Source organism: Melitaea cinxia, chromosome 1 (assembly GCF_905220565.1).
Source record: "Melitaea cinxia chromosome 1, ilMelCinx1.1, whole genome shotgun sequence".
NCBI classification, from domain to species: domain Eukaryota; kingdom Metazoa; phylum Arthropoda; class Insecta; order Lepidoptera; family Nymphalidae; genus Melitaea; species Melitaea cinxia.
The window spans coordinates 8,779,479-8,923,657 of record NC_059394.1 but is presented as its reverse complement, the minus strand read 5'-3'; the positions used below and the strand labels follow the sequence as shown (position 1 = coordinate 8,923,657).

The following is a 144,179-nucleotide window of genomic DNA, read 5'->3' as shown; positions in this document are numbered from 1 at the left end:
TATACAATTTCCATTTTCTTGAACAATTCGCTCGGAAATGCTTAAGAGATACGAGTAGGTGATCATAAAATACTCGATCTACTTTATGTTGGAAGAATTTTGAAATTGCCTGTTTATATCTTAAAAAAAAATATTTGTTTTTATTTAAGAGAAAAAAAAATTAAAAATACATTTTAAAAATAACAAAATTTGTAGCATTTATAAAATTGTTGTTCAAGATTCTTGCACAACAGTACAGCTACAATTATGTTAAGTAATACCACACCGCGTAGTACGCGTAGTAGTACCTACGAGCGACGGCCGTCGCCTACTGCGCTCGCGCATTGTAAATGGTCTAGCTCCTAAACGACTTTCAGGCCCACTATAAAGCTTGGCATCACCTATTTTGAGTAAAAAAATAAAAAATATATATTAAAAGCGATCTAACTTTACAAAATTCTAATTTTAAAAAATATTTTTTTTTCTCAGAAAAATATTTAATTTTTAATTTTTTAAAAATTATATCTTATACTATTAAACGAGCAATTCTTGTATATATATATATAATCTGAATCTCGGAAACGGCTCCAACGATTTTCATGAAATTTAGTATACAGGGGATTACGGGGGAGATAAATAAATCTAGCTAGGATTCATTTTTAGAAAATGTCGTTTTATCCCTGTTTTTAGGCAATGAAAAAATGGCTACAATATCGTTAGAATAAGAAGGTAAATTTCGCATCTGTCAATAAAGTTGTAATAGCTCAGGGGAAATCGGCCGATCGCGCTCGGCCGAAAAGATCATGGTTCGAATCCTCACGTATTCTAGATCGATTATCGTTTTTTTTCTTTTTTTTTCTAAAAAAAATAAAATCGAAAAATATTATTCATATTTTATCAATATGTAATTCGTATTTAAATATGATTTTCAAAAAACACGATTTACTAAAAATACCGAGCTAAGCTCGGTCACCCAGGTCCTAATATTTAAAGGATCATTTCATCACGCCCACATTTCACTATCTTGTTTATTTTATAACTTTTTTTAAATAATAATAGGACTCACAGTAGCGCGTACCTGTCGGCTACTCAAAACATTAATGTCTTTTAAAACACCTTTATTAACCGACTTCAAAAAAAGAAGGAGGTTACTCAATTCGACCGTATATTTTTTTTTTTTATGTATGTTCGGAGATAACTTCTTCGTTTATGAACCGATTTTGATAATTCTTTTTTTGTTTGAAAGGAGATATTCATAGTTTGGTACCATAATAAGGAAACCAGGATCTGATGATGGGATCCCAGAGAAATCGAGGGAAACTTTCAAAAATTGTAAGGGTGACTAGTAAATTTAATCATGTTTTCATTAAGTACTATAAAGCACTTCTATTTCATAAAGGTCTGGAGTCGATCTGATGATGGAGAAGAAAGATAGTCGAGGGAACTCTTCAACAATTTATAGCAATTACCTGCTGTTTGAACTTAATTCGTTCCTATTGATGAGAAATTTGCATATGTATGAATTATAAGTGCCATTACAGTCTGATGATGGAGACAAAAGATAGCCGAGGGAACTCTTTAACGATTTATAGCAATTACATGCTGTTTGAACTTAATTCGTTTCTATTGATGAGAACTTTGCATATGTATGAGTTGTAAGTGCCATTTCAGTCTGATGATGGAGACGAAAGATAGTCGAGGGAACTCTTCAATGACTTATAGCAATTACCTGCTGTTTGAACTTAATTCGTTTCTATTGATGAGAACTTTGCACTTATATGAGTTACAAGTGCCATAAAAGTCTGATGATGGAGACGAATGATAGTCAAGGGAACTTTTCAACGATTTATAGCAATTACCTGCTGTGTGATCATCTGTGTCGCAGGACCAGGTTTGATGATGGAGCCCATAAACACTCGAGGGAATTTCTCAACAATTTACAACAGTTACCTTTTGCTGTTTGACGACCGCTTTGATATAATGGTGCATGTACCGTGTCGGCGGCGCCTAAACACCGACGGTCACGGGTTCTATTCCCGCTCGGAGTGGATATTTATGTTTATACAAATATTTATTTTCGGTCTAGTTGTTAGTCCTTGTGGTTCTCCCAACCTAGCCTCAGAGAACACGCTAGGCTGTCAGTCCCGGTTGTTATTACGTACACCTGATAGCGAACTTTACTCATAGTATGTCGACGCGTTAGCGCAGCGGTCACAGCACCGACTGTTGCGCTGGCGTTAGTGGGTTCAATCTCCGCGCACGACAGACATTTGTATTGGCCATATAGATGTTTGTCATTGTCTGGGTGTTTGTGCTTGTGTATTGTGTATGTTTCCGGACCCCCGACACAAGAGAAAAAGCATCCTTGTTAGGTCTACCCATCACTAAAAATTGTAAAATAAAATAATTTTTAACAAAAAAAAAAACCGACTTCAAACAGGAAACTAAAAAGTGAAAAATAAATTTACTTAGTACAAAGTAATTCGTATTTTGATTTAGTTAATCAGAAATGATTAAATAAATATTTTATAATTTTGAAGTTGGTGCCAAGTAAATACTACAACAACCTGGCTACAATAACAAATACAAACAACACACACACAACAAACAAGTACAAAAAATATTATTAGATATGTCAAAACAATAACAGAATAATAACAGTATTCAACCTAATAGTCAATGAAACAAATTATGAAAGAAAACTGAATACAACTTACGAGTAGATACTAGAGTAGTTATTGTTTTACTTGGCACCGACTTCAAAATTATAAAATATTTATTTAATCATTTCTGATTAACTAAATCAAAATACGAATTACTTTGTACTAAGTAAATTTATTTTTCACTTTTTAGTTTCCTGTTTGAAGTCGGTTTTTTTTTTTTGTTAAAAATTATATAATCTATATAATTATATAAAAATTTCGTGTCACGATGGCGATAAACTATGAAACCACTGAACCAATTTTTTTCAAATTTTGTAAGCATCTATAATTTGGTCCAACTTGGCAGATAGGGTAGTATTTATTTCAATTGGACCCGCTAGGTGGCGCTGGTATTGGTATGTAAGCTATCAAAATTGGTAGCTGTTTTCCTGGCAGGACAACGTCTGCCGGGTCCGCTAGTATAATAAAATAATATTATACATATGTATTGAGTGTAAAGTTTATGTGACTTCGGCTTGTTTTGATTTCGATACTTTTAGCTCGGGACTTTTGAGACATCGAGGCATGTATTTTGACATGAATGTCAATGTTTCTCTTCTGGAGGAACACAAGTACTTATTTATAACTTAATACAATTTGTATTTTATTTAATCTTCTTGCAATTCTAGTCAATAGGTTTAAATAGGAAAGCCTTAGGTAGCGCTGGTCTTAACTCTAAACCTATAATTTAATCCATAATTTATAAAACTGTATTTTAATTTTAGACAGTGGTTGTTAGTAAGAGACATTTTAGGGCTTTTCCGTCTCCATCTACGAGTATGTAGTTTTTTATTTATTTACTAGCGACCCGCTCCGGCTTCGCACGGGTATAAAATATAATTATAGCTTATGTCATTCACTGAAAAAATGATTAGAATCGATCCAGTAGTTTTGATTTATTCATTACTGCCCGTGGCCCGCACGCGTTAACTTAGAGTAAAAGCCGGCCGGAACCGCCGCAAACTTTTAAATCTGTAATATCTTCGAAAATATTCATTTAAATCATATGCTGTAAAGGGCCATATAGATCTATATTAAATAAAAAATATATTTAAGGTATTTAATTGGATAAGAATGAATGCTGTATTGGTTAAAATCGCTTCGAAAATTAGCCATTATTTGTCGTAAAAAGTAAATGACGAAAAAATGTTATTGTGGGATATCCATAAGAGATAGGTATATACCATCGCGGAGTTTTCTGTAGACCTTTTCAATGTGTACAATACTTAGTACATTATTTTGATAAATCTCGTAGGGTTCAGCCTGCGTTTGAAATTTAAGCGCAAAAAAATAATAATTATTTACGACATAACATTAGAAAACTCAAAAATAACAGTATTTCTCCACTATTTAATGGATGTTATTGTACATATAAACCTTCCTCTTGAATCAATCTATCTATTAAAAAGAACCGCATCAAAATCAGTTGCGTAGTTTTAAAGATTTAAGCGTACATACATGTGCAGGGACAGAGAAAGCGACTTTGTTTTATACTATGTAGTGATGATAAGAAGTCAATTTTAATCATCTTTTTTTATAATAGTCTGTTTTGTTGCAGTTCTAATTTTGATGTAAAATTTATTTATTATACATGTGGGGGAAAGTATATAGAAAAATATATAATTATTAATATACATGTTTATACCTGCCAACCAATATTTATGCCAGAAAAGTAATAGACAGCCCAACATTTGCATTATCTACAGGCTTCATACTTACTGTATGTATGTATTAATTTTTTTCTTTAAACTCGTTAGTGCATTTTTTATTAAAAATAACTTTTTTCAATTATGAATTAAATAAAACATGGCCAGGCTTTTTTCAGGCAACCCTTTCGCGATTATTTTTTAGTATACTAAAATAAATATGAAATATTTTCATCCATTTAATTCTTCCAAAATTGTGTTGAAAAATAAAGTTGACAAGGCTGTTTATATAGTCCTCAAATGAAAAAATATATTAAAGGGTCGTACGAATTTTTGAATACTGCCCATTCAGCCTTTAACATCCCACTGCTTGGCATAGGCCTCTATTTCCGCAGGAGAAGGATTGGAACTTACCGCTACGCTGGTCCGCTGCGGGTTGGTGGATATCTTCCCGACTATGAGTAACTATCGCTATCGCTATATTTATGATAGCAATCGGGATCGACAGCTTAAAGTGCTCTCCAAGGCACGGTGGAGAGACCCACAAGGGCAGACATCCAAACCAGAAAGAAATCTTAATACAAATCAAATATCCATCTCGAGCGGGAACCGTCGATGTTTTAGGCGACTACTAGCACCACTACACCAGAGCGGATGTTTGATGAATTTTCGAATAGTGTGAACTCTAATAACAAACTTTTAGTAGTTGTTGAATGTAACGTACAAGTACAGTTGCACTGAAAGCTACTTTTATTCCAAGTGTCACGATTCATTTTCAACTAGGCGTTGGTATTGTGTGAACATTGAATAGAAAATGGCGTTTCGGTCACAAATATAATTTACTTATCTCACGCGAGACCGGAAAGTTTCGTTCAAACAAATAATATAGATTTCCATCGTGCGGGGAGCACCTGGGCGGCACTACGATCGGTGTATCCCCTGGGAAATAAAAACTTTGTCGCACGTCGCTTGTTCTAAAGCCTTCTTGCAGTCTTCCGCTTCGCTACACGTTCGTCGATTTGGTACCGATCCACAGTTTATAGCTTTGATTCTCAACTACCAAGCAAACGTTTACGACATTGATTCTTATTACACGTTGCTTAAAAGAGAACATCACGGAGTTAGTCTCTCAAACTTATTCATAGAGCGGTCGATGCAGTTTCGATTTAAATATAGACAAAAATTAGATTTAATTAAAAATAAATTATCCATTAAATTAACACGCCCAGCTTCATAGTGTCAGAATTTCTTGAAATGTCTTCGCTAATATTACTACGGCACTAAAAGTTTTCGACGTTCCGAGTTCGATAACTGCCGGGATCTCAGCAGGAATTTTTAAATTAATTCAAAGGAAAAATAAAATTACTGAACTTTGTGAGGATTAAATTACTACGACGTAATTTGTGTCAAGAAAGTTGGAATATGGATCACGGTATTAAATTAAGTTTCACGAGTGGTAAGATATGTAAATGAAATATTCACAGTATTTTAAGCGGTTTCGAAAATTTACAATGATATGCGTATTATTTATTAAAGCCACGATTTTTTAATATCACACCTTTAAGATATTAATGTATTATTGAGTTATTAGTTTAAACAATATTTAAAAAACGTTTAAACAATATTAACAGTTTTTTTTCGTCGGATACGAAATGAAAAAACGAATACTTTGTTTGTATCGAAATACTAACAATTAGTCGTATCCGCCACTTAGTTTGTGATTACCACTAGTTTTTGAGCTACAATCATTCTTCGCTTTTTGCTATGCTTGGACATCCGATTGAAAACTCAGACTTAAAAGTTTCGGAACCAAAGTAGGAGCTGAAGGTGAAAAATAATGGGATCTTCAGACTTATCGGAGTCGGAAGATCCCATTATCGAAACGAAGCTCCGTAATGTCTACAATACAGTATAAACTCAAATCGTGGCCAATTTCATTTAAACGTACTGACCAGTTTTGGCTTAATGCACGGCTACAATTCAGAAAGTCTGACAAAAATTTAGGATAACGGAATACGGCCCTTTAATAAAAATAACTAAAAATAACTGGTTATAGTTTTATTATAAATAATCTTACTTACATAAAAAAATAAATAAAAAAATATATTTAAATCAAAGGGTTCTTATTTTCAATGTAGAGTCAATAGAAAAACTATAATGCTATCGAATAAACATTTGTTTCTTAGCCCTTTAAGCAATCGCAAAGGGGATCGGTAACTTTACCCTAAGCTTGTTTAAACTTTTATCCTAAAAATCCTTTTTGAAAGCAGTTCAATCACATAACACACAGTGTGTGTGTGTGTGATTTTAATGACAAATATTGAATAATGATAGTGGCTTTTTTTAAATTTGTTAATTGAAATCGAATTAAAAAAAGTTTTTTTGAATATTTATTTCGTAACCTAAATTCTACCTGTAAAAATATATAAAAAAGTTCTTTTTTAACCAAAGTCAACTTTGGAACACTCAAGGACTTTTTTTTAAGTATTACTTCTCCATTAAGATTTTCTTGGATAAATTCCAACAGAAATCGGATAAGAAATTGACAAATATTTAGATAACCATGGCGTTTAGTGTATTTAAAAAATAGTTTTTTACTTTATCTTTCAATTTAACAATAAACGTGCGATAAATTATTCTAAATTTGTTATAATTTTACCAATTATTTCTTTGTGACGAGATTCTCGGCACGTAACCTAGCGTGTTATAAATATGTCTACTATAGGTATATAGACATATTTATGTTTTACATGTTATAAAACCGAATAAGTATAGGAACGCTGATGACATACTGATGCAGCAGAATACTGAAATCAATAATTCAATTTAAATCCGCCTGTAATTTATTAATCGTGAGATGTTTATCTTACCATAATTATTAGGGGTTATGTAGAAAATTATGGAAGTATAATTCTTAATAAAATTAAAGTGTTTATGAAAAAGATCAATTAAAAAGTAGTAACACTAAATTTTAAAACAAAGATTATGGATTAAATTGAAATAGTCGAATATTCTATTATTTTACTATGGTTATAATTAATAATAACAATATTGAAAGCAGGTTTACTTTATAAAATAATTAAAAAATATCCGCTTTCAAGTAATACATAAGAATAAGTTTTATCTTTGTTAGGATTTCATCTATTCTTTGTGATACAACATAACAAATTTTCTAGTCAAACAGGCTGTGATGCGTAAAATATGCGCTCACATCTAATATTTGCTAAGTTCAATTACGATGGAGTAAATAATTATTAATGAACACAATAATAAACAAACGTTTGGAATATGTGTGACATTTAATTATTTAGAAATGAAGTACACGTATTGTTTACAGTGATATAATTAATGTATGTACACTGTAAGATGATTACAATTATTTTTTACATTGTATAATTATTATCACCTGACTTCGTTATATAAAATCGTCTGCAGTAGTTAAGCTAAGTAACAAATGATAAGGGTAAACATAAACAAAGACGGCGACCTACAACATCAGCTTTTCATATTTCAAAGGGCTAAAACTTAAAGTTGCCCTCAAGGTATTTTCTTAGAACGTCAATCTATATTCCAATTTTAACTTTTCTAGGCAACGGTGGCGATTTTAAAACCATTTTTGCTTTGAAGGTCTCATCAAATTTTGTTTATCTCTCAAAGGCCTTTTGAATTTCACTGAGACCGATCAGATGTTTCATTCAAAAAGTCAAGAACTGTTAATGGACATTAAATTTTATATTACCACTCATTTAATTTATCTTTTGAAAATAAGCGTTTAATAAACAATCTACATAGAATTTTGATGTAAAATCTGAAATCATAACATACATTACTTATATTGTTTCTGCTATTGGATCAACAATATGAATATAGGGGGGGACTAAGTAGCTATATTTACAGTTTCAAATGTAACGTTTTTTACAGAACTAATTTAATAAATCAGAAAATGAAATCATACAATAGTATTTACACGAAATGAAGAAATTGAACAAAACAGCACGATGGTCGTAAATGTCAACGCGGTAGAAATTTCGTGACTCGTCTAGTATATAAATTAATAAAGATGAAAGTTAAACAAAATCTTAATTAAAAGTATAACGAAACCAAGGAAATAAATAAACGTTACTTAAAATTTAAATAGAATTGCAATTTGCAATGTCAACCTACTGTGCCGGGAAATCTAAATTTGGTGCAAGGAACCCGTGTCTGTGTGTCATTGTTTAGAGATCTGGGAAACGTCGCTGGAGTCAATATGCGGAACATTTCCTATTACACGCCCACTTCTTCTCCTGACTGATAGATATACATAGAGAGGATGCTACTTGTATTTCAATATTTTAATTTACGCAAGGCGTGGTGTTAAAAAAATTCGTACATTTTAAGAGTTTTCTTGACAAATACTTTCTTCTGTAGTAAATAAAACTTTTGGAAATTAATCTATTTTTAATGATGCCATCATTAAAAAACACAAATAAAGAGTATTCGTATTATACAGGTCATTAAAAGGTTACTTTATATATGATATATTTATCACAACAAATAAAAACCCGTTCATATAGAAAGAAAAAACCTTAAAAACGACTTTTCATTTTCTCATAAGCTTAGACGTCCGTCAAAGCTACCCACCCAAAGGATTTAAAACTTTCGATAGCACTACAAAATAAGTTTGTTCTACATTTTCTTTTTTAAAAGTCTATTTAAAAATTTAAAAGTTACGCCAAGGAGCGCAACTATAATAAATCTGCATTAGCAACTCCATGGAGTTCAGAGCATATTTTTATTCCAACACAATTTGTAATGGAAGCGACACGCGGAGACAAGAGAGCAAGGCGAGGGAGGGAAGGTCGGAGGCGGCAAAATTACTTGCAAATTCCATTTACGAACTCGGCTAGCGACGTCAAAAGAAACCTGTGACTTCGCTGCTTGTTACTCTATGATTTTAGTTAATTTCGCCAATAACTTCTTTAACTAATTTCATTACTAAATAAATATTTTTAAAGAAACTTAGGACATAACGTAGTTAATAATCATGCCAATAGGTTTTAATAAAGAAATAAATCATTTCTTTGCAAGAAATGTAATTTTACAGATTATACATACGGTTACAGAGCATCTCAGATCACTCGAACATATTATAAGTTAAAGTCCCAATAAAGACCCCTCCCAGAGTTTTAGTTAACTTTCAAAGAATAAAAGCGTGCTATAAAATATTAAAATTAAAAAAAAAAAACAACGATTTATTTCATATATTTAAAATTAAAAAAGTAAATCATTTATAAATTAAAACTTTTTATCAATTAATCAATTTTAAAGTTTTTAATCTAAATATGTCGGTACTTCACGGTAAATATCTAACGGTTTTTGGTACATTATTAAAGATTTATACACATTATGTAATGGGATATTTTAGTCCCAGTCTATCTTAAACTTTTATATATATTTTTAATTTTCATTTTAGGTTGGCATTTGATTGGTAGTCTTTGTTTCGGTTATATTATTTTATTTATAACGAGTTGAAGAACGTATGAATATATCAGACATACACACAGTCTTTTCCGACTATATGTTTGTGCAACAAGATTAATCATAATTATGCTTGTCATCCGAACGTTTATGTTAGATACGATTTGTTGAAATTTTTGTCATCACGTAAGTCTATGATTTATATTTAAGAGCCATTTCACAAAAATCGGTAACAATCCGCGAAATTGTAATATTTTGACGTCGTTAATCTCAGTGTTGGATGCAATAATGTAATTTATATTCTTGAAATATAATAGAGCAACCTTTGTTGTAGTCCATAGTCAGATCAGAATTTTGATTTATATTATGTGTATAAAATTATTAACCTTTTCATCAGCCTCCTCCCTGGGTAAACGGTCGCAATGTATACTTTGAAGTCCTACTTTTCAATAACCTCTACGTTGAAACCATTTTAAAAAAATATCATAATATGTGGAATATAATTTTGTTGTCCACTATCATAGATTTTTATTCCATTTGTATCTCTATTAAACGATAAAAAAAATTTAAAGTTACGAATATTTTCCAAATAAGTACAATTTTAAAAGCGATATTTCTCTTAGAAAACTAAGAAATTTTAACGAACTATCTTCATCAAAGTAAACTTACATCATTATGGAATACAAAAAAAATAATTAAAAGATGTAATTATTTTTAATACATTTTATATTAAATAATAATAATTGTGTTTGCTCGCAAACGAAAAAAAAACCGACTTCAATTACATCGACAAGTAATACAACGTAGATCGACGAAAAAATAGTCAAGAAACTGCGCGTTATCAAAGATTACTCAAAAAGTAGTTATCAGATCTCGATAAAATTTATATGTGACCACATGATAAATATCAGCTTTCGATTAAATTAAAAATTATCAAAATCGGTACACTCAGTAAAAAGTTATTGCGGATTTTCGAGAGTTTCCCTCGATTTCTCTGGGATCCCATCATCAGATCCTGGTTTCCTTATCATGGTATCAAACTAGGGATATCCCCTTTCCAACAAAAAAAGAATTATCAAAATCGGTACATCCAGTTGAAAGTTATGCGGTATAATACAACGTAGGTCGACGAAAAAAGCGTCAAGTAAAAACGCATTATTAGATATAACTCGAAAAGTAGTTGTTAGATCTCAAATAAATTTAAATGGGACCAATTGGCACACACCACCTTTCGATTAAAACAAAATTTGTCGAAATCGGTCTACCCGGTCAAAAGTTCTGATGTAACATACATAAAAAAAAAAAAAAAAAAAAAAAAAAAAAAAAAAAAAAAAAAAAAAATACAGTCGAATTGAGAACCTCCTCCTTTTTTGGAAGTCGGTTAAAAAGATAGTATATATTGCCACGCATCAAGCCCGGTAAATCAGTCGAGCGCTAGCGCTCTTAGAGGTAAGGTCCACGCCAAACTCTGCGCAGCCGTCTCTTTCGCTCACACGCGCCAAGCGCCTGTTGTTATAGCGGATAAAACGCATTTGATACTTTCATAATAAAATATAAATAAAATAAACATATTACGAAAATGACTGTAAAATAATATAATGATAATTTCTGTAAACAAATGTATAATTTAATTTTCTTTTCTCACACTATCAATACAAATAGGCATTTCAATCTGTTTGTCTTGTTATTTGTTAATTAATATGTTTGTCGGTGTCGATGTCATTAAATGCTTTTTTATTCATATCGTAAATATTAGATTCATTCGTAAACTGAAAAAACTAAATCAATTTAAAAAAAATGTTTCATAAAATTGATTTTTTAAATTTTATTTTAAATTTATTGACTGTTGTTATATAACATACTTGAAATTTTTAACAAATTAATTATGTAAAAAACATTTTATACCATAGTTATAATTTTTATTATACATCAGAAAATGATCACGATGGTCTTTTGGTTGTCACACTATACGTACTAGCACAAAGATCGCGCGGCTCGTACGACTCGCGCTATGCGACCAAATTTACCTAAACTTGCAGAGCGTAAAATTGTGAAATGGCTCTTAAAACTAGCTGTACCCTGCGCGAGTTGCTACTCTTTGTTTTGGTCGTACTAACTCAGGAACCTTTGTGGGCTTATGCACAACACTTTGCTGAAAATCATGACATGATCAAATGCATAGTTTACGATTCTACAAAGAACATATAGAAAAACATTCATTTATATATACATATAGTTTTGGACGTAGCAGCAGCACGAGCTGCAGCACTGAAGCTGTTGAGCGTGAGCCTTAAACAATTTTTTTTATTCAACTTTGTAATTTGCAAGACGTCCCTCGTTTTGTCAACCGCAATGCGTTATGACAACGTCAGATTAGTCGAAATATATGGTTACCGATCCATTAGTCTTAGCGTGATGTTATGCCTGTCTGCATGTTACCTCGTATATTTAGCATTTGGTATTCTACTAGTGAAAGTATATATATATATATGTATATATTAAATTTCATGAAAATCGTGGGAGCCGTTTCGGAGATTCAGATTATATATAGTATGCAGAGGATTTCGGGGGAGATAAATCGATATAGCTAGGATTCATTTTTAGAAAATGTTGCTTAATCCCTGTTTTTAGACAATGAAAACAATCAATAAAGTTGTAATCAAACAAATATTTGTTTCCGGCTTTATGCAAGTCTTTGCGGGTGGTCCAAACCAGCTTTAGAAAGCATAACAAACGTGTCTCGTTTCTCAGGATAGAGAAATTATCCTCCAATTCACTGTGAAGTAGCGTGTTGGACTAAACTTCAATCTTTATGCTACATAAAGCCTCCAGCATCGTTAATAAGTAAAAAAGAGCCTACGCAAAACTTACGTTTAAAAAAATATATGAATTATAGCCAAAAAGTGATTGCTACGTTCTTCTCGAATTGAATAGGTCTGTGTCTTGGCATAAAAGTATACAAGTAATTATACTTTATGTGGACTAAGGTGGATTGCTAAGCATTTCTAACATTTAGCCCAAAAATAAATACAATAATTCTTATAAGGTCATTTTCAAATAATTAATTAATAAATAAATTTTGATACTAATTGCACAAACATTCCTTATAGTTAGATGAAGTTAAACTTCGTTTTTTTTTTAACCCTTAATTGGGCGCATTAAGAAAATCACACAATTAGTCGCATGGGGTCTCGAGTGACCCCAAAAACAATATTGAAAAAGGAGTGTATGAAATAAATAAAACAATGATTGGATTATATAAAATATTAGTGTTCTTTATTATCTTTAACTTTAATAAACACAAATATAGCTCTGACTTAAAATTTAAACAAGAAATGACAAACTTCTAACTACTCCTAAAACTACATAATTTTTGCCTTAGCCGATGCGCTTATTTAAAAAAATAATAATAAGTCTCATTAGCCCATTATTTTTATCTGTAATCGAGGCAGTATACTCTAAAGTGTTGTTGAGAAACAAATTTACAACACTTATGACATTTGGTTGGCACTTTTTTGTCGTTCTTCCTAGGATACAATGAGCAACGTCCGCGCTTAGATATTGACTGATGCACCGTCTTTTTCATATCATGTGCTTCACGCAGCCATTTTTTTGTTGACGCAGGGACAGAAAGCTGCTAATACGATGCTTTTGTGACTTTCTATAAGTGCTGCTGCCAATTTAAAAAAAAATCTGTCTTGTATGTGCAATATTCTTATTAGCATTCGATCCGAGTATGATAAATGCGTTGATGCCAGATAATTTTAGAAGATGACAAAATATAGCCAGATTTCTACTTCTCTTCCATAATTATAACTAGTGCAAAGTTGTTCATTGCAATCGACATCACTTTTGCCACCGATGATTCAGATGATATAACTTGACTATCTGCGAACTCTTCAATTTTACTACCAGAATCATATGGGAACTATTCACAGCGTTGCCGTTTACTAATTTATCTTCCGAAGCAGAACTAGCAACATCTTGCTCATCGGCGGCCACCTCCAGCCATTCCAATAACTGCCTATTATTAGTCACTTAAAAAATCAATAAACTGAAAATAAAAGAAAAAGTCTGTGCAAATAAACACAAAAATAGGTAAATTAAATAGCCGGTATATAAATACATATATACTAATATCAAAAATTACCAATTTACGAATATAAACGAAGTAAAAACATAAAAATAAAAACTTACCTCCGCAAAAAAAAATCACGTAAGTGGTCGCATGGGGTCAGCGCTCTAGAGAAAAGCGACCAGTGCATATGCGTAGATGTTCTGGAAGCGACTGATTTGCGTACCCTGAGAGAAGTTAGGAAGCTAGAGTGAGCGTGGGCGCGCTCAAATCTCTCAAAGATATATATTTTTCAATTTGAAATGGCCGTGACCCCATGCGCCTAATTAAGGGTTAATTCACACAAAAGATGGTAAAATGGTTGTATATAGAAATTTTAATTTTTTCAAATACATTTTTTTTAAATCAAACAAACTAAAATTGGAAAAAATAATACAACTAAAATGTTAAATGGACTTTTATATTAACGTGTGAAATGTAATAATAAAAACGTAAGCATACAGTAACGAGGAACTACTATTTCAAATGTAATATTTAGTTTAACTTTGTATGAAGTTTTTGGTTTCTGTAAAATACACAGTTACTTACTTTATACGTCTGTTCTGTCATTATGTAACATATAAGAATAATTAAAAAATTTGGTACTTTATCATTTAAAATTTATTATATTGTATCAAAGCAATAAATAGATAATCACAAAAACATAATAATATATTTCATATTTTCAAGAACTTTCAAAAAATTGAGTGTAAATATAGAATTTTCACACTACTATTATTGAGTACTAAAATCGTTCAAGAACAAAGAGCTTGCACCGTCTGCTATCAGAAAATTCAATACGAAAATAACAAACCGCTTTCAAGACTAGCTCTTACACGTCCGACACCAGCTAATAAGTGTAGACGCGAATGAAGTAAAAATTTCTTCCATTGTCATTCGGTGAACGTAGTGGTGGTAATGAGCTAAGTTTGCCGTAACGTCCCGTAACTTACATACCAATCGGACTTCGGTTCCACCGCTATTGGTAATCATGGCGCAAACATTGAAAACAGAAAACTTTTAATTATGCCAGTTCTTTTTGTTTATATTTGAGGCTTTTGAATGCTAATATTATGTTATATGACTGATAATTGTGAATATAGTGCATTGGATGGATATTATTTGTTTATTTTTGTTTGCTAAAGTTAAAAGAACCCTTCACGTCACAAAAAAAAAAAAACAAATTAAAATGCAGATAATTAAGTAATATGCGTGTTTTTTTTAAATATTTATGACCATATGGACAACAATTTATTTTGTATTCGAAAATAACTTTTAATCTTACTGCAGTTTAAATAAATAAAAATCAAATATATAAATATTGTTTGAATGAGTATAAATAAGAATATATTACAAAATTGTTCATGATAAGAACGGTGTAATAAATCTACACATAGTTTTGATAATTTTTAAAATTTAATTGTTTAATTGCAGCGGATCAAAAAGGATAACTTTGTAAGCGAAGAATTAAATGCTTAAGCTTAATAATTATATCGGAAGCGTTGGAAATACTATTTAAATCAGAAATATTTTATTGGATATTTCAGTTTCTACTAATAAATATAGCTGATTTTGTTTATCTACATGCGCTTTTCCGGGGATTATGTGTTGCAGTGTAAAAATTAAGAGCTTAGTACTACACAATAAACACACAAAATGAACACAGGTTATGAAGAACACAAATTATTAAAATAAATCAGAATATTCATTATCAAAATAGTCCTCTAAAGCACTGTTGAATGACCATTTTACAAATTATAATTATATAACTTTTAATTAATTTATTATACTTGCGTAACGTAAAGCAACCACCCGTTCGGAATGTAGATTTTGTAAAGAAGAACCAGCAAGAAACTCCACAGCATAGTACTCTTTAATAAACTGTCAATTATTATTAAGTTTGTTTAACGTGTTTTACACGAAACACATCCCTACTAAACTATGATCATAACTAAAAAATTTTTTGTTAATATAATTTTGAATTTCGAAGTAAACCGCTGGGAACGTCTAATACGTGTAAGAATTTACTTGATGTGATAACATAAATAAACATATTATTTTATTTAAAATTTACTTAAACGATAATTTTTATTTGAACATAATAAGTAAATAAATAAACGAAAATTATTTATTTCATATTTTTACATTCAATTGACAGTGTTTATTGATACTTACAGTCCGCTTCGCTTAATATCAAAACAATTGTTTCGTATAAAATAAAACACCTTGATTTTCCCCTCAATATCCCGAGGTATGTCTACTTAATCACGTACATTAAAACGTCGTAATTGATTCCTTTCTTCCTCCAAAATTGAATCATATAGTCATCATAATATACTCCATGTTGTGTGGATTCTCAAAGCTACTTCAGTTGTAAGCTTTGAACGTGACTTTGAGGACGTAAGGAGTTATACTCGTGACATAGTTTATAGGATTTTATGCCTTAAGCAATATTAGTATAAGGTCCGTAATTAATTGTGTCGATCACTTCGCTAGCTAGCAAGAGTCGGAATTGAGGGAAGGTGGTAGTAAATAACAAGCGAGATCGGATTATTTCGATAAGATCGTAAAATGAAACAAGGCGTGCCTCGGCGGGACGTTTTCTTGAATACTTTACTCCAGGCACGTTATGCAAGTATCAATATTTTACGACAGCATTTAGTTGCGGTAGGTATTTAGTTTACGTTTTACATTATCTTAGACGTTTTTAAGCTGGTTGTTTTAAAATAGATTCATCAAACTATTTTTATTTACCAGCAAAATTCAGTGAGCTGTGTGATCATATAAAAATAACACAGTTTTTTTTTATCGAATTCTGTTACTAAAGACAAAGAAAATTGTTTTTTTGTTTATCCGTAATAAAAAGTTCATAACAAGCATATAAATTTGCATTTATTTGCTTTTCTTTTCTTTTGAATAGCAGATGTAGTAATAAATCCATAAATAAACAGGCAGACAACATTAGTATATTACAAATAAAATAATTTGAAACGAGATGTTTATGACTTTACAGATATTACAGTACAATCAACCTATGTTTAAATGCCCCATTTAAATAAAATATGTAATTAATAATCCAAATACGGTAAGCTCCGAGCGGTCTAGTGGGTATGTGAGAGCACGCGCGGGTCCAAGTGCAATCTTATTTTTCAGGGCGGCTCGCTGGCTCGCTGCCGGCGGCTTATTGCCTACGTGCCGGCCCGGTCGCGCTCCCGTCATATTATTCTATCGAACGGCTATCGCCTGCGCCCACACGACTAATATTAGTATACCCGACGCTGCTTTCTTCAGATATTGGACCGGATCGTAAATAAAACTGCCACCGTGCGGTTGGCCGGGACGTTGGGGCTTATTCTGTTTATCACATTAAGAAATCGCAACGAAATATCACTACTGGCCACGTTGCAATATGTCTTGTTGGAAATTTAAAAAGTATTCTTTGAGTATTTGCATATAAAACTATGAATTTGTACATATTATTAGTTTTATGTATTATTTTCTATTCGACGAATTTGAAGAGCTTGTTTTTTATTTACTGTGGAGTTGACACTCAGGAGTGCCAAGTCTAGTAAAGAAGAACTTCTACTAATATCAGTTTATTGATAAAGGTATATACTCAGCAGCATCAGGCGTAACTAATTAATTAATTAATGGAAGCGTAGCAGTAACTTCAAATTTGGACAGAATCGAACGTAAACGCAGCTTAAGCAGTTAAGGATATAATCAATAAAAGATAATTTACAGTTTTCTCACCAATTCGTATCGGATTAGTGTGATAAAACTGTTAATAAATTTCAGTTAGTTTTAATTAGTTAGTTTTAATTTCATTTTATATATAAAAATATTCATAAGGTATAAACACGACTGTTCTACTTTGAGAATCACATTTATATACATATAACTATATCTTATAACTAGTCTTGTGACTTATTTACCAAGTAAGACTACTTAATTAAAAGTTACAAATGAAGCTTTTAAGTACACAATCACATAATAAGCGGCAACGGATAGCGTCATTGCCTGGCGAATAACGCTGCGGAGAGTTGGCAGAAAAAGCGAAAGTTTTTATCTACGTAGTCCTCGGCTCGTTCTCATTTCCGCGAAGTCGTTTTTGATCACAATCGCGGCAGGGTTGAACCGCTGGATAATTTCTGATCCCACGATACACTTCCCGCTATCCCGATTAATTCTGCGTAAGATTGTGAGCCACTTTTTGGTAACTAATTCTGTCAACGTTTTAAAGATGACATCAATAGACAAATATTAATAATAATTAACATGAAAGTAAAAAGTATTTTATTAAATTTTAATTTATATATATAAAAATGAATGTTTGTCTGTATGTCCTTTATAGAATCGTAAACTATGCAGTTAATCATGTCATGATCTTCAACAAAGTCTTATGCATGAGCTCACAAAGGTTTCTGAGTTGGTACGACAAAAAAAATGAAAATAAAAAATAAAAAGCGTAGCACGCAGAATACAGCTAGCACTTTATATAAAACATATAATGTTTGTGCTGGCCATAATATTATTACTAAAAAATTTTTTATTTTCAAATGAATGATAGATAATACGTCAAAATAATAAAATATAAATTTATAGCTGATCCAGCCACGCGTGCTGTGGCTTAGTAACTATAGTTTATTAAAATATATGTAAATTCTACACTCAAACGCGCCATCTATAATTTAGAAATAGAAATACGGCGCCATCTACCGGATATATGTGCAATTTTGATGCCAAACCGCCATCTATTAGGATTTTATAGAACTAACCGATTAATACACACTAAAGTCGTATAATAAACATTGGATTATCTATCTTATCTCCCAAGATGAACCAAATTACAGATGTTTACAAAATTTGATAAAAATTGATTCAGTAGTTTCGGAGTTTATCGCTAACATATATCGTGACACGAAATTTATATATATATAGATAGATAGATTAATAACATACAGAACGTATAAAGCGACAGATTATATTATGTTATAAATTCATATATTCATAAGTCACTAACAATCTAATATATAAAATTCTCGTGTCGCGGAGTTTGTAGTTAAACTCCTCCGAAACGGCTTGACCGATTATCATGAAATTTTGTGTGCATATCGGGTAGATCTGAGAATCGAATAACATCTATTTTTCATCCCCCTAAATGTTAAGGGTAGTCCAACCTAAATATTTTTTTTTTAATTTTTAAATAAATTATTTATTCTTTATTTTATTATGATTTGGCGTTGAAAATACATACAACCCTAAATTTTCACCCTTCTACCACCAACCCCTATTTTTAAATAGCGTTTCGCAGCAAGACAACGTTTGCCGTGTCAGCTAGTATAACTATAAAAAAAAGGTAAGTTTGCTATGTCTTTTATATTTATAGTTTTTCTGAAATTTGTGTCTAACACAGAATTATGTAATCAACAGAAGGAGTATTCTCGACGTCGGGGTCTGATTTCACTACCTCGTCATTTCCATATCAAACTAATTACGAACTAAGTTTTGTTCTGTCACGTTTTTTTGTGGTGTGGTGATCGACTGAGATGTATTCAGATTCGATCAAGATTCAGGCTATTACATCACTGCTGCATAGGCATCTTTATTCATGTAGGAGAACGTTCGGAACTTAATCCACCACGCTGCTCCACTGCGAGCTGGCGGATATATTCCCTACTATAACGATCGCTATCATTTGTATATGTTAAAAACCGGGACCGACAGCTTAACTTGCTCTCAGAGGCACGGTGGGGATGACAAGACAGATATGGACAGTCATAAGGATAGACATCTGAATCGGAAAGAAATATTTGTACAAATACAAATATTCATCCCGATCTGGAATCGAACCCATAAACCGCCGGTGTTTAGGCACATGGCACGCACTTCTACCACAGAACTACCGTATTCAGATTATTGGCATCGAAAATTCGAAAATATTACAAATACAATTTTGTTTTTAACCGACTTCAAAAAAGGAGGAGGTTACTCAATTCGAGCGTCTATATATTTTTTAAATGTATGTTCGGGGATAACTTCGTCGTTTATGAACCGATTTTGATAATTCTTTTTTTATTGGAAAGGAGATATTCCATGGTTGGTACTATAATAAGGAAATCAGTATCTGATGATGGAATGAATGAAATCGAGGGGAACCCTCGAAAGTAGTGACGATAAGAGCGTTTGTTATTTTATTCATCAACTTACGTTGTATTAGGTACTTGTCTATGAAATTGAAGTCAGTTTTTTTTCGTTTGCGGGCAATCGGCAAAGGCGTCTTATGTCAACCTTTATTTATTTTCACCAAATCGGCTAATAATTTTTTATATCAACATATATTCTATTATCTGTTTTATTGCGAAGACATAAAGATGGGATTCTTAATAGAGGTTGGCTAGTTTTGAAAATTGAAATTTTAATACGACTAGATACTTGCGACATAGATGATTCGAGGAAAGTATGCCATTTTGAAGTATAATATCATTAAGTTAATTTATGTATTACATAATAATTATTATATTGATAGTTTTAATTTATTCTAATTCAACTATCATACAGTTATGATATAGTTACCAGGACGCAGCAATACTCGTTGAGTCCGTAGAGAGAACCCTGATTCCATTTTATTAGCATATCGTGTTAGTGGTTAACGTGGACCCCTAATAAAACGCGTCGCGGTAACGCCGTGTTTGCCGTGACGCCCCGGAGATGACAGATAGGGCACGCTAGCCCCTTTCGTTCTTATAAACTAGCTACAGCGAAACTAGAAAACCAGAAATGTTGTAAATTTACTTAAATAATTATTTGTTTGTGACGATTTTCTTTGTATTAATATAATGTAGTTTTATCTATTATCTTTTATAATTATATTTTTATATAAATGATAATTTAAATTATAGTTTACATTATTTTGATTTGGACCTGGTTGCTAAGTTAGATGAATTGTTAGCTAACAAAATTGAAATAATGCTTCGACATCGTAACCGTCGCGTCCTTTGGCTCTTTTTACGTCTCAGCTTGATAAGATATTTATTTTACCTTAGATCACATTATTTTAAGAGATACGTTGGTTGTTTCAAAAAGTCCATAATATGAAATAAATTTAGCTAATAATACAAACACTACGTTAACTTCGCAGCTAACATTTTTTGTTTGGAAATACAAAATCACTCTTTGAGGAAAGCAAAATTTATTTTAGACCTTATAAATTGTTATTTGAAGTTGGATTTTTGTTACATATTAAATTAATTATATTTCAAATATAGTTTTCATTGAATACTAATACGAATGTTACTTCTCAGAAACTTTCTGTACATAAATCAACTGTTTAATATCATTAAGCGGCTGCGCCTAAAGTACGCTTTTAAACTTCCCGGTTTTAATTCGCTTGTGAGAGATTTTAATTTAGCGCGAAACTGTTTCCTCGAACTCATTATTATGCATTCATATATTAACAGAAAACTGACATTTAACTCTAGGCACGTTTTGTTGACTATAATTTATTACGAAAAAATTACAAAAACGTTGAATTTTGCCTCTTTATGAACATTTCAATTTTAAGAACGTGTAGGAATTTCTTTTTTTATTAAAAAGAATATAAAATGTGTATCGATGAATTGTTATTTGCTTTTACTTTAAATTGTACTGTTTTTGTTACATATTTTATGAACCATAAAGGTATATAATGACGCAAAAAAGTACCAAGTGTTGTGAAATTTAAATAAAAGTTGTAAAAATGTAGACAAAATATATTTATTAAATGTTTTGTGTTCGTGTGGAATACAAAAAAAAAAAATATATATATTTATTAGTATGTTTGTGTTAGCTATAATAATATTTGTTACCGTATAGTAGTCAATGCACTAACTTGTCACTATAAAGTTTTAATAACTTCTTTAAATAATAAAATCACAAGATTTGCATAGTGTCTACTAAGAAATAATGTTCGAGTAGAATCGAATTAAATGACCACAAAAGTGTATGTTTAAATCTGACAATAATCAAAATAAAATTACAAAAGTATTAGTTTAGTGAAAAATACATTTCTGAAAAAGCAAGTACCTAATGAAGTCAAACTGTTTTAACATTATATTAGTTCATAAAAACTTGCGGTACCGGCGACCTGTTTCCAGAACAAGAAGGCATTACTTTACATTGCAGTGACATTTTTCTTTATGAACTTTCTCGCCCTGTTTTTATTAATTCCTTTTACCCAGGATAAAAGCGTGGAGCAATGTTTACACGTTTCAAACGACTTTGAAGACGAATATGTACTTGTCCAAAGGATTTATATATAAGCGGATTTATTACTCTTTATTCTATTTCTATTATCTTTTATATATAAAATTCTCCTGTCACAATGTTAGTTACCATACTCCTCCGAAACGGCTGGACCGATTTTTATAAGATTTTATGTGCACCGGTTAGGTCTTAGAATCGGCCAAAATTTATTTTTCATACCCCTAAGTTCTAAGGGGGTTAATAACATATATAGCAAAACAACGTTTGCGGGGTCAGCTAGTATAATATAGGTGACTTATTATATACAGATGTATTAAGTACATGTGCATGTACATAATATGTACTTTGGTATTTTAATAAGAAATCTAAACACTTATAAACAAGAATTAAAATTTTTGGCTTATTAAAAACCTGCTTCATGTGTTTTATTAAAAAAATACTCATATTTATTTGACATATAGAGTATTCTACAATAAAGTAATTTTGTCGAATAAATACAAATAAATAAAATTGGAGTGTCTGTTTGTAATATTAAAATGCCCGCTTTTTTCTAAATGCATATGTATACACGGTACATATACCAAAATAAGATTTTTTACAATTTTTGTTTGTCTATTTGTTCCGGTTAATCTCTGAAACGATTGGACTGATTTTGACGGGACTTTTACTGGCAGATAGCTGATGTAATAAGGAGTAACTAAGGCTACTTTTATTTTAGAAATTTATTTATTTTATTACTCTGCGAACTGAAAATACCCTTTTTGTTAAATTCCACGAGGACGAAGTTGCGGGTACAGCTAGTGACATATATTTTAAGTACCTAATTTGTTGTTGAACAATGAGACTCAGATTCAAAAATTTAATAGAAATCATAAGTATTTTAAAATAATTATACAACTTTTTACATTTCAATATTTAAACAAATTATTTCTTTTTTTATATAAATATTACAAGTACTAAGGTAGAAATTTTTTTTTTTGTTTCAAAATTAAAATATTAAATATTATACAAATATAAATTCACAATATTCAATACAGTGGTTTACTTATACGCAATTAGTTCTCCTATCACAATTTCGTTGGTGTAATTAAGGGGCTCAAAGCGAATCGATTCGACAACTTAACGACTCATTCAAGAAGTCGTAAACTCCGAGTGTCTCGCTGTTTAATATACTCGCGTTGCAAGAAACAATTAGACACGGGAACACTCATACTGTTTCATTTGAAAGTCAGAATAAATATCACAATTGGATGTGGCAGTCACATATAGGTAACTCCAACATGCATGTGTGCAACGAAGTTGACTCCATGTTTGTCTGTTATTTTTTAAAATAGCAATATAAGTAATACAATACCAGTAGTACACCAATATAATATATTACAACATTTTCATATGCTCTTAATTTGCACGTGTTGTAAAATATTATCCGTAGGATTTCTTATCTCACGGGTGATTTTGTTTTATTGAACTTAAGATCGACAATCCTGTAAAGATAGGACGTGGTCCGACGCTGCCGCTTTTTACATTGAATGCATTCGGCTGAATGTTATTGCTATCGTTCGAAAGAAGAAAGTGTCCATTTGAAACTAAAATAACCGTTCTTATTTAGCTGGATTTAAATTCATTATTTTATTCTAAAAGGTATAGATTAGTTAGTTTTAATTGATTTTTTATTACCTTATCCGAACCACCTTATGCCTTTATTGTCATTCAAAAGATAAAACATGTGTTGCTTTTTGGTGTTGAAGGTAAATGCAATTTTACCACTTCAATATTCGCGTTATTCGCACATCCTTGTAAGAACACGGTAGCGTGTCGAATGACGTGTAATACTCGGATATAAATCCTGGAGACACGGTGACGGAAGGAGGCGTACATGAATGAGAGATATATACTCTCAATGTGTGCCCTCTGCTAAATTTCCTTTTAATTGTTCCTTCGAATATATGACCGTCCCATATTACCTAATACAGTTTCTATTTGTATAGTTATTCTCTCAATATCAATTAACGCTATTCACATGCTAATGCCGCTAAAGATACTACTTTTATGAGCACTTTGTATTTAAAGTGCTTCAGTTAGGGCGATAACGCGGGATAACAGTCGACTTGCACAATATTCAAATGAAATTGCATCTTTGCCAAAACTAGCGAGAGAATGGCGTCGCTAACATTACATTAATATATAATAGTATATTTGACCCCACTTGTATCGCGGAGGTCGGTTTGTTTTTATAGGCCGTTAGATACAAAAAAAAAAACAATATAACGAGCAAATTATTTGTGCTTAATTCGCGTAGTTATCTGATTGGAATTAAATTTAAAACTGGCAAACTTCTGCTAAATTAAGCTAAATTATTGTTATTGACATCTAATAGTCTTAATTTATAAATTTTAGTGTCATGTTATTCTATGTTTACTCACATTCGGCATGTAACACCCTATTGATGGGCATAGGCCTCTTTCTCCATGTAGGAGAAGTACCGGAGCTTAATCCTCCACGCTGCTCCACTGCAGATTGGAGGATATGTTCCTCACTGTAAGAAACGATCGCTATCGGGACCATCAGCTTAAAATGTTCTGCGAGGCACGGTGGGGAGACCCACAAGGACAGATATCCAAACCGAAAAGAAATATTTCTACAAATACTAATATCCATCCCGAGCGAGAATCGAACCCGCAAACCGTTGGTGTTTTAGGCGACTACTCGCATTACTACACCATTCACACACAGTTAAGCATATTTAAAGATATTTATGAAATGTCACGAATATACAGTTTATGTTCTTGTACTACAATGATAAGTACCTAAAATGAAATAGTTTTGATACTGAATATAATGAAATTTACCACTTCATCATCATTTCAGCCTATCACAGTCCACTGCTGGACATAGGCCTCCACAAGTTCACGCCAAAAATGGCGTGAACTCGTGTGTTTTGCCCAGTCACCACGCTGGGAAGGTGGGTTGGTGACCACAGGGCGTAAAACGGCATACTTTAAAATCAAAGTTTTGTATTTATTTTATCAACATTTATGTTATTAAAAAGTTTTGTCACCGCTAATTAACGGGAAAATATGCAATAAATAATAATAATAATAATACACTTTTAAAATTTAAATAAAAAAAATAAATGTAAGTAATAAATCGATTGTACAGGCAAAAAATCTATCGGCGCTGAAAGAGTAACAGTTCTATTAAAGTCAGCAAACAGGGTAATAGGCTAAAACTCTTAATACGCTAATAATTTACTAATGTAGGCATTCGCTGGATCCGGCTTTCATTGCAGTCGGCATCAATAGTAAACGCAATTAGTTGGAGTGCCGTTTTTGATATAGTACTGAGTGCTGACAGCAAAGGACCATGTGCAAATTGAAACCGAATCTATAATACTTATAAATGTGTGTTTATATCGTTCATTATTATTTTATATAATAAAGAAAATATATTGTTTTTGGATGATTTATTTGTTTTCAAGTTTACGAAAATTTTTTAATTTATAAGGATTAACGGAGACCTGCAAAGAAAATATCGTTTTTAATCATAATATAAATTTTAAGTAAAAAAGTAATAATGCAATTACTTAAAATGTTTAAAAAAACTTGTTTGAAGTACAAGAACATCATTTCTTTTGACATAACGAATAGAATTTAACTTTTTAAGTTAGAGTTAGTAAGCATTGTGTTAGTTAGTTACCTTAGTGAACCAACATAATAAAAGTAATGAATTGTTGGTAATGTTAGATAGAAATTTTGACTAGCTCGTTGGTGCATTTTGTAGTAGCCCTGCTTTCTGCTCTGCGGGTTCGATTCTCGCCTGAGTCTGGGTGTAATATTTGTATTTATATTACTCGTCGATGTAATTGAAGTCGGTTTTTTTCGTTTGCTAGCAAACACAATCATTTAAACTAAATTCGTGGTATTAATAAGTTTAGCGTGGTAAAGCCTATTGTGTTAAGACCTACCCTCATTTTTATTAAAAATATCTAGTTGATGTAGAATATGTAGTATCTATAAATTGATTTAATAGTAGGTACATATACATATAGCTATTGAGTCCGTTACTGATAAATTAACGGACACTAATATTTTACTTAATAATTTAATAACTTAACTATTCTCTATGAAACCGGAGTAGTGTTATCGTTAATTTTGAACTTTTAGTCATAGAGCAGTCATAGTCATATATATTGGGATCACCAAGAAATATTCCTTTACATATCAAAAGTAATTTTAATGGCTTGAACTGTCATAGCAGCTAAAAATTTCAGCTTAAAAACTATTAACAATAGGTATGTTTATTAAAAAGTCTCATCTGTGAGTATTTCACACTATAATATATTTTTTTGGCTTCTCTAGAATATCCCAAGATGTGCTCTGTGTACCTTGATATTCCAATTGCGATTATTTAACCTTGGAAAATCAACACTCACTCATAAAATAAGTGCATTTTTTTTTCTATACCTCAGACCAGGGGGTCGGAGTACGTTTTCTGCTCACGTTTCTGCACGTTCTCTTTCATTCCAGTTCTCGCTTTCAATCAAATGAGTGCATTTGTCATCTCATTTTTCTTGACCCAGCTAAAACCAGAACATAGCAGAAACTCTTTTGCTTAAAATCTGAATCGTTTTGACAGGGGTAACCCCAACCCAATACAGAAGATTAATAATAGCTCTCAAGTATTATTGTATTTTGTGGTGAATAAGGTAGCCAAAGCTCCCGATGATATGTTGTATTGACAGTGAGGGTAGGATCGCCAGCGCACTGGTTATGCTTCTGCAATCGCTTACCGTCAGGTGTACTATACGCCTGTTTGCCATCCTAGTGGAATAAAACAACTAAGAAATCACGAATAGTCGAGTACTTCGAGTTATATATAGAGTCAAGTGATTCATCTTCAATAGTTCAGGTTCACTAAATCAGTAAAAAGTTATAAGGTATCATCATCATTTCAGCCTATCCCAGTCCACTGCTGGAATTAGGCCTCCACAAGTCCTCCTCATTCAGACATTTGATCAGATAGTAAACGATATGCTATTTTATGAATACGAGAAATTCATTTTCTGCACATTTTAAAATTACACAAGCATACATTTTTATTAATAAATAGTTTCGATAAGCTGAGAGAAATGTTCAAAAGCGAAATATTTCCCAGTTGAAAATCTGTCGATATATGTTCTACGCTGTTGATTTACGATTTCATTAGTTGCGTGCAACTCGACGAGACAGAAACAATACGAACAAACCTCTATTGAATACACGTATGTTAGATGTATGTATGTATGTTAAAAGCTTACATTAGAAAAACTGTATCTATAGTTATTACTTAAAATTATATTTTATTGCTGTGTGGCTACGGCACTAAAGAATTTAGCCACCCCCTCTCTTCCCGTGGGTGTCGTAAGAGGCGACTAAGGGATAACAAGGTTCCACAACCACCTTGGAACTTAAGAAGCCGACCGATGGCGGGATAACCATCCAACTGCTGGCTTTGAAATACACAGGCCGAAGACGGGCAGCAGCGTCTTCGGTGCGACAAAGCCAGTACTGCGGTCACCAACCCGCCTGCCCAGCGTGGTGACTATGGGCAAAACACATGAGTTCACGTTATTTTTGGCGTAAACTTGTGGAGGCCTATGTCCAGCAGTGGACTGTATAGGCTGTAATGATGATGATGATGATGATATTTTATTGATTATGTATTATTATTGTAGCTAATTCATATTTAAGGTATTTTATTTTACCTAATAACTATATACGATGTTATTATGATCCACCGTATAGATTGAGTTGTGTTTTCTTGTTTGTTTGGATGATTTCCAAGAAAACAATTGTATTATAGTTTTGGCAACAAGTAAGAATGAGAATATTCACTTTTTTTTGCAGTTTTTATTTTTGTTTACGTAATTAAATACGTGTAAAGAAATGAAGTAAATTTAAAAGGTTTTAAGTTTATGATAAAATTATATTATCTCATGTTAAACTTCAAAAGTAGGTTTGTACGTAATAACGAAAGTACGAAGTACAAACATGTATGATCCGAGCTTATACCAATGAATGTCACGACTTCTAATGTTAAGACTCATACTTTTTATCGCTAGTTGGGGAGCCGTTATGTCCAAGGCAGAGTAAATAGGTGCTTACTTGAAATGGTGCGATTCATAAGGACCCACGTTGTTCCGACTTAAGAGGATGGGTATGGTGATAAATGGGTTAAGTGGATTGTAGTCTGAAACAGGAAAATACAAAACGGAGCTTTTACTATTCAAAACAATATTCCTTTTTTACCAACAAAAGGGTAGACGTAAATATTGTAGACTCTTTGGTTCAAGAAATAATAATTGTTACGTTAAATGACTTTATACTGAAGACTGTTATGAAGTACTGTTTCACAATAGCTTTTATATTGCTCCAGTTTGCTTCAGTTTTCAGTTTACGGAAGGCTGCTTATTGTGCGGTGTCCATTATCATTTAAAATTGAGCGGATGTGCAGCGGCATCAAAAGCCCTGAAGGCAACTACCTCAAAGGTGCTAATGATCTGTTCAAGACCCTGAGTATTGTAAGCTAATACTTTCTTCGTTGCTTTACAGATATAAAGATACAAAATGACTTTTTGAATGATGTTTGCTTTTTTTATTGTTTTTTTTTACTGTCAACTTTAATTTTGTTAACAAAATTATTTATATTTTCATACAATTGTATAGTAAAAGGTGCATTTTGAATAGAAGTTATCTTCGAAAATGTAAGCGTAGGTACTTGAAATGAAATTGCAGGCAAGCCAATAGGTGTAAGTATTCATCATCCGTCATATTATTTGTCAACAGGCCGTCATCGGCAGACGCCGCCGGCCGTCGAGTGCGAGAGACGCATAGCATATCCAATTACGCATTCGCAATATTTTCCATGCTATGACGTTTGTGGAAATGCAATCAATCTATTTTGATATAAAAATATTTTAGCGGTTCTTTAAGTTAAATGAATCGAAAAAAATATGATGCTGTATTTCTTATGAGATTTCGCATTACTTAAGTGTACGTGTAAATTATTTTTTTTATTCAAGTTTAGGAAATTCTGAATACTGAAATCTAATTTGTAGCTTACTGCCTTTATTTTAGGAATTACATATTATATAACTGCAACTAAACATTCAAGAAAGACACCAACTAATGAATGTAAGCTTTAATTTTATCAAATACTTAGGGTTAAAAAAAGTATATTTAAGGGTTATTTATTTTTAATAAATAAATAAAAGTTTCACATTGAACAGCCTGTGTAGTAACTCTGTGTAGTTACGAAAACGAAACAAAACACGACCATTGTCGCATGTATAGTCTATACCAATATTTATCATTAATACAAAAAAAAAGAAAACACAAAATTGAAACAATATAAAACATGAATTTATTACAAAACTAAATGTATCTTTGTACTTAATGTTTGCTTAATGTTTACTTTATTTTAAAAATTAAAAATATTCTTATTCCATTATAATTTATTTCTGCTTGATCAAAATTAAGGACAACATCTAGTTACTGCATATAAGAAATTGTTACAAGTAGTTATATAAATTACTATTGAATAATTCAGCCTGTGAAATACCACTGCTGGGTATAGGCCTCTTTCTTCATGTAGGAGAAGGGTTGGATCTTAATCGTAGGTTATATTCACTACTATAAGTACAGTTCCACTATCACCTTGGAACTTAAAAAGCCGACCGATGGCTTGATAACCATCCAACTGGAATTATGAAATACACAGGCCGAAGACGGACAGCAGCGTCTTATATATTATCCTAGTGGGTATACCCACCGCGACTCGGAGAGCACGTTAAGCTATTGGTCCTGGTTGTTACTATAGATATCTCTCATACTAAAACTCGTAGTAGAGCAGCGTGGTGGACTAAGCTCCGAAAAGGATCAGTTCGGATTCCGGATCCTGCATATGCTCAGCAGAGAACTGTTTCAGGCTGAATCAAACATTTATGTTATTTTTTATTTATTGTTATAATTTCTTTATATGGTTTAGTTCTGTTATTGTTGTTTTTTTATTTTATAAATTTTGTTAGCGCTACCGGCCAAACAGTGTGCCCCGAGTGTACGATAAGCTCTCTTACACTAGAACAGAGTGAGGTCGATTGAATCGAATATATCCCAGTTGTTGTTATAGGTTGGGAAAAAAGTTTTCGTATTTTCTATGAAAAAGTTGCATTAAAATCTTTTTGTTTCAGGGTTTGTATCTAGCTGGTTTATACATTATGAAAATATGAAATTTTAAAAATGAAATTAAAAAGTAAAAAACAGTTTCCTGCCACTTTTCAATTGTCCGCCAAGATGGCGGTAATTGGAGCTCAGTCCACCACGCTGCTTCTGAGATATGTTGCCTAATATGCAGTAACAATCTCCATCAGGTATTTATGATAACAACCGAGAGTGACGGCTTAACTTGCTCTACAAGGCACAGTGGGGAGACCCATAAGGACATATTATCAAACCGGAAAGAAACATTTATAAAAATACAAATATACATCCCGAACGGGATCGAATCCGCAAACCGTCGTTATATTAGGCGTCTAGGCGACTACTCGCACCACTCCACCAGAGCGGTTGTTGGACAAGACAATATATTTGGCTAAACATACGAGTTATTTTAAATAGAAGAATTTGACAATATTATTTTTGACTGACTTAGAAAAAAGATATGAATTTGACCGCATTTTTTATGTCTGTTACCTCATAACTATGGAAAAAACACATTAGTTAACGCTATTTTTGGCGTGAACTTGTGGAGGCCTATGTCCAGCAGTGGACTGTGATAGGCTGAAATGATGATGATACCTCATAACTTTTTACTGAGTGGACCAATTTCGATGATCTTTTTTTTAAATCAAAAGATAGTATTTGTCATGTAGTCTTGTTTAAATTAAGTTGAGATCTGACAAGTACTTTTTGAGTCATATGTAATAATGCGTATTTACTTGACTATATAATATACTTTCGTCGACCTAAGTTTTATTATACCTCATAACTTTTTACTGAAAGCAGCGATTTCGATGACTCGTTTTTTAATCAAAAGCCGGTGCGTGTCATGGGGTCACACTTAAATTTGTAATTTGATGACTGATTTTTGAGTTATCACGAATAATGCGCATTCGCTTAAATATTTTTTCATCTACCCACGTTGTATTATTGGTCCATATAATTGAAGTAGGTTTTATTGATTGCAAGCAAACGTAATTATTTTAAATGTATATTTGTTGTTTTAAATGTATATTTATATGTAAAACTTGTAAAAGTAATGAATAAAAATTTAAATATCTTGTAGTATGTGAGCCCGTGGCGGTGCTTCAGAAACAGAAAGTTCAAATATATACGTTCGAATCAAAAATTCTTTATGATCTTCACAAACACTTCATGGACAGGAATGAAACTGGCGACAACTAGCTCAACAGACAGTTCCTGCGTCTACTGCGTCTCAGCTGTGTCCTTGATTGTTGTTTGTCTGCGAGTTGATATGGATTGTTTTGAATTATTCTTTTATTTTAAAATCCCAGTAAAATGTTTTAAAGGACCGATTCTACTTTACGTCTCCCCCGCCCGCATGTCTCGTCGCCGACTCCTATTGTGGAAACAACTACAATCGCACATTATTGTTTCGACGACGTTATACGTATTCCTTTTTATCCCAGCTTCTATGGAAAACCGTATCTTTATACGCTCAAGTAATGGAAATGAAATTAAAACGGGCTTTTAGTCAGGTATATTGTTTCCTTCATCGCGATGACTTACGTAAGTAAGTACTAACATGCGAGAACACGTTTAATCTTTGAATTTACAGATATAATCTTAACATGAAAGGAAAATTAATAAATTGTGGTAGGTGTTGAGTTTTTTTTTTTAAATGTATTATGTACTATGTCATTAAAGCCAAAAGTATATTTGTAGTTGCGTTACAAAAGGATGTATTGTAAAATCATCTAGTACATTTCAGTCTTTGATTTACAAACACCATACCCCCTAATATTAGCTCATAATAACATGAAATCTGGAAGCTACTAAGATCTTATAATTTCCGGTTCGTTTTAAGCTGTTCTTGGATAGGAAACGCAAAAAAAAAAACGCGCTTTGCATCTAGTGTTACATAAATTAGCTTCCTTTAAATTGTATGTAGAAAATATAAACTAATTTTAAATTAGTATAAAATTGTAGCGCTTTGTTGAGGCCAGGCTTTGTACTTTATTTACATAATTAAATTATAACTGAAGCTTTAAGCGATAGATATTTAAGTCAATTTGAAATATTTTTATCATTTGCACGTTTTATTGTATGCGACATTAGTTTAGTTTAGGGTATTTCTATCCACAGGTTTGTATAGCTGCACTGCAAATCATTAGCTGGATAGAGACGGCTGCGGCCGACCACACTCGCTGTTTGCATTTGTAATTAATACACTGTTTGCACTCCTGATTTACGATACCGTCCATTCTACACTTCTAATGTGTTAATAGCCTTGATAATTAACTTTCAAACTCTAAAACAATGGATTCTGGGCAACGAAATTCAGTGGAGTAAGGAGGAATACTTTAGACTATTAATTTGTAGTTTAAGACTTACATATAGTACGTACCTATATGTATGTGTTGCTGTATTGTGGTTGCTTTTTAAATTTTGTGACAAATAAAAAAGGGGCTGAATTTTGTCACAAGTATTTTAATAGCTATTTTTTCTAGACACGATACTAATACAAAGAAATATAACAACCGCTCTGGTATAGTGGTGCGAGTAGTCGCCTAAAACACCGACGGTTTGCGGGTTCGATCCCCGCTCTGGATGGATATTTGTACATATATTTATATCCACTTTGGATGTCTGTCCTCGTAAGTCTCCCCACCGTGTCTCGGAGAACATGTAAAGCCGTCGGTCCCGGTTGTTATCATAAATACATGATAGCGATCGTTACTTATAGTAGGGAACATATTCGTCAACCTGCAGTAGAGCAGCGTGGTGGATTAAGCTCCAACCCTTCTCCTACACGGAGAAAGAGACCTATAAAGAGTAATATGTTACAGGCTGAATGCGTATGCATATACTTATACAGATATACATATAAACAAAAAAAATAATTTAAAAAAATATAATTGTTCGAAAGTCACATGATTTATGAAGGCGTGTTTACTTCATTTGCTTCAGTGAAAAATTGTCCTTTCTTTCCGTCTCCTATAAACTGTTGGCGCGGCTTCGTATCGTCGAGGGCGTGGTGGCAGTTCGAGAAATTTGCATTTTTAGCGTAAGTACCAAGACGCACGTCTCGAACAGACAGATTGTGCACGAGACGAATGACGCTGCGAACATTGACGTCGTTGCTTTACATTTTTTCAATTGAAAGCTTTCTTTTTCTTTTTCCTTTTTTTGTTTGTAATATTAATCGACAAAAATAAATAAATAACAGCGTTCTTTTAAAATATGGTTCTAATTGATTTGTAAGTAATGGCTGAAATTGATAAAAAATCCTTAAAATAAAACTTAAATAACGTTAATTCAAATCCAAAATAAAAGTTGGATATGGTATCTTCCTTATACTTTAGATCTTCGTAGTTAATATCCATGCACATACTCGTATTCAGAAAAATATTAATATTATTGCGTCTCACGTTCTTTAAAAGCAATAAAAATCTAAAACTTAGTTTTGCGTGGAAAGTTTTGCTTTGCTTTCAACGCGGGCCGAGTGGAGTGGAACAGAACCCGAAGACCTACAAGGAGTAGGCGTGTATGGAATGCATAATATGGCCATTAAAAACTACAAAAAAAAATGTCAATATCATCTTCATTTTTGTTGGCACTTCGAGGTTGATAGACGCTCTTTTTTTAAAGTTGACTGAGAAACTTTGTAGATAATACACAAATATAAAATTTATTTGTAAAATTGATACAATAGTAAAAGTTTGAAGGTAATTCGTGTTTTACTGGACAAAGTTAAAGTTAGGTTATTCATGCCTATTAAACTTTCGTTACTAATTTAATTTAATACGAATAGACGAACTCGCAGCTATCCTATAGATTTAGCTTTCAAATTCAGGCTTCGGTTAAATTAAAATTGATTTTGTTGAAAGAATGGAAAATAGAAGTTCTTCCGGACACTTGGTCACATAAATTTTTAATCGCTCAAAAATTGAAGCATAGTAACCGATCCAGTTTTGGAAAGCATTACTTTAAGTGCATGTTCCGTTTATCGATCGTGCTACCTTTGTCCTTTTTAGGTGTTAAAGTGAAACTATTTATATCCTCTTTCACATCCGTAGGAAGACCCAGAAATTTATCTGCTTTTCGTTCTATTCCAGGGAGGTCTATTTTAATTTTTAGAATGATTGAGCTTTCCTATACTATTATAAGTATAACAACGTATTTATATATAATTTCGATTGTAAATTGCTAGAGTCGTTACATTATGTTTGTATGGGAGTAAAACTGCGTTTCATTTACGAGAAAGCAATATAATAAGCATATTTCAAACTGAAGCGATGTCTCAGGTGTTGGCCCGCATTTGAATATTGAAACGAGTGTGATCAGAATCGAGATGCAGTTTATTGTCATTCTGCCTCAGTAAAGCTATGAAATTTTATAGCTTTTCTTAAATTTTCACTTATGTAAGTACTTCGTTCCAAATATTTTTTAACTTATTTCGCGACCCTACAGTTTCGATACTCTTGCGAGCTCTTGCTTATTTTAATTATTTCGTGCAACATTTTTTACATCCCTATCGCATCATGTGAGTTATTGTGTTGTGTAAATTATTGACTTTAGACTTGATTTTAGACTAATGAACTTTTTCTAAGCTGAAATCTGTAAATAATGTAAAAGATTTATTTTTATGCTATGAGTATTCATTTCAAGTACAGTTTATTCTTTTTATATCACTTTTTATTTCGCTTCTATTACGAAAGTGTTTTCACCTATTTCATATTCCTTTCGTCTATAGCTTTTCTCAAAAAATAATAATGTTTAAAGTAATTGCTAAAATTATAGTTCACTGAAATTAATGAATAAGAAAAACAAACAGAATTGTAAACTAGTTATGCCTCCCGATTTTACGCACATAATTATCAAGTAGTCGTAGTTTTGGGATAAAACTTAGTTGTATAACGTATTATTCTTAAAAAATACAGTTTTTTATATACTCATTTATATATTCATTCATGCTCATTTGTCGTGTAAATAGAGTTTTTATTGAAAAATAACAAAATAACAATAAAAATTAGTCTAGATATAAGAAATAGGGTCATGAAATAAGTCTTTCTTGTACCATTAATAGATTTCAATTAGTTTAAGGATATCAATATTTATGTATTTATTAATAAGATTATTGCAAAAACTTTATTAATTAAAAAATTGTAGGAAATATTTGACTTATAACTTTTAATTATGGTGTACTAAAATACACAATCATGACCCTTTTAAGCCTCATCATATGTCACGATCTCGTAGGGAATTATTGTTATGTTTAGTTTATGTACGCACTTTAAGCGGTAGTTAATTTCTTAATTACTTGTTTAGAATACCAGAATTTTATGATATCGTCTTAAAATATTCTAATACTTATACATATTTATAATAACAATAATAATAATAAATTATATTAATTATTAATAATAATATTAAATTAGTTTTTTTTTGCCGCAAACCACTCGTTTATAAAAATTGGAGCTACTTACACAATATTTTCCAGTTTTGGATCACTTCGAAAATTTTCATAAAATTGTATAAGAATAGAAGTATAGAAATTTTCGACAGCATATAAAGTTAAATCAATTCACAGCGCTAATATTGTATAAACAAACGACAAATATTAATTTTTATATTTTTTTATTAATTCGGCCTGTAATCCCACTGATGTTCATAGGACTCTTTAGCCATGTACAAGGAGTTACAAATTGGCGGATATACATATTCCATATTAACGATCTCTATCAGGTGTCTATGGTTACAACCGGGACCGATAGTTTTCGTGCTCTTTGCTTCTAAATTATTATAATAATTAATAATTCTCGGTTTCAATATAATAATAATTGGTTAAGTTTATTAGCCGCATATAATATGAAACTAGTCGCTGAACTCGGATTGAGGAAATGAGCCGCTGTATCTTCGGATTCACACGCGACTGAGTCACCTTGCAGATTGTTACGAAATGTGGCGTCACTAATGTAGTTAATGTCGTATGAAAGGGGCCGTTTTATCGACATCGCGACTTTTCATGTGACTCGATCTGTGAATTAGGTAAAACTATACCAGAATAGTATTACGTGCTACTAATATGTTTAACATTTTTATTACTTATAACATAATTACATTATACATAATATCATTGATATTAGTTACAATAGGTACCCAATGTTATTGTTTCGATTTTGTAAAAACCCATCATAATAATATGGTGGTGATTTGAGTAAATTTATGTATATAAATACCCGTATGATGTTATCAAGAACAGTTTAACATATAAAACTATTAATAGTTCAGTAAGGACTACAAAGTCAGCAGTTTGTTGCTTTAAAAATGAACTTTTTTACAAGGATTTTTGGATATTTTATTACCTTGAATGTTAGATGATTCCAATAAACATAAACACGGTCATCCATATTTAGGAGATAAAAAATGTTATAACAAAATATTCATGGTATATCCATTTCTGTACATTAATTGCTACCATCTTTGACAACGGGTATGCGCGACGGCAATACATCAATCAGCCTGTTGTCGTGACGGGCTCGCAATCAAATAAAATTTAACTCAAAACCGACCGTCGAGCGCTCGCAAAAGCTGTTTAATGCAGGTGGTTCCATTCGTTTTTAATATAGATATTAATATCAATATCGATGCATTTCAGTAAGTCGGATATTGAGAACTATTGAGCTATAAATTAATAGTAGTTTCAATGTTGTATACATATATGCACAAATTACATTTTATATTATTATATTTCATATATAATAATTTTAATAGTAAAAAAGTAATCCTATAATCTTTATAATACCTTTCATCGAAGGAATTAAATAGGGCAAAAAAAAATCATAATATACTTATGTAGAAATGTATATACCTATACGTATAATAATAATAATAATACGCTTTATTGTACACCAAAAACAGAAATGATACATAGCATAGAAAGAAAAATATTAACAATATATTCATTAGGTACAAAGGTACGTATGTAGAAGGCACTGTATATATAAAAAATATACGACACCTTGAAACAACATCTGATTTGTTAGAAACAATGTTCCAAATTTCATTACATCTATTATTATGATTGTGTGTATTTCCTGTTCCTATAGTCGCCGCAAGCGAGGATAGCGGACATGCTTCTAATCATGAACTGCCTCGTTTCAAACTAACTTAATTGTTCAAGTTCACATGAAAATTTTCGGCTTTCAGTATTTAAGTTAAGAATAATCGTGCGAGTGGGGTAATTGTTTTTGCTTTGATATTATAATTTTAGTAATGAATATCAATTGTAGAATGCGTAACGAGATAACAACACGCCGACGCGTGTTTTGAAAGTAAATGTGATTGAATGGCAAATTATACATTTGTGTTTTGTTGCTTGTTCGGTTATTCGGACAGTCAATTACTGAGATTTGACATTACATTACGTACATGTTTCAAGTTAGTATCAAAAACAGAAGCTATTTATGTTTTATGTACCACTTTTCAATTGATTTTCCGGAATATTTCTATTCTCTTATGTTATGACTGACTTATTTCTCCCTGTAGTATTAATCATTATTTTTGAATATAGAGGATAGCAGAAGAAAAGAAAAGAAAAACTATACAAGCTATCAGAGATATCGCATTAAAGTACAGTTTATATGAAAAGTAATTAAGCAAAAGGTGTTTACAAAAAGAAAATGAAAAACAGAATGTTTACTCGAACTGCGCCAAACGATCGAATTCTTTTTAATCGGTTGTTGTAATCGACAAGGTCAAAACTCGTCGAGTTGCTCGCATCACTGCTTTTAAATGTAGTACCTATATTATGTACTGCACGCACATTATCGTCAAATGTCATATGCCTGTCGGGTACACTGAATTCGATGAGAGGTCACGACAAGTGACATTAACTACCACAAATATATGCTCTTATATTACACACTCGGTGCTCACGGCGTTTTACCTTTTATTGCATAATTATATAAACATAAAAATGTTCCTTTTATCTTTATTTATTCTAAAATGAAATACACCATAGCGAAAAGTCCAGAACCATCTACACCGTTAAAAAAGATAGTCTAAGACACTTTTGCGGTTGAATTAATAATTTTTTCACAAAGGAACATTGCCGGTCGATCGCAAAACGTCATTTCAAGAAACCCAGTTCTAGAAATAGCACCGCACCGTTTAAGTTTCGTTTGTTTTAAGCCTTCTTTCATCGGGCTCCACGATGCATAGCCAGCTTCGTCAAGGGTTTGACCTAGAATATGTATTATCGTTACTGAGTTATATGCTATTTTTGAATAGTAATAAATTAAATTTATTAACTAATGCTGTTAACACCTTAATTTTAAATTGTGTATAAAACTTAATCTGAATAAGCGGAAAATGCGGAACAAGGAAATAACATTTTCTACCTTACTTGAAGAACTGATATTAAGGAAGTCTCGTAAATTATATGAATAATAATTGTGTTTGCTCGCAAATGAAAAAAACTTACTTGAATTACAGTGACAAGTTTACAACGTAAGTAGACGAAAAAATTACCAAACGCACTAGTCGTCACTACGATGGTCGAAGGTTTCCCTCAATTTCTCTGAGATTCCATCATCAGATCCTGGTTTCCTTATCACGCTACCACACTTAGGATATCTCATTTCCAATAAAAAAGAATTATCAAAATCGGTTCATAAACGACGAAGTTATCCCCGGACATACATTAAAAAAAAAATATATATATATATATATATATATATATATATATATATATATATATACGGTCTCATTGAGTAACCTCGTCCTTTTTTGAAGTCGGTTAAAAATACAACCACATCCTATTCGTGTTTCCATCTTATAAGACATTGTTTGATTTGCTAAAAAAATTTCGAATCTTTCCAGTTAGTTTTAAGATTAGCCCATTTAAACATAGGTACACATAAAGAAAAACTCTAACTGTTGTGTTAATATAAATTAAGTATATATTACCTCTAATAGTTCTATATTGGTAAGGAAACATCAGATCACTAAAACCAAGATACAAAATGTTAGGGTCTGGAATGTTACTGTTTAAATGTTCGCCGAGAAAACCGGCTACTATAGACGCTTCTTTTGCTGAATTGATTATAGCTAAATGTCCTTCTTCCAATTTACAAGCCAAGTAGGCGTCATGCCAAGACAGCGGTTCAGAGTGAAATTTATAACATTTACCACTTATTGTTTGATGGGTCGTATATCCTGTAAATAATAATTATTTAAGAAAAACAAAAATGTAAAAAATTTACTAACAATCACAGTAAAGATGATTTTCAGCAGGTTAGACTTCATTGATGTGAGTCATTGTAGCCCCATTTATTAGCCCCGAGGTATGAGTTAAACTTTGACTAACAAAATCGAGTCCTGTGTTACTTGATTTGAAAGTAATAAATAAAAAAAAAATACTATTTATATCTGATTAGAACAAAACATAAAAAGAAAAAATAAGAAAGAAAAGAATTCATTAAATAATACTTACCTACGTCAAAATTATCGCATTCATCATTGTACATTGTTTCATTTGCTAGTATTTTACATACAAATGGATAAATGTCGGTGCAAGGACGATCATCAAATAGACCTTCTCTGGTCATGACGATGCAATGTTCCGATCCATTGACGTTATCTGGGCGACCTTCAGCCCAAAGAAACTCTAAAATTGTACCAGTTATCGGCTCCCCTAGTATTAGAAATAATTTGTTATAAAGTGTAAAGTAGAATGCATTATTGGAAAATATATTGCTTGATTCACCTTTGACAGTAACATAATTGCCAGCTGAAAATTTGTCGTGTATTCCAACAAATATAGCGGTATAATGCGCCTTCATATTACTCATCAGAAGTTTCAAGTTCTCCATTTCGTCCAGTGTATTGGGGATGAGTAATGTTGTGCCTTCCGCTTCACACATTTGTCGGGCTTCGTGCCAATCGGTGGCCATATCGTGCAATCTATAGAAGGTCTTATAAGCGTGTGCCCACATGTAGTCCATTCGAAATCTCTGTGCTGATGAGATACATACAAAAATAATATTATAAATAAAGATGATTTATGTTTGTAAATTTTAGACTACTGATACGATTGTAATTGTTAAATTTACTTATTTAATAACAACAAAGTGACACTTATAGTTTTGGTATAGAAGCTATTAATGTCAAACAAGTAAAAATCTAGAATCCTTTTATTTATTATATTTCTGATTTCGCAATGTGTTATTGCGAGCATAATTAAAATGATACAAGCACATGTATGCTACCTATCGTGTAAAATATATAAAAAGTTGAAAACTGTGAGTGGTGGTTTTTAGTCCTAGTTTTTCTTTCTCCACCTATGCCATAAAGAAAAACTTTGTTTGTGGTGAAAATTATTTTGAAAATTCTTTGTGTAATTATTTTATTTATTGAATTGGGATGGTATAGTGAGGAGCAAAGATTAATATTTTTCTCTCACCAATAGAATTATGAAGTATATTCATTTGATAAAGTAATACACAAAATAATTTAAACATGATAAAATGTGTGTAAAATATTTTAATATTTTAGACGTATGATTTCAAGTTTATGTGAAAAACAAATCGTTAAGAAATCAATTTCAAAAATTAATTTGATTCTTGATTAATTTTATGGTTAAGATTGATTTCTAATGTGTTAACATACTTTGTTAAGATCGCATGTTGAAACTTGCATTGGTTACATTTGATTTGGTTACAAACGAAAAAAACGACTTCAATTACATCGTCAAGTAATATAACGTAAGTAGACGAAAAAAATTAGCAAACGCACTAGTCGTCATTGCGATTTTCGAAGGTTTTCCTCGATTTCTCCGGGATTTCATCATCAGATCCTGGTTTCCTTATCATGGTACCACGTTTGAGATATCTCGTTTCCAACAAAAGAATTATCAAAATCGGTTCATAAAATACGAAGTTATTCCCAATCATACATTAATATACATATATATATACAGTCGAATTGAGTAACCTCCTCCTTTTTTGAAGTCGGTTAAAAATAATATAAAAACAACATTTCTTTCTCTTTGTTATCGCTAAGAACTCTAAAAGTTATCGCGGTATCAGTAATTTTAGTGAAAGACCGCGCGGGCTACTCGCCTCACTTGGCCCTCCGACTACGCTTATTTGAATTTCTTTCTAAAAGGCTTCCTTTTCTGTGAGTGTCAGTTAATTATCTGTGTGGCATTTCAATTTTCCGATCGAACGGTTAATTCAGTTTAAATCTCTTCGTGTAATACGTAGTCGGCTGAAGGAATTGCCTAATCCTAGTCCCTCGGAGTCAGTTCAAGAGTTTGGAAGCTAAAGTTAGCATAATATGGAGACGGGTTTTTAACAAGCAATTAATTGAACACTTACTCATATATTTTAAACGAACAAAACTAGAATAAATGAAATTTATTTAAATTAACAAAAAATAGTTGTTAAGTTTTGTTTGTATCGCATCAATGATCTTATCATTCATTACCAACCAATAGGTTTCTTTTATATTATGTATAGAAGATAAGTTTATATGGCTTTATAACAAAGTGTGGAAACTCAAAACCTCTCGGTAAGAACTCCGATAAAATAAACTCAAGGGTTATTTAATTAAACTCTACAAGAATGGAACGCGAAACGGTGCTATTTTCTTTCGAATAAAATTTTAATTGATTGTTATAAGATTTGGTATGGTTGTTTTTAAAAACAATTAACAACGAATATACGAGTTCCATCTCCTTGAATTTGGATCATCGTTTAGGGTTGGTTTATAAAGTTCTATACAACTCATCAGCCGCAGTGGGTGGATCTGATAAAAGTTGTCTAAAACTTTCTTTTGCGATATCGCCACCTTCGTCATGTAAATTGGACAAGTTGTGGTCTTACTTGATGCTTGTTTCATTGGCAAATATAGATTAGTTCTTAATCTCGGCAATTTTCCCAACCAAATTGTTTTCAGATGAGTGAAAAAAGATTAATTCAGTAGAGGATCGGTACATTTAGGCAATTTAAATGAACTTAACTGAAGTTTAATTACTGTCCGTCAAAGTATATGAATAGAATATATTTTACATACTTTTATATTATTAAAATTATATGAATTATGATTTGTGATTAATCGGCTATGAATAAGATTCAAAGTCATTTTTGATCTTGTCACTAGATGAACTTTTATCTAAGACAAAGTTTTAAATAAAACGATCTTTTAATGCTCAAATGTCTACTGAAAAAGTTTATACATCTCGATCTCTAATGACGCGAGTGTCTTCAAAGGATTTAAAGTTTATATTGAAAGGATCCAAAAAGTAAATAACTGCTGATACTTTCAACCTTTTCAGCCGGGTTAACCCGTAAACCATCTCAGTTTAAGGAGGCATTAAATCGCAACTCAAACAAGAACCGTTACAGTGAAGTTAACTCACATATTGCTTTGTGTCACGAACGTTGAAGCGAACAAAGTAGAGCGGAGGAGATACGTTGCCAGAGAGAGACGGTGAACACTGATGGGAGAATGGGTGTGGAGGGCGTAAAAGGAGAAAAACTACATCGCTAAAAGTGAATGCGGTCGAAAGGCGCGCTTATTTCAGCACTAAGTGCATAGATTTTTTTTCAAGTGATGCTATGAGTGTAAAGCGCATTGACTCGCGGTCTTGGCATGCAGGTGTAGATATCTATGACAACATTTGTACCATAAAAGCATAGTGTCATTTAAATTATGGCAGGTTGAGATAGTAGTCATTCTTGATATTTGTCACTCTAGTTACATATTATAAAACCTGTTAAAATATTTATATATAAATCGTGTTACGATTACGTTAGAATTATACAATCACATCATTTGTATGATATAGACAGTGGTGCGTATTGACCGCGAATACACGAATTATAAATCTCTAATAAATTTGAAACAATTATAAATTAAAATATTTTAATATGTGCATTTTAAAAAAGTAATATAAAATAACCATTAATTAATATTGAAACCATTTCCAATTAAAAATATACTCCATTAATTCATACACAAGTCTTATTATTTCATAAGAGTTTCCCAACTCTATTCTCGTATGATCATTCACTAATACAGGTTTCATATCCATCAGACTACAAAATCTGTATAACATAATTATTTAAAAAAGAAAGTGTATTCTGCGTAAAAAGACACCTACTTGGTACTTGAACGTATAAATTTAATGAAGTAGTATATTTAAGTATTATTTCATCACAACGTGGTTATAAACTTGTTTATCCAATATCAAGTTAATTTTATCTAGTAATTACGTACAATGTAGGCTGCGGTCAATCGGCTGTGACGTCGGTAATTATGCTTTTAAAGTTGTATCAGATACCTAATTGATCAGTCATTAAAATGCGCGGCTACATGCGTGCACATGAGAGTGCTTCTCAATTACATCAGGCTGTCACATATAGCTTATATATTAAAGCTTTACAATGAAAAATTGAAGTAGAAATTTGTTTCAAAATGCGAAATAATACTTTAACACTGTTTTGTGTACTAGCAATTAACCTTGGCTTCGTCCCCATATAAACAAATCTTTCGTAAGTACACTTGAAATATGTTGTGAAAATATTCTTTATTTTATCTAATATTTGTGATAATGGACCGTGTACTTATGCGATTCTCTCTTAAGACGTTATGATAGTAAACTAGACAAGAAAGAACAAGAGAAGAAAATAATTTGAAGAGATTGATCACATTTATTTATTTATTTATTTACAGAAAAAATTATATATATATATATATATATATATATATACAATTTACATGTTTTACGAAAGAGATGATCACAAGATGTACAAAAGAGATCGTCGTCAAAGGTTGGTCAAGCTGCACAGACTATCGCGAAACTCGGGTTGACACGCAATAAAGTGATGCTAAATGTATGGTGAGATTAGAAGGGCACCATTCTTTTTCCAATATTTTCTTTCATCAATTGCTTTTACCGCTGGGCAAAACCATCAATTTGGATTTCTACTATCAACAGTTAATGAGACTTAAGCAAAATTGAGAAAAGCGGCCAGAATCGATCAACAGAAAAGGTGTGGTCTCTCATCACGCCTGACCATACGTCTTTAGCCACTCAACAAAGATTGAGAGCAAAATGGTATATACTCGTCTATATTATTTATTAATGTTAATAGATTTTGTAAAATCTGACCTTGAACTTTTACATAAAATACGAAGAAACTTTTCCCCGACCCAGATATTATTTCATAAAACACAAATTCTTAGTTGTTTTGTTCAATAATCTATCAAACATTTATATACATTCTTTCCACAAAGAAGTTTTACAGGAAAATAAATGTATTTTTGACATTCATAGGGTTATTTTAGGTGAATGGATAAGGGCCGCACCTGGGCCGGTGTAGCTCACAATGGCGCCATTCAATATTCTCGCAAAGTGAACTGAATAACTTTGTTTAAGAACATAATAAACCACTTTTCCAATGAAAAGTACATTTCCAGCTAAAAAATAATAGATAACAATGGAATAACTGTAAATGTAACATCATTTTTAACACATCAATTGTATTTTAAGGCAGGTAAATACAACTTCATAATAAAAGTGGTGTATGATTAAATTTTTACTTTTGCCGTTAATTTAATTTACACTGCAATTGTTATGTACATACAAACTTTTAATCATTTTTCTAAAGTACGGCTATTCCGGTCCATTCAGAAACATATTAAGTACTTATAATCTATAAAGTACCTTTTATTACAGTAAGTATTTTTCACTTTATATTTCTTGGTATTGCATTTATAATAAGTCGTATTTATAACAATACGGCTTTCGTCAGGGGCGGTCTACTGGAAATCTTCTGGTATAATTATGTCACACACTGCTGAGGCGAAGCCATTGAGAAACGTGGTAAGGCCCTAGCCGTATCACTCGATATCTCAAAGGGTGTGTCAGGGTTTGGCACGCAAGTCTCCTTAACAAGCTTCCTGCTTACGTCATCCCTGCTGGCTTTTGTAGCTGGATATCAGACTTCTTAAGTGAACGGTCGATCAGAGCGGTCGTCGACGGCTGCTCCTCTGACCTGATGGATGTAAATGCAGTTGTCCTTCAGAGTTCTGTTCTCTCTGCAACTCGTTTCCTGCTCTATATTAACGACATGCTACAACCAGGTATTGTTGGATACGCAGATGACAGTACGGTTGTTGAGAGATATCTGTCCAGCGCAAAAAACAACAGGGACGTAATACATTCTCAGAGAGAGGCCATGGTGGAGCGTACGAACTTAATACTAGGGCGCGTATCCTAATCGGGTGATTGCAACCTGGTCACGTTCAACGCCACCAAAACGTGGGTTGTTTGTTCTCCACCAAACGGAGTCCTTTTAACCTGACACCTACTTTCCTTGGTACACCTGTCCCTGTGTCCGATACCCTCGACCTCCTTGGCATGGAGTTGAGTTCTAACCTCAACTTTGGCAATTACATTGAGTCCAAAGCGCAAACTGCGGCCAGAAAGCTTGGCATCTTAAACAAGGTCAAACGGTATTTCACGCCTGAACAGCTTTTAACGCTATATAAAGCTCAAGTCCGATCTTGCATGGAATATCGCAGTCACTTGTGGGATAGCTCAGCTAAATATCATCTCGCCACACTGGACTCAGTGGAACGCAGAGCCAAGCGGCTAATCAGTAACGCCAGATTGGTGGAGTCTCTTCACACTCTGGCTCACCGAAGAAAAGTGGCCAGTCTAACGGTCTTTTACAGATTGTACTTTGGGGAGTGTGCCCTGCAGCTGCACGAGCTCGGACTCCCATCTCCTTTCTTCCATTAGACCTCCAGACGTACTGCAGGCTTACTTACAAGCTTACTTACTTAATATACTCTTCATACGTACAAAGCGCTTCGAATCATCTTTTTTAATGCGCACGGCCAAGGAGTGGAATTCCCAGCCGGCGTCTGTATTTTCGAGTTCATACAACCCGAACATATTTAAAGCGCGAGTGAACAGGCTTCTTCTGGACGAGTTGGCTCCATCTTCGAATTTGTCTCAGCTCTAGAGCTAGACTGGGGTCAAGGATAAGCCCATTAAATAATAAATAAAAAAAGTAACAATTACCTGTTAAAAAAAAAAAAAAACAAGAGAAAAACAAAAAAAAAAACAAAAACAAGCTTAAAAAAAAACAAGTTTAGGTATTTCTATCATTATCATCATCGTCATTTCAGCCTATCACAGTTCACTGCTGGACATAGGTCTCCCCACAAGTGCGCGCCAAAAATGGAGTGAACTCATGTGTTTTGCCCATAATCACCACGCTGGGCAGGCGGGTTGGTTACCGCAGGGCAGGTTTTGTCGCACCGAAGATGCTGCTGTCCGTCTTCGGCCTGTGTATCTCAAACCCAGCAGTTAGATGGTTATCCCGCCATCGGTCGGCTTTTTAAGTTTCAAGGTGGTAATGAAACTGTGTAATCCCTTAGTCGCCTGTTACGGACACCCACGGAAAGAGTGGAATGGCTATATTTTTTACTTTTCTATACATTATATATATTTTTGACGGTTATTAGTAATCTCGTTGCTGTCTGGTTATGGCAGTAAAGAATATAGCCAATAAGAAAATTTTTGTATTTGAACAATATTCCTTTCATTCTACATATGTATGTTCTTGCGAATCTTCCTATCGTGTCTTGAAGAGCACGTAAAGTGTTATGATTTATTTAATTTAATTTAATAATTTCTAGAGCTTGTTTTTCGTCAAAAATAATAATTATACTACTATTTATTAACTCTTAATTAAAATTGAAATTTATTTGAAAAAATGCTGACAAATTGTGAAAGAGTAGACATGAATAACACTTTTACTTGATATTATTATTTTTGAATATCATTTTTTGAATGATCGTTTTGAGTTAAAAGTATGCATACTAAAATATTAATATAATTTTAACAAGTAAAAAGAAGGAAATAGCATTTTTAATCATACGGAGAACTTTCTGTTTTCTTGTGTTGTACCTTGTACAATTGTAACATAATATATTAGAATGAAATGACTCCCGTCTACAAAACCTTTTTATTTCATTTTTCTTATTATTTGCAAGTCTATTATTATTATTAGTCCATTTTTGCACATAGAATAAGAAAAAAAAAAATTAAAAAAGCTATACTATGTGGTGCGTGTTTAAACGACGACAATCGCAGTCTCAGACACTTGATTGATTCACACTTACTCATGTTAGGGAAATCATCTCAAAGCCCGCAGTGATGAAGCATGGTGGATTAAGCTCCAACCCTGTTTCTGTATGACAAACATATTTTTGCCTAGTAGTGACATGCTTACAGGCTGAAGTAATCAGACGTTTTTAAAGTTCTTTAAAAAAATGTATGAATATAATTGTTTGCTCGTTAACAAAAAAACCGACTTCAATGACATCGAAAAGTACAATACAACGTAAATAGTATAGTTAAATGAAAAAATCCAGAAAGTACGCGGATTCAAAGATTATTCAAAATGTGGTCATCATATCAAATTTAAATAGGACTACAAGACAAGCATCACCTTTCGATTTAAATAAGAATAATCAAAATCGGTATATTATACACAGTAAAAAGTTATGCTATATATGCTATACAACGAAGGTCGACGAAAAAATAGTCAAGTAAATACGCGTTATAAGATATAACTCGAAAAGTACTTCTTACATCTCAATTAAATTTAAACGGGTCCACATAACACATATCACCTTCCGATTCAAAAATTATCAAAATCGGGGTCCACCCACTCAAAAGGTCTGAGGTAACGTACATAAAAAAAAAAAAAAATGTGGTGTCATGGGACACCAGGTAGGAACGAAGTTCCTTCGGATAGTATAGAAGCAACACAATTTGAAGAAAAAAAATGTTGAATTATATATATATATATATATATTTTCTAGCTCTTGATTTTTTTTAATTTTGTTGATTGGTTTTTAATTAAGTACATAAAAGTATTTAGGAAATTTAGTATTTTAGAAAATAACAAATACCGTAAAATAAAATAAATCAAACACAATAATAATAATAATAATTCAAACTATTAAGTGAAATAAAAAAAACATATGGTTTTATTTATTTTTGTCGACAGTACAAAATTACATAAATAATTAAAAAAAGTTTACTAGTAATATTTTAGTTTTACAAACGTCATATTATACAGTCTTGTGACTGATATTATGTCATTTCCGTTATATATTTTTCTTACGGTTTTAGTATCACATTTTTTTCAGTTCGCTCTCCCAACCAAATGTCAAGCCTGCCGTAAGGAACTTCGTTCCAAAAACGAATTGAGAACCTCCACCTTTTTTGTAATATTTTTATACTCAATATTTCAACAAAATATAAATGGAAAGGATCAAATGTGATACGACTCCTTGTCTTTTTTGTTCTGTTCCATTCCATAGTGGGTCTATTCAGTGCGATGACCTCTGATGCGCGAATTTCAAATTTCACCAAGCGTACTATGAGAGTCCCTTACGGGTCACGAGGTTACGGGGCGGGGGGTATTTTAAAACAAATTTAAGAAGATAGCGGTTTGAGGTATTAAAGACATGCTATTAATTTTGTACTAAATTATCTTATTTAGTACTATTTTATTGCTTAAGTTATAATTTGAAGTAAAGCTTGGGATGTTATAGAAAAGCCCAAGGGCTTTCTTACGAGATTAAATCATATACCTTGTATTTTACTCGCACCTAAGACTTAGCTAAGTTTTTGACTGGCATCATTATTCCAACAGTAGAAGAAACAAAAGTCGACGATGAGAAAATGCAACAAATAAATAGTGCCAACGTAAAGTGTAGTGTAATATCTGTAGTCAAAAAAAAAAACAAATCGAATGTAGGGTCAGTAGGGGGTAGTAATCATAACCTATTCACAATGTTTAAAAAAAAAGGTACTGGCAGTGAGAGAGAGTAAGTAAGAGTCCTCACTCTCTTTCACTACAAGAACCGAGGAGAAGAGATTATAAAATTAAATATAATCTAATAAAATTAAAAAAGTAGAAGCGGTAGTTTTTGAGGAAGATTTTAAAAGGAATAAGACACTGACTAATAATGGGTTTTGTCATTAATAGAGGTTTTTTACAATCATACAAAAAAACAGGAAAAATAAAAATAAATTGCGAAAAATTTAAATTTCCTGAAAGAAATAAAGTAAACCTTTTACATCTTAATAACCGAGCTCTCAGATTAATGTAACTTATTTTGAGTGGGAGAAATAATATTAAACGTTAATTTTATTACGAGTTTCGTTGTTTATTTCAGTAACAGTTATGTTTGTTGACGAAGAATTACCGCAGCGTTTATGGTAACTGTGTGTTGCACTAGCGGTCGTGAATACGATGCTCGCTATTACATATATTGTATAGGTTATACAGATATTTGTAGTAGTCTATGTATTTATCTTTGTATTGTATGTGGTTTAGGAATCCCAGTTACCGGATTTCCAGCTTACGTCTTTAGATGTGAGGTATTTTTTACTCATATAAATGTTGCATGTCAATATGTAATACAGTACACTACGTTATTTGAAATTCTTTGAACTATTTTCAACTATCATCGTTTATGTCAAGCGTTTCAAGATATACGAATACTTCCTCTGGTATAAAATACTTACCAATGAAGATATTAATCCTCCGCAACTCGGTTATTTGGCAGATTTCACTATTTAGCGATAAGGCTACCAATTGTATATACTAAGTAACAGTAAGTAAGCTAAGTCACATGAACAAGTCCAATACTTTGTATTTGGTACAATAAGGTACAATAAGGTATATTTAGGTATTTACTTATTTCTCAACAAATAAAACAACAAATTGAATTTATTTTCATGTAAATAAATTACTTTATGTAATCAATATCAACAAAAGCCCCAGTCATTTACATTTCGCTTTTCATTAGGATATGAATTACGAATACGACATTACCATCCATCTGGAGGGCGGGAAACTACAGGCGGCATTGTTATGCAGATTGAAGCCGGACGTCCCGGTGTGGGTATTCCCGGGACGATGCACTTGTAAACAAATATACGTCAATGGCGATCACCATGTCCTCTGAATATTGTTACGGGTAATGCAATTGTTGATGCATCGGGTACGACGCTTTGTCATCTCACAATCTTTAGATAAAGATAATCAGGTTATTACAATTTAGTATATTAATTTTTTGTCACTGAGAAATACTTAGTAATTTGAACATTAACTATTTAAACTAAAAATATTTTTTTGATTTTGAAATAATTGTAAACAATTCACAACATGATAACTAATTATTTATAGATTATTGTGGCATAATTCAAGTCTGCGTGGAAAATTAAAAATAAACATACATTGAGTATCTTTCATTTTATACATTTACTAAGAAAGTTAAACAATAATATACGTAAAATAGCAATATAACTATCAACACAAAGTAAATATTTTAACATCGTAAACAATATGCGTATGCTAAATGTATCAGTTAAATACGATATCCTTACAAGAAATATATAATCTAACTAAAACTGGAAATTTCGGTTATCCGGCTATCAATACGCTTTGAGAAAATTACCTTCCGTCTAATACTCCGGTCGGCGATCCTTTGAGTATTTGTATGTACGATGAACCAGTGAGTCGGATGCAAACTGTGGCAGGCACGCTGTACTCAGGAGACATTCGAAAGTGTACGTCTGTCTATATTCGGTTACAGTGCCAATATTCCGATAATTGTATATGTCTTCCACAGTTACACGTTGTATTGTTTTTATTGAAGTTTTTACTACTTATGAAACGATATAAGTAAGGCGCGTGGTAATAAAAATTTGGAGAGTGTAATCGTGTTAAATACTACGGTAATCATTCTTAATTTATATTTGTGGTTGATTAGTGATTAGTGATTGAAGTTGTAACAGACATGGATTTCGCATCGAATACGAATTTTAGAAAAAGTAAGCCTTCTATGACATTTTTTGTTTTATATTCTTACCTTTATTTTGTAAATGTTATTTAAATTCCTGTGCATTTTTTAAACACCATGCATTACAATATGTTGTTTTTTAATGTTTACGCGAATTTCTTTCACAATAATGAAACAACTTTTTCGAATTTTATCGCTGATTATTAGGTTTTTTAGATGCCCGACGGAAGTCCTCCCGTGACTATGGTGCTGTAAAGTATCCGAAACGTCCAGCATTTAAAAAACTACTTTTTTTTCATTATCATTCATTACACTTATCGTAAAGGTGATTTATTAGGTAAGACTACAATCAAAAATTATGTAAATGCCTATTACACCTAGGACACGGTCCGACGCTGACGTTGAGGTATAGGCCTCTTTTTTATGTAAGGGAAGGGTCGGAGCTTAATCCAGCCTGCTGCTCCACTGCGGGTTGGCGAATATATTCCCTACTATTAGTAACGAACCCTAATCAGACATCCAAATCGGAAATAAACACTTCTACCAATACAAATATTCATCCATATAAATTTCATAACAAACCTTTTACGACAAACTCTTTCTCAATCGATCAAATCAAAAGAGATTTATAGTAATGCTCCAACACCATAAAACCTATTTAGGAACCATCGTCACTGACCCACAAACACATCACATTAAACAATATATAATTTCACATTAAACCTTACCTAAAAAAAATATATGTAAATCTGTTGATCTGTCTGTCGTAATGTAGGTACTGTACTGTTGTATGTTGTAGGATATATTTAAATTTGAAAAACATTATTTTATTTATAGAAACTAATACATATTTAACTAATACATTTTTAACCGGTTGAATTATTAATTTTTAAATTTAATTTTGAGTTTTCGTTGAGATTGAATTGTATCAGAGAAATTAATAACGGATAAATATGGTATATCCGTAGCCCAAAAACTAAGTTTTATATTACTAACATTAAAAATGGCGGACATCTATAGAAACAAAATAATTCTAATTTCACTCTTTTAAGAGTAGATTTTCGACAAACTTTTAAACCGGTATTGAATCATTTTTAATCACTAACCTTAAAACAAAACTTCGTACGTCTAACATCAAAAATGACGGGATTCCATATAAACTTTCAACCCCTATTTCACCCCCTTAGCGGAAGAATTTCAAACAGGTAGTTATTCTTTTTAATCAATAGTCTAAAAATAAAGTTTGGCGTTTCTACCTTCACTTATGAGGTAATTCCATATAAACGTTTGGTGATAAGTTATTGTCTTTTTGTTTTTATATTTATCTATATAAATGTATACATTAAAACTGAAATGTTTTTTTGATGAGAAAGTATATAGTATACACGTCTAGTTTGAAAATTTCATTTTGTTTGCTTTTTTAACGAGACAAAATTCAATAGATCAATTCACCAAGTATTAAAATGAAACACAGTTCAAACTACGTGAGATATACAGGTTTAGAACAAAAATAGTATTCTGAAATTTGTTTTGCAAAGGAGCGTACTATATACATAACTATTAAGCTACCTTCACCCTTTTATTACCCCAAAACTCTTAGCTAGGGATGTCGCAATGAAAATAATAAAGCCTCAAGTAATTTCGCTAATGCAAGCGGTTTTGCCCTATCTAGATCACACTTACATACACTTCCCTACTCGAACGTACCAATTAAGAGGGGCGCTTAGTGATATGTATAATGAAATCGTTGAAGTAAGTGTTGTACGTAAGCTTATCACGTCGAATCGACGTAAATAATTTCGATTCGGTCATTATTGTAGTTATCCATTTTGTTTTTTAGTTTTTGAAAAAGTTTAATTGTTTTTTTTTTTGCAATTTCAATACAATGTGACTATCTAGTGTGGTTTTATCAATATTAATATGAAGCATCTTTTTGTAAAGATCAGTGAACATAATCTATAATAATATATATAAAAGCGAAAGGTCACTCACTCATCACGAAATCTCCGAAACTATAACACCTACAAACTTGAAATTTGGCAGGTAGGCTCCTTATAGGACGTAGACATCCGCTAAGAACGGATTTTACGAAACTCGACCCCTAAGGGGGTGAAACGGGGGTTGGAAGTTTGTATGAAAGTCCTATGTTTTTGAAGTAAGAGACCTGAAATTTAAAATGTATGCTCTATAGATGGTGAGAAAGTGTCCGAATAATGTATTTTTAGAAATCAACCCCTTTTTGGGGTTGAAACGGGGGATGGTACGTTGACTCACTGATCACGAAATCTCCGAAACTATAACACCTACAAACTTGAAATTTGGCAGGAAAGCTCCTTATAGAGCGTAAACATCTGCTAAGAACGAATTTTACGAAAATCGATCCCTAAGGGGGTAAAACGGGGGTTGAAAGTTTGTATGAAAGTCCTATGTTTTTGAAGTAAGAGCCCTCAAATTTAAAATGTTTGCTCTATAGATGATGAAAAGGTGTCCAAATAATGTATCTTTAGAAATCAACCCCTTTTTGGGGTTAAAACGGGGGATGGTAGGTTGACTCACTGATCACGAAATCTCTGAAACTGTAACACCTACAAACTTGAAATTTGGCAGAAAGGCTCTTTATAAGGCGTAAACATCCGTTAAGAACGGATTTTACGAAACTCGACCCCTAAGGGGGTAAAACGGGCGGTTGGAAGTTTGTATGAAAGTCCTATGTTTTTGAAGTAAAAGACTTGAAATTTAAAATGTATGCTCTATAGATGATGAGAAGGCGTCCAAATAATGTATCTTTAGAAATCAACCCCTTTTTGGGGTTAAAACGGGGATGGTAGGTTGACTCACTGATCACGAAATCTCCGAAACTATAACACCTACAAACTTGAAATTTGGCAGGTAGGCTCCTTATAGGACGTAGACATCCGTTAAGAACGGATTTTACGATACTCGACCCCTAAGGGGGTAAAACGGGGGTTGGAAGTTTGTATGAAAGTCCTATGTTTTTGAAGTAAGAGATTTGAAATTTAAAATGTATGCATGTAATGTAGAGAGGTTTTATAAAAATAACTATTAAATTATACTAAATTGTGCCTTTCTAAAGCTACTCAGTTTGATAAGCATTTCAAGTGACTGAAATAAAAAAATAATTTGCGTTAAACATCTTAATAGTAATGCATATCTTCATAACCACGCGGACGTAGTCGCAGGCGACAGTTAGTGTATTATAAAACAAAGTCCTCAAAAGTATATGTGAAAGATTCCTTCAAAATCTACTGAACGGATTTTCATGCGATTTCACCAATGGAGAGAGGGCTTGGAGAGAAAGGTTTACGGAACGGCTAAGCCGATTTCGATAATAGTTTCACTGGAAGTTTGCTGGGAAAACTTTGTGACACACTGATTTCTACGCGGGCGAAGCCGCGGGCACAGCTAGTTAATTATAATTATCATTAGTATTTGTTTCATCTGTGAAAAATAGTGAGTAGTTTACGTATTTGAAAATTTATAAAAGAAACAATTAATAACGTTACAATATTCAAATATATATGTATTAATTAATCTTAGTTATTTTTCTTTTAGTCTTACGCAACACTATGTACAATATAATTATTTCTAAGATGAGTACCTCTACAGGCCTATATTAGGTTAATACATGATATATAGTTTTTTAATTTATGTCTAGTAGTAAGGATTGTTTTCCTTTGATTTCATTTTGTATTTATTACTCATTTTATACTTAACGGTACACTTTAAAATTATAAGAAAAACGAAACTTACAGCATTTAAACTTAACAAGGTAGTTTTAAAGCTGAAAAGGGATATCTTGAGACAAACCCTACTTATAAATAAATACAAAATAATAGGTCTCGATACATACTTGTAATTATAATTGTACTAAAAAATAAGTTATTTATTTATTAACAGTCAAATTACAAGTAAAAATTGCTTGTCATTATAAAGAGTTATCACTCAACCTTGTAGGTTAATATAATTATTATTACGCGAAGAGCGGCATTGGGGTATCGATTCTGTTATTATTAATGTATTTAAGGTACAGTATGTTCGATGTACGCTCATAAATTTACTAAAGGTTTTGTAATTAAATTACGTAAGATGTACCATCGCGTTAATGTATCAATGTTATTTAATTATTCAGCCATAGGTGTGTATTTTAATTTGATCTATTTATTTTTATCGATTTTGTGTATATTAGTCAAAATATTTATCGAGTTTAATTGCTATTAATTTTTTAACACATATTTATTAATAAATAAGGAATAATTTATGATGAAGTAGCTTTTAAAAATGTAATGGATCGATTGAGATTGTTTTAAACCGATAAAAAAGGAAAAGGTTTTGAATTCGACTGCATTTTTTTTCTGTGCCTCATAAATTTTGTACTGGGTGTACCGATTTTAATTATTCTTCCGTATTTGATTGACTATTTTATCGATTACTGTTGTTTTACTAGTCGATGTAAATTAAAATATTTTTTTTAGTTTGCGTACAAAGCGTACAAACAATTATATTCACGAGGAAATAAGTTTATCAATATAGTATTAAATATATAAATATACTTTCATGTGTATTAAGAAATCTGTGATTTAAGTCTTTAAATGGTTTAAATTAATGGTTGTGTTTCTAAATGTCAATTAATGGTTGTGTCTCTCTTTCTGTTGTGTTGTGTCACATATTTTTTTAAAACCTGCAAACAGAAAACAGGATTAAGCAAAATACGCTAACGGACCCAGTTTGTTCTCAGTAGTAGTTACGTAAAATAAATAAAAATATTTTATGTACGTTGTGTATTGTAATGCAGTTATTAGAGTAAAAACTTGTAACTTATATTCTATAGCAAATTAAATATTAAATAATGAATGTGTAGACATAGTTTCAAATACAGTCCATTCATTAACATGTGGCCGTCCATATAAATTAAATTCAGATCGTCACACTAAAAATTTTACAAAACTAATATTTTTTTTCCAGACAGAAAAGACACAGATTTATTAGAAAACTATGCTTTCTTCTTTTTTTATCTTTCTACAGGGCTTAATTAAATAGTATTTCGTGTTTAGTGGTAGAGTAGAACTTAATCAGTTCAGCTATAACAGGACTTGAGATTTTCTTTTATGGCAATAGTTCAATAACAAACAATTCGAAGAATTTTATGACAAAATCTTTTCTTAATTTTCTGAAAATTTTAATTCTTGAAGACTATATAATCTAATAAAAAAGGAGAAAAATTTCACGGTATTTCAATGGTTGTCATAAATGACTGAGTGAATAAAATATACCAATACGATATTCTTCTATATGTACATAAATTAACCTTGGAAATTTTATATTTTATATTTCGTTGAACAGAAAGAAAAAAAAAAAACGGAAATAAAACTATGCTTTCGTTATGTATGTATATTTATAATAGGTTGCAGGCAATATTATACATTCATTATGAGATTGTACGTAGACACTTGCAGCAAAATTACACGTTTTAATTACGTTAACTAAAAAGAAGAACAATTAATATTATCAATTCACAAATAAATAACAGATCGTCCGATATTTATACAGGTCTCTAAACTTAACTAACGGCTATTTTTATATTTATGATAGCTTACAAATCGCGGTTCATAAATTCAACAATATTATGTTTAACAATTACATTATATATCCTATATTTTATAGCTTTTCAATATACATTAATACCTATAGGTCTGATAATGTAAATACATATTTTATACATAAACATTATACAGTCACGTATTTAAAAAATACTAAGCTACAGATTATTTTATAGAATGCTATTTTATAAAATAACGTATGTACATATTTAATAGATGTTACTTTAAAACAACATAATGCTTTAGATATGATTATATGACACATGAAAATTTCTAGAATAAATTTAGACAGATTTCTTTAATTTCAATAATATCTATTACATGAACGGCTAAAATTAATTTTAGCAAATTAACTTTAAAACTGCCGGAATTTTACTAACAATATGTTATAAGAAATAGTATAAAGTCGTTATATATTAGCAAAGTAGTAAGTATATTGAGGAGCTAAATGGTATATTTTATTGTTAGTTGTAGCTCGTTTTGGTTTAATCATTCTGTAGTAAAACCACATCTATCTAAGCTTTTACAACGATTTTTTCTCATTGTTTACACAGTCACATTCACATCCACATTTTAACTGTCTTTATTATTTCATTAAAAAAAAAAAAAAACAACTGCACTAACGTACTTCTGTGACGACTGTCGAACTATCTGGTCCATATATGTAACAATAAGCTATTCAATAAATGTTAATATATTTCGCCAAATATTTTCAACAGTAATTTCATATTTAATTATATAGCCAGGGAAGACGCCGTAATGAGAAAATCATGTTTAAAAGTCGGAAGAACAATAATGCGCGGTATTTTCGACTTGCATATGGCTTTAGAGTAAGCTCGCCATGCGTTTTCTTTATCGCGGAAAACATTAATATTATCATTATTTATGTTCACGTTTTTCAATGAGCGTCCAAATGAAAACGCGTATATCCGTAATTGTTTTAAATTTTTTCTTTACGTATTTGTTTACGTTATTTTGTCTTACGTTGTTTTAAATATCTATACGTAACAAGGCGTACATTTTTATTTTCAGTTTTTATGGCAACCTTACTTAAAGGAGAAAGTTTAGACCGTAGTATATACTAAGGCCGATATTAAAAAGATTGCGTACGGTGTGGCTCGGGTCGCAGCGCCGGCGGGCGGTCCTCCTCCTCCAAGGAAACCTGCGTCCTCCGCTCGTCCGCCCTCTCGGAGGGAATTTTGAAGACTAGATCGAACGTCGTTTGTCTCTTCCAGATCTGAATCGTGATCATCATCAGGTCGATTCTTGCGATAAGGTAATTCCATTTCTGTTGTAAACGAAATTTTTATTTTTTAAATTGAATATTATTGTAACCTAAAAAAAGTACTAAACTTTTTAAAGATACTACATACTAACACGTATTTTAAAATTATTTATTTCAAAAATGTACATTTTTTATTTCGGTCAGCCATTGCATTTCTGTAATGTTAATATTGACACACATTAACTTACTCACACGGTGAACAATAAAATTTATTTATCAGACTAGTATTTACTATTCTAAAATCTCTTCTAATCTACTTCCTTAACATTTTTATTAAATTATTCAATATTGCAAATTGAGAAGAAATATTGCTCATCAAATAAAAATTATTTTAATTAAACTTAATTTATTACACGAATATTGTATTTGCGCAAACAAAAATTTAATTATGAAAATAGCAAAATAAAATTAGGAATATCGTTATTAGCATCAAAATAAAATTTGAACATTAGGAGTGATTTCCTTAAAATGTTCTTGACTTACCGTATAGTCTGATATTTCCCTCAGCGTCCCCGATAGAGTTTTTTGATATGCATTTATATCCACCGAGGTCAGTGCCCTGTATGTTCCTTATCACGAGCCGCATTTGCACGCTGTACGCCGAGCTGTTGATTTCACTCATGTGGTACTTGTCGTTTGATATTATCATTTCACCTAAAACATGCAAATTCATTTAATTTTGGTACATTTTTTTTTCATGTGGACAGAGAGATCTTTAAGGCATTTTATTATGCTATTTTTGTTTTATATTGCATATCTTAAGCATTGTTATAATCTATGTATACTTGTGAATATTTGCGTTGTCAATTAATGACTAGGCGCTTTCTGCATTTTAAAGTGCATTCGTATTTATAGTTTTGATATTATGTACTCATAATACTGTTTTTTAGAGTTTACTCCTAAAGTTACGATATAAGGCGTGCGGTATGAAAAGAATATGGGGAGTGAAATCGTATAAAACAACGAAATAGGAGTAATGTTGAGAATGACGCTTTACAGTGTTTTTTTTAGCTGTAGCGTGTATATAGTATACCAACATTTACTGTATCGATACGAATAGCAAGAGTCATTTTATGTTTCCTTTTTGAGTTTTATTGTTTTAATTAATTATAATTTAATTTATTTAAAATTTTGAAATGTCATTGTAATAGTGCTTGAGAATGAAACTTAGTTGCGTATCAGATCTGATACCTACACAGGCTTTTGTTCTCGTCTTTATTTTTGACAATGTATAATTTTATAAGATACTTTAATGGATTTAAAACAAAAATATCGTTCTAAATTTACAGTAAACATTTTATTAATATATTTTTGAAGATTATCGATAGTTTACAAATTAAATTTAAATATTGAAATTATTTTATAGTTAATTAGTAGGTTTATTGAACACAACGGCTCTTACTAAGTCCATAATACGTGGGACGAGGACACAATCTACAATCATCCCAATCATAGGTTTTTCACCTTTTATGGACTACCGCCCCTTTTACAAGAAAACGAAATTCCACCGCCCCCTTGACATAATAGTTAATTGTTAATTATATCAATTTAATATGTATATCTATTACCTAACACCACAAATTAAAAATAAATTATCCCTCTATCTCCCCCTCTCTCTCTCTTTCTCTCTTTCTCTCTCCGTAATCGTGCTACTCGTGGTCATACCTGAGGGTCGCGATTATTTATTATTTAAAACTATTAAAACATGTTATAATAAAAACATTTAATTCATATAAAGACTATACAAAGTGTTATGAACAAAATTATAACAACCAACAAATGCAAGACAAGATGTTTAGTTAAAATTAGTAAAATCAATATAATAAAAAACAATTTTCAACAAGAAACATAAATATCAAAAAAATTGACGGTTGAGGTTGGTGGAGCTTTCACAATTAGTTTATGTCGAGTTTCAGTTTAGTTAACATCAGTCGCAAATCGCCACGCTCAGTGATCTGAAGTCTATTATTTTTCTTAGACAGTAAATTAGCTACTGCAATAAACCCAAGGCCAGCCAAACACAATGAGGGAAACGTATTTAAAAATATCTGTACTATTTCCCACAATCCAGGTTGGACAGTTGATATTGATTTTTGAAGCCAGAACTCTTGGTATCCATTTATGGATTTTACTTTTAATTCTTCATTACTTGTAAGTTCTGTGAGTTCTTCTCCTAAATTTGATAATTCTGTTCTAACTGCATTTGCACTTTCATTTAAAATATCATCGCTTTGTAAAATCAGCACGAAGAGCGTTCAGGTGTTGGCAGTAAGTAAGTAAATCTTCCTGTTTTACCGATAATGCTGATAATGTCGGAAAGTCGGTTTTCATAGATTTCGTTTGAAATTTTCCCCCAAAAACAGCTATAACATTTGTTTTTATTTAATTTAAGTCATCACGTTGCAATTGTAAATTAAAGTCATTAAACATTTTAAAAATGTCAAATAAGCGATATTATTTTTGGACGCAATTAATTTTCCGCGCAGTTCATCGTCTCTGTTTTTATGGAAGTCTCGTATTGAGTCAAATAGGTCAGAAAAGCGACTCAAAAAAACGCCTTTCGAGATCCTTTCATTTGGGAATTAACAATTACAATACATTAACATTTCAACCGATTTATACAAAGTTATAAAACTAATGGCTATGATGATTTTTTTACTTTATCAGTCACGTGCGAGTAGATATCACGGGCAAAGCACACCAAAACGATAACACACAAGAAAGGCTATGCCTGCCTTTTAAATATTTGATTTTGTGCAGGCAAGAACTTGCACGCCTTTGTTTGTTTGCGGTGCCCCGGTGCACTTGCCCTGCAAAAAAGTTGTAACAATTTCTCGTAATTTTGTCACAAAATACGCGATTGCGTAAATCACTTCTTTGTTTACCAACTTGCTTTAGACTTTTTTGATAACGCCCCTATTTTCTTTGGAACTGCTACCACCCTCACGAAATACTCCAGCGTCCACTCGGGGGCAGTACCGCCCCCCTTGGGAACCTATGATTTAGACCACAACAAATATATAATATGGCTTTTATAAATATTTTCTTATGTTTTTGAATAAATTATTGACTAGAACGTTCAATTACAATAAAAAATGTTATAACAGTCGTAATTCTAAATGCTTGTTTTTTTTTTGTACACGTTAATATTATGCGGTCACATGCAATATTACACGTATAACATGTCGAAACAACATATTTCACTTCGGTATCGGTCGGACAATGGTCGGAAGTGCCCGAATATAAATGATCGGAAAGGTTTCTGGCTATCGAATAAAGGGAAAGCCAATAATGGTGTCAATGACAACTTTATGTACACCTAATTCATTTACATCGTACTTGTTTTTATTAAAAGTCTCCCATCATTAGTAAATACTTATTTTTTATTCCTTACAATAAATATTATTAATAGTTGTTAAGTTCAAAAAATAAGATAGAAAGTGTACAATTTACAAACAGTAATAGCTAACAATAGATATATTGTAACACTGTTTTTCTTTGTCAGCTCTAGCTTCGAAATGAATACCAATGTTTCAGTATTTTATTTATATGTATGTGTTTCGTAAAGTAAGAGTTATAGTGTCAAACAATATTCAAACAACAGTTATTTATACGATATATGTCAACGTATATCGGTTCTCAAATAGTTTCACAAGTCTCTGTGAGTCTGTGATTAAAATAATGTGAGAAATTGTGAGTAAGGTACTTCATCATCATCATCATCATCATCATGTTTCAGCCTACCGCAGTCCACTGCTGGACATAGGCTTCTACAAGTTCGCGCCAAAAATGGCGTGAACTTATGTGTTTTGCCCATAGTCACCACGCTGGGCAGGTGGGTTGGTGACCGCAGGGCTGGCTTTGACGCACCGAAGACGCTGTTGCCCGTCTTCGGCCTGTGTATTTCAAAGCCAGCAGTTGGATGGTTATCCCGCCATCGGTCAGCTTTTTAAGTTGCAAGGTGGTCGTAGAATTGTGTTATCCCTTAGTCGCCTCTTACGACACCCACGGGAAGAGAGGGGGTGGCTATATTCTTTAATGCCGTAACCACACAGCATAATAGTATTAAGTAGTAATTAATAGTAACCGATACGTATGTATCTTTAGTTTTCTAATAAATATTAAATTATTAAATAAACTCAATAGTTTATGCACATTATCGTTTATCCATTGTATAAGTATACTACAATATTGTATTATGAAACATATTGCTAGCTATATTTATTCTCATAAATATAACAGGGAAAGCAAGCTTCAGTAGATCATCTTTATCCAAGATATTGTAAGTACCTCATTACTTTATCCGCTGAGAACGTTTAAAATGTGTAAAGCGGGAGTTGGTCCACCGATTCTGTCGGATTTTCGTTGTTAGCTACATTATTACCGCGGTCGAGAGTCACGTTGCTTTCTACTTGTTTTTATATTAAAAATTGCTTGAATTCTTCTTATCTTGTTTATTTTTGCGGTGGTTTTTATTTTCCCTATTACCGTATCGTCGTTGTTTTATTAAAAATACATTTATACACGTTTATTGTTAGCCTTCAGCACTAAGGGTAGCTTTATAACTTTTATTGAGATAATTCGAAAATTATTTAAATCACAGACTAGATACTCTGCTAAAGATAATAAGAAAATATAATAAAAATTCCAGTGTAAATACTTTATGTAAGCTCTGTGACGCTGTTAGCAATTTTTCTCATTTATGTAAACAGTTATATTTCTAGTTCTTTCATTAAACTTTTACAGTAAGAATAATTAGAATTCAAATTAACATTTTATCTCTCATGAAAATATATATTTGCCTATATTTTAAGTCACAATCGGGTAAAATAACAATTACATAACATAATTCTAATTGAAACATAGTTTCTGAGACAAGAACGTTTACTGGACAGGCGACTGTGTGCCCTAGTCTGTATGAATTGACCACAAATCTGCGGCCCGGTTCGGTGCAACTGACACCTTGCTTGACGTTGTTCTGCAAAGGACACACCCTCTTTTGTTTATTGCCTAACAAGTTTATTAATTAATGGTAGTTGTCAATAACCAAAGTTAGTAATAGTTTCAGCTTTCGTGATACAAAAATATTTTTATATTTATTTGTTCATGGGTTCATTCATGATTAAAAAAAATTAAGAAAATAAAGAGAAAAAGAATAATAATATAAATATAAATAAGATAGAAGAGAAAAGAATGAGAAAATAAAAAAATAAAAAATGTTACACATTTAACACAATTGATTTAATTAGTTATTCGTTCTTCAAGAAATAAGCTTTTATTTTGTAAAAATTAATATCACACTATCTCATAATCATATTCAGTTCTTGAGTGTAAATCGATAAGCTGGGAATTTTAATTACGTTTGACAACAAAATGATGGCAAAAACTGCAGAGGCTGTTTGGTCGCTTGCGACATCGGACACACCCATTCCATGTCAGCTGCGGCCGCCCTGCCGCTTGTCCCTGCTCGTCACGCCTGTGTATTACCTAATTTAATTTGTACTCCTCGAAATTTATGGCCTACAGAGCCATCTGACCGTCCATCACCTATATTTGCGAGTATTGTAAACCGAGCATAAACAAATCAGCGCGCGTATATAAATGAACAGCAAAAAGCAACTTATCAAATGTTTTCATATATTGAAAAGTGAATATAAAATTGAATTTTATTTGTACGGATATTGTGGTATGTGTGAGTAAATATCGCGACTGTAGCCTAAAGCAATTTGAAGCGGGCGGGTCAGCGGTCTTTGTTGCATATCGGGCGGTAATAGAATTTGGTCCGCTTTTTGCGCGGTCGGTCGCTTTGGCCGCGTAATGGCGAGCTCGGTTGCCTTTGTAACTGCATCTAAATCTGCCCCAACTACGGATATGTGGTGATGGAATACGATTTTGATGTTCTCACTAAAAACACAAAACAGTTACAAATTTTCGAAACAGAAATACAATTGTTTAAATAAACACTTTCGACAACAAAAAAAAAAAAAGAAATAAAATGCACATTTAAATTGCCCCATTAAGAGTTGAAAAACAGTCACAGCAATAAAATTAAACAAATCTTGGAAAGCATTTATGTAAACGGCCCGAAACTCATCGGTTTAAAAACAATTTAAGGACTGCATTGCGAATAACTTTTGTACGTTTTGTCGGTAAGGGGCAGCTGCTTTTCGCCCACACATGCCGTGGGTACACTAGCGAGCAACGTAAATCCATTCCTAACTCGATTTTAGTAGTCAAGCGTTGTCGCGGGCGGGAAAACGCACTATCCGGGGATATTGCCGCCTCTGGAATGTTTCTCTGTTAGCATTAGCCGTATTCGAAAATTGTTTCACTTTCAAATTTGGAATGTATATCTTTATCTAATTTACATATACATTTGCATTTTATTTCATGTTTTATTTGATAAAAAATATATAACGTTTGATAAAATAAGTTTTTATTTACTCATTAGCCAAAACTAATACTTATAATCTTTTTCTAGTAGAAGTATTGATATGCGTATTTTAATTTCATTCAATTAGTGTAACTTTATTAGCTGCGATAAAAAATCAGATTATTGTGTCATATTAAAATTCATTTTTCCAGGAGGAGGCTTCCTGTTCATTTGTCACGGGGGCACTGAATAAACAACTTTAATTCTTAGAGTGTCATTGTAATGAGAAGTAATGAAGTTGCGGACCCCTCTACGTTTTCTTAGGCTGAGAGGCTTATTTGTATTAGTTAGCATGTGTTTTCATACAATTTTCTTTCTTTAATTGGTTTTTTGCATTACAAAAAGTTTGCTATGTATTACAGGATAATTCTGTTTGAAAAGATGGAAAAAAATTTAGCTACGAAGAAAAAGTGAAGAATATTTATTTGCATAAATATTTTTTATGTATTTTATTACAATCATCTGTAAACAATACAAATCTTTGCATGTGAAACAGTAACCCATGGTATGCGAAATGCTACTAAAAATGTAATAAAGTTAATTTAATATTAGAATATCTTCCAGGTTATTAATTTTTCCGTTTCAGCAATATTTTACGCTGTCATCCCTTCGTATAATTACGGGGCCGTTAATAAGTCGTAACATTGACGCCGTGTAATCAAAGTCAAAATAAATCGTCACATAATGAAAAACTGACATGGAAACAGAGCATATTTTATACTTTTTAAAAAACAAGCATAAAAATGTAGTATCTCGTAAGCAAGCTAGCCCCTGAGGCCTGTCAAGGGAGATAGTAGAAATATGAATAACGGTCTACTTAATGACTACTTTAACGCTTTCAATGTGCTTTATGAATAATGAAATTAGTTGCTTATTCCGTTCTTGAGTTTCGTGCCTGAGACTTAATAAGCTTTATGAATTACGAGTAGCTCGTTAAATATCGGACTAGTCTTTATTTAGCGTTATCAAAGATTATGAAACGTTTTTTTGTTCATGTCAGTATTTGTTTGAACACGTTTCTTTTGTGTATAACGAGAAAATGAAATTTGCTCTAAATATTTCGTCGCTCTACTATTTATCAAAGGCGATGACAAATTATTATTATTATTTTTTAATCGTTTCAGGATTTTAATAACTTAATTATATTTATAATTATATCACTCCTCGGCCTATCTCAGTCCTCTTTTGGACATAAGCCTCCACAAGTTCGCGCCAAAAATGGCGTGAACTCATGTGTGTTGCCCATAGTCACCACGCTGGGCAGGCGGAGTGGTGACCGCAGGGCTGGCTTTGTCGCACCGAAAACGCTGTTGCCCGTCTTCGGCCTGTGTATTTCAAAGCCAGCAGTTGGATGGTTCCAGGGTGGTAGTGGAATTGTGCTATCCCTTAGTCGTCTCTTACGACAACCACGGGAAGAGAGGGAGTGGCTATATTCTTTACTGCCGTAACCACACAGCACATATATTACATACTTACAAGTAAAAATAATTACACACATACACATACATACAGACAAATACATATATAAATATATATTTTAATTTAATTTTAAGCGGATGGAAGGTCGTAATTGGCCTTAATAATTATATTATATTTTGTTTTTTTTTTTTTCATAACTTTTTCTGTGCAAGTGTACCGTCCCTAATAAATAAAATAAATTACTGCATGCACACTATATAAAACTATAAAATTACTAACCATTCTCTCTGGTCCAATAGTTAATAGCTTTAGGTGAAGCCTCCACATGACACTGCAGGGTGACATCTGTGCCCGTTGGCGCACCAACCAGCTGATTCGGTACTTGAACCAAAGGATGAACTGAAAGTAAAATCTAATTAGGTACATAATAATTAGTGTTTCTTCTAGAAAACTCTTTCTTGGCTCTATTAGGCTCTCTTGGCTATAATGTAGGCAATTAAAAAGTTTTTATCGTATTTTTTTTTTTTTTATATTTATTTGTTTCTTTTACTTATTATATCGACATAAAAACGTGAATGAATGTGATAATATCACAGTGACCAGTGAACTCTATATAATAGAGCTCACTAATCACTTTCGCCTTTGTGGAAAACATTTATATTTGAACTAGCGACTCGCCCCGGTTTCGCACAGATGCAATGCTGCTACTAAATATAAGATATAAAATAAATATTTGCAATGTATGCGCAAAAAATGTCTTTATTTACGACATGACATTAGAAACCTCTAAAACTATCATTGTTCCTCTACTATATCATGCATGTTTTATATATTATAATTATTATTATTATACATATAAACCTTCCTCTGGAATCACTCTATTTACAAAAGAAAACCGCATCAAAATCCGTTGCGAAATTTTAAAGATCTAAGCATACAGACAGCGGGAAGCGACTTTGTTTTATACTATGTAATGATAATGCATATTTACTTGACTATTTTTCGTCGACCTGTGTTGTATACCTTATAACTTCATACTGGTTGAACAAATTTTGATGATTGTTGTTTTAGTCGAAAGCTGATTTGACCTTTTGACCCCATTTAAATTTTATCGAGATTCGATGATTTTTTTCAAATAATCTTGTTGAGTATTGTTTCTTCTACCTATGGTGTATTAAAATAAATTCCTTCAGGAAATTAATTGCAAACCCTCAAAACAGTCATTTAAATTGAAATAAATTCCTGCAGGAAATGAATCGAAAACCCTCAAAATGGTAATTTAAATTTTTTCAACTTTAATTCTGAGTGTATGAAATAGCTAGCCGTTTACAGTAGCCAGTGAGTGGTTTACGATGATGTATACTTACCGCAACGTTACAAACAGAATTTTAGCTCAGACTGTTTTCATATTTAAATCGCATGTAATAAGGTTTATTATTACATGGTCGGTATTGACGTATTGAATTCGTTGTGAAATGCTGTAAATATGCATACATAATATATCGTAGCTTAACCCGCATTTATGTTTATACAACTTTTCATTTATTTGCAGTGTTATTTGCATTGCTTGCTAGATGCGGCCAAGCCTTTGCGTAGATGAAGCCTTGCGTAGGTGATTTAATATCATTAATATAAAGATATGGGTTATTTTAAAAATGTAGGTTTTAATTAATTATAGCCAATCTATTGTCACAATTAAGTACAGAGTCTCAAGCTTCTAAGAATTATTTAAATATAAAACTTAATAAAATTTTCTTTGTTACTTTATGTAGACAATTTTTATTATAATAAGGCATTTAATTAAAATGTATGTATGTCTAAAGAGAATAATGTTCCTCTTTTGCAGGTTATTTTTTTAATAAAGAATGAATCATCTTCATACTTTATAATTTTGGACCTTAAATAATATTTTATCAATATGTTTTTTTTTGTTTGTATGTTTTTTTCTTTAAAAATAAAATTATTAGTATATTTTAATTATACGTTTCTGTACTTTAATAATATTTATTAATTAAAAATAAAACTAAATTCAGGAATTTGTAATAAAATGTACGACGCTGTGATAGCGCATTTCTGCATCCAGCATATTTGCACAGAACGCCTCGCTTCGCCACTTCGCGGCGAAATTCTGCAGTTGTCAGGTGTTTATTCCAGAACCTTGCCATTATTGGTATTCTCTTTTATTTAAATTACGTTTTGATTCAACAAAATATTGACTATAGAAACAAGAGAACGGTTGTAAGATCTTAAACTGACAAAATTTCTTCAAACTGGCTAAATGTTTTTACACAAAATGTTTCTAATACAAAATCAATTTTTTTCTAGAGATATTCTTGTTATTAAACTACTGTTTATTATGAGTACTAGTAGCGAGTAGTTAAAGATATGAGATTTAACTGAAAGATTTGATTTTATGTTTGTTGTTATCGATAAACTCAATAAACTACTGAGTTCATTATAATGAAACCAATTTTTCGGATTATATCGCGGTTTATTAAGTTTTTTAGATGCCCGACATTTAGGATACTTTGCAGCAACCATGGTCACAGGAGGACTGAGGTGTCAAATGTCCTAACGTTACACAGTTATTCGAAACTACCCTATATACATCAATATTTTAATTAGTTCTCTCTATACAGAAAGTTGTGACAGTTTGACGCACGGTCGGTTTGTGATTGTTGCGCTGGCGGTTGTGGGTTCGACCCCCGAACATAAGAAACATTTGTATTGGACATACAGATGTTTGCCGTGGTTTGGGCGTTTATGCAGTCCTTGTGGGTGTCTCCCCACGTGTCTCGGAGAGCATGTTAAGGCGTCGGTCCCGGTATACCTGGTAGCGATCGTTACTCATGGTATATTCGCCAATCCGCAGTGGAGCAGCGATGTGGATTAAGCTCCAATCCTTCTTATACATGGAGAAAGAGACCTATACCCAGCTATGATTTTACAGGCTGAATGCGTGCATGCGTGCGTTTTCGAAAATGACAGACTCAGTGACAATGAGTAAGTCACTTAGGCAAAAGTTAAGCACGTGTATTTTTATAAGTAGGTGCATACAAGTTTAATCTATTAATAATATATTTCATAGTTTTTATCCTTGAACCGGATATCTCAAGCAAAGGAATTATAAAATCAATCCGATAGAGCCTGAAATTATTACGTTCAAACATATAAATACACATAAGTCTGGGGTTGTCTGGAAGAGATTGCTAGCAATAAGACCGCCTTTGCATGCTGTCAGTGTAACTATCTTTTGTTTCATTTTATTTTTGTACTGCTGTTTTTATTTCTTCCTTTTTTTATCTATGTAGAAGTGTTTGACTATGTGTTCTATTTTTTAGTCTTAAATAGTAAACAAAAAAAAATTCTGTAAACTACAGTAAACTTTTAAGCCATTGATTGCTACGTGGTATACTTTAATATCAGTTCAGAGTGAAATTGATATTCAGAAATATTCATAATATAAAATAAAGCCTTTACAATCAACACTTTACCATAAAAAAATGACATTTGCATTATGTTGTAATCATTTTTTTGCGCTCAACATAAAAAAAGAAAAAAAAACAATTAATAATAAAAAAACAAATTAATAACAAATCGCTTTACGGTAACATTATTTAACAAATTATAATTCGTGAAAATATTAAATATAGTTAAAGAACATGGCCTATTTTATCGCTCATGCTGTTCATTCACTTATACTCATTCACCTCTATAAATATTATGACCACATCCCTATTTGCCTTTTAAAAAAAAGATATTGAAATGTTACATTCAAAAATATTAGTTATCTGTACTCTCGAAATTCGTATTTATTAGTTTTTATGTGTTTAAAATGATAAATTGATATTTGTTTTTAGTAAAATAAATAGTAGTTTTAAAAATGCCCGTAAGCTAATGTGTTGTGAAAGTGAGTGATAAACGCGGAACAAAACGTGAATTACAATTGACAGGGGTTTGTTTACCAAATAAGACTCTTCCAAAAAAACGGAATATATAAATAAGTTGTCAAATAAACAAATAAATGTAAACCATTTTCACTAGTGTTAATAGTAAAATTAACAATTAAAAACAGTACAGAAACGACAATGAAAATTTTAATTAAAGTAATATAAATTTACAGTTTTACTCGCTCTGTTTGTTCCAACATAGCTCAGCCACTTCGTGGTAAAATTCCATTGCGTCTGTCAGGTGTTTACTTTGAATATTATCCCAGGACCGGTTTCCTTGTGTTTGGATTGCGTTTTCATCGGACTAACGGTTTGTTCGTAAATTAAACTTGCGTCTCATTGTTATCACATCTTGTTCGTTATTAAAGTTGTTCGTTACTTAAAGTAACAAAATGTAGGTAAAAAAAAATATTGGATTTACTATAAAAAAAAAAATATATTGAGAAATTACGTTTTATTTTATATATTCTTTAGGATTATTTTATTAATTCTTCCATTTAATTCTATATATTTTATATTTGGACTCACATTGGACAGACATCATACATATAAAGTTAATAAATCAGTTTACAAGTTTAATGACGGATTTTTCAGCGTCTATCTAAAGGAACTTGTATTGTTATACTGGGTACATTTTCCCGGTATTACATGATATAATATAAAACATACTCAGCAATTCATAAACGGATTTTAGTTACGTTTTCAAGATTCTTTCAATTAATTTATATATTTAAAAATATTTTTGTAGAAAGTTATACTATTACTTATCAACTGGATAAAATATTTAGTCGATAAAATAAAAATACAAGCAATCACCTTGATAAATTTCTTTAAGCCTGTTAAGGGTGAATTAAGCAAAGAAATTTCTCTATCCGCCTTACATCGCAGATTATTTGCGGTTACTCTCTTTGACCGTCATTATGATCCTTTGGACGGCTTTTACGACTTCAAGTGGCCAATTTAGCGCACAAAATCTGAACGATTAGAATTTTTGTTGTAATTAATAACTTTAAGAGCCAATAAGAATAGCTTTCGGCTTATTAATTAAACTGGGATAACGAATAGTAAAAGTTTCTTTTAAAGACGATGGTTATTGATTTTGTATTATCGAAGAGAAACTTTAGGCGCACGAGGGTAAAATTTTTACGGATGAAACGGCAACGTTTTTGTCGATGGCGCTGGAACAGAAATTTAAAGCTTGAGATTTGTATAAATATAAACGAGACGTGTGTACCTTATACGCACCCACTTTTTTTTCATAATTTTCTAAGTTATCAAGGTCAAAAAAAGTTTGATATGATTAGTAATTTTTCAAAGATGTAAGTAGCACAGAATTATCCGCAGCAATCAAAGTTCCGGGAGTTTTCTCGAGTAGGATTCCGCGCGGAATTCTTGAAGTGACAGTTTGATTAACAGAGCGGCGCACACGCTACGCCATTTTCGGATCTCGGTGTTTTGTAGTCAGCACTACCTTGAGATTTTATCGAGATTTCCTGCTAGCTTAACGAAAACGTATTTGTTAGTTTAAACACATTTTCTTAAATATATTTACAGTACCATAGAACTCGGAATTTATCCTTATACGTAGAATCTTAACCATTTGATTTGTACATGTCAATGGTAATGTATTTCATTATTATGTATTAAAACATTTCTTAAATATTATACTGTCCACCTTAAATTGGTTTATAAATCAGCATTAATGATGAACCTGCAGACCTAATAATCTTCAAGAAAACTTTTGTTTTAGATTAAACGAAGAGACTCGAGGTAATTGATTACGATTTGTTCACTTCGTTGGAGCGTTTCTTTTCTCTAAACTCATTTACCTGCCCTCTTGAAGGCTCCAGTGAATCAACTAAAAGAAACTCACCGCGTTACGAGGCACTTACTGTTACAAATGAATTGCTTCACTCCTACCGGTTCGAAAAATGTTTTTATGTTAGCGTAGGGCGTCCGCAGGTTCGCGTGATAGGCTGTTATCATTCGTTTTCGGGAAAGGAAATTTAAATTAAATATTTGAGGGTGTTAATTTTGTCTCCTCGTTCAGGGAACGCGACGCATTCTTTGTAAAGTAATTAAACTGAGTCGAAAGGTTTCAGGCGATAGTTTGTTTGTTCGCTTGAAATTGCGCTTTCTATGAAGTAAATTTCTCCAAGTTGTCACTAAAACATCCTGCGTCTATTATTATTATTATATATTTTTTTTTGAGATCGTATTATATGCGTCCATAAACAATTTCATTATCGTTGATGAATTTCTATGTTTTACAACAACTACATTGATAATAATTATCTGCATTACATAAATAATAGGAGATATTCTTGCATATTTTAGTTATGCATATTTTTATTTTCATGTGTATATTAATTAAAATAATGATTCATATCATTGCTTTCTGATAAATATATTTTATTAATGCAAATCAAGTTATTCTATTTCTTCCCATTTTATAAAATAACATCCTTTAACATATGTATTTTAATAAACAAGTATGAACACATTCCAGCTCAATCAATCGAGTGTTTACATCGGTACTGGCAATAACTGAATGCAAATACGTAGCGGACGACAACGTTCGAATCGGCAGTGGCCAAAGCCTCGAAAAACTTTTACACATATTGAACCAAAACCGAAAGTGGACAGAAGCAATTCATGAATTTAGAACAGTTAATTAACGTTCGAAAAGTATGCTGGCGGTGAATTGAATTAAATGAATGACCGAAGTTTAGATTTCAATTGACGGTAGATTTAATTATATCAAATGGAATCGGAAAATGTATTCTGGTTTTACGTAGTTGAAATATTACGGAAAAACGTAGTACTTACGTACGTGAAAATATAGTGGAAAACAAATGAGATAATGTTCTAAATTAGTTTTTTTTGAAACTTATAAATATACGGAGATTAAGTACATTTATTAATACTTTATTGTACACCACAACTACATTTTACACATTTAAACATATTTTAAGATAGTTACAGCTAGTGAAGTGCAATGGGCGGACTTATGACTTAAATAGTCATTTAGCCATTTCTTCCAGACAACCGAAGTAAAGGAAGGGTAAATTTAATAAATAACTGAGGGAGGGCACTGAAGGAATTTTCTGCTCAAGATATGGAGCAGCCTGACTGGGTAGTACCTCGACCTTACAAGGAGATCACAGCTAAATAATACTGTTTTCAAGCAGTATTGTGTTAATGTTGGTGAGTAAGGGGACCAGAGCTCCTGGGGGATTGGGAATTGGCTCGGCAACGCGCTTACGATGCTTTTGATGTTGCAGGCGTCTATAAGCTACGGTAATCGCTTACCATCAGGTGAGCCGTACGCTTGTTTGCCGACCAAGTTATATAAAAAAATATATCAAACTTGATACAGGATAGGTAGCGCAATTATATAACAAATTTACATGGAAATATATACGTAATACATAACCTTATTATAAACTAATAAATAAACAAAAATATTATAATTAAATTTAATAATATTCATAATAAATTCTGAGACCAAAAGATATTACCACAAAAACTCGTTCCTGTCGTCTCCAGTCTCAGTAAGGTAGTTTTCTTTACATACTTCTTAAATGCTAGTAGTGACTTAGTCTCCTTTAAATATAACGGTATAAGGCTATAAGATTGTGAAATTATTATTCCATACCTAATAGCATTTTTAATTATTTAATTATATCTCTACAGTTAAAAGCTTATGGAGATAACTTTCATTACCATCTGTGGATGAAGACGCACCCTTGAGAGTTAACATGCAGGTATGATTGAACGTTTGAAAAAAAATATGAGTTTCACAAACAATGATGGATCGTTATACTGGATGGTACTGATAATATATTTTACAATATTGTCTTTGCTTGATTGAATAATTATTATTACTTCTTGCTGTTTATATAGAAGATCGCTTGTAGATTGGTCGTATCAGACAAATTTTGCAACGAATACATTGATTAGTCCATAGTTGAATTTGGTGACATAAAGTTAGACTTCAAGTCATTCATTTACTTTTTTAAACATAGGTAAAGAATTATTTTATAACATCAGTAGTTTATGAAATATAAAAATTATCAGGTCAAAATATTTAGTACGTAAATCAACCTTAGCAGATTAATACATATTTCCAACCATTATAAAAAAAAAATTAAGCTTTTTATGAAATCCTCATTTATTTAATACATTTTATTGAGACTATCTCCAGCTTTTTCATATAAATAAGTTGACAAATCAAAGTTTTGACAACTTTACAAAAACATAATTTTTTATCTCTTTCTCGAAAATTTGAGTAGAATATATTTTTTAAGTTGATTATAAATAATTATAATTGTAAATAAATATTTTTAGGTAAATTGAACGATGAGAAAAGATTTGGATGGATTTAATCTACCTTTGTTGCAATAAAACATGCAGCTATTTAATAGTTACTTTTAACTAGTTAAATTAAATTCGCAAGGATTTGATATCCGTTGAGAAAGATGCATTATTGGAATGGAAGATTAAAGTGCATGTGACTGAGCATTATTCATTTTGACAATTGTTCAATAAGTTATTGTTGTAGAGACGAAATATTAATTCAATTTAGTCATCAACTACCCGAAGAGAATGTATTTATCATTTGCTTTCATATACCTGAATGGTTTGTTCCATTTTGTAAAATTTAATGGAATTATACTCGTAGCGCAGAAAAAAATAATTGTTATAGAGTTTTACTGCATTGTTGATAATTTTAAAAAAATGAGACCTCTTTTACATTTTTACGACATTGGCTGTATTCTGCTCGTTAATAGTTGTTTCATAACAGTTTTACCGCTGTGGAACTGGTTATTTCCGCTTTTGTTGAAACAATCTCGTTGGATTTGATATATTCTATGGATATCTCAAAATAGATATACATCGGATTTCGTTTAAAAGAACAAAATTGTCAGCAGATTACAACATAAAATATATTACATATACATACATATATATATATATATATATATATATATATATATATATATATATATAACACGTATAAAATTGTCAATTTTTAGTACGGCTATACCAAGTTGATATAGATAATGTAAGTTACTTTTAGTTATGTTTATAAAGCTATGTATCTATAAGCTGATCTGTATTTATTTACAGCGAATACAAAAAGAAAAATGTAATTTACACGTAAGTAAAATTCGTTACTGAATATCATAATTATATATAAACAGTAGTACTAAACATTTCGAGTACACGCGCTCCTGAACCGATTCAAATGCAGGGCACGCATTGAAGATGATACGTGATAACACGAAAATCTCCCAATTGCTTACGTGTTTGAGATGCCGGGCCCAGTAGTTCCAACGTCCCGACCAACCGAGCATTGAATAACTCTGTTATAAATTAGCCTTCGAGATCTTTTGATAAGTGAGTTCGCGACGTGGCTTTTTGCTCATTGGTACTACACGCAGGTGAGTAGATTTTATCGTTGGATGAATCGATTCATGTTCTGAATTCATAATGTTTCAATTCGTTTATTTCCCAATGTCTGTCATAAAAATTATATTTCACTGACGACAAATTAATATTGGTTGAAGGGTAAGATTTAAGACGGAAGACGTGATGTAATTGTTATTATTAATTTAGTGACGTCAAATAAACTAAGTAATAAATTATAATCAAAGTACAACAAATATTTTCATCGTATGAGAATGACCGATGAGAATATCAAACAATATCATTTTGCCGTTATGTTTTGTTTTCAAATATTCCAAACTAATACTTTTATTTGTGGACATAAAAATCCAAATTTGTTTTTGGATGTTCAGAATGTATCTGCAATAGTCACTTACAATGAACGTGTAGCATGATCCTCTTGCTGACGGAAGGCGGGACGCCGTTCGCCGCGATGCACAGATACGCTCCCATTTCTGACCTTGTCACCTTCGTTAAGTTTACTATTTCCCCCTCGAGCGACATCACTGTTGAAAGAAAATGGTTATCAATATAAAGATATAATCATTACGTAACCACACTTTTTCTTTAAAATTAAACAAAATTTTATTTACTAAATAAAAAAAAAATATTCAAAACGTTAGTTACGTTAACTTTCGTTATTATTTCAAAATAATTATCCTGAAATATTTGATACAAATAAATATTTGCTAGTGCCCCTTTTATCTGATAGTAAGTTATTTTTTTAATACTCTCATTAATTTGTTAAAACTCTTTGATTCGCATATAATACAACAATTGTGCACTTATAATTTAATATAACATTTATTATGTTAACTTAGTAATCCATTTTGTACTAGTTTTTTTATCACAATTTGTTTAACAACATCGCTGGTGTAGTTGTGTATTGTGTGCGTGTGCCATGTGCGCGCCTAGCAACCGGTAGCTTGCGAGTTCGAGTCCCGCTCCGTGCCGCATCGTACCACGGAGAGGACATTAAGCGGTCGGTTCCTGTTGTTATCATAAAACTTACAGTAGAGCACTGTGGTGGATTAAGGTCCGATCCTTCTCCTACATGGAGAAAGAGGCCCATGCCCAGCAGCGGGATGTTACAAGTTGAATCGTTAAAACAAAAACAGATATACTAAAAATTAATAAGTCTACGTTAAATAGAAATCATATTGTAGCATTTGTAATACTTGTAACTTAATACTACCCTTAAATAGGTATAAAAAAATATTAGTAACGTGACGACATTACATGTATATGACAAATCTTTACTATCCGTTAGAAAATTTCTTTTACCATTTTATACATTAACCTTGGAATTAAAAACAAATATTTTAACGCTAACCTGTACGGTGTTTATTTTACATTTTACCAAGAAGTCCCAGAAAACACTTCGAAACGCCAAAGTAGACAGGCTTTGATAAACAAGTGCGGTTTGCGGTTCGTACTCAAGCTGTTTTCCTGACACCTTGCTCAAATGGCACCGAAGTACGTTTACAGGCATTATTCAAACAAGAGGATAAAAAGAGGGGCAATATTTTTCGAAGGAGTCGAAGGGAGTGATGGTTTAAAGTGTAGAGCTCTCGGTCGACCGGCGTGCCACGCTTCGTTAACAAACAATAGCGGAGTAACGATTGAATGGAGTGGTTAGTGCTCATTTCAGAAATAATATAGAATGAATAAAATAAAATTGCTAACGTTTTGTATCTACGCTCTTGTAAAGTCAATCACCATTTGAGATATTTAATTTATTTGCATAGTAAAGAAATTTTAATTTCAAAACTGTAATGTTGCTTAGTACCTAATATTATCACCATTAATTCATTTTTCAATTTTACTAAGTCATATTTTGTTGCAATATTTTTGGTTACTAAGTACATGACGCGGCAAAGGTCGTATAAATCGATTCTTTTATTTTTGGAAAAATGATTTTGTCTTACCTACTTACTAATATTCAAGTGCTATAGTGATTTATTTAATTAATTTTGTTTTCGTAGCTGTTTTTTTAAAAGCGTAACACGATAAAAAAATAGACATAAATGTACCCGACTAGAGAAAAGGTCAGGCTCAACCAGATCATGTATCTGGACCGGATCAGGATAGAATGAGGCATGCCAGATCCAGCAAGCTCTATCAGGACCAGGTCTGGTCTAGACAAGGATAGCCTGATGTAAAATATAATAAAGTATGGTAAGGCATACTGGATCAGGACCCGGTCCGGTCCAGATCAGGATAGCCTGAAATAAAATTACGCTAACTGTGCCTGAATCACGCTATTAATGTTTTTAAACGCACTTTAGTATATAGAAGAAAATCTCATCTCATCCTGATCAGGTCCAGACCAATCATCTGCGTTACGTGCCTTATCTAGTCCTGATTAGGCATGCCTGGTCCGGTCCTTCTAAGGAAGACGAAAAAATTTCTACTCGGGTATAGGAAAGAATGAAACAGAACATAACTATTTACTCATAAGCGACGTGTTTTGTATGGCGCTTACAACCTTTTTCACGAGACCGTGATCATCGTCGATAGAAAAAATTGCAACACAACTTTTTTGAAGTAACACGTGGTTCAATAAGTCCCGAGACTAAGTACTAAAAAAAGGTCTTTTTTATAAAATTAATTTTTATTCATCAACATAGTCTCCTCCAAGAGCGATACAGTCCCTCCAACGTTTTTCTAACTTTTCTGTCCCATGTGTGTAGAACGATTTGTCTTTGGCTTCAAAATAAGCCTCCGTTGCTGCGATAACTTCACTATTTGAGTCAAATTTCTTACCCTGAAGCATTTTTTTGAGGTCTGCAAACAGCCAGTAATCGCTGGGGGCCAAGTCTGGCGAATAAGGGGGATGAGGAAGCAATTCGAAGCCCAATTCGTTAATTTTGGCCATCGTTCTCACGGACTTGTGACAAGGCGCGTTGTCCTGGTGAAACACCACTTTCTTTTTGTTCATGTGAGGCCGTTTATCCGCAATTTCGTACTTCAATCGCTCCAATAAGCACATGTAATAGTCACTATTTATATTTTACCCCTTTTCAAGGTAGTCGATGAAAAGTATTCCATGCGCATCCCAAAATATAGACGCCATAACCTTACCGGCCGATTTCTGAGTCTTTGGACGCTTCGGGCGGCTTTCACCAGCCGCTCTCCACTCCGCTGCCTGCCGATTGGATTCCGGAGTGAAATGGTATATCCAGGTTTCATCCATTGTTACATACCGACGTAAAAAATCCTTTTTAATATGATTCATCAGCGCCAAATATCGCTCTGAATCATTGATACGTTGTTCCTTTTGATTAGTTGTAAGCAAACGCGGCACCCACTTAGAAAAAAGCTTTTTCATGGCCAAATTTTTATGTAAAATAGTGAAAACACTACCAGCTGAAATTTTCACTATCTCGGCTATTTCTCGCACTTTTACCTTCCGATCTTCCAATACGATTTTGAGGACTTGGTTAATATTTTGTTGAGTTATTGCTTCATTTGGACGACCTGAGCGTTCCCCATCATTGGTGTCCATGCGACCGCGTTTGAAGTCGGCATACCACCGACAAATGGTTGCTTTAGAGGGAGCTGATCTTGCATAACATTTTATAAGCCATTGCTGTGCTTCAACGGTATTTTTTCCCATTAAAAAACAATGTTTTATCAACACGCGAAACTCGTTTTTTTTTCCATTGTATCGAAATTACAACCGTAGCGTCACTTAAATGTTTCAAAATCAATAATTTTATTGTTCCATTTTTAAAAATTTGACACATATTCTTGTATTGATAGCCAGTACTTTTTAAAAATCAAAATAGTTTTTAATATATGCGCCATTTCCAGGTTAGTCTCGGGACTTATTGAACGATCTAGTATCACTTCTGACGTGTGTGAATTATATTTTCACACACTTTTTGTATTTTATTTTTTATTTGCTACTCTATGTAATTCTTGCTTCTTCTTCAAGACGGGTCGTTGAATAAACTTGGCCTGTCGATGTGTCACAAGTCAAGTGATGCTCAAACCCTTCGGACACGGGGCGGAGCGTGTCTACAGACAACACAAATTTACGATACTGTCATCTTAACGAATGAAACTTTTTACTTAATATTAAACTTCATTTAAGATACTTACATAAGGAAATTGTGCAAATTTCTGTGTGGGTTTGGGATCGAGACATACATCGGTATATGAATATTTACTATTTAAAATATTTAGTTATACATATTTACAGCGTAAATAGTTTTTCGATAGAACTATTTTTATCGAGGATTTATTTAATTTATTTTTCATAAGTGTTTAAGTCCACTTATCATTTAATATTATATATTTAATTTTATAAACGGAATTTGAAATTTTTAAATAAAATATGTTAGAAGATAAATGGTATAAATACACAATATATTATAATGTTTTTTTTGTAGCAGTAAGTTATTTTGTGGCATAATAGCTCTGCAATAGTCTCTTCTACATTTAAAGGAGTTATCGTGATTGAAAGCATAGTGATCGTAACACCATAAGAGTATAAGCTTAGCTCCACTTCAGCGGATACAGAAGATTTTAATTTTTTTTTTTTTTTGTAAAAGTATACTTTTAGTTAGTATTATTGTTAGATAGCTTTCTATAATTAACTAGCTGACCTGGCGAACTTCGTATCACCTTATTTTTTTCTGAAATATAATAATAACATAATATAGCAAAATAAAATATAGCCTATCTTTTAAGTTGGATCGAACTGCACATGGTGTGCGAATTTTATTATAATCGGTTAAGTGGTTTAGGAGTCCATTGAGGACAAACATTGTGACACGAGATTTATATATATTAAGATTATTATGCATCTAGCAGCGTTTCATTTGTTGATTGCCGCTATTAACGAAGTGGAAAGTGGCACCGAAACAGAACAACAGTGTCAAAATCATTACTTTTTATTATTGTTATTCTTCTCTGTAAATTAAATATTGTAACATTGTTTTTTATTTCTATTAGAAATATGTAATCCCTTATATTCTCGTCACAGTAAGTAACAATATGTTACAATGAATAAATAAATATATGTAATTAGATACCATAGATTGAAGAAAGAAATAATTCTTAAATCTGTGTTAGATACTATAAAATGTATAACAATACAAACAATACTCTTTGAAATTTTTGTAAATGGAACGTTACAATTTCACGACTCAAATATTGTGAATTCTCTTTTTACGGCAGAATCTATCTGAAAACAAGAGCTCGGTATTTTAATCTATAAATATGTAGTAATAGAAATAAAATTGTCAATATTAGCTTCGATTTCAACCTACAATAATCTAGTATGGTATACACGTGCTTACTGTGATATGTATCTCAGCTCTTAAAAATTGGGTATGTCTAGTAGCTACTTTTGGGTATATTATTCTCTTGCTACGTGATAATGTGCTACGCGGCTGGCGCCGTGATCCGTTCACACGCAAAGTGAATGTTGTCTAACATTAAAAATATCTAGAATTTATTCAGTGCAGTATTATAAATTGTTATTATCATTTGTATAGAGTTAAAATATTTTAGTCTGTCATTTTAGTCTATGTTGTTGGTTTTTCAAAAGACTGTTTACAGCTTATACAGATAACAAAAATTTAATCATTGTGTTTGCTTGCAAACGAAAAAACCGACTTCAATTACATTGACAAGTAATACAACGCAGGTAGACGAAAAAATAGTCAAGTAAATATGCGTTATCAAAGATTACTCAAAAAAATTTAATCAGATCTCGACGAAATTTAAATGTGACCACATGATAAACGTCAGCTTTCGATTAAATTAAAAATCATCAAAATCAATACACCTAGTAAAAAGTTATTACAACGTAGGTCGACGAAAAAATAGTCAAGTAAAAAGGTATTAGTAGATATAACTCGAAAAGTTGTTGTTAGATCTCAAATAAATTTAAATTGGACCAAATTATATGCACCACCTTTCGGTTAATATTTTTTTATCGAAATCGGTCCACCCAGTCAAAAGTTCTGAAGTAACATACATAAAAAAATACAATCGAATTGAGAACCTTCCTTTTTTTGGAAGTCGGTTAAAAATGAGCTGCCTTAAAAATATATTCTGCTTAAAAATGTATTAATTTGAGAATAGATAAAGTTTTAAATCTGTGAGATATACAAAGAATACAAATTTGAACACTGTACCATCAACGACTAAACTGTTAGACAATTATGACCTATGTACATGATAAAATATGATGAGTGAGGCCAATAGGGCTCCGTTTCATATTTTGAGTTTGTCTGAGAATTTATAATAATGATGTGATGTTAATACAGCTATGTGGTCAATGGCAATAAAATCTATTTCAATCGTAAAATTTACAGTTGATACCGTAGCGTGCTATGTCAAATATTAGGTCTCTCACGTAGAATTCGACGTTCAAAATCGGACCAAATTACAAAAGCTAATATGCAAAACCTTACAAACACCATGGAGGATATAATAACAACTTTTTAACTCGCATAAAATTCTGTATTTAAGCAAAGAACCTGAAAAAAAATCCGATATACTTTTAAAAATGTTTACGTAAATTTGACTTCATATTTAAAATCTAGTATAACAATTCCCTTATTAATAATATTATTTTTAATACCGACGGCGAATAATGTACTTTTGGAACATTGGCAATTCTACTAAGCACAAAGTATAGCTAAATTTTACTTGAATCAAATATTTTACAAACATACATGTTCTCTTTAATTAAATTAAAATAATAATTATGAAATATTATTAAATACCGGCGTGTACACCTGCATCAGTTCTGCTTACGATTCTAATGCCGTACATAGCTAACAATAACATCCAAAACTATATTTAAAGACGATTTTGTTTGTAAATTTTGAACTAATCTATAATAAATTATATTATCATGGCTAAAAGTCACGCCAGTCAGAATCCATATTTAAATATAATTAATTTCAAAAATTCCAGTAATAGAACGTTTAATATAATAGTTCCTGTCATAAAACTTTGAGCAGTATATTAAAAATGCTGAATAGAAAGATGGAAGAGTTAATTTGCATCAGTCTCAGACAAAGTTTCAACCATTCATTCGCTTATCTACATAATTTGCTGTTGAACACGAAACAAATAGGCATGCGACACGACGTTGTCACCGGAACATGTTTTACGTAAAACAATAAGGAGAAATTTATGAATAATATTCTATTGTTGGCAACAAAAGTAATTGTCAGTACAATTATAAGCTACAGACTAATATTTGTACATATTAATAGGGACCATAAATATGTACCGTAAATATTAGGAGCCAGCCGGCATTGTATCATAAGTTCGAAGTTAAAATAATGTATTTTAAATCTATTCTAAGTCGTAAGTGATTTATGCAGCCATACTTCCGAGAAACTTGGTCGTAACAAATTCGAAAGTGCCGCTCGATTTGTTGAAAAACTATATTTGTCGTGTCGGACACCCCTCGAAGTTTCCTCATTGGAATATTCTGTAAAGTAGCGTTGGCCTGCGTAATGGATAGCTTGTATTGTTTCATGCTCAAATTTATGGAGGTAACTTGTAACGGCTTCTTTAATTAGAGACTTCTTTACTCAAATTGATGATTGCCGCTGACGTTAGCTAATATAAAACTTTGGTACAGAAAGTTTGCACTGATCTCAAATTGTGGAGTATCTTCGAAAACTTTAAATTAAAATGAGCTAAAAATTATTTAATTTGCTCTAAATTTAAATCATCGCCATTATATTTTGATGTAGAATGTGAGTGAAAAGTGGTTCAAAATAACAACAAATTAGAATTCTCTAGTCTCAGTAGTGCTCGTTCCTCTCTAGAAGTCATTACCAGTAGTACTTTGTTAGCTTAATGAATTGACTGATGGCAGAAGGCGGTCTGAATAGTGGTGGGGTTAAGTAGGAGCTGCCGATTAATCACCCTGTCAGTACAGTTTCCAATTGCCACTCGTCACGAATTCCCCTCAGTAGCAAGGTATAATTAGAGTTTCTTGTATCGATAATGTTAAATTCTTTGTGATTTGTATAAAGTTTTATAGTATTGTTAAATTTTGGTAAATTATGTGTGCGAAATGAGTTGTGCATACGTTAATAATTTTTGATGTAATCTACCTTACTGACGAATTTTAATAATTATTTGATTTATTTTTTTAAATAAAATTGTATCTAATGTAATTTTAATAATGGTAACTTTATCAAAAAAAAAAAAAAAATCCAAAGATGTTACGAGCTTAAAACTTATGATAGCGGCGAGTAGTTTTTTTGTAAGATAAATTTACACTGGTTACAGTTGCAGCTGCGAAAACCACATTTTCTTTTTCACTAACGTTGGTTTAGGGGTATGTTTTCGTTTTTCATTTACTTTTGGCTCCTCAGGATTTTCATCCTACAGGAGACCGTTAAGTGCATGGTATTTACAAACAATTAATAAACAATCGATCTGTATCAATATCGTAAAGTAGACAAACTTTTTTCGCGCATATATTACGGAGTTAATCTTCAAGATAGTGATGATATATTTTGACTTTATGAACATGGTAATATCAATAAGTATTATGTTTTTAATATTTATTATCTTTTTACATTAGTAACGATGATGGTAATTAACTTTAATCATAAAATGAAAATTATTTTGTTGGAAACATGAGAAGAAAATGTTTCTCTTACTAAACTTTACACTAACTTTTGAAAAAATTTTTTATGTGTAATTCGGTAGACCGATTTCGATGATTCTTTTATTAATTGAAAAGTGGAATGTGTAATGTGGTCGTGGCGTGTGGTGTGGTGGCATTTAAATTTCGATCATCTGACGAAAATCGAGATCTGACGAGTACTTTTTGAGCTATCTCTAATAATGCGTACTTACTTGGCTATTATTTCGTCTACCTACATTGGATTACTCGTCTGTATTGTAGTAAACGCAAAACCCCTGCTTTCCACTTCTAGGTTTCTTATTTGCCCGATACTAAATCTGGATGTAATCTTTTTATACCTAAATAGCTAATATGTGCTAAATATGTGTGTGAGCAGCCGAAAGACTCGCGTTTGACCAAAGTTGCGAAGCAAAGTAGAGCAAAGCAAATTAGTGTGATAGGATAAAGCAAAATATGCGTCATATATAAAATTACTTTTATTTGTTCAGTTAATTTTTTTTTCACTCGTTTGTCAAAAACAAGATAGTTCTTTATGATACCTTTTCCGACCAAGTGTGGAAATTGGGTAGGTGAGTAATTATTCCCGAGCGGTAAGAGATTGTAATCCCACGGGATTAGAAAGGGCGGTGTGAATGGTAATAGGTGCTCCCCAAGGTACTGCGGTCTGATTTACTGCTAAGATTCAATAGTGAATAATTTAAGCGTTGATTTATTTCTTGCTTATTTCTTAAACTTCTTTAGAGTTGAGTTATAAGTTTTTATTTTTATTTATGGCAGGTTCTAGTTTTTATTTTGAACTATTTAAGTATCACGCTTCAGCCTGTAACATCCCACTGCTGAATGGGGAAAGATGTCTATGCCCAGTAGTACATTGCAGGCTGAAGCGATTATTTTATATTTAATTATTCTTAATTTTATAATATACTAGATTGGGTATGAACTCGATTAACCTATTTATTAAATGCGTAGTAAAGTTCTCGTGTGTTGAGGGTCAAGCTCTCGTGTAAGCTGTGTGAGTCTGCATAATTAACTAGTTTTAAAGTTTTAATGAAACAATCGTTACAGATTGCTAATATTTATTTAGACGCTTTAACTGTAACTTCTGGTCTAAAATATTAATTTCTTCTAACTCTGCACTAAAATATTAATTTATTATTGTATTATGATTTGTAAGATTTACAAGATATTAAATGTTTTACATAAATAAATACAACCACTAAAATAATGATTATAATCTGTCTGTATAAACATATACATACTTCCTTTGGGTACCTTATTAATAATGGCGAAGCACGCAAACGGTTAGTCATAAAATTTGCATGATATTCTAGACCTATAAATTTTATGTTATTTCATGATTTATTTTATGTAGACCTTGTTCTTTACTATATTGCTATACTTATTTTTCTTCTATTAGTGATAAGCGGCTTGTTAACATATTTTTGGTAGGTGTATTTTAATAATAGCTTAGAGATATTTGGCAGAAGTAAAACAGTATTTGATTGCTTCTTTACCGTTAATTAGTATATAATGTATAGTAAGTAGTAAGGTACCTTTGGTTTTCCCCTGTGGTCCTCCTCTTGATACCAAATCTCCTCCATCTTCTCGCCTCCACACTATTTTTGGGGGCGGATATCCTCTTGCTTTGCAAACAAGTTTTGCGGAACCTCCTTCTGGCACCATCATGTCACCTGATGTCTCTTCATATATGATATCCGGAGGTATTACCACTTCTAAAAATGCTGTCTACAAAAATATTGCAAGATTAAAAAAATAAAAGTTATTCTTCAGCCCAAAAAATTTTAGGGCCCATTGACGCTTTCTAGATCCATTGTTAGTTTCAATTTTCAACTTGTAAGAAAAAAAAAGATTGGTGCTATTTTGTTATATTTTATCATTTACGAGGCACTATTTTTAACTTATGTTATTAATTTGATTTTCTTATTTTTTAAGTTTTGATTTTGAAAACTTTGCTAAGTGAATAAAAAAAAGTCCAAACACGGAAATTTAAACTTTTTAATATGCTTAATTAGCTTTTCTTAATTTTTTAAATGGACATTAAAAAAAATTTACACGGACCCCAAAATCAGACTTTGAATGTTGAATCTATTCACATATAATCATGAATACTGATGACTTTTAAAGAATAACACATGAGGCATCGTTTGATGAGTAAGATGACGATGGGTGAATCTTCAGCTGCATTGGAATATATCTAGTCCGGTAAACGCTGTATAAAGCAAAGTAAGACGATTTCCTTAGCGAACAATATTAAAAATTACAACTGAAAAGATTTTATTTAACAATAAGCTTTCTTTAACAGGCGTATTGACCGGTTAGCCTGGAAGGTACTAGCTATTTTCCTTGACTGAAGATGTCAAAGATATAACAAAAGCGTGTACACATTTATTATCTTAAATAAACTGCGAAAAGGCCTAGAATCAGAAAGAGTAAAAAAATGTATATTAATAATTAAACCTGCATTACCTGCATTTTCATAGGATCTGTATTAACTTGGCACATGTACTGTCCTCGGTCCTCCCTCTTCACCCCGCGAATGTTCAATGTCCACGTATTGTAGTCGTTGTGTGTTACACTCAAGCGCGCGTTGTTTGTGATAACGTGTTCGTGTATCGCCAGAATCGCCTTTGTATCCGCTTTGATCCATGCAACCTGTCTCGAGGAATATGAACGACTACTGTTAAACATGAAAGCTTTGAATAGAATACTTTTATTGACATTTTATAGAATCTTGTGTGCCGCATCCTTGCAAGGATAGATAAAATAAAACCGGTTCCGATTATCTCTGATGAAGAACGTTCGCTGTTGTAAAAAACGTAAGCGATGAAGACTTTTATAGCGAACAAGTCTAATTACAAGCGAATACTTCCCAAGAGGCAGTCATGACAACGATCCTCGAGCGCCGGCAACACTATCTTGTTGCTAGCGCCTCGCAAAATGCTCTCGGAATTTTTAATTACATTTTCGTCTGGTCGCCGCTATGAGGCGTACTGCGGGCGTACTGTGAAAACGCCCTCGTTTTGTCCGCTTTACCAAAAGCGTCGACATCGCAATAGAAGCTAATTTCCTGCATAGCGCGTAACAAAAAAGGAATAAATGCCGACGAAAATATAGTATTACAGATACATTTCGTTGGACGCTGTGATGTATTTTATGTCAAGAAATATTATAAGTTAGACTATTCCGGTTAAATTAGAACCTTTTGGAATATTTTTAGATGTAGTTTAATAGAATTTATTTTGTAAAATGTCTTATTATATTGCTATAATAGGGTGCGTAAAAGGGTGCTCTACAGAGAGTGCTATAACGAAAGAAGACTAAATGTACAATCTTAAGACACAGAGTGCATATGTGCATTAAACACTAATTTGTGCACTTTACTAAACATGTGAACATTATCGCTACTTTTTAACTATCTATCAATAGTGCCAACATAAAAAAAACACGTAGGGAAAAAGAAATATAGGTATAAGATTAAGGAAAACTCAAAACATTTTTCAGCCTTTCACTTAAATTTCAAAAGGTTGATAAGAAGACAATAATTTAATGCAATTTTCAAATCAATATTTAAAATAAAAACGTAATTTAATATTTATGTTGCGTTTTTCCTTTATATCCCATTAAAATATACAAAAATTAAGTCTGGGTAATATATAAAAATGTTGTAATAATTTATTATATACGCAAAGTAATTTGAGAATTGCATCAATAATTTAACAAAATATATAAATCGTAAATATATTAAATCAAAATTTCAGTATTTACCAGTTTCAGAACTCTTCCATACCAGCGGTGCATATCGAAGTAATGTAATTTGTTTTTTATTTGGTTATGAAAAGTGTGTTTTTGTATGAAATGAAACCTTTTTTATATTTATTCAATTTTATTTCTACCATTTACTGATTTGTATGTGTATTAATATTATAGAGGCATATTTAAAAACTTTTTTTAGGTTTCTTAGTATTATCAAGCTTATAAAACTTATTTTTATCTGTATTTGAAATAAAAACCCTTAATATTAGTACAAGAACATTTCCTTAATAACTGAAAATACCCAATACTAATATTAATGTTTGATTACAAGTTCTCTCTAGAGAGTCCCCTGTATTACTATATGATTGTAATTACGGATACGGTCAGTATGAGTGAGCAAACGAATGTATCGATATCTACAAGAGAGTTCTGTCGGAAATCTGAGATGTTCTTAGCGAGAGATACCTATTCGGTCACTGTGAGTCACCAGGGAATTGATCTAAATGATTGTGTCGGAGAAGAGAAATCGTAGGATTTTGCAGTTTCAGCCTTCGTTGAATTTCATCTAATCAATTTTGTTTTCGTCGGCTAAAGGAAATATCATTAAAGTTATTATAACTATTCATCATATTTTTTAAAATCATTAATATTATAAGAAGATACTTATCGCTTAATTAATTATTTATGAAATAATAATAATTACCGAAAATAGTTGTCATATTTTTATTTTTTACCTTTGTGAACGTTCTTTATTTTTTTCGAATAACTCGACAAAAAGATACCAACTGTAGATTAACTGTGGGGACAGTTGAGAGCACTGCCTCTCGAAATGATTGAACGGGGACTAAGGGGGTTTGTCCTGGCTTTATTTTAATTTCGTAAAGTGACTGTTTTGCAAGGTCTCCTTGCCTAAATGAAAAAGCCTCGTAGTGGATTAGCGGTTTCGCTTTGCAAATTAATTGATACCCAAATGCATACTACATTTCCACTTGTTTGATGGCTTTGGCGACATTTCATTTAGTATTTATTCATTCTGATTTTCCAATGACACTATATTTTTTAACGTAATTCATTTGAGCTTAATTTTTGTCTAAATTTCTCAATAATTCAATTGACGATTCGTTTTTAACTGTTTTTATTATGAAAATAGCATAGAGTAGAATTTTTTTTATTAAAAATGTTTTATTTTGTAGGAAATAAGACTTATGAGGAAAAGGGCAATAATAGTGCTTTTATAATATTCATGCGTAGCTCGCGTATTATTGACATACCAAAGAGACTTATATTAAAACTCAAGAATAAATTTTATACCAAATGAGTACTGTTAAATTTTTTTTTAATATTCTTGAGTCTTCTTTCTATGTGTAATTGTGGTGCAAGTGGTGCATTGTAATACTAGCTATGCTACAGTGAACATACTTATAGACTGTGCAAATTTATTTCTTGTGTTACTCTATGCTAGATAGAGACAGTTTCTATAAGGTGAGTTACAGAGGTGCACTGAAGATTGTGTTCTAAGAAGTGTTGAAGTGGGTGCAGAAGTCTATTCTGTTGAGATCTATAATTTAAGATGCCTGAATCGAAATTTCTCAATTATTATTGTTTTATTTTTATTAAAGGTCTCTTCCCTTGAAAAACAAAACTAAATTTTTATTTATATATACAATTATATATTTGAGTGATGTAAACTATTTAAATATATTATTATTTTTAATCAAATAGAAATTAAATTTTAGTTTTAATTGTAAGAAACTATGACATAATTACAAATGCAGCGGTTCATTTGTAACAAAACTGACATACAAAATTTAGCAAAAAGTTAAGTATCGACGAAATCTTTGATTTATTGGCTTGTTAAGAAATTGCCCTCAGACCTTCATTACTATTCCGTTCATTCTATGCAATCGAGACCCCGCTGAAAATCAATTTGGCTTCTGAATAAATCATGTTAAGAGATTTCCAGGCGTACAATTATAGACCTCAATATCAAGTGCCGAGTGAGGGTGCCGTCTATTGGATCTAGCTGTATTGAGTTGGTTTGATACACACCCTGGCGGTGGCGGAGTCGCCACTCACCCTATAACCACCCAGGTTATTGACCACGCACGTAAAGGTAGCGTCCCTCCCCTGCGCTATCGTCACGTTCTCCAGAGGGTACAGGAAGTCCGGCTCCAGACCTAGAGCTGGAAATATTGATGATGTTATTTTACGATACACATACAATAATTATAATAATTAGAAATAAATATGCCAATCAAAAAAGTAAAGAGTTGTATTTAAAACTAAATGTATTTACATTAAGTAACGAACTTTTATTTATTACAAAAAAGCATTGCTTTTGATCGACCAATACTGTGGATGTGCTTTTTAAACAGTTTAACTTCACATTAAGGTAAATCGAATTGAACGCAATCGCTTTGTATTGCAATGACCATTTGTTAATTTATTGTTATTGCTTTGTCACTTTAAAAACCCGTTTCACTATGAAATCCCTACTTATATTATAATCTGAATGTAAGTTCGTTTGTTACGCTTTCACGCAAAAACTACTTAACCAATCATCATAAAACTTTGTATACATATTCTTGGATGTATTACAACTAACATAGGATATTTTTATTAAAAAAATTAAAGTGAGCGAAGCTGCGGGTAAAAACTAGTCTTATGTAAATGTCAATAAAGAGTAAAGAGTAAAAAGTAAGTAAGAGTAAAAAATCAAAATAAAATTATATAAATAACACAGCTACAGTCTACAGCGGCCCTAGTAATCTAGGGCCGCTGTAGACAGTTATATATTAAAAAAACATTTTGCTACTGTGTTATTTATATAATTTTATTTTGATTTCTGTTATAATTCATGAATATTAATGATTATATTATAATTTAACAATATCATAATTAACGAAATAGGAAAGTAGTTTTCTACAAAAACTTTCCCACGATCCTAATATTAATAGAGATAGCTCTGTGGAAGGACATGCAAATTAATAGCAGGCAGTTGCGAGTTCAAGTCCAAGTTTGCATTAATAAGTTAAAGCTAAATTTGTTTTTAAAATATTTTTCTTTATGAGGTAAGATGTACATAACTTCAACCACGCTATTTCATTTTAAAACAAACTAAAAATTTAAATGTTTTGAATTTTCTATTTGCGTGCTAAATTATACGAACGGTTAACTGTGAGATAAAAATATATATGATCAAAGATAATTTTTAAAAGCTCTAATGACAAGTATGTTATTCAAAAGTAAATAATGTTTAAATTTTTCAATTTATATATATTATTAGCATATGAAAAAATTTTGTAATTATTTTTCTAAAGGCTTTTTATAAAAAATATACATACAATTTTTTCTTTGAAGAAAAAAGGTTTTTCTTTGTACTCTATGATTATGCCGCATTTTTATCTTATTAAAATATACATATTTACAAGAGACAGTAATTAGATATATTAATCGATGAAATAACCTTACGTACAATTAGTACAGAACGTAGTATATTTTTATACTACATATTGTAAACGGTATATAAATTATTTTACTGCTAAGTTATGACTAAAACATTAAAAACAGTGACAACATAAAGTGCATGTCTCTCAAATGTATGTTTAAAATTAAACGAAATGGTATCAATGATACAGTAACTCAAACTGGTAATAAGTCACTATTCAACAGTCAATATATCCTGTTATCATACTTTGCGAAATAAAATATAATAAAAAAAATTATAAAATGAATATATCCTAAATCTTATTGCAAGTTAAAATTGTTTGTCTTTTAAATGTAATATTAAATGCTATGGCAACAAAAATCAAACGGAAGATTGCTCTTTTAAAACCTAAAAATGATATCTCTTGGCTGATATACCGTATTTTGTTCGGCAAATGGATAGCTCGAGGCGTCAATATTCTACGTGACCAGTGCCTTGTGTCGTGTCCGAGGAAACATGTGTCGGAAGTGAGGACTATCTATTTGCTCATAGAATAGCGATGGCTGAATTATTTGTAGACACATCTAGCGGAAGATTGGCTCTACATCATTGACTCGGACGCTGCGCTGACTTGCATTGCCCTTTGTTGACGATAATAGATTTAACTTAAAAAAAAATATTCATCTTAAATATGTATGCTACTCTGGACAGGTTTCTTTGCATAACCGTTTAACACTATTTTTCTTAGCCTTAAAAAACCTAGATAAAATGAAATACTAATACTAACTGCCACATTCAACAAAATAACCACATATATAAACAAATTATTTTTCTCGTAGTGTTTTTCATTTTAAATTATAGTCGTAATACTCGGTAACGAAAAGTATCATGCAGAACGAGTCTATCAAAGTAGCTCGTCTATTTAAACTAAGTCAAATTTAAAAATGGACCAGGAACTTTTTTTCACATAAGAACGAATGAACGTGATCTCTTACACATACTGAACCTCCTTTTTGAAGGAAAGCAGTAAGGAGGCGAACACCTTACATAAGCGCATTATCAACGCTGCGAAACTTGCATTTCAATGACGGAAAACTATATTCAGTTTTAAGTAATAATGTCAGTGACACACATCCGCGATTGCGATTTCAATCTTGCTTATGACATAAAGCTATTACCAGCTTAAAATGTATCATATGTGAAATAGATGAGTCGTAGTCTCAGGATAAAAAGTCCCTAATAATAAATCATTTAACAGTTTCAGCGTGATGCGTATTCAGAAATTATAGAAACAAAATTCAAAACTTCTTTAATGGTAAGAATGTTACTATCAGGTAACATAGTATAGTTTTGTTATTAGTATTAACAATTTAAAAATATAATGTAGGTATATTAGTAGTATTTCCGGAAACTATATTTACACAATTTGTAAGTGTATTAAAATATTGTTATTCCAACGTGTACCGCGTGTGTGTTTGTTTTTATAATATTTTTTATACCCTTAAGGAAATGTTACACACACATGGTAGTGTTTTTGTTTACGAGTAATAAACAGAATGCACTTCGAAATAAGCAATCAAAAATTTTGATTGCTTATTTCGAAACCATAAACTACCGACAAGTTACCGTCCCATTAGTTTGCTACCATCTCTTGGTAAGCTATTTGAGAAAATAATTTACAACAGACTCTTAGGAGAATCCAATAACTTAATTATAAATGACCAATTTGGCTTCCGTGCCGCTTATTCTACTGTACAGCAACTTGCCAGAGTTTCCGAGCACATATCCCATCATCTTAACTTGGGGCAGTCAACGGGTATGTTTCTCCTCGATATTGAAAAAGCTTTCGATAGCGTTTGGCATGAGGGATTGTTACATAAATTAATAAACTTAAATATTTCTTTAAATTTAGTAAAAATTATTAAGTTGTACCTAAGGGATCGTTCATTCTTTGTCTGTATTGGTAATTGCGCTTCTTCTCCTCAAATTATTCCGGCCGGAGTTCCTCAAGGATCTATCCTAGGACCTTTCCTGTTTCTCCTTTACCTAAACGATATACCTATTCAACCTAAAAACGCGCACGCCAAACTTGGCGTGCTTTGCCGACGATACAGCTTCATACACATCTTCAAATGATATTGATTTAATTATTGGGCGTTTGCAATTATCCATTGATCGGCTTCATAGCTATTTCTCCAAATGGAGGCTAAAGTTAAACGAGGCGAAAACCGAAGCCATTTTATTTACTCGGCAACGAAAGGTCCCTAAAAGGACACTGTCAATTGCAGGTCAAAACATATTTCAACTTTACGTATTAAAGGAGCTCAGGCAGTTAAGTGCTTAAGCCCAATTTTCAATAGAAATAGTATTCTTTCTCCACTAACCAAACTTAAAATTTACAGCACCCTAATTAGGCCTTGCTTAACCTATGCTTGTCCAGTTTGGAGTAGTACATGTATAAGTAACCACCAAATACTTCAAGTCATTCAAAATAAATGTTTAAAAATTTCATTTAATACCCCTTACAAAACAAATCTAATAAAATTTCATTCCAAAATCAATTTTCCGTTACTTCTAAGCTTCATTCTCAAAATTACTCACAAATTTTACAATAAAATTCAGAATCATAAGAATCCATTAATTTCAAATATATGTAAAACAAAAATATCAGATTTGCCTTATATCGACAAATACGGCACGTATCGTTTGCCTCATCACTACCTATTGTTTCCGCCATCCAATAGCAGTAGTTGCTATGAGCACGCGCATGACCAATTGAGCGAGCCTCAAACGCCGTATCGACATCCCCGCAAGTGTCTGTACAGTAAGAGGGAGCGGGCGGCGAGGTAGCTCGCATCGCGTAAATCATACTGGTCGATAAGTTCGCTTAATATTATGCAGTTGCCTGTTTGATATTTTCTTTTTATTTTAAATCTACCTTCTTGTCAAAAGTGATACTACTATTAATAGATCACAGTAAAACATATGTGCATTTATCTCGTCATATTTAGTATTTTATGTTGTTACGAGTAATAGTAAACATTTTGTAAACTTTGATAGGTGATTGTTAGCCTCATAAAGTGTTTGTAACAGTGATTTAAATGTTTGACTTTTATTGTTATACATTTATTGTACTATTGTTTCGTTAAATGAATAAATAAATAATAATAAAAAAAACTTATTCTGTTTTGTATTTTAATTTAGTTATAAAAGATAACTTAAAAATAAAACTTAATACATTGGCGTTAAAAGCACGTGGTGAGACAAAATGGGTCAATTGCGGCCTCAGTGCAAATGTCGCCATGTTCAAATGCCAGCACACAACTATGTAAGCCTATTCTATATTGTCGCCGGATCAATTGTAATTTGGCCCTTATGAATATTGTTTCCTTCAATTAGTTTTTGTGTTATTAGTTATTTTTTTTCCTTTATCCAAAATAGAATTTTTCCAAACTGGTTCAATTTCATTTCATTCCAAAGTTTTTAGAGATCCATGATGAAAAGGTCTATATGCCGATCATTTTTATGTCATAGTGCAGTTTTTTTGGAACCGTAACGGATACGTGTTTTTAATTTTAATGTAATAAATATTATTATAGCTAATACAAGAGGCAAGAAATATTAGAATTACGATAAACAATTTAGATGCATGTAACTTGTTATTAAACATTGGTCAATATTCATCGGAACCCTAACTCAATTTAACCATCCACCAAATAGTCTGGACGAGATCACTTATTTTGGTTTTTTTTTTTTATATCAAGTGATATTCATTAAAATATGTAAGTCTTTAGTGAAAGATTTTAAATCTTAGTAGTTATCATAAAATTGTTTTATGGTGAGAATTTTTATTCGTTTTTAGTATAAATTTAATAGAATATCAAACATTGCCTTAAAATTTAGTTTGTCACGTGAGAATAGTAAAATCGCATGAGTATATTGAGTAGAAATAGAAGCTAAAAATAAGTCTGGGTCGGATCGTTACCTATTGCAAGTGTTGCTTTTCGTTTCCTACACACGTTTCTATCGAACGAAATCATTCCGGATACTTGTGCTTTGACGACGGCTTTTGTAAACAGCGGATCTAAGTGTTATATTTCAGTTTTAGAACAAAATTGTAATGTTTTGGTTGAAATTATAACTTTTCAATACAGTACATTTTATTGTGGAAGTAAAAAATACTAGTGCAATATTTATCGAGCTCGTGTACCTGTCGCGTTTCTGTCCGACGATCATGGAAATACAAAACTTTTTTACGTTTGAAAAGTTTCTATGATTTCATGAAATCAATATTTTCTCAGGCAAGACGTTTATTAATATAATTTGAGGGTTTATTTTAAAATTTAAATTAAGTAATATTTATTCAAAAAAGCTAATCGTTATTGCATAGTGAAAAACAAAGTCACTTTCTGCTGTCTGTATGCTTAGATCTTTAAAACTACGCAACGGATTTTGATGCGGTTTTCTTTAGTAAATAGAGTAATTCTAGAAGAAGGTTTATATTTATAATACATGCATAATATAGTAGAGGTACACTGATAATTTTTGCAACCGTGCGATGCCGTGGCGGGTCGCTAGTATGATATGTGTAGATAATATGTTTTACAGACGTCAAATTTTTTACGACACCTGAGGAAATTAAAAATCAATTCAACATTGCACACGAGAACAAGACATTCGTAACTAATGTCGAAATATCGAACCCCGCAAAATAAAAATAAAAACATGTTAAATATCCCGTTTTTTAATAATTTTAGCAATTAAAATAACCATGCTAATTTAAAATCAATTCAACATCTCCAAATCGGAGAAATCAAAGGAAAAAACAGGCATAAAGGGTCAGGAAGAGATGGACATATTAAATGTAATCAGAATCAGCTGAATCAATTAACTTGAAATTTGGTGCGCATAAAAAATTCCGAAGTTCACACACGGATGCGTAATATAAACAGATACATTTTAAATATCCGGGTCATTTTTTGTGGTCAAATTAGAATGTAAAAAAAAAGAAAACCAGTTGTTTTAACCTACTCTTCGCTTCAAAATTACATATTTAAAATAACAGTACCTAAAAATTAATTTTTAGTTAATCGTGTTTTTTGGAAGTCATATTTAAATACGAATAACATATTGATAAAATATGAATAATATTTTCCGATTTTACCGATATAATAAAAAAATAAAATAATAATAAATGGTTATTTAAATAAAAAATCATGAGTGCAATTAGAAAAAAGGATAAAAAATAATCGATATGGAGACACGGGGATTTGACCCGTGGTCTTCTCGATCGATCCCTATTTCTCACCTGAGCTATTACAACTTTATAGACAATTGCGAAATTTACCTTTGTATTCTAACGATATTGTAGCCATTTTTTCATTGCCCAAAAACAGGGATAAAACGACATTTTTTTAAAATTGAATCCTAGCTATATCGATTTATCGCTCCCGAAATCTCCTGCCTACCAAATATCATGAAAATCGTTGGAGCCGTTTACGAGATTCAGATTATATATATAAGAATTGGTCATCTAATAGTATTAGATTGTGATTATTTGAATAAAATCTTACATTTCTAGCTCGTATATAACAAAGATCACGGTTCCTAATTATAATGTTAAGCTAATTCCTGGGTTTTCGTTTTAAACTGTGAATTTTGTATAATTAGTTGTATCATATCTTATGCATCGCTGCATGGATTTGAATTGTTTAATACTTCTGCAGCCTTTCTTTCAAATATGCGTTCTAGGCAAAATTTAAATTAGTTATGCAGAATTTATATTAAAAATGTTAAGTTTACCAAATTGATATTTTGAAAATATGTCATAAGCAGGTAAATGTTATAATCAGCCCTAGTCTTTTAAAATTTATGGCAGACAAATGCTTACGTCTCTTTGTGTTCGAGGTTACTTAAACCTCTTCAGGGCTTGTCTCTTTATATACAATATATAATTGGTGTATTTAACAAAATATAAATTCTTTGTAAAAAATAAAATAAAATAAACAGACGTAATGAATTGCCAAAACCATTACATAGTCAGAATATAGTAGATACACCGTCAGCTTGTTTTGTTATTTTTGCTACAAAAATCAGATAATTTAATAATCGTGATGAACGGATCGTGATGTTAGGGGACTTTAATGGATGGGTTGGAGTGAAGTGTGATGGGTATGAAAGAGTTCTGGGTACGTTTGGGGACGAGAGAGTGAATGACAGTGGGAGAAGCCTGCTTGAAATATGCTTGGAATGGAATCTTTGCGTGGCCAACACAATGTTTGACCACAAAAAGATCCATTTGTATACAAGAGATGAGGGTGAGTCTAGAAGTATGATTGATTTTGTAATAGTGAATGAAAGACTGAGGAAGAAAGTGCTAGACACTCGGGCATGCCGCAGTGTAGGCCTCGACACAGACCACTTCCTGGTCGTAGCCCGAGTGCGTGGCCTCTTTAAACGGTGGCGACATCGAAGAGCCGAGCCTACGAGTGTTTTGGACAGAATGAAAGTGGAAAACCTACAAGAAAAGGAAAAGAAAGACGAGTATGTAGAGAAACTGAAGGAAAGTTTTAAAGGCATAGAAGAGATAGGTGCTAATACTTTCGTTACTCATAGTAGAGAATATATCCGCCAACCCGCATTGGAGCAGCGTGGTGGATTAAGCTTTAATCCTTCTCCTACATGGGGAAAGAGTAGAGGAGTGGTATATTGGCTGGGATACAGGCTGAAGCGATATTCTTAAATTCGTAATTAGCATTAACGAATAAAATAAATAAATTTTCCATTCACCTCTTATGTTCAATATCGTTCAATTGAATAATAATTGTGTTTGCAGGCAAACGAAGAAAAACCGACTTTAATTATATCGACAAGTAATACAACGTAGGTAGACGAAAAACTAGTCAAGTAAATACGCATTATCAAAGATTACTCCAAAAGTAATACTAATTAGATCTTAATGAAATTTTAATGTGACCACATGATAAACATCGTCTATCGATTAAATTAAAAATCATTAAAATCGGTACACTTAGTAAAAACTTATGCGGATTTTTGAGAGTTTCCCTCGATTTCTCTTGGATCCCATTATCGGATCCTGGTTTCCTTATCATGGTACTAAACTAGGGATATCTCCTTTCCAACAAAAAAAAAAAAAAAAGATCAAAATCGGTTCATAAACGACGGAGTTATCCCCGAACATACATAAAAAAAATATATATATATATACGGTCGAATTGAGTAAACTCCTCCTTTTTTGAAGTCGGTTAAAAATATATAGTTTTCCTTTTTATCTTATACGGTGTTATGGAACATTTCAAAACAATTTCCACTCATACTCGCGCAGTTTTCAAATTTTTTTTTTATCTGTAATTTCTTTAAAAATATCATCAAACTCGTTTACGTAGCAAATTTCAACCACGTCGGTCCAGAGTACTTGGTTTGTACATTTGTGAACTCAAAGGGTTTTAATTTTGATTAAGGCGTACGTAAACTCGAAAAAATGTTGATGAAACGACAGGACGATTATAAATTTAAAATAAAAACATAAAAACTCAATGCAGACTTAAAGATCCGATACGCGAATGACTACTGTTTCATTTGCAATTTGGTTCAGTGATTCCGTTCAGTCTCGCGACGGGGAGCACAGTGAATTATCCTCTATTGTTGTTCCTAGTAAACGATGGCCCGCTGTACGTCATGGAGTTACGACTAGGAAAACGGTTTATTACAGAAAATATTTTACGAAGACTTAAACTTAACGCAGATTTCGTATAAAGAGTTAAATTTAAAATCCTGTTTATTTTGTAAGTTTCGATATAAACCTGAATGTACTTAAAATAGATGAAATAATGCTTATATTAAATTTGATGTAAGATGAACAATGTAGTCATAATAATGGACAATTATTATTATTATTATTTTTATTCAGCCTTTAATATCCCTCGCTCCCCATGTAAGAGAAGGAGCGCAGCTTAATCCGCCACGCTGCTCCATTGCGGGTTGGCGGATATATTTCTTACCATGAGCAACGATCGCTATATCAGGTGTATATGATAACAAACGGGACTAACAGCTTAACGTACTCTCCGAGGCACATTAGGCAGACCCACAAGGACATACATTCAAATCGGAAAGATATATTTATTCGAAAGATTATGTTTGGACAAATACAAATATCCATAGTGAGCGGGAAGAACCCGCAAGCTAGAGCGGCGTTACTACTGAGAATATAGAAAAAAATAGTGTCACATGCGCTGCGATAGGTGAAAAAGACTGAAATTCATAAAGAAAAGACGGTATACGTAAAAAAATTATTCCATTAAAAATAAGAAAAATTTTAACGTAAAAATAAGGAGAACAAAATACAAAAAATAAATAAATATATATGATCAGCTAATTTGCTATGTTAGCGTAATATAAAGTACATCAGAAATGTAGCGTTATAGAACCACAACAGATGTAAAATGACCAAAATCAAAATATTCAAGTAATTTCAAACATAAATGATATACGTAGCACAGAGAAGCATTTATAACCGTACATCGGTATATTAATATAATGAGAATTAAAGGTTTGTTATTGTGTATTACAGATTAATAGTGCACTAGAAAAGGAAATTTTTAAATTTTTTACCGTATATATGTGTGTGTGTGTACGGTATATATATAATATAAATTATATGTTAAAAAAGCCAACTTTCAAACAATAAGAATTTATAAAAAGTTTTTGAAGTCGTTACGCTGTTTGAAGGAGGGCAAGGCTGCAGTTCGTGCCACTAGAGTCACACTTGGATTTGTTTGCCACAACTAGTTAAATGTTCGCCGAAACTTTATTTAGGAAACCGAAGTATAAGAGATGTCGTAGTCTAGTTATTGTTGTGAAGTCCACTTTGAGAGGCTCGAGGGAAAGTTTATTTATCGCCTATTGTAAAGACACTTTAACTGTAGACTATATAATGAACAGAGTGTAGGACAAATTTTGAATTACAGTGATTGCTACTAAATAATTGAGATCAGAAGATAATTAACGACATAGTGTTTAAAAATTAAATGTAAGTTTTGTACTAAAAAACAAGAGAAGTAATTTATTTTTAGCTGCGATTTTATAGATTGATATTTTTTAATAATATAAAAATATAAACGAAGTTATCCTGAATATTCGTTTACAGAATACATAAACACTAAAAACACCAAACTTTTATTATTTACTGAAAAAGCAAACCGCATTCGAGTTTGCAAACATGATCGTGTTAAAGACTCCCGCGGGTGAGCGCCGCGCAAAAATAAATTGTAAGATCAGAAGGCAGGCAATAAACCTAAAACAATGTTATACAAAACCAAGAATTTTGGTTCTGGTTTGCTCAACGCAGTCGAAGGGAAATTCTTCAAGAACATTGTTTCTAAATTAAAACAATCTCATAATTGCACATTCTCCAACTTCTTTGATGCAGCATATTGTCTACGGGGGCTAGAGGACGAAAGGCGAGGAGAAAAGGGGTCGTTGGGGTAAGTTTTGAGGCAAAGTTAAGCCGATTAAGTGTCATTTCTGCCGCGGAACTAGCACTGTTCATTAAATATTTCGAGCGACTTAACTGCTGAGGGCGCAGTCTTCTCAGTTTTGAAATGTGGACAGATTCGATTGAAAGACGGATCATGGATTTATTTCGCTTTAAATTTTCAACGCTATAATGGATTTGATCTACTTTTGATTAAATAATACTTTATTATTATGTATGTATTATATTTTATAAATACATTGTTTAAAATATGTATACTAGCTTTTTGTCAATATAATATATAGATATAAAATTCACTTAATTAATTTAGGTTACTAATACAAACATAAGTATGTTGTTTGGATACCGAGCTAGTAATTTCTCTGTAATTGTTTGTTGATAAGACGTCACCTAAATCAATAATCCAATACAAGAACAATTATAATAAACCAACTTCCCTTCGTAAATAAATCGAAAAAGCCGAGAAAGTCCATTACAGTCAATTGGTCTAGACAAGGCACGTGTTGAAACTATTCTCGGGAGAAAACGAATTACTTGTGTAAGATAAATAAAAGAACCGCGCTACGGATAAACTGAATACCAATTAAAAGGTGAAATAATTTTGTTTGCCTTCCGTTTTCTTTACTCTTGTCGAAATACTGAGCTCAAATAAGTAAAATAAATGCATTGTTTATATGAGTTAATTTAATTTTATATTTTTCGTTAATTCACTTTTTTATCCGCCTAAATTTTTACATTTAATCAAATAATAATTGTTAGCAAAATTATCTTTTTAAGTTCGTTATTTTTGACGTCGTGGTTCGTTGATTTATGATCTGTGGAATTTATAATTGTAACACAAAATTATTCTTAAAAGCTAATATAGTAAAAACTGGTATGATAAAATCTAAATTTATTAAGTTAGTTAAAATCAATTTTTAAAGTAATAGTGATTCGAAAATCTGATTGACATGTATGAAATTCAGTTTATTTTTTTGATTTAAAAATTACCTAAACGTAATGTGAGGGTAGCCTAAGTAACGTATCGAGCATATCACTTTTTCAATATCCCGATCCCGGACCTAATGGCCACCAGATGGCGAGTTTCGAAAGTGATGCTATCAAAAAGCAATAGGCCGCGGTTTCGCCGGTTATCGAAGCACTTTACGCTTCTGACGGGGGTCAACTTACAACATGTTGTACGCGTGTAAAGGTTCACATAAATCTATTTGATTCAACTGCACGTTGGCTTGGTTCGACATCGATTTTGTCATTCTATTTTGAGAGCATCGACTGAATTGTGTAATTAATCTTATGTATTTAAGTTGTAGGGCTTAAATTGCTTGCATAAAGTAGTAAGTACTATAAACGAAAATCTATTCTCAGTTTTTAAATAAAGATAAAATAGTATTCTAATACTAGCTACTTTACCTATAAAGAGAGCGCTCAATTAGAAAGAAAATTAAATTTGTAACTCTACAGCTTAAGTTTCTCTTCTGAATTTTATTTCCGTTAGGATAGAAGCGACTTTTCTTCTAAGTAAATTCCTTTAGCGTAATTTCGTTACGCGTCAAGCGTGCGTCAAAGTGTGGTGGGTCGAGTTGCTTGAGATATATAAAATGTTGCGACTAAAGAAAAAGAACACAGTCCCTTGTAGAGCACTATGAATAATTTTCTTAAATAAGGGCAACGTTTTAGCTACCCGTATGCATTGTTATTCAGTCGACGGAGTCTAAGGCGCGCACGCCCCTTAGCTTATCGTCGGCTTCCAGCCGTTGTAAATTAAATAAATATACAACTAATGAGCGGAAATATAATGCATGACTACGCTGAGTAATTGTTTAACAAAAAAAAAAAAAAAAAACTTAATTATTAAGTTACAATACATGTTAGCTTATAGTTCTATCGTGTTATAAAACATTTACAGTTATTAGACTTTTAAGAAACTAATACGTCTTAAATTTTAGTAACATAGTAATAATATAAAGAAGCCATTTCCAAAATGGAAATACGTAAATTTTCCCTAAGACCTTCTGCACCAGTTTTAATACAATGACGTTAAAAACAAATATTTTGTATTGAACGAGAAAGAAGAGTTCATTACCTACTACGGAATTATTTCTAAATTTGAAAGAAAGTTGTAAGAGGTGGTAGTCACCTCCTCTGTTTTAATTATGGTTATAAAGATCGATAAATAGTACATTTGAAGCCTATTTAACTCATATAAATTTTCGTTTTGTTGTGCCTTACAAGGTAAAATTAACAATATTAGTGACGTAGCTTTCTTCTTGAAGTTTGTTAAAGATATTCATTTTATCCATTGCATTTTCCTTTTATTTCCATTAAAATGACTTTCTTAATGCTTACGAATGCATCTGTTTCCATTAACACGATTTTTATGTGCACATCTAGAATTCTCTATTGTCCTTCAACCAAACTACAAACATAGGATAAATTCTACATAAGAATTCTTCATAGGACTCCTACGCTCAGTATTAATCTGAGTACGTAAGGGTTGTTTTGTAGTAAGGCTTTTGAAGCGGCCGGCCTTTGACTAGTGCAGGAGCGTTTCGATAGTGCTATCGATTTCAACAACTCTGAATAGAGTTTTAGTTTATTCCCTTATTCTTTTGTTGGTCTTGTGGGTATGTCGAAGCATTCATATATAAGTTCTTTGAATAACTGAATAACATTAGATATTTCAATTTACATAAAATATCTACATAATAATTTAGAGGATTAAAATTCTCAATAATTTAATATATTTAATGAAATTCGTATAAAATATCGTATTTCTAAGTCCAATGTATGTTGAAGTTTAAATTTGGTAGTTCCTATGAAATAATGTATACTGTAAAACAATTTTATGTATGTCTAAGCTAAATCAATGTAAATTTCTAAGAAACTCCTTTGAATCCATTTAATTGAATAACTCTCAAATCTCTTCTAGAGGTCACCCTTTATATAATGAAGCGTTGCGTAATATATATATATATATATATATATATATATATACATATTATAACAAAATGTTCAATAAATAAATAGAGTCATAACGCAATTTAACTAAGTTAATTAACCAAGTTCTTAAGCGCAGTGTTTAATACAACACATACGGTAATACGACAATAAAATTTAAATTACCAGAGAAATTCGTATTATCAACGTCTCATAAATTAAACAAAAAAAAAAAGATACCGAACAAGGAGGTTATGTTATTCTTAGAAATTTTCAAGATGCCTGAATGGAATTTGATATATTATGTAAGTAATTGACATTTGACATACTATTTTAGTCGACGTTTTTTTTTTTGGCTCACCTGATGCTAAGCGATTATCGTAGCTTATAGACGTCTGCCACTAACCCCATCCCCAGTTCCCCCGAGGAGCTCTGGCCACCTTACTCACCAATAGGAACACAACACTGCTTGAAAACAGTGTTATTTAGCTGTGATCTTCTGTAAGGTCGAGGTACTATCCCAGTCGGACTGCTCAATATTTTGAGCAGGAAATTTCCTACTGTGCCCTACCTCAGTTACGTGATAAGAAAACACTAGTAAAAAGTAGTAGTAGTAAGTTTAATAACAGCCGTTATATATAGATATATACAACGTATTCCAAAATTTAACGATAAAGCACCGGACTTACCCATGACTACTTGGAAAAAAATCATAATTTTTAAGTTAGAAATAATTGTGTTTGCAGGCAAATGAAGAAAAACCGACTTCAATTATATCGACAAGTAATACAACGTAGGTAGACGAAAAAAATAGTCAAGTAAATACTTATTATCAAAGATTACTCCAAAAGTTGTAATCAGACCTCGATGAAGTTTAAATGTGACCACATGATAAGCATCGGCTTTCGATTAAATTAAAAATCTTTAAAATCGGTACACCCAGTAAAGAGTTATGCGGATTTTCGAGAATTTTACTTCGATTTCTCTGGGATCCCATCATCAGATCCTGGTTTCCTTATCATGGTACCAAAATAGGGATATCTCCTTTCCAACAAAAAAAAAAAAGAATTATCAAAATCGGTTCATAAACGACGGAGTTATCCCCGAACACACATAAAAAAATATATGGTCGAATTAAGTAAACTCCTCTTATGATCTTTTTTTTGCCGCTCGGCTTATCGTTGAATATTGCGACACGTTGTTGTACATTTATACACGTAACGTAGATATATGACATGATATAAAGTGCATCAGAAATTTCAGAATATAGAACCACAACAGATGTCAAAGGACCAAAATGAACATATTCAATTGATTTCAAACATAAATAAAATCCGTAACACAGAGAAGTATTTATAACCGTACATCATTATATTCATATAATAAGAATTAAAGGTTTGTTATTATGTTCGTTTCTTATTGTATATTAAAAATTAACAATGCACTCGGAGAAGAAAATTTTTACATAAAAAAACACTGTCAGGTAAAATTTGATAATATATGAGATTTAAAATTGTAAAAATAAAGATAGATGATAATTAAACACTAATTTAATTAAAATTTTAAATATGTTTTTTTTAAAATATGATATAATGTTGAATTAAAATATAATATTTGATTGTAGTAATCGAACATTCTATTTATCTTTTGGCTCATGACCCTGTCCCGTTTACGAAGGCAGAGCGTTCGAGAATTTCAATTTAGGAGAAGAATGTGCCGACATAACGTGTGGCCCGAGATATTTTGATAGGACATGTTCTCCGTGAATAAATCTCTTTTAACATATTAAAAGTTTTAAACGGTTTTGTATAATAGGAGTTAAAATTACTCATAACTATGTGGGTGTAAGTTGGTGGATTCATATAAAAGGTAAGATTATTAAATTAATATTTTGATCTTAAGTAAGGGTAAGTTTATAAAAAAATCGATAGTATGTTGATAAGTTTTATGGCAAGTTTGTATTAAAGAAAATATTAATTTTTAAGTCATACACTATTATCACTACTTATTTAACAGGAGTTTTAGTGTTATGTGATTTTCTCCTAAGCTTGATTACGAGTGCTATGATAAAGCAATATTACGGTTTTGGTATGCAGTGCAACCGCTTACAAATTCAGATTTACTGGTAGTGTAGCGCCGTGATGCATGTATCCAAGGACCGATCGAACATACTCACTGGTTTAAATTTGGTCGCTTTTACAGAATCACTACTTATTATGTTAAAATGTAGAAAAAAGCCTATACAGAAATATTTCGCCACTACAAATATATTATTACAAGTAAATCCGCCTTTAAATTTTATAATTGAAATAAATTTATTTAAACCCACCTTAACAAATTTAATAAAAAAGAAAATCTATCGAGGAAGATGTCTAGGGATTTACGAAAACACAGCTTGATTGACAATCTCAATTAAAATCATAATCTATAATATATATAAAAGCGAAAGGTCACTCACTCATCACGAAATCTCCGAAACTATAACACCTACAAACTTGAAATTTGGCAAGTAGGTTCCTTATAAGACGTAAGCATCCGCTAAGAACGGATTTTACGAAACTCGCCCCCTAAGGGGGTAAAACGGGGGGTGGAAGTTTGTATGAAAGTCCTATGTTTTTGAAGTTAGAGACTTGAAGTTTAAAATGTAAGCTCTATAGATGGTGAAAAGGTGTCCAAATAACATATCTTTAGAAATCAACCCACTTTTAGGGTTAAAACGGGGGATGGTACGCTGACTCACTCATCGCGAAATCTACGAAACTATAATAGCTAAAAACTTGAAATTTAGCAGGTAGGCTCCTTATAGGTTGTAGGCATTCGATAAGAACGGATTTTACGAAACTCGACCCCTAAGGGGGTAAAACGGGGGTTGGAAGTTCGTGTGAAAGTCCCATGTTTTTGAAGTAAGAGACTTCAAATTTAAAATGTATGCCTTATAGATGATGAGAAGATGTCCAAATAATGTGTCTTTAGAAATCAACTCCCTTTTGGGGTTAAAACGGGGGATGGTAGCTTTACTCGCTCATCACGAAATCTCCGAAACTATAACACCTACAAACTTGAAATTTGGCAGATAGGCTTCTTTTAGGGCGTAAACATTCGCTAAGAATGAGTTTTACGAAATTCGACCCCTAAGGGGGTAAAACGGGGGTTGGAAGTTTGTATGAAAGTCCTATGTTTTTGAAGTAAGAGACTTGAAATTTAAAATGTACTTTCTTTAGATAGTGAGAAGGTGTCCAAATAATGTATCTTTAGAAATCAACTCCTTTTTGGGGTAAAAACGGGGAATGGTAGGTTGACTCCCTCATTACAAAATCTTCGAAACTATAACAGCTACAAACTTGAAATTTGGCAAGTAGGTTCCTTATAGGGCGTAAATATTCGCTAAGAGTTGATTTTATGAAACTCGATCCTTAAAGGGCTAAACGGGGGTTGGAAGTTTGTATGAAAGTCCTATGTTTTTGACGTAAGAGACTTGAAATTTAAAATGTACTTTCTTTAGATAGTGAGAAGGTGTCCAAATAATGTATCTTTAGAAATCAACTCCTTTTTGGGGTTAAAACGGGGAATGGTAGGTTGACTCCCTCATTACAAAATCTTCGAAACTATAACAGCTACAAACTTGAAATTTGGCAAGTAGGTTCCTTATAGGGCGTAAATACTCGCTAAGAGTTGATTTTATGAAACTCGATCCTTAAAGGGCTAAAACGGGGGTTGGAAGTTTGTATGAAAGTCCTTTGTTTTTGAAGTAAGAGACTTTAAATTTAAAATGTATGCTCTATAGATGGTAGAAAGGTGACCAAATAATGTATCTATAGAAATCAACTCTCTTTTGGAGTTAAAACGGTGGATGGTAGGTTGACTCACTCATCACGAAACCTCCGAAACTATAACAGCTACAAACTTGAAATTTGGCAGGTAGGTTCCTTATGGGGTGTTAACATCCGCTAAGAACTAATTTTACGAAAATCGACCCTTAAGGGGATAAAACGGGGGTCGGAAGTTTGAATGAAAGTCTTATGTTTTTGAAGTAAGAGACTTGAAATTTAAAATATATGCTCTATAGATGGTGAGGAGGTGTCCAAATAATGCATTGTAATCTATATATATAAAAGAGAAAGGTCAGTGACTCACTCATCACGAGAACTCAAAAACCGCTGGATGGTCTATCCATCCAGGTTGGACAAAGATAAAGTTTAGCAGGGATGTAGATTATAGTTAGCAGACGTAGTCCGCTAAGAACGGATTTTACGATATTCCATCGCTAAGTAAATAATAAGTCTAATCGCTAAACCTAACCCCCTATTAAATTATACTAAACTGTGCCTTTTAAAAATTTACTCAGTTTGATAAGCATTTCAAGTGACTGAAATAAAATAATAATTTGCGTTAAACATCTTAATAGTAATACATATCTTCATAACCACGAGGACGTAATCGCGGGCAACAGTTAGTGTATTATAAGTCCCCAAAAGTGTATGTGATCGATTCGCTCAAAATTTACTGAACGGATTTTCATGCGGTTTCAACATTGTAGAGAGGACTCCACCATTGGCAAGAGGAAGGTTTACGGAACGGCTAAGCCGATTTTGATGAGAGTTTCACTGGAAGTTTGCTGGCAAAACTTTGTGACACACTAATTTCAACGCGGGCGAAGCCGCGGGCACAGCTAGTATAGTATAAAACAAAGTCGCTTCCCGCTGTATGTATGCTTAGATCTTTAAAACTACGCAACGGATTTTGATGCATTGTGTATTATATAATATAGTTGAGAAACACTGATAGTTTCTGCAACCGTGCGAAGCCGGGGCGAGTTGCTAGTTAGATATAAAGCTTTTAATGACTGAAATAGACACGTTTTAGTAAAGTTTTTTTTTGATTACTTAAATATATACACGTCATCTATTACACGTTAGACATGTTTAAAAATAGATCACAGAAAAAGTCCTTTCGAATTTTATAGTAAAAAAGTCGCAATAAAGTGTTTTTGGTTGAATTATGTGTAGCTGGCTGATGATGAAAAGGTGACATTTTAAAAATCATATGAAAAAGAAAAAAAAACAGTTTCCCGCTATTTTTCATTTTTTTGTTCGCTAAAATGGGTGAATCCAACGAACAAATTCGGTACGCTTTAAAGTTTTTCTTTAAAAAAGGAAAAATGGGACTCTAGCCGCTAAAACCAAATTAATGACGTTTATAGACCTGGTTATGCAGTGTCAGTAAAAGTAGCACAAAATTGGTTTAAGCGTTTTCAGCCAGGAAATTATGACGTGAAAGATGTATTTAGCTCTGGTCGCCCAGTTATGGATAAATGTGTGTAAATGTTTGAAAAAGTGCAGCTAGATCGACATTTGTGTAGCTACAATAAAGCTGAAAATCTGAAAATTGACCATAAAACAGTTTTGACTCATTCGAAAAAGTCTGGCTGTACAAAAAAGCTCGATATATAGGTGACACATAAACTCACTGAAAGCAACCTAATGGACCGCGTACTCTTTTGCACTTGACTCTTAAGACGTAATGATAGGGAACCAGTTTTGATGAGATTGATCACTAGTGACGAAATATGGATCACCTACGATAAAAATGTACGAAAGAGATCGCATTCAAAGGTCGGCCAAGCTGCACAGACTATCGCGAAACACGGGTTGACATGTAATAAGGTAAGGTGTGTAATACTGAGTGTATGTATAGTGGGATTGGAAGGCTATCATTTATTATGAGCTTTTACCGCGGGTAAAACCATCGATTCAGATTTCTACTGTCAACAGCTAATGAGATTTAAACAAGAAATTAAGAATACGCAGCCAGAATTGATCAAAAAAGTGTGTGGTCTTTCATCACGACAACACCCAACCACATACGTCTTTAGCCACTCAAAAAAATTTAGAGAGTTTGACTGGGAAGTTTTAAATCACCCACCATAAAGCCGATCTTGCATCCTCAGACTTCCGTCTGTTTCGGTCTCTTCAGAATACAGAATTCAGATACATATACTCGTATATTATAGTTAACGTGAAAAAATTTTGTAAAATCTTACCTTGAAATTCTATATAAAATACGAAGAAACTTTTCCCAACTTAACAATATATTAAAAACAATATGTATAAACTAATATAGTTAAGAAGGTATTTAACAAAAGATAATGGATATGATTCAGGAATTTCGGTTAGATCAGTTGCGAAAGAGTTATTGAATTTTAATATACGTATAAACTTCGCATTGGGTACATAGTCATGTCTTTAAGGATAGTCCGTGGAATTTTCAATTTGATCACGGTATGCGACCACATAGAAGGAAAGGCTGAGATCTGAATTTTGGAACAAGCCGCAAAATGGGTAAGAATTCAATTTAGAAAAGCTATTTTGTGTTAAGATCAAGTTTAATAGCCTCTGACTTGGGGTCTTTTAGTACCTGCAATTACAACAACTATAATGATAAAACTATCGTGGTAAATAAAGATACTAGATGAAGATATTCCTTTTTATTTAAAATATATTAAAAAAGTGTATAAGAACTAGAATTAAATTTCCAAAAAGCTTATTAATTCAAAGCACCAGATTACGCAAATTTTATAAAGTTGTGGTCTGTATCCATATAAAAGACAAATTTTTTGCATTATTTACAAAAATAATAAATTAAGAAAGTAATATAGTGAAAATATATATCGATCACCTTTTTCGTTAATATAATAACGAATAAGGTGATATATATATAAAAGTATAAATTAACTGTCGAAACGTGAAGATAAGCCTGTTTTCATAAGCCATATCAAATTCATTACGACAATAAACTCCCAAATGTATTTACAAGGGATCACTTCATGAATAAATTTCGTCAACGAAAAGTTTGATGCGTGAAATAGCGGTGGCAACTTAGACAAAGCTTAAATAAACATTTATGAGCTCACTTCGCTTTGTAAGTAATCACACATGCTTGCTTCTATTATTTGAGGGTTTTGATAAATAATGATTTTTAAACCCCAAATGAAATACACAATTACCTAAAAACTAAACTTTCGGGCTTAAACTTAAATATTTTTTGAGCTCTAAAAATAATTGTTATTTTCTACTGTCGTACGTATTATACAATTACGTATATCCAATTCCTAATAATTCAAATTGTTTTTCTCTATGCTATTATGTTTTATTAATTTGCCTAAATTGTATTATTTCGGCATTTTATTGGCCAAAAATTAAAAAAAAAGTGCGTGCGCACAATGTACACATGTCAGAAGTGAAACTTCTTTTGCAAACTAATTTTTAAGTTTCGTTTATATTTATACAACTATAAAGCTTCAGATTTCCGTTCCAGCGCCATCGACAAAAACGTTGCCGTTTCATCCGTAAAAATTTTACCCTCATGCACCTAAAGAAGTTTCACTTCAAAAACGGTTGAAACAAAACGCCGATGTAGTCCATACTGATTCACTTCAAAAAAAAAAAAAAAAAAAAAGAAAAAAAAAAACAAAAAATAACATAATTAATACATCTAAAGAAAAATGTGTTACATTCACGAGTTTTCATTTCATTAGTGAATACTAAAACACTTCTGCAATGCTTGCTTTTCTGTAACATTTATTCTCTAAAACCCGCTTACGTTTGTCAATCCTGTAACCGTTTAACATAAAACCAGTTGTCACAATTCGCAGTTTATTAACGCCATAAACCGATGGAGCGGATAAGTGTATTAAAGGTTAGTTTTTTGCGGCTTTATTCACGTGATATCTGTATCGCTTACTACGTTCTTTAAACAATATTAATAGAGTCATATTTTTTAAACTAGATTTCCTAAAAGGTGTTTGTAAAATTCAAGAAACTTACATTTGTGACATGATGACATGAAGATGAATAGTAAGCATAAGCTATATATAGGTTATTATATATAACCTTAAATAGGGCAGAATACGTCACAGGAATGAGATAAAAAGATCTGCGTATGTAAATTACAAATAAATTAACGTACAACGATTTATTATAGTTGATAATTTTTTGTTATAAGCGAAAAAAAAAAATTAAACTAAAAAACAAAAAACAAAAGTAAAAGATGAACAAATAATATCTTTAAACAGCTTTTAAAATGTGAAAATATAGTAAACAACAGTATAATTGCATATACAACATATTTGTCGTCCACAATCAGAGGCTTTAGCGTTAACACTATTTATACAGATATATGATCTATATATGTAAGTCTAGTCCACGTACAGTCAAAATCATCAGTGACACGTTACGGATAGAGCGGAGGTAATTAAAAACGTGACCGTCGTCACTTGTCGACCACCCTAGGGTTTTATCTTCTTTGCGACACCCGCTCGGATGTGCCATGTTTATTAGAAACAAACTTTCACGTTTCACTCAGAATTTTGATAGGATTATTGTATTTAGATATTGTATTAAATAGTAATATAAATATAGAGATATTTTATGAGTTGTGGAAATTAATAAAATAGAATTTATTATTTGAAATTAGAAAAGTTTTACAATTAAATAAACAAAGGAAGTGATACTCTCGGTTTAACCAGTATATACATGATGTTTATTGGTTTCGATTCATATTAGTCATGTTTTATAATCGAAGTCTATAATATTTCACAAAAAAAAAAAACCGAAACAAATGTATTATTTCAATTTATTTTATCTATAAAAGTAGTAAATGAAAATCGAATACTATTTCTGTTAGGCGCATAACAAGAATTAATGTTTCGTTGGGATAATCACTGTTAAAAGAAGTTAAAAGGTCGTCCAGACGTCGTAGAGGGCTACTGGCCACGATTATTGACTTGGTGCATCGAAAGAGAATACAATCTCGTAAGGCCACCTTTTAAGGATTGTAAGGACATAAATTTAGTAACTTATTTGGTCTATACAGTCTTTCATTTGTATTTTGTATATTAATTTTTACTCATAATTATATAACAACACGTTATACACTTCAATTTTATATAATTTCCTTAGAATATTCTGACCTTAATTGTTGAATGAAAATTATATGATGAAGTTATTTTAGATTTAAATGAATGAGGATTTAACTTTCTACCATAGAAAGTAGAGAAGTTTAAAGCAAGAAAATCAGACAAACAATCATCGTTTGAAAATTCTGTAATTTTTGAAACTAGAAGTTTAAACGTAGATTTTTGTTCTTTCATTATCATAAGAAAATGGTATGTACGTACTTCGGTGTTCGGTGTACTTTAAAACTCCATCGTACAGCGATAAAAATGCGGAATGTCATCATCATCATCATCATCATTACAGCCTACACAGTCCACTGCTGGACAAAGACCTCCACAAGTTTACGCCAAAAACAACGTGAACTCATGTGTTTTGGCCATAGTCACCACGCTGGGCAGGCGGGTTTGTGAGCGCAGTACTGGCTTTGTCGCACCAAAGACGCTGCTGCCCGTCTTCGGCGCGTGTGTTACAAAGCCAGCAGTTGGATGGTTATCCCGCCATCGGTCGGCTTTTTAAGTTCCAAGGTGGTAGCGGAACGGTGGTGTGGAATGTGTTTTTCGTTTTTTCTTAAGTAAATATATGATCTTTATAATATAATCAGTGATTGCGTTCTTATATCTGAATCAAACGGTCTGTTTTCAACAAGTAAACAGAACAACAAAAATATAATAAAAAAAGACACAATATTAAATTATTAACACATTGCGCATCAAAAAATCATATTTATGGTATGATTTCTATATAATAATTAATTTACACCATACTTGCGATTGCTATTAAAATATTTTAGTATCTAAAATGAAAGTTAATAAAATCGCGTTTTCTCCCAAATGCAATTTTGTTGTCTTTATGAAGAAAATTGCTTGAAAACAGCTCTCACTAACATAAATCTTATTGTCTTACTAACCATCATTTCTCTATGAAATAGCTTATAGCTCGAGGGGAAAGCCTGAAATAGACCTCCAACATTATAGGGAAACTTTAGAGGGAATAGAGCATTAAAGCAACAGACTTACAAAAAATATTTTATTATGAGACATCAAGAACTACATCTTAACCATACTCCGTATTATTTTTGTAGATCATATATTATAGGCTTTACTTAAAGTGGATAAGAAAAAAAAAATCGCCCTAAAAATTTAGAACCAGGTCAACCCTCTTCTTCTTATTTATTTATTATTTATTAATACTTTATTGGACAATACATTAAAGAATTGTACAAAAGGCGGGCTTAATGCTAAAAGCATTCTATTCCAGTCAACCTTAGGACGTACAAGAGCAGAGGTTTGTAGATGTGCAAAACCGGGTATTAGTAAAATTCAGATAAAGAAGAAAAAAAGGGAGGAAATATAAAGTTAGTGGTAGTCTTAGTCATACACTCTTGTCAGAGTGATTGTAGTTGCGCTGATGAGGTACATGGTGGGGTGATCGATGGGTCGATAACATTTCCGAGGGTAGCTCTCGTGGCGATGTGCTTCCATTTTTATCTGTTAGAAGCGTCGCGAGTACACTGGATCATAGTCGACTCAGTAGCCCTTGTGATAACGTCTATCAAGCGGGTTGGCGATCGCCCGCGTACTCTTTTGCCTTCCACCTGGCCCTGAACTACCAGTCCTCTCCATCGAGTTGCTGATAGTCTGTCTTTAATACGAAGTTCTCCGAGGATGGATACGTTGGTGCGAAATACCGTCCACGGGATCTTTAGGATGTCTCCAGCACCACATCTCTAATGCATCGATTTTACTTTTTTTTTTGATAGGGAAAACCTTATAGGTTCGCGTCACCGACATGCTCATGGCTGGCGCACGTGCAGCAGCCGTGTGCTGTGCGCGTTAGACGCTTTCTGTATGGGTGAAATCTCGGGTGTTCGCATCACCATGTATATCTTATAAGTGAAATTGAATGGATTTAGTGGAAAGTTCAATGTATATGTGCATTGTTGAAATAGTGTTTGTGTTTGATTATTATTTGAATTTTTCAATTGTAGAATTATTGTGCAGTAAAATAGTGAGGACTAAATAAATATACAAATATTTAAATTCATACCAAAAGTTTTAAGTTTTCACCTCTACGGCAGTTCCTATAACTGCCAATTTTTTAACGATATTTTGACGTACAATGAATACATATGAACATACACAATTTTTTTTGACCAACTTTTAATAGAACAAAACTCGTTCTAGAGAACTTATTTTAAAGTTATAATAACTGCAAATAATAAAGTCCATAAATCTTAGTTCAGCAAATATTTGAGATCAAAACATTTACGTTTTCAAATATTTCATAACAACATAGCAGTTACATTTCCAGAAGCAGGAACCTTATATCCTTTGTTTTTTAAATGAATCACGAACTGGAAAGCGACTGTAACTTTATTTACTTAATATTCTCAATAATCAAACTAGTGAGATTTTAACTTCGACGAGAATAATTTTAAAGCGAATATTCCATAAATCATAAAACGATTTTCTTATAAATATTTCTATATCAAAGAAAGTTTGTTTTTACACCGGTATATCAAAAGTTTAACTAAAAAAACGGCAAATGTGTTAAGATACATAGTCAACTATACATAGTAAGCTCTTGAGGCTCAATTTTAGTAACTAGCTTTGTTAAGCGGCTCAACGTAGCAAGATAAGTAACCTCTATGCCTAATTGTAACCAAATGAAGGGAACCTGCTTTTTATAAAGACAGGTGAAGGATGTTCTCCTTGTATCTCGAAACTTATACACATGAGGGAAGATCCAAAAACTTTATTGATATAGGAATTTTACCACCGTTACTATGAAATAATACCAAAAATTATAGCACGTTATTTCAAAATTCAAATATTAATACAATAGTATACCATTTTGGACTCACACAATAAAGTTAGCAAATTTGAGAATTTACAAGCTAAGCCTAGTATTGACCGGCTTACACAGTAGCATATAAATATAGTGTACATTTATATTTGTTAAAGAGTTTTCCATTAAATGTGGATGCGAGTACACACTCCTTTTGCATACAAAAAACATTTAAATATTTTATATAATATATTTGCTTACGCTTAATATATAAATAATATGCAACCATATTATTGATAATCGTAATATGAGAAGAAGCTATGTAAGGGAATTCTTATCTGTAACGAATGTATTACTTATTAATTATTTAAAGTAACTTTTACGTGTATAGGAAATCGATCTCTAAAAATATGAATCAGAAACGGAATATTTTGAGTAGCACAACATACATTTCGGCATTACTCACATTTATTGATTAAAAAACAAAGAGATTTAACAGAGAAGTGCACTCATAGAAATCTCTCATTCTGACGCCGCACCATGTCAAGAGGGCAATAAATAAAATAGCTCCCCTTTGCCTCTTTTACATAAAAACGCGTCCCACCCGCAATCTGCATGTTTATGAGTAAATATTCTATAAACAAGTCGGGAGGCAATACGACTCATGGCTGGGAGCAGCAATATTTTGAATTGCATGCAAATAAGATAACAGTAATAAATACTGGCATTGTTTCTACATTTTCCTTCTTACAGTTTCCTTTTGAACAGTTTCATGAGTACATTGAACTTCCTATTTTTACAATGCATCGTTTTATGGAAATAATTTCGAAATATTCAGTAGCGAGAATAAGTATAATCCAACGCAATATCCCGCGCTATCCGCTAGGGAAGGATTGTTCATCAGATATATCCAAACAAAATGGCTCATTGACTTTCTGATTAATTGCGACTAAAGCCGCAGTGACATTCTGACGAATAAAAATATGCAAAGTTTTTTAATAGATTTTAATAAAGAAAAAATAATTTTATGTTAATTTACGGTCCCGATTACAATTAAAATAAAATTCGACAGAAACGCATAATCACAACATTTGCATAGGAAATCAGAACAGTGTATCAGAACGTATCATCAGTGGTATCACGTAGATACTTGCTTGGTTATTTATTTAAATTACCCGAGTGTGTCGTGTTTCACATAGACGTAAGTAGGGATTTTGTAAAAAGGTGGTAATAAGGTATGCAAGCCCTTTTTCCTTTGTCGGCCACTTGCTTACAACGTGAGCGGAATCTTCACGAGTTGCGTGAGATTTCTAGACGAGCACGCGAGGATTTCCTCGGATGTCACATAAACGAATTCGTAAGAATGTACGAGTATGTGTACGTATTTTATGAAAGTACTTTCCTTTATACGTTTGTTTATGACTGCCTGACTCATAAGTCAAATTGAGTGAGGGTGATATATGAGAATTAAAAATTATGCTCGGCTCTTATTATAGACAGTCAAATTTGTATCATAGGGTAAAGGTAAGGGCGGGCGTACACGGGAGGGGTCGAATGGCCGCATCATTGTGCGACCAGCCGCGGGCGCGCGATTACAATGCCAGCGCTGTGACATTTTCGCTAATGGTTTCAGGGGTAGGCACAATAAAACGACAATACGACGCAAGATAAGGTGGCAAGTGAAAATTTTACAACGAAATTAATTTAATTCTGCCAGTAGCGGAGTGCGTTCTGCTGAGCTAAGCAGAAGTTTTTATATAGCTATTTTCTTCAGACGTTTTTTTACTGTAAAATCTATGCGAGAATAAATTAAAATCAAGGGCTATAATAACACAAAAATTATTATCCTTTATATTTCACAAATGAAGTAAAAAAAATGTAAGGACTGTGGTGTGTTTTTAAACGATCTGATGTTTTGACCGTGGACCGTTTTTCAATGAGAATTTCAAGCAGCCAGCGCTTTGAGTTCTGAAAGGGTTCATCCATGTTACTTTGCTGCTTTTATATTTTTATTGGAGAATGAATGGTTTTAAAATGGCTAAATATACATTTGCGTGGTCTCATTGTATTATATCTATGCGAATATTTTTTATTAACAACAAGACGTTTGTAATATAAACATTAAATAACAAAAGAAAGTATATCTATAATATACAAGATAATGAATGTTCTTGTGTATTTCAAATTTAAAGCAAAGGACTAGTAACAATTTTGCATGTTTAAACATTCGCTTCGGCGATATCCCAACTACAATATACTATGCGTGTATTTTATATAATACTAAGCTGTACCCTGCGCGCGTTGCTACACTTATTTATTTATTTGTTTTGGTTGTACCAACTCAGAAATCTTTGTGGGCTCATGCACAACATTTTGCTAAAGATCACGACATGATCAAATGCATAGTTTTCGATTCTATAAAGGACATACGGATAAACATTCATTTTTATAAATATTATAATATTAAAGACCATAGTGATTTAATTGATATATTCTTAACAATAACAAAGCCACCGAATGAAAAAAATCATAAAAGTTATTAACAAATTAAGTAGTCAAAAAATGTAATTTCGTTTTTGTTAATAACTCTGAAACTATTAACATTTAAGGAATTAAAAAGAGGTTCTTAAAGATGAGGAAATTTTCAGTAAAAAAATCGAAGCTCCCGGAGTTCTATCTTTATTATTTAAAATAATTTTAAATTAACGCTGAAAATAGGTCTCCGTGCCGCTAAGGCTTGCGCGCGCCAAGGCGAGTACGTCCTAATAATCTTTTTTAAAGAGTTTTTAGTATATTAAAGTATTAAATATACTGTATTATCTATGGTATATCATAAATACTTAAATGAATAAATTTCCTTTGGAAAAAAAATTAAAATCAAATTTTTAACGAGTAGGTTTGGTTAGGTATTGTTAATTAACAAAAAAATTCTCGATCTCCATCGACAGATGAACAATACATACATACAAAGACTGCTAAAATTAAAACGTTTTTTTTGTCTTTGCCGTAGTCGGGTAACAAAAAAAGTAATAGAAAATGCGTTCATATATTCGTAATAATTTTTTGTTACATAAGTACTTCGCGTACATTAAACTAAATATTTTTAATTTAACTTGACAGCTAAAGGTTTTCCAGCTCATATCATACAACTACCGATGGCACAATCTTTTGTGAAAATGTTTTTATAACCGCGCAAACAGGCCGTGTATTGTCATAAAGTAGAAATTCACGCAAACGCTGTGAAAGCTTGCACTTTGTTAGATGAAAACTACAAAACTCTGGACGGACTACACAAATGTCGTAAATGTACGGCACTGTATTATTTGGCAATCTCGCTGTTGCATTTACATTTAACGTGAGTAAAGCGCTATCTAAACAAACATGCGTGTTTTATGGAGTTTTAAATACATATACATTTCATATAACTTTGTGATTTATTATACTTTAAGCTTCTTAAATTACGTAGATGATAAAGATGTGTGGACTGTGATGCTGTATTTAACTAGTAACTAACTTAACGAGTAACTGCGGGGATTCTTATCTGCAGAATTTACATTCAGAATCGGTGGCAGCTCGACTTTTAAAAATAATAATAATTTTTAAACAGTCGGCTGTAACCTGTAACATAAGAATTTAGTTGCTTAACATAGGAAGTGACGACTGTATGTATATGTTATATTTATAATTTATTTATTTATTTTAAAAATTATAATTTGTGAAATGATGTTTCGAAAGTGCTTTTAGGCCTGTTTGAATAAAGCTATTTAGATTTGATTTTATTTGGTTTATATTTTTATATGTTAGATAAAGGTTTTATAAGAACCAGCAAAGAATGTAATATTGAAGTTTAAGAGTTAGGTGCATGTACTGTTTTAGGTACTTACTTTGTAGTAAGTTTACAAAAAAATTAAGACTCGAAAAATATGTAATAATATACCTATATTATAAGTAAAAACTGTATTACATTTAATATCTACATAAATATAGCACGCCCCTTAAAAATAAATCAGTTCACGTTTTTGTAAAAGTATTTATTAACGCTTGATAAACATCTGTTTAATGTTGCGGAAAACAATAAAATTTTAAAAATAGAATGGGTATTGCACTAAGAGTACTATGGGCATGATTTATTTTTATTTATTTATTCAGCCTGTAATATGTGGCCTCTTTATCCATGTAGGAGAAGGGTCGGAGCTTGATTCGCCATGTTTCTCCATTGGGTCGGGGTTGGGGGGTATATTCCATACTAAATGTAATGATCACTATTAGGTGTCTATGATAATAACCAGGACTGACAGCTTAACGTGCTCTCCAAAGAACAGTGGGTAAATCCACATAGGACCCCCAGGAATTGAACCACTAAGCCAAAGCAGTCGTCAACTACGGGCATTGATTAATAAAATATAGAGCTTAAATTCACACGTAGCAAATTTGATTTATGTATACAATATAAGTTTAATAAATTGTTGTGTTACAAGAATTGGCTATAATACACCTTTAAATCGCATTCAATCTCTAGCATCTCACTGCTGGGTATAGGCTTCTTTTTCCACCTTTAAATGTAAATTTTTAATAAATTTTTTAACATAATTTTTTTTTCGCATTGTTTACTGTCAATGCGTTTACATTCGTACAATAAATAAAATCTTATTTATAGAAAGAATAAATTGTACTCGTATGTAATGCTTTTTTTTTGATTTTATATTCCAATTTTAAAAATAATTCACAATTTTTTTTAATTTTTTTAGAAAGAAAGAAAGAAAGAACGAAAGAATAAACGTTTATTTGATCACACACAAGAGACAAGAAAATAGTTTAAAACGACTATAGAAAGCAACATACACATAATACTCTTACACATATTATACTATCGTGTGCCTTTTGATTTGAGCTTTTACGATTGTAACAAATATCTTTCGCGTGTCCGTTGTGGGACTGCTATTTAAGAAAAATACATGTACCTAAGGACTACTGTCTGCTGAGAGCTGTGTTAGTTACGTGTATCCAAATGTGGAGTATCATAATGTCATATTATTCTTTTTTAGGAAGTTTGATTGAACTATTTTAGACTTCTAAATTGATAGTAATAGGAATTTTCTCCAATCTTTAAAATATTTGTATTTGACTAGGAGTTGGCATTCAGCCATTTGTCTTGGCAGATGGACAGATAGATGGCCACGGTGAATGAATTTATACGAATACTGGAACGTTCATTGGTAGAATACCAAAACGAATGAAATCAGTCAATTCATAAGCAAATACAAAAAATTTAAATTATTTTGATATAATATATGTACTAAAACTATTCATAAACGGGATATTGACTATATTTTTTATTTTCATTTTGCGGAGCTCGATATTTCGACATTAACTGCGAATGTCTCATTCACGAGATTGAAATTTGCGGCTAGATTTTGACGGCTTTAGCAGTGTCCATATAGGACTACCTCACATGTTCCTTTCTCACATGTTTGCTGCGTAAATACTCACCACTACCATTGTCCTTTGCTTTACGCACACTCGACCGTCTTTTAATAGAAGTAATCATGTTTATCTAAAATCTAATATATGTACTGTACGATAGTTTTGACACCACTGTGGTGTAGAGGTGCGTGAACGTGTAGGCGCCTAAAGATCGGTGGTTGCGAGTTCGATTCTAGCTCAAGGCATTTGTATTTGTACAAATATTTATTTTCCATCTGGGTGTCTGTCCTCGTTCTTCCCATCTTTTCTTGGAGAGCATGTTAAACTGTCAGTCCCGGTTGTTATCACATACACTTGATTGTGATCATTACTCATAGTATAGGTCGCAGTGGAATGTTACAGCCATAATCAATCAAACGATAACTTATCATTAATAGATATATCTCCTAAAACTACTCCTAAACGGTCCTACCGGCGCTGTGGTTCAGTAGTATATATGTATCCCACCAAAAACATTTTCATGTAAAATGTTGCCAAGACGAGATCATATGGCTCGCACTGTCAAAAAGTTATCAGATCTTATGTAGAGCCAAGCTTCTAACTCTACACGCCCTAACTCTACACGCCCTAACTCTACAAGCCCTAACTTCACAAACCCTACACCTTAGTCAAAACATGTGGCTTGGCCGTTTCGTTACTACCGGCCGATGTTGTAGATGACAACTGCTGGTGAGGTGGACTACTGCTGCTGGCGATACTGCCCCCTGCCTCTTCATTTTGGCCCCGTCGCGGGACAGCATGGCTGGTCAGTTGGTAACGGCCAAGCCACATGTTTTGACTAAGGTGTAGGGTTTGTGAAGTTAGGGCTTGTAGAGTTAGGGCGTGTAGAGTTAGAAGCTTGGCTCTACATAAGATCTGATAACTTTTTGACAGTGCGAGCCATATGATCTCGTCTTGGCAACATTTTACATGAAAATGTTTTTGGTGGGATTTCACTTCTTTTTGTAAGTTGCTTATGACAATATTATAGATGCATTTTACCTCCGACACATTTTATACCATAAATATCATCCAATTTTCACCATATTCGGTTCAAGCACGCTGTTTTTGATTTTATGTCTAACTGATATGCAAACGGTGATCTCCGCCAAAACTTAAAAACCAAAATTACAAAATGTAAATTTTCGACATAAACTAATAACCGATTTCAATTTTTTAATGTATTTTATTATTATTATTATTTATAACAAGGCGTAACAAGGAGTCCCTATATCAATTTTCAGACTTCTAGCATCAAAATTTGCGGAAGTCTCATACAAACTTCCATCCCCTAGTTTAAGGGGTTGGGGGGTAAAAGTTCCAAGTTTTAGAATTTTTTTGTTGTTTGTGTACTAATACTAGCTTATGTACCAAATTTCAGCTTTCTGGGACTTTAGGAAGTACTCTAAGAATTTTGATGATCATCAGTGAGTGACGAAATCGGGGTTTTTTAGATATCAATAAAATCTAAAGTATAAGAGCTATGCAATTGAAACTTTATACGTTTAATAAGTTCACTATTGACATCATATTCCCAGAATTTTGTTTATCTGGTATAATCCAAACCCAAGTTATGAGGGTTCAAAAAAACGACGAAGCACTTCGAGAAAAGATAGGTAGTGCTTTTCGTTTTATTTTTTTTTATTTTTTGTCTCGTCTTGGCGGGGGCACTACCGTGCCCCCAGATATAAATGATTACTAAGTGCAGCATTTTAATAGAATTTTAGATATATATTTAGTATAAAAGGAAGATATGATATACATTACCTATAAAATTGACTTGCAGAATAGCCAGTACAAGAAGGCGCGCGAGAGGACCACCGCCTCGCGCATGCGCGCCCACAGCCATGTTTTCTCAACGGGCTACGGTCTTGCGCTGCCATCTACCACAGGTCTTCATTTTTGAACATCTTGATTTTTCCATTCTACTGCATAAACGAAAACGTCTACATAAATCCATTGCTCACGTTATCCTGTAAAACGAAAGTATAAGGTTTATAAATAATAATTTCGCCCAACTTTTTTAGAAATAAACAATCTATCAACAATAGTTCAAATATTCGACATATAATCAATCTCAAATCTGTTTTACCCAACATCCCTTACAAGTTTTATCCATATTTATTTTTATGACTACTATCCGCTATGAGTCGTGATGTAATGTTCTACACTATTTCTATGTTATCTTTGGTTATACTTATTATCCATTAAAATATTAACTAAAATTACTAGTCCTTCAAGAGTACAAATGTATTTATTTAAAATGATATTGTTTGGACGAGTACTTCGAACAAAATCGATACGTTAGATCTGTGTAGAATAATATCATGAATTCTAAAATATTCCTACGATATGGTTATGGTAATGTATTTTTATTCATATACTGACTGCGAGAAAACAGTCGAACGTTATCTAAAATATGAGTAAATGCGGCGTGGGAGCCGAGTACGTGCGGTCTGTTCTGAAGGAATTTGATATCAAAGATTCGCTTGCGGTCTTCGACATTAAATTAAATTATCTTTCGTTAAAATATTTCTTTATTAAAATTCACTTAATATCGTTTATCAAATTATCTAATATATTTAAAGCATAATACTTATACAGTAATACAGTACGGTAATAGGTTTGTATATTATCTTAGTAAAAAAATCTTAAGTCAATAAAGTGTCAAAAGATTTAGGGAGATATCTCAAAAATATTACGAAATTCTGCAAGTTCTAAACTTACTTACCAAGTGACGGTATAAACTTTTTAACTTAAAATTTAAATCACTACAAACGTACGACTTAAAGTATATTCGAGTTACCTGTCACAATTTTCCCGGCAAAATAGATTTAATAAAGATTATAAATTAATATTATCTATACAAATAAATAAAATTGGAGTGTCTATTTGTAATATTAAAATAATTGCTTTTTACTAAATGCATATGAATGTAGACTCGGTACATATACCAAAATAACATTTTTTACAATTTTTGTCTGTCTGTATGTCTGTTTATTCCGGATAATCTCTGAAATGGCTGGACCAATTTTGACGGGACTTTCACTGGTAGATAGCTGATGTAGTAAGGAGTAACTAAGGTTACTTTTAACTGAACAATAACTTTTTTATAACGAAGACAACAACAATGGCGAAGTCGCGGGCACGGCTAGTTAAAAATAAATTTAATAAATTTCCGACATAAATTTGATAAAAAACGTTTTTAAAAAAGCTAAACATCTCTTTAATCATAATCTTTATATATATATGTTCCTTTAAATAAAAATTATTTACGTGTAAAAGCAAAAGTCTCGAGCTATAAAGACTGGGGACTATGTAAAAAGTTTTCTTGAATGGAATGGAAATAAGATGTAATTTTGAAGAGAATGTATAGCGTCCGGAACGAAGCGCAGGTACGCACTGCAAGATTGTAGGCCAAAAATTATCTTGTCTAAAGAAGATTTAACGATTTATAGAATTATATAACTAGGTAATATATTAAATTATGAAAATAATCTTTTTTATGTATGATCTTAATGTATTATATTTATTCATTACAATTTTTTTTCACTCTTCAAATATATTATTTAAAATTTATATAAATTTGTTACCGTAAACTCACCACTCATCACATGAAATGTGTTTCATATTAAAACATGTTTTTTTTTTTTTAATTTTAGACAAATAGGCAAAATACAAGAATGTTATAATATACAATGATAAATCTTAAGACGTCTCCTAAGCAATTAGATATTAAATCAACGTGTATTCCTGTTAGCCGTAGACTATAACCATAGGAAGTCATAATTAATGAGAGTGCCATAACGCGTTTCCCTTCCGTGCTGCGTACATCGCACGACATTATCGTTTTGTGCATAACCTCATCAAGCTCGTTCATAAGTTACTTCAAAGTTATGCGCTCGGACTGGGTGAATTATTTCAATTTGCGAGGAATAGTTTCAAAGTAATAAAGTTTTAAGGGTTGTTTTGCATGACTTGTTTTTGTTGGCGCATAAAGAAGATTAAGATTTCAAATCTTACCTCAGTTTCAGTCACTTGTAAGTTACTTTTAGTTTAAGAATATACAGTTTCGTAGTTTTAAAGACAACAATTTTATAGACAGCAAAAAGGCCAATTCTTCTGGTAAAAAGTTGTCGCATCTCTAGCGTCCAGTTTTATTATAGACTTAAACATGTGTTAATAATTAACTAAAACGAGTGAATAATGACTTCACATTAATAGGAATTGCTACATTAAAAGTTGCATTAATTGACTGCATTACACACTAGAATATATATATCAAGTATATAAGTAATATAATATAAAAGTTATGTTCTAAATAACAATACAAAATCAGTCACAAAGCTCACCGCATTGATCGGGCAAATGTTAAAACTGACACAATATACACAAATTAATGAACGATCAACTGAAAACATTACATTATCGGCGTTGGCAATTTCAACTCATTTGTAAGAGCAATTATAAAGCAGTGTAATCAGACCGGGCATGTGACCGCAATCCCTGATGCTTTAGCGCAATAAAGTGATTAGTACACGTCCGGAAAATAGCCCGTGTTCGTCTAAATATTGACTTTCATTAAAACATATTGCACGCCTCCAAGGAAGTTGTGTTTTACTCTCACAAAATTAAAAATACGGGAAGCGCTTTCTCTTAAAATTCTTATGTTTTTGTAACAATTCATTAATATGCTATAAAATATAGACGTTTACACAGAATACACATCAAGCTAAAAATTACTATAGTTTATAGCAAATTTTACCGATTAAATAAATATTATGTTGGACGTGAACATTTTAGATTGGATTTTTGGAAGCTGTTTTTATTATGTTAGAAAATTAATACTAAGAAGCTTATTAAATATGAAAGCAAAAAATTTTGCAAAAATATTGTTACTTACTACCATAAAAAAAATATTGTAATGTGAATAAATAAGAGCCATCTGTGATTTTCTACAAGAAATAAATCAACTGGTTGACCTTATAATCGTTGTATGATCGATGATTAGTTCCTAATCAAGCTACTAAATATCGCCACTAATCTGCAAACATAAGTTTTAAAGGAGTGCGTGGAGCCGTGCAGTTTTGGATTTTTCCATATATTTTATTTTGTTATTTGATTAATTTGCATTTTCTTTTAGCTAAAATTATTATAAATATTGATATTTCTACCAAGTTCGTAATAGAAGTGATATAATGTTATCTTTTTACAACAATATCTTTACGTAAAACTATGGGTTTCTGGCTAGGAAAGCTATAGTCTTGTGATCATAGAAGCATGGCTGTGTTTTATACACGTGCTTCAGAGAAGGATATTTCTTTTCATGTAAAACATTTTAAGTAGGATTTTCCTGTTTCAGTTCTTTTAAACCTGCAGTAGTCGCGTGGATTACATAATTATGTGGATTACATATGTACCCATACAAAATCGATAATTTCTAAAAATCGGTCTACGTTAGCTTTGTGGGTTTCCAGGTACTTTCATATGAATATTCGAGCAACGTACATCCTACAGGACGAGCCCAAGCTCCATAGCCTTAAATGAATAGCTGAACAAATAATAACAACTAAAAATGTTTCCACAGTGTATAAAAACTATGATAGTTTTTACGTCTGCAACTATGAGTTTTTGATTAACTTTTTTTGATTTTCATCATTGGCTCCTTGGCATTGGCATTTTAGATTTTCACGGGTAAACCTAAAAAATAAATATAATAAACAGTAGATAAACAAGAAAATTAAATACGTCGATCTGATTAATATTAATTTTTAAAATGTTCAAAGTATGACTTACTTTTACTTACGAGTAATTAAATCTCGCGAGAAGGTTTTATATCATATAAATTGTGTCACGATGCTATAAAAATAAGATAGAAAAAGTTTTAAAGAACAAGTGTATTTTAATACTATTAGTGCATTTAAATAAAATTTTGTTTTTTATAAAGTTTTTTTACTTTTGAATTACTTTTCTTTTGTTTTATTTATTGACTTTTCTATCTTAACACATTAAAATTGGAAATAGGTATAAAATGGAAATGTTAATTTTAATAGATTTTTTTTGGATTTGTGATTTACTTGCATGTAATTAGAAATTTTCAGGAAGTTTTATTTAATTGTTTCTTTATCATGATTCTTAAATTCATTGTCGATGTTTGTTCATTGGGTTTTAGGATTAGAGATAAAAATCTGCTCAAAGGTTCTATGAAAATAAAAAGGAGGAGGATCTTTAAATTATTATTGATAATAATTTTAGTAAAATATAATTTAAACAAGCTATTTTATTTTTAATTAGTATAGTGTTATTCCTCCATTGAAATTGCATTTAGTGACCTGATATACGCATTGATAATTGTTATCTTAAATTTATAAGAAAATTGAAACATAACTTTTTATTATACTTAGTTATGAATGCATTTGATGCTTGCCGTAGGCATCCCTTAATTAATTTGACGGGTAGCGTGGACTAATGAATGGTGTAACGTGTCGGACAAAAAGTGGCCCGTCACGCAACGTGCACGAATCCGTGAATAGCTTTACAGCTCCGTTGATATAAGCCATGTACGAAATTCTAGATGTCAAAATGATAGGCACATATTGGCTGGCTATTGATTTTCGCCGGACGTTGACTGACGCTGCGATTTTATTTTAGGTCTATCTGCCATTTCCCTTTTGACGAGTAATATTCCTATATTATCCTATTCAGATGTCCCAGTGTGAATCAAATGAGTATTTTTTAAATCACCATGATATTATATGAATGTAATTATAACAACAGACTAAATTTTGGAATTTTTAGTTTTAATTGGATACTTTGTCAAAGGTAGAGACCATAAATTAACATGAATTTTTGGAGTCACAAAGAAATTCTATGTTCGCTACTGTGTCATGATTCAACTGCTTAGCCAGCGTACTATTCTCTATATATTTTAAAAGTTGGAATGTGTATTGAGGTAAGGCACAGGAGAAAATGTCTTGCTCGAAATTTGGAGAAGCCAGACTGAGACAGTACCTATACATTATAGATCACAGTTAAATAATTGATACTATTATCAAATTGTGTGATTTCCCTGTTGTGAGTACAGTAGTTAGAATTCCTGTAGTGTGTTCCTGTGGCTTAATGTTGACAGCAAGTTTGCAATCCTCCTCGCTTACCATTGGGACAATACAACTTTATATTGAAAAATGACAGTTAAAATAAAATAAATGCACTTAGCATTTCTATCGTTTTAGCATGCAAGAAATAATTTTTAAGATATTAAGCGACTAGTAAACAAAAATGTCCTGTAATTACTGTGAGTTTCTACGTAAACGATTAAATTTTTACCTACAACTGGCCACTAAAGTGGCCACTTTCACATAAAAACTAAAGGCGGACAACAATAAACTTTTTTAACGAGGTAACCGTAGTTGTAAAAGTCTTTACGTGTAGTACGATGAAGATTTATATAAAAATTGCACTATAATTAAAACAAATTACTAATCAAAATGTGACTTTTAAAAGATACCTAACTGCGTACAAATGTTTTGGTAATAAATATAATTGTGTTTTCTCGCAAACGAAAAAAAAAAAACCGACTTCAATTACATCGACGAGTAATACAACGTAGATCGACGAAAAAATAGTCAAGTAACTACGCGTTATCAAAGATTACTCAAAAAGTAGTTATCAGATCTCAATAAACCAGCTTTCGAGTAAATTAAAAATTATTAAAATCGGTACACCCAGTAAAAAGTTATTGCGGATTTTCAAGAAGTTCCCTCGATTTCTCTAGGATCCCATCATCAGATCCTGGTTTCCTTATCACGGTACTAAACTAGGGATATCTTCTTTCCAACAAAAAAAGAATTATCAAAATCGGTACATCCAGTAGAAAGTTATGCGGTATAATACAACGTAGGTCGACGAAAAAAGCGTCAAGTAAAAACGCATTATTAGATATAACTCGAAAAGTGGTTTTTAGATCTCAAATAAATTTAAATGGGACCAATTAGCACACACCACCTTTCGATTAAAACAAAATTTGTCGAAATCGGTCTACCCGGTCAAAAGTTCTGATGTAACATACATAAAAAAAAATACAGTCGAATTGAGAACCTCCTCCTTTTTTGGAAGTCGATTAAAAAATATGGTATTAATTTTAAGTGAGTGAAACCGCATAAATATGCTTGTATTACAAAGGTTGCACAAAAGCACAATGTTTAATTTGTAGGTGTCATTTGTTTTTTTTTAAGTCGTCCCGTATGATTAACTTTTATATTTCAGCTCGTATGACACGACCGATGGGAAGGCAGCGAAATAATTAAAAATAACCAACGTAAAAGAACTAAGAACAAATTTGTATAACTTCTACATCCCAAGGTAATTGTAAAGAGTGTTATGAAAGTTAATTGTATTTAACTTCACTTTGTATGAGTGTGCTGAAATTGGCACTATTCCAAGAAAAATATTAACCTCTTACAGGGAATACATTTAGAGCAGGTTATCTAATTTGAGAAGATTACGATGAAAATAGACATTGCTAGACTTCGCTTCGAGTTACGACGAAAGTTAATTTGGAAGAAAAATATTAATTATTTGGTTTTTTCACTTTTCGTTTCGATTGTCTTTTGAAACTTTCTAGTGAAACACAATCTGTTGTTAACTATTACTCAAAACTGTGAGAGGTTACTATTAGTGATAAGGCCATCTTTGCACTTTATTTAAAGTATAAGGTTGGTATTTTCCTTATTTAATTTTAAATGTAGTATAAATTGCACTGTATGTACACAATAAAATAAATAAATAAAGCTAAAAAGTTTCTTTGTTTGAATGCATTAATGTCAGGAACTAATTGTTCCAATTACGCCTCAGCCTGTAATATCTCACTACTGGGCATAGGCCTCTTTCCCCACGTAGGAGAAAGATCAGAGCTTAATCCACCAAGCTGCTCCAATGCGGGTTAGCGGATATATTCCCTACTATGAGTAACGATCGCTATCAGGTGTACATGATAACAACCAGGACCGACGGCTTAACGTGCTCTCCGAGGCACGGTGGGGAGACCGACTAGGACTGCACAAACACCCAGACCGCGGCAAACACCTGTATGGCCAATACAAATGTTTGTCATGTGCGGGGATCGAACCCGCAACCGCCAGCGCAACAGATACAATCCATGGCTGTAACCGTTGCGCCAACGCGGCGTCGTAACGTCGGCAACGTGTTCGAATTAAAAAGTCCTTTTTTTGGATAGTCCATTTACCAAGAAAGGCTATAGTCTAAATAATATTTTAGTATATTTCCCTCAAATTAATCCAGGATAAACCGTGGGGCGGAGCGAGTTTATAATAAATTGACTCCTTTCCAATACAAATACCAAGTCAAATATATACGAATGATTTCGCTCGATTCGATTACCCACTATCATTATTAGCATCACATCTATCATCACGCTAAATATTAATTTTATTTTATTTTTACTATATCTGTATCTAAACATTATTTATTTTACAATGAAAAAAAAATACTGTTGTTTTCTAATCTTTGCGCGAATTTGACTCATTAAAATGAAAAAACTCCTCCCGTGACCATGGTTGCTGTAAAGTATCTGAAGCGTCGGAAATTTAAAAAACTTAATAAACCGCTATAAAATCCGAAAAAGTTGTTTCATTTTAATGAAAAAATACTATGTCAGACCTGTCATTGTTTTGTTACCATGCTTTTTGTACAATCATTCCATTCATTTCCATAAACATACTTTATAGATATTATGTCCTTATTTATTCGCTTCAGCCTGTAATATCCCACTACTGGGCATAGGCCTTTTTCTCCATACAGGAGAAGGATCAGAGCTTAATCCACCACGCTGCTCCAATGCGGATTGGCGGATATATTCCCTATTATGAGTAACGATCGCTATCAGGTGTGCATGATAACAACCGGGACCGATGGCTTAACGTGCTCTTCGAGGACTGCACAAACACCTAGATCACGGCAAACACCTGTATGGCCAATACAAATGTTTATCATGTGCGGGAATGGAACCCGCAACCGCCAGCGCAATAGCCACAACCCAGTACTGTGACCGCCATCGGCATATGAACGCCATATGAACATACACAAAAAATTGTGTTTTTTATGGATATGTCCTTAAATAAATATAAATAGTCTATTATTAATTTAAATCAGAATAAGAAAAAAAAATTTTTTGAAAGCAACAACTTACCAAGAAAACGGTTAATTCACAATCATATATAAATTAAGGAATAAGTGTAGCTTCTTATAATTTATGGCACACCTCTACCCTATTGTTGCGGTAATGGATGTGCTTTCAGATATCAGTGGTTGCCGTCTTTAAATTACTCACCGTTAAGGAAATGTAGTGTTACTCGTGACTGCAAATCCACTTAGCTGTATTTCACACACTATTAAGATAAGGAAATAAAAACTATTTATATCGCGCGAGGTTTAATTGATTTTTATTACATCCGTTCCTGTGCCGAGCGCGCGTTAGCCATTAATAATGTGTCCCCGTAATTAATAGTTTTCATAAAAAAATAAGTTGACTGTTTAAAAAAAGTATTTAGTCGCGGAAATAATAAGTTGAGACTTAGTTATGGAGTCGGTGAATAAAAGTAATTCGTAGTTTGTGAACATGATTATAAAAAATGCTCATTATAAACTTTCTTTTTCATTATAGAATTGAAGTACAATCTCAAGGTAAACTCTTTTTCTGAAAGATAAATTTATCACTTAATACGTTTACGTTTTAAATTTATCACGTAATAATATATACAAAATCCACGTACGTAGAAACTAAAAAGTAGTAATAAAGTATTTGTAACTTATGTGTAACTTGTATACTTATGTATACGATTATATGTTAATAAATAACGCGCCTTTATTCTATGTTACTATTACGTATTGACTGATGTCGAATTTTGATACAAATTAAATCGATTTATCCTAACTACCTGAATAACTCACTTGTTTGATATTACATTAAATTAATAAAGCTGATATAAATCATGAAACTATTATTTAGTTTTGTATTTATTTGGTCTATTGGCATTCATTTAAATTAATGAGTACATTAAAATGAATATAAATCGAATTACAATGGTACAAACAACTATTACAAATTATTTCAAATTGTATTACAATGTTATTACTTTAATATGACAAAAAATAGAAGATATTTTTTTTAAATAGTCTACAATTTTTTTTTAATTAAAATGATAAGTTTTATTGATTTCTTTATGCTTATTATGTTTACCTAATTTGTTTGTGTGGTTTTAGTTTTCCATGCTCTATGAATACTCTTATAGAACCGTAATTATATCTGTTAGTCTTTCTGTCTGTAGAGTTATATTTGTTTCCAATTTAATATAATTATATTAAATAAAATACCACTGTATTTACATTTTTTTTATTTAATAATTATTAATTGATATAATGTATTTACATTGCTTAGATTAAAAAAAAAACTATCAATATAGGGTGAAGGATCCGTTTGGAAGTGTTAGGTGGAACATTAATTTAATCAAAGAATAAAGTTTTTAAAACAACGTAAAGTACGGTAAAATGATTAGGTTAATATTATTAAATTATTGTATAATTATCTTATTACACATGAAGAACAATCATTTTATTGTTTAACCGCAATTTAATTTTACATAAATTATTTGGAGTAAAGATGTTTAGATTAAGGAAGTAATGAAAGACATATGTCTTTTGTAGAAAGCTTTTATATTTTTTTATACAGATATTCATACTGAAAATGAATGGAATATTAAATTATGTTGATCCTCATTTTATATAAAACTGACGAAGCTTCTTGTTGGGCTTTCAAGATGCTTTTAAGTTAATGAATAAGTAAAAAATCTATTGACTCTATGATGTACACAGATGTTTTATGCAAATAAATTTAAAATGCTTCTGCGAATAATTTATATTTTCATTATAAAATAAAAAATATGTCATTCAAAGTTCAAAAAAGATGAAGAACAATATCGTTATTATATACATATAATAAAAATGTATCTGGCTGATGTCAGTATATAAAAGATATTTATAAAAAAAAAAAAAAAAAAAAATACGGGCCCTTTAAGAAAAAAATAAAAAATGTTTTGTCTGCCCTACGTTGATTTCGATGGAATCCATATTATGTGGTACAAAACCAATTTTGCAGCCGGTCTAACTTAAATCTGTTGTAAGTTTCGTCTTGATAATAATTGATCTATTTAGGAGTAGTGTTATAAACTGTAAATAATTTGATAATTGTAAACAACGCAGACAAAATTACGAGTATTATCTAGTTAGAGTATGATAATGTAATCGTTTTACATCCCATTGCTGACTTATTTTCCTGCTAAGGAAAGGAAATAAAACTCATAGAACTACTTTAGTTATATTATTTTATATTGGCGACCCTTTCAGTTTCATATAGTTACGTGTTTTTTTCTGGGTAATGCTGCTTTCTTGTGATAAAGAAATTGATAAAATCGTTTGAATAAAACTTTAGAGTGCAAAAACAAAAAATACACGAATTGATAATTGTCAGTTCTTTTCTCCGTGGAATATTAGTGGTGTTTTTTATCATTCTTTAGTTTAAAAATGTCGTTGCGATATAGCAGGTAATATCCTGCTCAAAATCTAAGGCATCTTGTCTGGGGAAGTACATCAACCTCAGAGATCAGCTAAATTATACCTAATGCTTTTAAGTAGTGTTGTGTTCCTATGCTGACTAAGGGGTGGCCAGAGCTATTGGGGGAGTCGGGGATAGGGTTAGCAATTCTTGTTTGCAACCTTGTCATGTAACAAAATGTCTTCTGAACATCATTTCTTCATTTTTGTGCAATTTTTATTATGATTTGTCAATTTGGTGTCAACTTCAAAAATTTTCTCTCTATATAAATTTTATTTTTATATTTTATTGTTTTGATCATATTTCTTTATTAAATTGACATCAAATTGAAAAAAATATTCCGACAATAGCGGAATTATATATCAATTACAAGATTCCGCTTTGACGGTTTTTGGTTTTCAGATTCCTGAGCGTAGCGTTGCCATGCAATGACAGCGGCTTGATGCGCCGGCTTCCCCTACAGCGGGTCTCCGTGCTGCTGACGCCGCAGCTACGCCTTTATAGTGACTTTATGTGTGTTTATTTAAGTGTAAATTGTTTAGTGCGATATTATATCAAATAGTATTAAAACAACCCATGTATCTCAACCGGAACTTTTCACTTGTCCCGAATGCACTAAAGGAAGGTGGTTTAGAGGCCGTAAAGACTTAAAAATTTACACCATGCGATGCCACAGCGATCCCTGAATGCATTCACTACCTATTTTAACCGGTAATTCATCAACCGTAACCAGTGATAATAAATCGGTTCCATATGAAAAATTTATTTTGAAATCTCACCAAAATATCCCGCTTGTTAAACGAGTTCCTAGAGGAGCGAGGATGTCTTTTGGTATCTCTACCAGCTGAGATTAAAAATGTATTTCGGACACAGATTTGGCCTAGCAAAATCTTTTTTTATCATTATATAATATAAAACAAAGTCGCTTCCCACTGTCCGTATGCTTAGATCTTTAAAAGTACGCAACGGATTTTGATGTGGTTACCTTTAGTAAATAGAGTGATTCCAGAAGAAGGTTTATATGTATAATAGATGCATAATATAGTATAGGAACACTGATAGATAGTTTTGCAACCGTGCGAAGCTGGGGCAGATCGCTAGTTTTCATATAAATTTTTAAATGTTGATAAAACTAATAACTATGTTTGTTAGCAAACGAAAAAAACCGACTTCGATTACATCGACAAGTAATACAACGTAAGTATATGAAAAAAAACCTTAACAATTTCGATTTTCGAAGATTCATCTCGATTTCTCTGGGATTCCATCATCAAATCCTTGTTTCCTTATAATGGTACCATACTAAAGATATCTCCATTCCAACAAAAAAAAAATATATATCAAAATCGGTTCATAAACGACGAAGTTATCCCCGACATACATAAAAAATATATATTATACGGTCGAATTGAGTAACCTTCGCCTTTTTCGAAGTCGGTTAAAATGGTTCTTTATCAACCAAATTAAAACAAAATAGCTTATTAGATAGTCCGATCATTATTCCTAAAAACTGCCCACGATCTTTATATTCTGATTCTAATAAAATTATTGAAAATAAAGCAATGGATGGAGATCTTAAGAATGCAGCTCGCTTTCATTTCTCTAGAGATACCCTCGTACCTTTTGATAAAAAAATAGTAGAAGCCTTACGCGAAAAGCATCCGTTACTGAATCCAGCGTCATGCTTCCAAGTCTACCTATTCCCAATAATGTTTTACGGTTTAAAGATGAAGGCACCTATGCTGCAATTATGTCGTTCACAAGTGGATCTGCTTGTGGCATAGACGGTATCACACCAGAATACCTTAAAGATCTTGTGAGTGCCTCATCCGGTGACGCTGGTAGGGTTCTCTTGAATGACATAACCAATCTTTGTAATTTCATGTTGTCTGGCAAGATAACTTCATCTTTTTTGTCTCATATTTACGGTGCGAGACTATGTGCTTTTAACAAAAAAAAAAAAAACTCCAGCCGATTGCTATTGAAACATATTTCGCCGCCTGGTGTCTAAATTAGCACGTAGAAATATAGTCTCCACCCAAAAAACAAAATTCCAGCCAGTAAAAGTAGGCTTTGGAAGCACGTTCGTGTGGCTCGTACATTTTTAAAAAGTAATGAGGCTTAAAGTTGACGTAAAAAACTCTTGTAGTTCTTTAGACAGCAACCTTACTTAACGAAGTCTCATAACATCTTCCTGAAATTTACCATTATGTTTGGAATGTTACAGTTCACCATCTAAACTACTTTTTGGTGAAAATACTTTTTTGTTCAGCAAGGTTACCCACTAGGGTCAGCTCTTTTTATTCTAGGTATCCACAAATGCATTTTAAGTTTTAAATCAAAATTGAATATATGGTACCAAAATAATGGAACCATAGGAGGTAAAGTAGACGATGTCCATTGATGATAATGTCTGCCAATACTTAGTTTATCATCATTTCTGTCTTAATTGTGTTAATTTCCAGACTTATCTCTGGGCTGTTGTCCGCTATGATTTGTATTATAAGTTTGAGTACCCGTGGATTCTTCTCCAATATAACCATTAGCAAATCTTGGACAAGTTAATAGTGATCAGTTTACCTTTAGTCCTAGTTGATCCTGTTCCAAATTTCTAAACATTTTCTTTAGTACTACTCAAAAAAGTTTAGGTGAAAGTAGGTCTCCTTGCTTGACTTTTCTTGTGATCGACGATTATCACTCAGATACATTCTTTTATAATTACAGCCTATACAGTCCACTGCTGGACATAGGCCTCCACAAGTTCGCGCCAAAAATGCGTGAACTCATGTGTGTTACCCATAGTCACCACGCTGCCCGTTTTCGGCCTGTGATTCCAAAGCCAGCAGTTGGATGGTAATCCCGCCATCGGTTGGCTTTTTAAGTTCCAAGGTGATAGTGGAACTGTCGTATCCCTTACGCTTTAGCCTGTAGTATCCCACTACTGGGCATAGGCCTCTTTCCCCATGTAGGAGAAGGATCAGAGCTTAATCCACCACGCTGCTACAATGCGGATTGGCAGATATCTTCCCTACTTCTACTATGAGTAACGATCGCTACAGGTGTACATGATAATAATCGGGACCGACGGCTTAACGTGCTTTCCGAGGGACGGTGGGGAGACCCACAAGAACTGCACAAACAGCCAGACCACGGCAACACCTGTATGGCCAATACAAATGTTTGTCATGTGCGGGGATTGAATCCGCAACCGTCAGCACAGCCGCCAGCAGTGGTATCCTTTAGTCGCCTCTTATGAGACACACTGAACACTCACGAGAAGAGAGGGAGTGGCTATATTCTGCACTGCCGTAACCACACTGCCAGGAGGTCTGTATATAATCAATTGATTTTTTTTTTCTTAAAACACTGCCTATTCTGCCGCTCGATTTTCATCAAAATAATGATAATATGATAGACATGGGAATGTAATTTTTACTAAGCCATTTTTGACATAACTTTTTAAGCATTTTTTGCGTAAGAAGTGCAATATGAGTTTCTTTTTTATTGGCCTGGGATGCTATTTCAGTGAAGACCATTGTGTATTTTGGACCTAATTCATCAAATATTTCTCTCATAAGTTCATTTGGAACCGTGTCTGGGTAAAATAAAAGTATTTTGACAGAAATAAAAGGTAACATTTTAGGAAATTAAATAATAAATCTCGCCTCCAAGTATTCAAAGGCATTACAATATAAATAATTAAAATAAATGTAGCTGATCGTCTAATGTTTTTTATATTGTAAGTAATAATCAAATCAAGTAATAGCAAATTGTACAAATTCTTTTGGAAGAATTTTTTTAAGTACTGCAGATTATACACTAAAAGTAATGCGTTATTTTATATTTGACACTACATCGACCCTATCAAGGACTAAGCGTAGTATTTCGATGATTTGTTAATTTACTTGTGTATTTTGGGCTATGTGTCAAAAACGTCAGAATGTCGATATCAATAAGTTATCAATGGAAATATATCCTTGCGACGATGGGTCTAAATATAATCGTATGACACTCGTAAAGGATATTTGACGTAGATATATTAGGAAGGAAAACAAGCATATAGCCCACCTGATAGTAACCGGTTACCGTAGTCATTGGAAGCCTGCATCACTTCACTTGAGAGTAGTATTCTTGTATTTGACTGTAATCTAAAATGTCGATGTCATTGGAACGTAGTTGATGTTATTTATAAGTATATTATTATGATTATATATCATTTACTCAGAAGAATCAAAAGATGTTATGTTCATTATTATTTGTAAATACATTGTTTTACACGCATAGGTCGGCAAAAACATGATGGTATGCGGTTTCTGTATCTATAGACGCTTGCACTACCAGAACCATCGGACCCTTCCCAAGAGCTCTGGGAACCTTACTCATCAGACGAACACAACACTACTTGATAGCAGTAGGTATAATTTAGCTGATCTCTAAGGTTGAGATACTTCCCCAGAGGAGCTGATTTTAAACAGGATATTTCCTGAGAGTTGTGTTATTTAGCTGTGATGTTCTGTAAGACATCCCTAGTAGGGCTGCTCCAGATGTTAAGTAAGACAATTATATCCTTATACTATATAATATATTTTTACTATTTAATTTTGATTTAATGATTTCCTTAAGTGATAATTTCGGATGTATGAAGAAATGTTAGCATGTATTTGCCGAATGTTATACATCTTTTTACATCTCTTTACGCATAATAAAATGTTTAAATAAAGTAATATTTAGCACACAATGATTTCTATGAAAAATATGATCAGATAATAAAAATTAAATAATAAATTAAAAAATGTTACATACTTTTTCTTTAACTGAATGTTTATTTTATCTCCGTTTTAATTAAAAACGTACAAATTTATACAAATAAATAAAATTTGAGTATCTGTTTGTAATATTAAAATAACCGCTTTTTACTAAATGCATATGGATGTATACGCGGTACATTTACCAAAATATAATTTTTTACAATTTTTCTTTGTCTGTCAGTGTGTCTGTCTGCCTGTTTGTTTGTTCCGGCTAATCTCTTAAGAAACTGGAGCGATTTTGATGGGACTTTCACTGGCAGATAGCTGATGTAGTAAGGAGTAACTTAGGCTACTTTTATTTTAGAAATTTATTTATTTTATATTTTTTGCAGACAGACTGAACAATAACTTTTTTGTTTGATTCCACGCAGACGAAGTCGCGGGCACAGCTAGTATAATATACAATCCTATTTTATTTTAATGGTATAACGAATATTAAACAGTTTCAAAATACGATTCTTTTTTTCACGAAGTATTCCCTCAGCGGAAAGGTCGTAGCTACTCGGACCTTAACCCTCACGTGAGAAACCGAACATCTTAAAAAGATTAATACCTAACATTCTTGTGTTTTTCTTTTGTTTTGACGATTTTGATCCAACCATTTATATATGTAATTTTAATACTATATGCAGCATATACTTATTTATTATTTTTTCACTTTACGCTACAAAAATGATGTAATCATGAACAAGACAAACTATGGTAAACTATCTAGTAGTTTTTAGCTAATATGCCTTTATGGAAACATAAAAAAATATGGTGTAACAATGAGACCGTGTCTTGGCAAACGCAGTGTGGGACAACCACCTGCCCGCTGGACCGACGATCTACGTAAGATTGCCGGTGTAGGCTGGATGAGGATTGCGGAAAACTGGGATGTCTGGCGCGAACTTGGGAAGGCCTATGTCCAGCAGTGGACTGCAATAGGTTGAACTGACTGACTGGTGTAACAGTAAATTACTAAAAACTAACAATTCACACAAAATGAGTATATAACTTTTATTTTAAATATAAATGTTATTATCTTCTTATTATTTTGTCAATCGCTCTGAATTATTTCAAAGTTAGATTACAGGTCATACAAATAAATAAAGCCTTATTTGACATAGAAGCGTTAGTCGTACCAATAATATAATAAAACTAGCTACATCCCGCGGTTTTAACCGCATTAATTTAAGGAAAAATAGCTTATAGCCTTTCTCGGTAAAAGGGCTATCCAATACAAATAGAATTTTTCAATTTGAACTACTAGTTTCTGAGATTAGCGCGCTTAAAAAAAAGAAATAAAAAAAACAGTTTTATGATATCAATTTAGAAAAGTGTTTTGGTTATTTCATATCTGTCTGAGCGGGAGGTACTCGAACGTGTTAAACAAGGTTTTCCAGGAAATTCCGCGATAAAAGTCATGTTGCTCCTCGAGCTATTGCCTAGTGAAAGTCCCATTGAAATCGGTTCAGCCGTTCCGTAGATTAGCGCGGACAAACAGAAAGACAGACAGAAAAAAAAAATCAAAATCGTTTGTTAGTATCATGTAAATAACTAACTCAAACACAGGTACTTGGAAATCATAGACAGACAATAAAATTTTATTTATAGTATGTGTTTATAGACACACACATACACAATATCAAACTAAAACTCGTGCGGCTCAGGCAAATCAAGTGCGGCGTGTAAAAAACCACGAAACGCATCTAGTGTCATCATTTTTACAAAAACAATTATTATTAACTAGCTGACCCGGCGAACTTCGTATCGCCTAACAGTCGATTCTTTAATTTTATTAATTTTTTTTTTAGAATTTTTCTCTCCGTAAGAACCATCCTCGTACTTCAAGGAATATTTTAAAAAAAGAATTAGCGAAATCGGTCCAACCGTTCTCGAGTTTTGCGCTTAGCAACACATTCAGCGACTCATTTTTATATTATAGATAATCTATTATTGTAAGTAGAAAACAGTTATCGATAAAATTAATTGAATTAAAATAGTCTACGGTAAAAGAATTATAATTTGACATATTGGAAATATCTGTATTGATACACCGTCTGCACCAAAAATATTAAATGAAAATTTAAATAATTCTTTATCAGATACTGCTGATTAAATATTTTTCACAGATATTTTATTTTATATTTCTAAAACAATGAGAATTTAAATTAACAGTAAGTTACAATTTTAAGACTGTCATACATAAAATTAAAAGTTTGACTATTTGAACTTGAGCAAAAGATAAAATAATTAAACGCTTCAGCCTGTAATATCCCACTGCTGAGCTTTGGCCTCTTTCCTCATGTAGGTGAAGGATCAGAGCTCAATCCACCATGGTCTTCCAGTGCGGGTTGGCGGATATATTCCCTACTACGAGTAACGGGACCGACAGCTTAACGTTTTCTCCAAGGCACGGTGGGGAGACCCATAAGGACTAAGAACCAGACCGGAAATAAATGTTTGTATAAACATAAATATTCACTCCGAGCGGGAATCGAACCCGTGACCGTCGGTGTTTAGGCGCCGCCGAGACGAAAGTAATTAAAATCGTATTTAAAAATCTGCATAGATTAGTATAGTTAGTTTAATTAATTTCCTACATTATGTTCTAAGCTAATGAACGCATAAATATTGTTTAAAAAAACGCATACTACAATTATTTTCATACGTACTTTTGATCTCAAATCTATTCGGTATCTATATATAATTATTACTAGCTGAGCCCCGCGGTTTCACTCGCGTAAATTTGAGCAAAAATCGCACTAAAATATTATATAGCATATATAGACTTTTTCAGGAAATGAAAAACGCCACCCAAAAATAAATTTTTAATTGGTTAATTTAATTTTTTTTTTTAGTTTATAACCTTCCGTGGGCTTTAATGAACATACAATAAAATAAATTAGGCGAATTGGTCTAGCCATTCTCGAGTTATGCGCTTAGCAACATTTATTTTTATTTACCTATATAGATTACAAAGTTCAAGAGTTCGTTTATTATGAGCTATTTTTTCGTTACGATTCTAATAATAAACTGTATGGGGATGTCTTGTTTATTAAATAAGACATACTTATTTAAATTTATAAAAAACCGCATCTGTATGGATTAACATGTAATGAAAATTATGAACAAACATTATTCAAATATCATAAAATGACATAAATTTATCAAATGACATTTATAGTCAGTTGTCTACTAAAAAAAAAAAACACGTGCATCCAATAATTTGAATCCTAAATGAAAGTAATTTTACTTGAAGGTACCTAACCTTCCGTTTTAATCATTTATTCACATCTAAATTAAAGTAAAACTTCAACATGTTAAAATTGTCTCTAACAAAATTTGAACTGTATTTTATTTTAATTACACAGTTCAATTAAAACTTTGAACTAAGACTCCAGTAATTGTTTTATTAAATGTTATGTTATGATTATTAAATAATAAAATTACTAGTAGGTTAATTAAGTATTAAAAAGTCATATCCATAAAATAGAACACTAAAAATAGATATAAATTTCGACACCTACCACATTATAAAGCACACATAAAAGTTTCATTTCTTAAGTTTATAATAAGTAAAATTTTCTTTTATTTATGCACCACATGCGTCCTCAACACTGCACTCATAGTTTTTCACACTAAAATTTGACTTAACTTTTTTATTTTAATGTTTTCCAATATTTTAAACACAATCGGAGTTTACTCTTAGTTTATTTATAAAGATAGCTACTAAAAGTTTACTTCGTGGTCTGTAAAATACGATCAACAACTAAGCTCGAAGTCGATGTAAAGTTGCGTGCGGGCGCGACACAGACTCGTCGCGTATCTCAGCTCGCACTGGCCGGCGTCTATGTCACGCGGCACGCGAGCGATTCTCGAGCGATGCAGACGCGATTCATGCGCGGATGACTGAGTAGGAGGAGTCTTGAATAAAACCACGCCTACCAAGGAGCTACACATTTCTTTTTCAATATGTGTAATTCAATTTCGCTTATGTCTTCGCTGGGAAAGTTGATGCCCCGTTGTCGTTCAACACAATGTTTTTATGTAAAGTGTAATGTAGTTCCAGAACCGAGTTGGCCCGCGTTACTACACCGTGTGATTTTCCCTTTCCGTTTTTTGCCAATTTCACGTGCGGTTGCTCATATCTAACAGTATGGAAATTTCTAAGGCTTGCAGAATAAATGGTTTTCACAAAAAATAGTTTTTTTGAATCTTAAATTGATATATTTATCTTATGTTAATCAATAAAAATAATGTTAAATATGTATGTGATTAGAAAATTTTTCTGGAATACAAATTTATTCTATTTTATCAATCATAATTTATTTATTGCTTACATTACAAAGCACCAATAAATCCTACCCAAAAAACCGCAAACCGTAGCCACAATAGCAACGGTGTATACGGTGTTGTAAAGGAATTCACTAAATTATAACAGTAAATTAAGCGCTAGTTTCATTTGCGTTACAAAGTGAATTATGTGTCGGTGTCTTAGTTCTGTCACCGCCAAAGTTACTACGGTTCAAAATTAATACAGTGCCATAAGCTAGCGTAATACCCTTACGCCCTCAAGACACCTATTTTACCGTATCAAATTTTGTATTTTTGTTCACACAATTTGAAACCTTATTTTTTGTGTTTAAAGATTCATTATCAAATAAAAATCGTTTGGTACGTCAGACATTATACAAATTTTTAATGATTATTATTAAATGTTCACCTATTTGTTTAGTGTCGTATTCAACGAGGTCCTAATGGCAGTTGACGGCTATGAATTATCTTACGCAAGTTCGTGTTAACATTAAAACGTTTCGTCGTTACTGTTACCGGGTGTATCATATTATCGTCAACAACAAAGTTAAATGTATTTACTAAAGAGTGAATTAGATATTCTTCTAAAGTAGCTTGCCTCTTTACACCAATGTTTTAAATAACAAAAAACACGGAGCACTTTAACGGGTAAAGTTTTTCTTACGGCTATAAGATCGTAAGTCCACTGTAATCCGGTTAAGTTTGCAACAGTAGATCGACTCGGAGTTAAAGAAAGCAAAAGGAGGCCGATCACGACTCCTCCCAAGGGGCTCGTTTTACTCGAAGCGATTTTCGCGTCCCGTTCTTATGATTAAGTCAACTCTTGCGGGATTCGGAGGCAGTTGCGACGTTAACTTGCTCGTGATTTTAGCAGAGTCCGAAGAAATAGATTGCGCAATAAATATAAATCAAAGATAAAATTGAATTTATAGGTGAAAACAATCCATTTTAATTTTAACATTTTGTATGTACATTTTTCGATTTTGTGTGAATTATTAACAACGTTGTAGTTGTAATTTTATTATAACTGGCTAACTAACTTCATTAAAATATCTGATTTAAAAACTTTTGTAACTATTTGTTAAACTATTGAGAGATAAACTAATATTTTTAATTTATTTGATGTTATTAAAAAAAATAGTTCATTTTTCATATTATTGTTTTTATTACTCGAACGAAATTTTTCAGTTTTACCTGCATTGATATTTATAATAATAATAATTTAATAGCCAGACTGCATAGGTCTATTATGTAGATAGTATGAATTATTTTGTTAAAATATATTAAACTAGCTGTGCCCGCGGCTTCGCCCGCGTTGAAATCAGTGTGACACAAAGTTTTTCCGGCAAACTTCCAGTGAAACTCTCATCATTATCGGCTTAGCCGTTCCATAAGCCTTCCTCTTGAAGCCCTCTCTCCATTGATGAAAGCGCATGAAAATCCGTTCCGTAGATTTTGAGGAAATCGATCACATACACTTTTGGGGACTTTGTTTTATAATACACTAACTGTTGCCC

The 144,179-nt window shown here is 32.1% G+C and overlaps 2 protein-coding genes across 2 annotated transcripts; both read right to left on the bottom strand.

Annotated features, from left to right (window-relative positions):
• Positions 1-38,427: 38,427 nt before the first annotated feature.
• On the bottom strand, positions 38,428-40,380 carry LOC123662147 (C-type mannose receptor 2-like). The gene is made up of 4 exons (XM_045597059.1): positions 40,134-40,380; positions 39,861-40,061; positions 39,335-39,583; positions 38,428-38,609 (listed from the first exon to the last, which is right to left on the bottom strand). The coding sequence occupies exons 1-4, from the start codon at positions 40,369-40,371 to the stop codon at positions 38,428-38,430; spliced, it is 870 nt and encodes a 289-aa protein (XP_045453015.1). The 5' UTR covers positions 40,372-40,380.
• A 17,543-nt stretch (positions 40,381-57,923) lies between these two features.
• On the bottom strand, positions 57,924-122,776 carry LOC123669290 (lachesin-like). The gene is made up of 8 exons (XM_045602903.1): positions 122,695-122,776; positions 89,892-90,025; positions 86,556-86,741; positions 85,622-85,814; positions 75,805-75,933; positions 66,306-66,425; positions 58,658-58,828; positions 57,924-58,177 (listed from the first exon to the last, which is right to left on the bottom strand). Exons 1-8 carry the CDS (start codon positions 122,774-122,776, stop codon positions 57,954-57,956), a joined length of 1,239 nt encoding a protein of 412 aa, XP_045458859.1. The 3' UTR covers positions 57,924-57,953.
• Between the last annotated feature and the right edge of the window lie 21,403 nt (positions 122,777-144,179).

Coding starts and splice junctions, on each gene's coding strand:
- LOC123669290 (XM_045602903.1), bottom strand. CDS start 122,776: ATGGCTGTGGGCGCGCATGCGCGAGGCGGTGGTCCTCTCGCGCGCCTT. Junction 86,742..89,891: donor GCGACTCCGCCACCGCCAGG/GTGTGTATCAAA, acceptor TCCTCGAGACAG/GTTGCATGGATCAAAGCGGA. Junction 66,426..75,804: donor GATCATGCTACACGTTCATT/GTAAGTGACTAT, acceptor TTTTACTTTCAG/TTCATCCTTTGGTTCAAGTA.
- LOC123662147 (XM_045597059.1), bottom strand. CDS start 40,371: ATGGACTACATGTGGGCACACGCTTATAAGACCTTCTATAGATTGCAC. Junction 39,584..39,860: donor ATGCGATAATTTTGACGTAG/GTAAGTATTATT, acceptor TATTATTTACAG/GATATACGACCCATCAAACA. Junction 38,610..39,334: donor CCAATATAGAACTATTAGAG/GTAATATATACT, acceptor TACATATTCTAG/GTCAAACCCTTGACGAAGCT.